This window comes from Labrus bergylta, chromosome 5 (genome assembly GCF_963930695.1).
Source record: "Labrus bergylta chromosome 5, fLabBer1.1, whole genome shotgun sequence".
In the NCBI taxonomy this organism is placed as follows: Eukaryota; Metazoa; Chordata; class Actinopteri; order Labriformes; family Labridae; genus Labrus; species Labrus bergylta.
This window is the reverse complement of record NC_089199.1, coordinates 10,938,088-11,058,800: the sequence shown is the minus strand read 5'-3', so window position 1 is coordinate 11,058,800 and position 120,713 is coordinate 10,938,088. Positions and strand designations below refer to the sequence as shown.

The 120,713-nt window shown below is 39.2% G+C and overlaps 14 protein-coding genes across 24 annotated transcripts; 3 read left to right on the top strand and 11 right to left on the bottom strand.

Annotated features, from left to right (window-relative positions):
• Window positions 1-23,902: 23,902 nt before the first annotated feature.
• hyal1 (hyaluronidase 1) lies at window positions 23,903-27,426 on the bottom strand. The gene is made up of 4 exons (XM_020629045.3): window positions 27,281-27,426; window positions 25,993-26,900; window positions 25,799-25,888; window positions 23,903-24,569 (listed from the first exon to the last, which is right to left on the bottom strand). The coding sequence occupies exons 2-4, from the start codon at window positions 26,896-26,898 to the stop codon at window positions 24,243-24,245; spliced, it is 1,323 nt and encodes a 440-aa protein (XP_020484701.1). The 5' UTR covers window positions 26,899-26,900; window positions 27,281-27,426; the 3' UTR covers window positions 23,903-24,242.
• A 581-nt stretch (window positions 27,427-28,007) lies between these two features.
• On the bottom strand, window positions 28,008-32,988 carry hyal2a (hyaluronidase 2a). The gene is made up of 4 exons (XM_020629007.3): window positions 32,481-32,988; window positions 30,819-31,791; window positions 30,193-30,282; window positions 28,008-29,119 (listed from the first exon to the last, which is right to left on the bottom strand). The coding sequence occupies exons 2-4, from the start codon at window positions 31,746-31,748 to the stop codon at window positions 28,724-28,726; spliced, it is 1,416 nt and encodes a 471-aa protein (XP_020484663.1). The 5' UTR covers window positions 31,749-31,791; window positions 32,481-32,988; the 3' UTR covers window positions 28,008-28,723.
• Window positions 32,989-37,548: 4,560 nt separating this feature from the next.
• Window positions 37,549-40,860, bottom strand: tusc2a (tumor suppressor 2, mitochondrial calcium regulator a). 2 transcript variants are annotated; one of them, XM_020629008.3, is made up of 4 exons: window positions 40,721-40,860; window positions 39,782-40,019; window positions 38,351-38,471; window positions 37,549-38,265 (listed from the first exon to the last, which is right to left on the bottom strand). In XM_020629008.3, exons 2-4 carry the CDS (start codon window positions 39,928-39,930, stop codon window positions 38,200-38,202), a joined length of 336 nt encoding a protein of 111 aa, XP_020484664.1. In that variant the 5' UTR covers window positions 39,931-40,019; window positions 40,721-40,860; the 3' UTR covers window positions 37,549-38,199. The 2 variants fall into 2 exon arrangements, with proteins under 2 accessions (XP_020484664.1, XP_065810825.1); XM_065954753.1 differs by lacking the exon at window positions 40,721-40,860 and adding an exon at window positions 40,489-40,688.
• Window positions 40,861-44,317: 3,457 nt separating this feature from the next.
• Window positions 44,318-55,340, bottom strand: LOC109980631 (ras association domain-containing protein 1). 2 transcript variants are annotated; one of them, XM_020629079.3, is made up of 7 exons: window positions 55,006-55,340; window positions 53,530-53,882; window positions 52,564-52,688; window positions 46,141-46,245; window positions 45,747-46,032; window positions 45,443-45,558; window positions 44,318-45,341 (listed from the first exon to the last, which is right to left on the bottom strand). In XM_020629079.3, exons 2-7 carry the CDS (start codon window positions 53,846-53,848, stop codon window positions 45,195-45,197), a joined length of 1,098 nt encoding a protein of 365 aa, XP_020484735.1. In that variant the 5' UTR covers window positions 53,849-53,882; window positions 55,006-55,340; the 3' UTR covers window positions 44,318-45,194. The 2 variants fall into 2 exon arrangements, with proteins under 2 accessions (XP_020484735.1, XP_020484736.1); XM_020629080.3 differs by lacking the exons at window positions 52,564-52,688; window positions 53,530-53,882; window positions 55,006-55,340 and adding an exon at window positions 48,435-48,975.
• A 473-nt stretch (window positions 55,341-55,813) lies between these two features.
• On the bottom strand, window positions 55,814-60,400 carry zmynd10 (zinc finger, MYND-type containing 10). Of its 2 annotated transcripts, none has more exons than XR_010666412.1 (12): window positions 59,791-60,400; window positions 58,926-59,034; window positions 58,674-58,790; window positions 58,532-58,585; window positions 58,218-58,370; window positions 58,014-58,102; window positions 57,789-57,883; window positions 57,534-57,706; window positions 56,953-57,078; window positions 56,744-56,865; window positions 56,535-56,676; window positions 55,814-56,062 (listed from the first exon to the last, which is right to left on the bottom strand). XR_010666412.1 is itself a non-coding variant. In XM_020629109.3 (12 exons), the coding sequence occupies exons 1-12, from the start codon at window positions 59,877-59,879 to the stop codon at window positions 55,963-55,965; spliced, it is 1,353 nt and encodes a 450-aa protein (XP_020484765.2). In that variant the 5' UTR covers window positions 59,880-60,400; the 3' UTR covers window positions 55,814-55,962. The 2 variants fall into 2 exon arrangements, 1 of the variants encoding a protein (XP_020484765.2); XM_020629109.3 differs by having other exon boundaries at window positions 56,535-56,660.
• A 145-nt stretch (window positions 60,401-60,545) lies between these two features.
• Window positions 60,546-65,753, bottom strand: nprl2 (NPR2 like, GATOR1 complex subunit). Its single transcript, XM_020629053.3, has 11 exons — window positions 65,351-65,753; window positions 64,425-64,516; window positions 64,129-64,297; window positions 63,920-64,028; window positions 62,942-63,078; window positions 62,393-62,490; window positions 62,051-62,087; window positions 61,418-61,511; window positions 61,169-61,286; window positions 60,921-61,063; window positions 60,546-60,829 (listed from the first exon to the last, which is right to left on the bottom strand). Exons 1-11 carry the CDS (start codon window positions 65,429-65,431, stop codon window positions 60,762-60,764), a joined length of 1,146 nt encoding a protein of 381 aa, XP_020484709.1. The 5' UTR covers window positions 65,432-65,753; the 3' UTR covers window positions 60,546-60,761.
• A 248-nt stretch (window positions 65,754-66,001) lies between these two features.
• On the top strand, window positions 66,002-73,366 carry hemk1 (HemK methyltransferase family member 1). The gene is made up of 11 exons (XM_020628929.3): window positions 66,002-66,423; window positions 67,196-67,369; window positions 67,478-67,569; window positions 67,660-67,753; window positions 67,846-67,983; window positions 69,509-69,573; window positions 69,671-69,720; window positions 69,808-69,913; window positions 71,817-71,912; window positions 72,222-72,332; window positions 72,557-73,366. Exons 1-11 carry the CDS (start codon window positions 66,361-66,363, stop codon window positions 72,618-72,620), a joined length of 1,053 nt encoding a protein of 350 aa, XP_020484585.2. The 5' UTR covers window positions 66,002-66,360; the 3' UTR covers window positions 72,621-73,366.
• cisha (cytokine inducible SH2-containing protein a) lies at window positions 73,278-75,879 on the bottom strand. Its single transcript, XM_020628930.3, has 3 exons — window positions 75,246-75,879; window positions 74,439-74,602; window positions 73,278-74,228 (listed from the first exon to the last, which is right to left on the bottom strand). Exons 1-3 carry the CDS (start codon window positions 75,263-75,265, stop codon window positions 73,732-73,734), a joined length of 681 nt encoding a protein of 226 aa, XP_020484586.1. The 5' UTR covers window positions 75,266-75,879; the 3' UTR covers window positions 73,278-73,731.
• Window positions 75,880-80,011: 4,132 nt separating this feature from the next.
• LOC109980581 (twinfilin-2) lies at window positions 80,012-88,045 on the bottom strand. 2 transcript variants are annotated; one of them, XM_020628987.3, is made up of 9 exons: window positions 87,619-88,040; window positions 83,787-83,965; window positions 83,212-83,307; window positions 82,990-83,094; window positions 82,859-82,873; window positions 82,594-82,719; window positions 82,323-82,473; window positions 81,156-81,277; window positions 80,012-80,616 (listed from the first exon to the last, which is right to left on the bottom strand). In XM_020628987.3, exons 1-9 carry the CDS (start codon window positions 87,713-87,715, stop codon window positions 80,449-80,451), a joined length of 1,059 nt encoding a protein of 352 aa, XP_020484643.1. In that variant the 5' UTR covers window positions 87,716-88,040; the 3' UTR covers window positions 80,012-80,448. The 2 variants fall into 2 exon arrangements, with proteins under 2 accessions (XP_020484643.1, XP_065810822.1); XM_065954750.1 differs by lacking the exon at window positions 82,859-82,873 and having other exon boundaries at window positions 87,619-88,045.
• Window positions 88,046-89,163: 1,118 nt separating this feature from the next.
• On the bottom strand, window positions 89,164-93,036 carry wdr82 (WD repeat domain 82). The gene is made up of 9 exons (XM_020628989.3): window positions 92,687-93,036; window positions 92,035-92,132; window positions 91,360-91,426; window positions 91,165-91,264; window positions 90,937-91,053; window positions 90,676-90,831; window positions 90,317-90,386; window positions 89,557-89,699; window positions 89,164-89,394 (listed from the first exon to the last, which is right to left on the bottom strand). The coding sequence occupies exons 1-9, from the start codon at window positions 92,845-92,847 to the stop codon at window positions 89,365-89,367; spliced, it is 942 nt and encodes a 313-aa protein (XP_020484645.1). The 5' UTR covers window positions 92,848-93,036; the 3' UTR covers window positions 89,164-89,364.
• A 148-nt stretch (window positions 93,037-93,184) lies between these two features.
• Window positions 93,185-98,223, top strand: glyctk (glycerate kinase). 2 transcript variants are annotated; one of them, XM_020628985.3, is made up of 5 exons: window positions 93,185-93,440; window positions 95,737-96,123; window positions 96,218-96,369; window positions 96,464-96,639; window positions 96,729-98,223. In XM_020628985.3, the coding sequence occupies exons 2-5, from the start codon at window positions 95,768-95,770 to the stop codon at window positions 97,617-97,619; spliced, it is 1,575 nt and encodes a 524-aa protein (XP_020484641.1). In that variant the 5' UTR covers window positions 93,185-93,440; window positions 95,737-95,767; the 3' UTR covers window positions 97,620-98,223. The 2 variants fall into 2 exon arrangements, with proteins under 2 accessions (XP_020484641.1, XP_020484642.1); XM_020628986.3 differs by lacking the exon at window positions 93,185-93,440 and adding an exon at window positions 94,729-94,905.
• Window positions 98,224-98,232: 9 nt separating this feature from the next.
• Window positions 98,233-99,597, bottom strand: tcta (T cell leukemia translocation altered). The gene is made up of 3 exons (XM_020628990.3): window positions 99,110-99,597; window positions 98,956-99,007; window positions 98,233-98,660 (listed from the first exon to the last, which is right to left on the bottom strand). Exons 1-3 carry the CDS (start codon window positions 99,318-99,320, stop codon window positions 98,618-98,620), a joined length of 306 nt encoding a protein of 101 aa, XP_020484646.1. The 5' UTR covers window positions 99,321-99,597; the 3' UTR covers window positions 98,233-98,617.
• A 136-nt stretch (window positions 99,598-99,733) lies between these two features.
• On the top strand, window positions 99,734-106,798 carry mon1bb (MON1 secretory trafficking family member Bb). The gene is made up of 6 exons (XM_020628924.3): window positions 99,734-99,864; window positions 100,452-100,546; window positions 100,637-101,233; window positions 101,791-102,583; window positions 103,280-103,427; window positions 104,781-106,798. Exons 2-6 carry the CDS (start codon window positions 100,468-100,470, stop codon window positions 105,006-105,008), a joined length of 1,845 nt encoding a protein of 614 aa, XP_020484580.2. The 5' UTR covers window positions 99,734-99,864; window positions 100,452-100,467; the 3' UTR covers window positions 105,009-106,798.
• Window positions 106,799-107,876: 1,078 nt separating this feature from the next.
• Window positions 107,877-120,094, bottom strand: brpf3a (bromodomain and PHD finger containing, 3a). 6 transcript variants are annotated; one of them, XM_020629025.3, is made up of 13 exons: window positions 119,698-120,046; window positions 116,657-118,185; window positions 115,116-115,272; window positions 113,345-113,476; window positions 113,052-113,189; window positions 112,651-112,963; window positions 112,206-112,550; window positions 111,006-111,560; window positions 110,864-110,918; window positions 110,396-110,478; window positions 110,134-110,207; window positions 109,867-110,021; window positions 107,877-109,775 (listed from the first exon to the last, which is right to left on the bottom strand). In XM_020629025.3, exons 2-13 carry the CDS (start codon window positions 118,165-118,167, stop codon window positions 109,592-109,594), a joined length of 3,702 nt encoding a protein of 1,233 aa, XP_020484681.1. In that variant the 5' UTR covers window positions 118,168-118,185; window positions 119,698-120,046; the 3' UTR covers window positions 107,877-109,591. The 6 variants fall into 6 exon arrangements, 5 of the variants coding, with proteins under 5 accessions (XP_020484681.1, XP_065810821.1, XP_020484678.1 ...); XM_065954749.1 differs by having other exon boundaries at window positions 113,061-113,189; XM_020629022.3 differs by having other exon boundaries at window positions 110,134-110,231; window positions 119,698-120,045.
• Window positions 120,095-120,713: the final 619 nt, after the last annotated feature.

The following is a 120,713-nucleotide window of genomic DNA, read 5'->3' as shown; positions in this document are numbered from 1 at the left end:
CAAGATCTATGAGTTGGACTTGAAGCACAAACTACACAAAAAATGTTTTATTATTAACAGCTTGAATCTGAAAAGTTGTCCTAAATAAAGAGCTGCTAAGATGAACATTTTATTCATTTTCATTCGTTCAGCTTATAAACTAGCTGTGCTGAGTTGTGATTGGTTGAGTCAGAAGGAGGCTGAAGACTACACTGTAACAAAATTCTATATTCCCAGTATAGATCATAAATGTACTTCACTAAAAACAAAATGAAAGCACAATTAGTCCAGTACACAAATCAAATACATACAAAAAAGTATACAACAACCCCTTACACTGGAAATTAAACCAAAATCATTGTAACCACAAAGAGGATATTACACTTACAAAATACTCCTGCTGGCAACAATATTGCAAAGTTCTGATTCTTCCATTGTTACAATGAAACCGCAATACAGTATATTGAATACACAGATCCTGCTAGCTTGCAGCTGCCTGCCAGCCATAGCCGATGTTTGCTGGAGGTATACAGTCGATAATATAACAATGAGGTCTTTTATGTGCTCTTTTGCAAAGTGTCTTGAGATAAGATTAGATAAGATTTATTATGAACTGGTGCAATCCAAATAAAGATTGATTCATTGATAAAGATTGACCTGAGGAAAGTAACTAGCTTTCAGCTCAATACTTTCATTTCAACATTTCTTCATTCAGTTTGGCATCATGTCATCCCCACCACATCAGTATTTGGAATTATTATTATTGGAAGGGCAGTTTAAAAGGTGGCCACTGGAATTATCCACTTTTATTTTATTAGTACAATAAAAGGGTAGGTGGTCCATGATCAGCTAATTAGCCTTAAAACACATAACACAACATTTTCTACTTCTATCTAAATTGTTAAACTAATTTCAACAAGTCAATGCTATCCTGCGTAGTAATCAGACCTCAACATTAGACCATCAATAAAAGGCAATGGGGCTTAGATGGGTGTCAGCTTTTTCTGGGGACACTGATAGCCCCACCTCACAGCTGTTGCTTCCATTATGCTAAACTCCATAGAAAAGAATGTAAAGTGGATTGACAATCAAAACACATTTATAGCAAAGTCCAATATTGAAAAGTGGGAGGAAGAAGACAATTTTTTATTTTACCTCCAAATTACTCAAAAGGAACTTCACAATTGAACCTGCTGGACATCAATCAGCATGTTTGTATGCTGACGTTAGTATTTCCCTCTAAGCACTGCTGTGCATATGTGCAGCCGTTAGCATGGCTTTAGATAGATGAAGCAACTTAGCGTCTTTAAGATGTAGAACTAACTGTGAGCTTGAAGTATCTCAATGAGGCTAGTATAAAATGACATTTTAATTGTGTTAATTCCGTCCAGTAATGCAGTAGCTCAACAGTTTGCATGTTGACGCGAGTCGTAGGTTGGGAGGCAGTCCAGGCTTTAAATACTACAAGAGCACACTCATGATCACATTCCCACGATGCAGCACGCTAACAGATTGCATGCTGGGTTAGAGAGCGATCAGCATCACTCCTGCTAGCGGTTTAAGTAACACAATCTGGTGTCTAATTTCAAACAGCTGTCTGCTCCGCCACAGGACAGGAGCGGGGGCGGAGGGCCAGAAACACCTTGATGATTCATGGCCTGCGAAATGAAGATGAATATTTTATACAAACCTGCATTAAGAGGTTTCAACACAGTCATCCAGATCAAACACAACAGCCTGGCAACCCAGTTCTCCTCTGTCTGTGTGCGTGGCTGCCGGCTGTAACACGGTCAATTATGTGGTGGGATGGCGTGGAGTAGAGGTTCAATATGCATGAGGAGCTTTTATTCACGCTGGAATTTAATGACACAAGCTAACTCATACCTAGTCTGGGATCAGTGATGGTTGGATTATTTTAAGATGTTTTTTTTGTAATGTTTTATTCTGTTTGGAACACTCTTGTGCAACCGTTTGAGAGTAGATTGCCTTAAATGTATTTAATTTATTGTGGAAATGAGAAACTGGATTCAATTTTTTTGTTTCGGTTTACTGTCCTTAATCTTGTTAACTAATTTGGAGTGAACGCGTTTACGGAAGCGTACATACATTGTGCTGCATGTGTACGCCGCTGTGTCTGCTCCCTCCCTAACTAGGTTTGCAGGGGTAAATTGAGTGTGTGACTGCGTATAATTCACTCTCAGAACAGCCCCATTTCCCTCTGCCTGCCTGCTTGGTCACACTGATTCAATGCACCTGAAGCAGGAAAAAAAAAATCCATACCAATAAATTTCACCTCCAAGGGGTTGCATGTCCCATCAGCCAGGGATGCCCCTTCTAGAAAGCAACCCCCATAGATGGTTAACCACATGAAGCAGGCGGCCATTGCTCCTCTGCGTAGATCTCAGGTTGCTCTTACTCTTTTTTTTTCCCTTTATGGTTTATTGTTATGATTACTTAACCTGGGACAGCACCTTCAGGACATATACCCATCCATCCAGCACTGTCATCAATGTGTTTGTATTATGTTGTTAAATCAAGGCAAACCCACAGGCATGACTGCTCCAGCCATCTCATTTAGTCTGTAATGGCTGAACACTCTCCATGATTGATTCTGCTTATTTGACGTTGCATCCCGATGAGGGTCACAGGCCAGGCTCAGATCAGCTGCAGCAGCCGGACTTCAATACTCATGATGTGACGCATGCGCCATTTCTGCAAGCAACAATCTTGATTTTATACATAACAGTCCCTTCACACACCATTAACCTGCCCAGGGTCTTCATGTCTTTATCGATTCTCAAAGGCTACATGGGCTGTAAACATTCCTGATGCCCTTCAGAGATATCCCTCCTAATCATCCCGGGACACTCCAGAGGAAAAAGGCTTCACTATGCAGAGAGGTACACTCACTAATCTCGTGCGTGCCATCTTTTTGCATTCATTCATGTGTGTGTTTTGTGTCGGTGTGGGTGTTGCATGCAAAATGGCCGATTGTTGACAGACAAATCTCTCGGCTGTTACTGAAACACAGCCACTTTCACACTGAAGAGCCACTGAGGGAAACAAAGACAGCCAAAGTGAGAGCTGAGTGGTTTAACAATCTGTCTCGGCAGTTTGGCCGTTTTTTAGACCGGAGCCACCAGCGCTCTCTCATCACTCGGCTGAGATCCCTCAGAGCCCTTATTAATATTCACAGACAAGATTAGAGTTTAGCAAAACATTATCACTGCTGATTAACTGGGGATTGCAGCGAGGGCCAGATTTTCCCTGGCATTTCGATTCATGTTTTGATTTTGCGAGCATGTTGAACCCTGGATACGGTGCCTCACCAAGGCACTAATTAATGGTAATGAGTCTAAGTGTGCAGAGTGTGATAACAGCAGGGTCCCATTCTTTGATTTCCTCCATATGCCTGTCCAAACTAATGTACTGTAATTCAGCTCCTGTCAAAGCAGGCCTTATTATGAGGCTACACAGGGCAAAAGACACATCAATATTTACAATGGCCACATCTTAATCACAACAAAACATTGAGAGCTAAAACATCAGAGGTATGAAATACAAACATCTTCTTCATTTGTCTGCTGTCCCTGTTATTCTCTGGTTGGTTGAGTCCAATAACCCAGTATTCCTCACAATAAAAAAGAAATACTCAAATGTAAAATTCATGATTTTTGGGGGTCACTAGGGGCTGGTGGAATCAAACTATATAATTGTCTTTAGATTAAACTTGTATGCAAAATCTTGTAATTTTACAGTTCAAGGCTAAAGAAAACCAAATTTAGTAAAAACAAACAAAAAACCATGAATATTTGGCTGGCCATCTTAAGAATGTTGGGTCCAAAATGTATCCTACATTGTACTCTGTTAATGGTCTCCAACAACTTCTGAGGAAAACTCTTGAGTTTAAGCTAACCTCAATGCTTTGTAGGCAGTGTGTAGTCATTTTAAAGAGTTTTTATGCTAAAAGCTAGTGCCCGCTGCAGATGATGCAGTGAGAGTGAACGGCAAAAAAGGACGTTGTCATTTTTCTTGGTTTTCTGGAGTTAAACGATATCTGCATCAAATGGCCTATTGTCTGCACTTGGTTCCTACCTACTATTCCAGTTAACAAATTGAACATTGTTATTACCTATTTCAAACTTAATAAAGATGTGGTTGTTTTTCAATTGTGAAGTACTGCAACCCCAGCTAGGTTCAGCTTTGCAAGCTTGATTTTTAACCCCTTTGAAAGCATGTTGTTTTTGGGCATGTGGTTTCATTAAAAAAAATCCCCAATAATTCTATCCAGCTCGGTGATATGCTTGATAGATGTCTACATATTTTGTGCTCTCACCTGGTCACTAATGGACCAATAAACAGGAAGATGTGCAGGGATGGAAAACGAATGAGCAAATGACTTTTTTTTCCTATCTCTCTCCTGCAAACATGGCCGACTGTGTTATCGCGACTTGCTTTAAATCCATATTCCTATTATGGATGATATCTCTTATGTCTCCCATTAAGGTCTCCTGAACAATGACCCCCGATCTGGCTAATGTGTTTCTTAAGCTGTGCTTAATATCGCCACATAACATTAGCAGCAGCTCTATTAGATAAAACTATTAATGCTTAAACTGTATGAGAATGGATGGTAGCTTTAGCATTAATACTGAGGGCCACTTGTCATGTATTGATTCATGGTGAAACTGTCCCCTATTCAATGAGGTTTGACCACGCTGAGGTGTGTGTCTCTATGTTTGTGTATTGTTGTGCGAGAGTGTGTGAGTGATGCAGCAAATTGTCCATTTGCAGTATATCCGATGGGCTCAGGGATGTCATTAGTCACAGCGTGCTCAGTCTCATTAAATGGCCCAGTCGCCATGGCAGCCTCACAAAGGCCAGCACCGCCCCCCTTAAATGTACGGAGAGTGACAGGCCAATTAGAGCAGGGCACTGTGACATGCAGTCCGCTGTGATTACAGTTCTAAAGAGAGAGGAGCCGGGCAGGAGACACCGTACGGCACACACCGGCAAGGTCCCAACAAGATCCATCTCCAAACGAACACTCTGAGCGGGGCCCTGGAGGTCATGTCTGCTCCCGCAGCGAGTGCAAAATGCTCATCCTTCCATAACACAAAGCACCTGCCATCATGAAATGCTTAGCTGTCATACCGATGGAGAGATCAGTACAAACTACAACACCCAAGGGGGTTTGGGCACAAATCAGAAAGCAGCAGGTTGATTGTTGCTGTTATTCTGCGTTGAAGTTCTTCATCACCTGTCACACAGCAGACATACTGCTCTGCTATAATCCTCTCAAGTGAGCATCTTTTGGAGGGATACCATGTGACAATTCAGTTAAATTCAAGTCATGGAGCTGCAGCGGGAGAGAGATGAAATATTCTCATCTTGGCAATCGTGACATCGAGTGTGGCATCAAGCCTGACAGCTTTGCTTTGTGATGCATTCAAGTGAATCACACAAAGTGAGGAGAAGATCCTCACATAACAACATGAGATATAAAAACATGGTTTACACTCTTCAACCAAAGAAGCTCATTCATCATCATCATCAAACAGGCTGCAGAGACAAACTCTCACCACAAGGACCATTTAGCAGCTCTCCTCGACTGTCAGTCATGTAACATGATCTTCTCAGTGGTCGTGATTTTGTTGATGTTGTTTCATTTTTCTTGTTCTGGGCACTTGAAAGATCATCAATGTGACAAGAAACTTAACTCAAAAGTTCATTAGAAACGCTGGAAACAACAAACACCAACAATACCCCCACAAGGTCAGTTTAGAATAGCTCCTAATACAGTTTTAACACAAAATCCCCAAACTCAACTGACTGTTAAAACATTACGTAGCTAGATGTGTTTCTGTGCAGCTGTTCTTCTGTTTATTTTAAATAAATTAAAAACTTAATAGAAGTACATTTCTTTTTAAGTTAAAAAATAAATAAATTAAATATATATAAAAAAATATATAGACAAGTACCCTTGAATACATTAGCTCTCTTTACAGTTTTTAATTGAGTCAAAAACTAATTTAAAAAAAATGTAAGATACATTTTTGGGGCTTTTTGTTGCCTTTAATGGAGGAATGGACAGTGGATAGAGTTGGAAATCAGGGAGAGAGAGTAGGGAAAGACATGCGGGATAGGAGCCACAGGTGGGATTCAAACCTGGGCTGCCCGCTTGGAGGACCATGGCCTCCATACATCGGGCACGCGCACTAACCACTGCGCCACCAGCGCCCCTCAAACTAATAAATTAAATAAAAATCATTCAAGCATCATGTTTAAAAAAAATCAAATCAGGATGTGATAAAAACTCTGACTTGAGCACTAAAAGCTTTATAAACACATTGAATGCTATTATTGGTTTACCTTATAGCTCACCACTCAAATGAAGACTCAGTAGTCTTCTTCCTCACCTCAGCGCTTAGGGAGAATGTGTACAGAGGCTGTATTCCTCTGAGAGGGTGGCCTGTGTTCAAGTCCAACCTGTGGCTACTTTTCCGCATGTCTCTCCCCTCTCTCTCTCTTTCTCTCTCTCTCTCTCTCTCTCCCTGATTTCTGACTCTATCCACTTTCCTGTCCCGTAGAGGTGGGAAACAGTCTGTTTACGGGTCGGGCAAACCACCACAGTTTACAATGGAAGCTCATGGATTGTTTTAGGGCTGGGCAAACATCCACAACTTCATTTTTATTCTAATATGTGCATTTGCATTAAACCCATTGTAATAGTCTTAATTGATCACAATATGTAACAGTGAACAATGCTTTCTCACTCAGGATGTTTACATTTTAACCACTGGATGGAAGCCTGTGTATCATGATGATGCTTTTACACCCTTCGGATGCGTACCGTTGAAGCTAAAGATAGCTATGAGTTACCCTCAGATTAATCTGTTCCAACTCAAAGGTGTACATTTGACATAAACAGGTATTGTGTACAACATGGAGAACAGCTGCTCAACATAAAAACTGTGATCTATAACTAATATGATTTATTTTGTTTTTGTTTTATTTATTGCACTTTACATCGTTATCGTAATATTGAAAGATGTTACCTCACATCGCATTTCCTTCTCATATTGTACTTCTCATATATCTTTTACTTCCTGTTTCATAGTGATACAATGATAGATTGGGAAACTTTGGCACTGGTGTTTTAAAGAATGAGTCTCATATAACAGAAACCGCTCTAGAATAGAATTCATGAAAATACAACTGGAATATAGTAATGCTCATGTATGGCAGGAACATAGCGTAGAGCATTGAGTCTAGCTGCTGCAGGCAGTGTTTGCCACAAGTTAAATGCCACTTAGAGCTTTTTTTCTGTGAGCCACAATAGAGAAAATAGAAAAAAGGGACAAGAAAAGAACACTCAGTCTGGGTAGATCGAGCCATTGGCCTCTCTCTCTGCACATCTATTGTGTTACTGAGAGAATGGTTCACTGCCTTTTCACAATAAAAAACCAGAGGGGAAAAAGCACATAATTTTCTTCAGGCAATGCTGTCTTCCAATCCTGCATGCTACATGAACAGCCTCACAAAAAGATGTAAAATTTCTCAGTTTGATCGTACTTTTGTGTGAATTGCATTTTTACTCATGCATAACCGGAGAGATATTTTTTTTTCAGTCATCCTGAGGAGGCGGAGAAGACTCGGTAGAAGAGAGAGGCTGTGACAGAGTAATGCTTTAATTGCTGGAGAAGGCACAACAGAGCAAAGGTAGTGATTTTATTGTACCTTATTTATCTTGGTGTCATTTATCATTACGTGCTAAATCAAGGCTACAACTAACACTTAATGAAACAAAGAGATCTTAACTTCTTTTTCTTTTAAAATGGCAATTTCTGTGTCTCACTTGAATTCATATATGGTGTATGTGGGTTGATTATCTCAAACATTAAGTAAAGACTTTCTTACACTTTAAAGGAAAGAAAAAAACTTTATACTACAGTATATCAGCACCATGTGTCCTGTGACAATTGATGGCTACACATGTAGCCCCAACTCCCAACTGGAACGCAAATGTGAATCAATCAACACAAATAGGCAGACAGAAATGATGCAAACATTTTTATACCTGGGCATAAGTAGTGTCTGTTGGCCACCTCCCTTAGTTATACATCCATTTTAAAGCATTTATTACTGAATTACATATCAGCTACTCAGCGTATAGCAGCCACACATTTTTTGATTTGCAGTAGTGGCATTTTGACCCAGTATGTTGGCATTGTTACTTTATGTCTGTATTATCTGTTGTAGTTTTAATTACTGTATGTACATCTTGCTGTCCGTCTGTTGTTGTTTTTATTTTGTGTATCTGTCCAGTTCTCTCTGTGTCTTGTTGAGTTTTATTTAAGAATATAATTTTGGTTGTTCTATATGTTACCCGTCTTATTTTTTATTTTTTTCCTTCCTCATGTAAACACAAAAAAAAGAAATATGTTTCTAAATTTCCCTGTGTGCATTTTTCTATTCCCCATCCTTGTCTTTAGTGTTCACTGTGCCTTTAAGTAATTATTGCCTTTTGTGTCATCTCTTGTTAAACCTGTTTGTTAAAACTGGTTTATTTGAAAGTTTAGTCTTTAGTGTTTCCTGTTTTATTTTGTAGTTCTTGCCCCTACATCTAGTGGTACTTCCTTTCTTTTTTTGTTTCCCCTGATTGTTCTCACCTATGTTTGATTGCCCCGGGGTCAGTTTTATAACTTTGTATAGTAATTGGCACTATATAAGAAAAATAATCGATTGATTAGTCTGCACCCTTTGATAAGGCCCATTGCAAATAGAAAATAGACTAAACATGAGTTGAATTGAAGCTGAGCAGTTCAAGATACTTCCTTATGAGAAATAAAATCCCGGGATACAATATAAACTTTGTTTATGGTATGTCGTGGTATAGGTATTGTGGTATGCTTAAGGTTTCAGTCTGTGGTTTAAGTTCATAAAGGGAAACATTATTGTAGATCTTTGATGAAGAGACAAATCTCTTTTGGCATTTACAAGTTAGACACGCTCTCATGCACAACTACACTCTTGCTACTGTTATTGTCTGCATGCTTTCTGCAGGAAAAGCTCAGGACTTCCTGCACTTGCTCTGTAGTATGCATTGGACACAATTTGTGAAGTGTGAAATTGTCCAATATGAATATAATTTTGGGGGAAACTGAGCTGTGGGGCTATGAACGGTTAGCTTCACTATTCCCTGACTATGGCATCCCTGCATACAGTTTCACTTTTCCAAAATTATGCAAGACATCATCCATTATATTTGGCGACTTATCCCATGATTGCTATAAAGAATATTTCTACTTTTATATCTCAGTTTCTTTTTTTTTCGTCTTTTGCTTTTTCTCCCCGGGGACACAAAACTGAGTGAAATTTTAGATGACAGGACAAGGTGAGTGTGAGGAGAGGAGAGGAGGCTTTAAGTAACTTAACAGTCAGAACTCAGGAAAAAAAAGAGGAAAGGAGAGAGTTACACAAGCCCAGAGTGAAAGTTGTAAGAAACGTCTTTGAGAGGCAATAAAGTGAGGGAGTCAGAGGCTTTGAAAATGAAAGGAAAAGTATAAAGAGAGAAGGTGAGAGAGACAAAGAGAGAGAGAGAGGACAGCGGATGAAGGGTTAAGGGCGAAGTTGGAGTCTATGTGACAGTATCAAAGCCACAGGAGCAGCAGAGAAAAGCTGTTAACGGGAGCTCACCGAGCCTTAATCGATTGTGAACTGTGCTGCAAAGCAGAGCCAATCACAGGAGCTCCTGGAGACTTCTCTGGGTTAGAGCACTTACACGCTGTCTGCCGCCAGATCAGGGAGTCGACACAGGGAGAGGAGAGTGAAAGAGACAGAAAGAGAACGTAAGAAAAAAAAAAAAAACAAAGGGGTGAGGACGGAGGCTGGTGTAACTCAGGCTGAGGGAAAAAGTGTGACTTCAAGATTATGGTTCGCTTTTTCATCTCGTTGACCTTGAAAGCCCTTGTCAGGAGATGCACGTTGGAGTGAATATGCATCAAGTGGCCTGTCTTTTGCTCCATTAGTCTGTCTCGTATCTGTCTGCCTGCCTTTCAGCTATCTCTCCTTAACTTCACATGGGCCTTTCTCTCTATTACAACAGGCTGTATGCATGACCTTTAAAGACATGTCACATGGCATTGACAGGAGATACCAACATTGGAACATGACAATTTGAAAAGAGTGTCTTCAATGGACATGAAACTTCTGGAAGATCATACATATGTCAAAAAGAAAGCCCTGGAGATACAGCTCAGATAGAATGTCTTTACTCATCATCACATAGAAAATGTCCAGATCAAATAGACTTTTCCTGGCACAGTCTCAATGTAAATGTAAAGTGATGCGTCAAACAGCTTATATGATCTAGTTCTGTCCTCTTCATTTACTTGTTTGGTCTCGCTATTCTGAGTTTTGACATTATAACTGCCTCATTAGAGGAAACAACACGCATAACATCCACTAAACTCAACAATTCACAGAGTGATGTGGCTTGAGACAGAATTAACTGACAAAACAAATAGCCACTCTTTGTCACAACTATGGCAATCCTTTTTTTTTTATTCATCTGTCTTCAGTCTTATTAACATGTGCTTGCTCTAATGGGAAATTCTTAACTGGGTGCTATATGAGATGACTCCAAGAAACAAGGCTTACTGTTTATTTCTGCTGTGTTACAATGAGATCTATAAAGCTGTGCGTCTGACTTGAAAAATCTTAATCAAAATGCGTAGAAAAAGTTGCTCCTAGTTTTCGAAAACCATAACAATGCACAATGATACAACCATTCAGATACACTTGTCTTTTATTTAGTATGCTGTCAATGTAACTTTCCAACCAAACTGTTTCCTCTATAAAGCATGATGCATAACTCTTATGAAGTATCTTAGAAAAGCTTGATTTCTGCAGAGAGTTGACGCACTAAAAATATCTTTACCTGCAGATATTTAACAGGAAGTGAAAAGTTCAGAGATTTAAATTGGGTCCAAACTACTGTGTCTTTCCAATCTCTTTCATAATATGTTTAAAGCAAACGTTGTTTCTATGGAAGTCAAATGAAATTGGCCCCTCTCTTTGTTCCTTTTACAAGCATAAGCTCTGTTCTTGATTCGCTTAATTGAGTGAAGAAGAATAGAGTAATAGCAGTTATGTTATTCTTTTTTGGGAGCGCCCACGGCCTATCATTTAGGACATGCCCTCTGTATGGAGGCCATTGTCCTTCAAGCAGGACTCCCCCCAACATCCGCAGGAAATGCTCACCGAGAACATTGTAAGGTAAGAACTGGCATAAATGGAGCACTTTACAACAGGTTTAGAGGTGTAACTCTGAACCTAACCTAGTGCTCTAGCCAGGGGAAAAGAGAGCCAGCTTCATGACACAGAAAACTCTGACTTTGGGCTCAACAGATCCAGCTTACTTACAGAGGAAACACCGAACAAAGCCAATTCAAGATAAATCAGTGTCTCCCTGACACTAAGATCAGCTGTCGACTTGCATGGTAAAACATGAAACCCAAAGTGTGCTTGCATAGAAGTTATTGTAAAGTGAAGTCAAAACAAAAAGCAACACATGGTGATGATGAAGAGGAGAATCATTCAAATTACAAAATTTTAATCAATAATATAGCTGTCCTTGTCTCGATCTCATCATGAGTATATCAGCACCGGGTGCTTGTGTTGCTGACACAAAATCGTGTCTCCTCGTCTGTTTCAATAAGCATGGCACTCACCATGTTAATAACTTCTTCTTGACTTATGCTGTTTGACACTCATGTCGAAGCCCTGTTTGGAAACTATAGAGCATGTGCAGAACCCCTAAAGACCAGTTTAGGTCCCACTGAGTTGTATGAGTTTGTTGCTCTGCACTTGCTCTGTGCATATTACAGAGCAAGTGCAGGAAGTCCTGAGCTTTTCCTGCAGAAAGCATGCAGAAAATAACAGTAGCAAGATTGTTGTGCATGAGAGCGTGTCTAACTTGTTCGACAAACTCCACTCCACTCTACATGTATTTAAGAAGACCAGTTTACTGACAGAATACTTTACATACATGTACTGATGATTTTTCAAGCACATATGAGTTTAAATCATGTCTAGCAGCAATCATCATGTATAATCTTAACATATCTGACCTTAAAACGTACATATTTTTATAGAAAATACCCAATATTTCAGCATCACTCCCAAGCTGCGTTTTTACAGCAAAAGAACATAGACTGGTCCATGTGTTGTCAATCTATCATTTTTGTGCCACTCTTAAGGAAAATAACTTCTCTGAATACAAAACCTGCACGTGCTGCTAATCTGAAGTGACAAATCCCATTTTTTTTGACTGGTTTCATCTATTACTATATGATTTCAGCATCATCACCAAAAGGAAATAGTAGTCAGGTTGAGACATCAGGCTCTGTGTTGACAACTTAAAAGAGAATTGAAAAAGGACTCCAACCGAGAATATCAAAGAATGAGGAAGTGAGAAAACTCACCCAAAACATCCATCCTATGTGGTTTCATTTAAATTTAGTGTTGTGGTGATTACACAGTAGGGTGCCTGTGTCTACATAAACCTGTTTCTCAGATACTCTTTGGTGGCTGGCTTGCCCCATTAAGGCCGATTTCCCACATTAGGCATAGAGGATGACTCAAACCCACTCTCTGGGATTTTTTTTTTCTTTTCCTGAAAACAAGACGTGGAATCTCTTCTCAGTACCAGCACCTGGAATTTTGAGTGAGGGAGCTATAGGGGGGGAATTCATTTCAATAGCAGGGGAAATGATTAAAGACCATGGACTGTAATTAATGGGCGAAGCCTGAGTGACGTCAGCCCTCTGTTACGGCAGGGGGCTCCGGAGGCTCATCGGCAGCCGCCGCCATGATGGAAATGCTGTCTCACTCTAACTTTCAGTCAACGTAACGACAGGCTTAGAGCCGGAGCTGTGAGGCCAATGATGACAAAAACTAATCAGACCTATTTAGTTTCTTTGTACCAGGCTGTAAACATGTTAATTCATGCTGTAAAAAGTAGCTTTTCTGTCTGTGGTGTGTATGTGACTTCCGGGTTTCCTGAAGCCAGCCTCAAGCGGACACTCGGCGGACTGCAGGATTTCAAGACTGGAGGTTGCCGTTTGTTAAAGACGTACACAAAGACAAATATTTGAACATTTAAAATCCAAACCAGAGCCATCTCAAAAAAACATCTAGGGATTTAAAAGACAATCTGGCTGTAGGCAAATACAACTGCAACCCCGCTTGGGTTGGACACTACGATGAAACAGCAACAAAGGCTACAACTCCTTTTAGCTAGCAATAACAACCTTCTCGCTGTAGCTACACAGTGTAAATAAAACTGTGTAGCTATCGTTGGTCAGAGGAACACAGCACATAACAAGAGTAGTTTACTTTTTGACATCAACTTACAGTTTTAATGCAGCTCGGTCTGGCAGTAATCTTCTCCATCCTTCTTGAGCTCTGTATCCTCCATGTATGGCATCAGGAAGTCCTCCAACTCATTTGAAAATAGCATCCTAATGTTTAACAGGAAAAAAAATCATTTGTCTTTATTTTTATAAGAGATAAAAGCTACATTTTTATTTCTATATTTTTGTTTGATTTCTTTTTTATTTATAGATATTTTAGACACTGCCTCCCCCATTCCCGCTGTCCTTCCCTCTTCCTTCGTCTCGTCCAAAGTTGACCTGCAGTTTCTGCAAGTTATTTTACATCATCCTCTATCATCTGCCATAAAGTGACAGGGAGTTTCAGAGGAAAATAATAGAACAGCCACAGGTCGCAGCAAACAGTTTTCAAGTACAAGCAGAGTGCCAGTGAAGGGCAAACAGTCAATAACCAGAGACACGTTAAATGTCAGTTGTCTTGGAAACAGGTGCAGAAATCTGGGATTTGGACGGTGGCTGAGCAACCCGGGGAGCTGCCGTTTAACAACACCCAGAAACAAGAGCATCGAGCCACCCTGTGGAGCCCTGCTGCTCCTCTGAAGCATCGAGAGCTACAAATCAAGCTAACTGGCAAGGTAAGAGCATAAATCACAGCCGAGAGACCCCCTGATGTTATAATCCTCATCTGCAGCCTAATTCATCACAATCTGTGTAAAACTTTCACCACGAGCAGTAAACACTTAAAATAGGCTAGAATACTTCTTACACTTAACAAACATGTCTGTGAGGAAATAGACGTGAAGGTTAATCTCTCTGTCTCTCTCTCTCTTTAAAATGTAGCCTATGCTATGTCTTGTTATTTAAGCATGAAATACATTTATTTGAATTAGAGATAGTGGTGAAAAATCAGTTCCTTAGTGTAAAAATCCCCAGCCTCAAATCATTTAAAGCATTTTTGAAACATTGTCAACTTTATCATCTATAAATCCATCCATCACAGTCGACTTTTATCTATAGAAAAGTTACAGAATTCATAGGGAATACAAATACTGACTTGTGATTCTGAAAGGACCGATACATTTTAGTGTGGACTTTGTCAGTGAGTCTTTCAGTAGAAACTATTCACTACTGCCCCCTGCTGGGAAGACAAATGCTACCTGGACTCTAATGTGTCTAATACTGTGAACACGACTACAAGAGACGGACACACATAAGTTATTATACCCCTACTGTGAAGAAGTAGCCTACTATTATCACAGTGAAGTATACTTCACTTAAATAGAACTGAGACGAGGAGAAAAAAAACTATTTCAGAGAAGTACAAAAGCATTACAAAGGTTCAATATGGTATAATATTTCTCTCACTTTTGATTCATCCTGTACATAAAACCTGTCTGTTATACTTTCCAACAAAAGAGATGATGGTCTTGTCTCAGGAATCTTTCTAAAATGCATTAAAGGGGCATTCAAAGCGTATTATTATCCTCATTAACATTTCCTCTGAAACCTTGACTTTCACAAGAGCTTTCGGTAAAATACGCATTTTTATGAAACAAAGTTTTCAAAAATTGTGCAAGTAATGGGTTATCAGCTTTAGCTTTTAGGATTATCACTTAAGACTGTACAGGGATAAACCTTACAAACTCTATTCAACAGTGTAGAGCAGGCTTTACAGGCCTTGGGGTCCCGACCCCACGCGGGGTCGCATGGAATTCAAATGGGGTCACCTGAAATGTATATTTATTGATCAATACAAAATATGTTGTATATTAAAATATATTGAACACAGTCTACTGTGGGCCATAGCCAAGACAAGTAACTTGCAGAGTCTCTGTCTGTCTGTCATCTATCGTGCAGAAATGTCATCCCAGCCTTTCTTCCTCTGTCCACATAAATATAAACAAAAAAGCCTAAATGTGCTCTAAAATAAATATTTACTTGCAACACAGTAGCAAACTATTACATGATTTAAAACAAATACATTTTAGCAAAAAGTGAGTGAGCAAAAACATGAGTTTTGGATGTCTGGGGTCTTTTGTAAAGTCAAACGGGGTCAAGAGCCAAAAAAGGTTGTGAACCACTGGTGTAGAGTCTTAAACTACATGACATGTCTCTTATCCAGAGGAGTTTCAAACATGGGGTGACTGGAGAAAACATGAAAGTGTTCTCTCCATCTTACAGTTTGAGAGTTTGGGCTTCATTCCTCTGGATGTAAATTCAGAGAACCACATGAGTCTAACAGGAGGAGAGAGTACTTTATCCTATTCACACTATAAAACTGTTGAAAGTTCATGAGTCAGTTGCTTGTACTTTAGGTTTTTATGTTGTGTTAATAACTTGATGTATACTGTTTAACGTGGGCTTATCTGATAAGTGTCTCTTAGCTGTACTTGTTGAGGGGGAATACAAAGACAGCTAAGTTGAATGACTGAATTTAATTATTTCCAAAGGGATTTCCAAAGGGACTCTTATTATGATTATTATTTTTGATGATTTTATCTTCGAAGAAAATTGTTGACAAATAATAACACAGACCTTGATAATGCTAAACCATGAATGATATATATTAAGGTAGCATTCAATTAGGTTTCTTTAACGGACATCATGTAAAATGTATTTGTAACTCACATTCTGGTTCATCTTTGTGCTGCATGATTTGTTTTGCTATGCTTCTCTTTGGTTTGCTTCGGTTTAGTTTGGTTTGAATTGAAAAGCGGAAGAATCAAGCTCGAGGGCAGGCTATTATAATGTTGGGAAGTAGCTTGGTCAGGTGTGATGCAGAGATCCATGTTTCACCTGTGTGCTAGACAATAAAGTGAAAGTAGGTCACGGTGATTACAGAATCTTAATATTAAAAGGTCATTTTTGTAATTCAGTTTCTATTACTAATTATATTTGTGCCAGACAAAATAAAGATGGCAGGACACATTTTTTAAGATGGAAGCAAACATGCCCGCAGCTTTTAAAGAAGCATAGTTTATGTAATGCATATCCCCATTTATCCATCCGAGCTGACATCAAGGGCATCCTGTGATCTCTGAGGTTTGAACAAGGAGCTGGCATTGTCAGCTTCATAACTCATGACCCGTAGTGACAGATACACATGTCAGCACTTCTGAACACACATCTGCCCCCCAACACAGCCTACCACATCCGTCTTTCAGCCTCATATCTCCAGCCATTTAAAAAAAAAAAAAAAAGAGAGCAGTAGAGTTACATAAACCTTTTTTTTTCTCTCATTATGATCATATTCTGTGTCATATTTCCTCTCCAGAACAGAAAGAGAACCGGCTCTTGTTTCTTTATAGCCGCAGCTGATTAATCCAGAGCAGAGGAGATGAGATGCAGATGAGGCAGGACAGATCAGATCCTTGAAACTTTTCGACGTGCCGTATACTGCTGGTGTTGCTGAACTGTGGAGGCAAGATAGCCTGCGGGCACGACTTGGATGGGGACCTTTCAAATCCAATCGCATCGCGTTGGTCCTACGTCCCGGCCTCGGCCATGCTATCAGAGCAGATAACGTGCTCCAGTAAAGGTTACGACTCACCATGACATTTGTGTTGAGAGCCAGCAATCCCTGATTCCTGCAGTCTAATCTTCAATTCATAACTGTGTGTGTGTGTGTGTGTGTGTGTGTGTGTGTGTGTGTGTGTGTGTGTGTGTGTGTGTGTGTGTGTGTGTGTGAGGGGGGGGGGGGGTGTGCCCGCAAATGAGTGTGTTTTCTGACTCCATACTATAAAAGTGGCTGAATCAAAACAGGAGGAAACAGACAGTCTATTAAGATAGTGAAATAGGAGTCACGAATCCCATTAAATCACATGCTGCCTTTGTGTATTTTAGATTCAGACATTTGCAGCATGAAAGATAGGGGCCAAAACACTCTTCACAAGCTGGAATAGACTTTGTTGATCTTATTCAAACATATAATAATATAAAGAAATGAAATCATCCGTGTGCTTCTTTTTCTTCATGTTTATTTCTTGTTCTCTTTAAGACTGCTTATCCGGCGAGGAACTCAGCATTAAGCTTCCTAAATTAAAATGCATGACATCATGACTTTTGAAGAGAGAATCAAAAACATGACAAGAATTCAATCACTTCAGTGTATTATGAATCTAAAAAAGGAGAGAAAGGGGAGATTAGGGTGTTTAGAAAGGTTTTTTTTGTACTTTTTTAGTTTCATCTGAGCACTTTTAAATTTAATTTCAATCACTCGGAAATACAACAAAACATAAAGGTTATGTCTGACGTCTGTGTGTGTGCATGTGTGTGCGTGTGCGTGTTTAGGAAGTCTTTGTGTGTTTTATGAATCAGGTGTCAATTTGGATTTGGTTTATGATACAACTAGTGGTCAATAATTAACTGTTAACGTACACACTTATATTTTGAAGTAAAAAAGTTGACAGTAAAATCTTCTTTAATTTGCATTATTAAAGTTGGCATATAACCCATTAACACAAAACAGAATGTTACCAAAGTAAAGTATTATAAATCTTTACGTCCGCAACACAAACTCTTAAGACTGTTTGCCACGTTTTCTACTATCCAACATGGACGTTTGGATCTATGGTTCCAATTAATCCCATTTTAAAAAAACATCTAGCTCATCACTTCTCCCAGTCAACTTTGTCAAGAAAATAACAAATCATAATTAATATTCTGCGTAAGACCGAATCTGTTATCCAATCAGCAATTTCCCCGCTGAGGTGACCAGAGTGACACTCCTCAGTACCCCGACTGTCTCCACTCTCATAACAAAAGCCTTTTTCTTCTGAGATCCACTTCATTACCCAGACTAATATGGAGCAAAATGTTTATTCAAATGAGCCCACATCAAATCCCATAAAATGAATGTGAAAAATGCTGAAATGGATTATATGCTTGCAAGGAAAAAAAATCAAATTTGAATTAATTACAAGTTGAAAGGGCGTTGTGCTGGGAAAAAAATGCTCATTCTCTTTCCATCCCCTTAGCTATTTTGTTATTAGCTTGTATTTATTTATTCTCATCACTCCTCACTGCCCAATGTCATCAATATTTGCTCATAAAAACAGAGAATAATTACATTTTATTAGGATCAACATGACAAACAGAAGCCTCCCGAGCAACTAATCAGCCATTGTTTTAAGGTGAAGGCGCATTTCGACGTTTTGATTGGCTGCTGTGAGAGGAAAAACTATCTATTAGTGATTGATTGGGCAGTGTAATTTTCCACCTGAATGGCTCCTGGGCGGGCACACACACACACACACACACACACACACACACACACACAGTTATTTTTTTTGCATTGGCAGGGGGAACCTTTGTATTGTAGGTGTGAGAATGTGTGTTTCCTTTTGCTCTTAAACAATATTCTGTGATGGGGTCTCTCAGGAGGGGTGTGTGTGTGTGTGTGTGTGTGTGTGTGTGTGTGTGTGTGTGTGTGTGTGTGTGTTGGGGTGGGGGGGGGGGGGGTAGTGCTGTCAGAGTCACATGGGAGAGTCTGTCAGGTCACCTCTCATCAGGAAGCGTATAGCAGAGGAAGCAAATCCTCCACGGCTCTATCACACACACATGACACTTCAAAACACAAACTAAAAAGACATATTGCAATCAGATTTTTAAAAATCATTTCTACAACCTTTTTCCTGCACTGATTTACAAATTTATTGATCACTATCCAGCATCTAGGATCCGGTCAGCACACATCCGTGCAGAGATATCCATCTGAAAATGACGCTGTGACCTCTATAACACCTCGCCTTTTATTTGCCTTTTATAACATGTCTCCCAGTCTCTGCTCTGATGTCATTTGCTTACTTGGAAATGTGATAAAAGCGATTCAAGAGTCCCTTTTTCCATCCATTTCACAGACCACTTACTGACAATCATCGTCTTTTAGTATGAAAAGAAGCATATGATTCCAACTTATTGAAAAGGAGAAGTTGCATTTGATGACTGCATGGAAATTATTATACAAAATTGCTTTTTTACTTGTCAGGATCATGCGAGTCAGGATGAGAAGCAGAATGTCCTTACCAGTTTTATTTAAAGGAATAGCTCATTCTTTTTTGTCCAAATATCATTCAAAATATATAGCACCTCTTAAGCTTTAGAACGGAATGCTTATATCTTATTTATTAAATCTACACAAAAATGGGAATCGAAGAATATGTGTAAAACATACACCTTTGTTGAAATGTTTGTCTTCAGTTAATTTTTTTGTAAAAAGTTCTCCAAATTAAACAACAATTGGCAGTGGCACTTCCAGCACCTCTCTCATGAGCGTGATATGTGATGCCACATTTGACAATAAAAATTAGTTGTTGTTTTTTTTAAGTAAAATAATTTTCTGACCCTATGCCAGTTAGGGGACCTTTGCAGTCATGGTTACAACAATAACCACTTTGTTTCAGAAAGGGAGGACCATCAAAACGGGAAACTGAAAGATCATATTCACACTGCAGCCATTTTCATCAGTAACATCACATCACTATCAACATCTGAAAATCATATGCTATTAATATATCATACTGAAGTGTAGGGAATCTGACATATTATCATTTCAACACTTTATTGCATATAATAGGGCTTTTTCTAAAATTAAAACCAACGTTAACCTATAAGCTAATGTTAGCATAAGTTAGCATTCAGCCACTAATGTAAGTATTAGCTCGAAAATGGCTTCATGCTAATATTTCCTGTTGAAGGCATAATAAGATAAAACTATAATAATAATTAAGGAGTAAATACAATAAACTTTGGACATATTACCCTCATCTAACAACCGCTAACATTAGCCATAAACCACACTCTAAGCCAATTAGCTTATTGGTAACAATAGGTTTAGTTAGGAAGTAGCTGAATACTGAAATTAAAATAAAGATACACCATTGTGACATTATGACAACATAGTTTCCCATTGCTAGTTTTACTTCAACTTATATCATTTAACAGGACAAAGGATTTTAGGTAGCTACTTAGCTAGCTAAAGTGAAACAGATTTTTTTTTACTGAGTTTAATAACTGGCTCTGTGTGAATTTTGGAGAAGGAGACTTTTGCAGTTGGTATAGCACTTCTGCTATATATCTCAGAGAGCAATGGAGATACACACATTTTTTACCTGAAACTTATTTAATCAGTGTCTTTCCTTGTATTTATCACCCAGGTCTTTTTCTTTAGAGAGTAGGAGGCCTTTGCAGATATTTTAGCTTCCAGGAAAATCCATGAAGGCCTAAATAGTTAATGCTGAAGGTTCATTTTCAAACTCCCTTTACTTTCAGCCTGCTAGTTGTGCCTTATTTATTCTGTGAATGAGGCAACTAAACAAATCAAAGTGTATAAACTTGACTGACAAAATGCGTGCAGACTTGGGGTCATATTGAATGATGATTCAACACACACACTTTTAAGGGGCTGCCCGCAAAAGAAATGTGAGGTTGACTCAACCTCCTTAACATTTTCAATGGACTCAATATCAACGTCATTCTACCATTTTTTGACAATGGGTCAGAACCAGGCTTGTAGGTTCCCTATGTTTTTTTATTTGTGCTTAACTAAGCTAACTACTGCCTATGGTCTGAGCTTCATATGTATATTCAGCCTTGAACTTCTAAATCTCACTTGAAATGAAAAAAATGTTTTTCCTAAATTGTCACACTGATGTCCTTCTTCACAGGGAAGTTTCATGCATGTATTAAAATCCTGATCACCGTCATGGCTTTTGTGAGAATATGTGTAAAACATATTTTTACATATTTTTTTGTACATTATACGAACATGAATCACGCAAACAAGGGAACAACAGATCTTTAAGGAGCTGATCGGAGAGTTGACTCCTCTGAAGGACAAAGACACAGAGCGTGACAAAACAGTTATTAAACTGAGAGCAAGAGAGACGATCTGGAAACCGAGAAGTGGGGAGAGAGCAGAGACGTGACCATGGAGGAGTGACAGAGCGAGACGCCAAAATGAAGAAACGCAGAGATGAGAGGATAGAGAGATAGACGGCCTGCCAGACCTGACAGAGGAAAAAGAGAAGACCAGTCAAACCAGATAACCAGATCTCAATGACTTCTGTTCATGAATAGCTGGAAACCAAAAGTTTTACATTCTGTGATTAATGAAAGCTGGTTGTTTTTGTGTAAAACTCACTCCATCATATCAAATATAAACTACATGTGAGGTTACAAAATCTTCATGAAAAATGAAAGTTCTTCTTCGTAAAGCTGCAAACAGGCAGAAAAGTTCTACTATGATATTGCATTTACATTTTTTGCTGTAAAAGAAAAATAACTTACATAAATAAATCCAAGCTTATTTATAACAGCATTAGAGAGCGAGAGCAGAGTTTAGGCTGCCACGGTGAAGGAAATAATAATGAACTGGCTGACAAGCAGCATTGAATGTCAATCAGCAAGAGAGCCTTGTTATGTTATTTTCCTGCCATTATCAAGTAACTACAGGTAAATATAATGTTCGAACAGAGACATTCAATTTGTCCTTGTTCTTTAAAAACCAATTGAGCCGTTTGTCTGCTTTGAGATGGTACAATCTCCTCTAAGACACATATTTTAAAAAGCACATGCAAGCTGACTATATATATAAAGTCCAACAGCTTTTTTAAAAAAGGTCTCTATCTGCTCCTCATTTCCTCACAATTCAGAGAGTGATGATAAAGCCTGAGGTAGGAGACAGTGTGGCCTTATGGGAGTTCTGATTCCAGCCTCCTCTACCTCATGGGGAGCAGAGGAAGGAAATTATAATCAACAACACCCGTTTGGAGCAGAGGTGCCATCAGATAAGACGACATGTACATGCCTCTTGTAAATCAATCAAGGTCACCTCATGCTGCTCTGGTTCTACCTTATTGAGGGTTTAATTCATTGCCAACACTCCAGCTGCTGCAGAGTTGTGCAGAAAAGTTTTAACAATCTGAAATACTGAGTCAGATGTGTTTTTTTTCCTCTGCAGTGGTTTTGCTCTACTTGTGATTACTTGCACCAACAGCTCTGACCTTCATGTCTCATGTCTGATTCCAGTTATCTGTCCCACAGCACCACCTGTTGGTTTCACATGAATATGTTTCAATGTCCAAGCTATTACGTTTATGTAGTTTCAGTAAACATTGGAAATTCCCTCTAGATTTCAGTGGCAGAGGTATTCAGATCCTCTACTTTAGTAAAAGTAGCAAATACATATACTCCATTGTAGGTGTATATGTGCTGCATAGATAGCCTATATGAGTATTATTTGCTAAATGGCCCTATTATAGGTTTGATTACATTTTTTTTAAAAATCCATTTTGAATTATATTTATATTTATTGTTACTGATGAAGGAATTATTGAGCAGCTTTATAATGTGTAGAGCAGTTTTTAATTACTTTAAACACTGCTAAGTTTTTAATCCCTTGCAGAGCAGGCTCACCTTGTTCAAAGGTGAAGTTCTCATTGCACCGCTGCAGGTTTGATGATTCCAGTTCTCTTCTTCATGCATGTCGACCCCACTCTCTCCTATCCATGTTTCCTGTCTCTCTTCAGTTGTACTGTCTAATAAAGGTGAAGAGCCAATAAAATGATGTTTTGCCAAATAGCATATAGAAAGGATACTCAAGTTAAGTGCAAGAACCTGAAAATATACTCAAGTACAGTACCAGCACTGGTTGTCTTGGTCTCTTGGTGAAAGTATTTGAACCATAATGCCAGCATCAACAACAAAACCTTTGTGCATCTTTTCCATACGACAACTGTAGGAGAGCAGTGTGTCCATCAGAAACTTAGAGGTAAACTCCTGCACACTGTCTTACTTCCAAACTAAGATTCCGGTACTAGACCTTCATCAGGCAAACCTAAACATCATGTTACAGTTTTCCAGTACAGGGGCACTGATGGCCTAGCAGTAAGGTCGCGCCCAGTGTACGGAGGGCGCAGTCCTCCGAGCTGGCAGCCTAGTTTAAGACTGACCTGTGGCTCCTTTCATGTATGTCACACACCACTCTCTCACCAGATCTATACTCTATCCACTGTCATATCTGCAGACAAAAGCCTAACATACATTTTTAAAACACACAGTACTGTGGGTACAGTAATGACTTCAGGAGTCCTCCTTCTCTCTCACTTAAACATCCAGGCTCAATTAATGTGCGATTTTCTGCTTTGAAAAGTTTGACTGTGTAATACAAAATGTCTTCACTTTCACTTAAAGTAAGTGGACTATAGGATTCAGGTTTCCACAGCTCATCACTGCAGGGTGCATGTTAGACCCTGATTAGCAAATAACACGGAGATGCTGTTTTTAAATCCTTCTCATACAGTAGATGCATGTTTTCACCTTAGATTTAATGAAAACAAATAGAGCCTTTTTTCCTTTAGCAGATAAATGTGACATCATTTAGTGATGTCACATTTATGTGCAGTGTTACACCCTGCACATGGCTGATTCTGGACAGGGAAGTTTAAACATCCAGCAAAACTCATGTTTGTATGCATGGTGACTTTTGAAAGTGTGTTTCATGAACTAGTACTGAGAGATTTGACATGCTCATTTGAAAGACAAATTTATTATTAGACATAATTGGAATGTGAATGATTGTTTAGAAAAAATAAGGGGGGGGGGGGTTAAGGTGGGGGTTTAAAATGAATATTATCTCCCATATAAATTAAGGGAAACTATAAAAGTAATTAATTAGGTAAACACATCGGTCAAAGATTTGTTCATTTCCATTCACAGGAGACCTCATGCACTGATGCAGATAACTACCTCTGAGCCAAACAGTCCCAGCCCACCTCTGTATGGAGTCCTTTTAACACTTCTAACAGACTTTACTACTGTTAATTAGAACAATACTTTCACTCGATTACCTCCATTTAGAAAAGTCATTTAAACCTGAGCAGGTTTCGAGCAGCTCTTTCCGCCCCAGCCCTGGTAACACACACACTGGAACTCAGACTTCATGGATGTCAACCTTTGTGCTCTCGCCTGTCCGTACACTCTGTAGTTCTGCCCCCCCTCCAGTCTCTTCTCTGACACCACTTTCCACATGGCAGGATCGAGGTGGAGGTAGGCCCCTGAGTTCATCTCCTTTCTCTGGCATCTTCCCTGAGAGGAGCACAGGGTCTGACTGCAGAGAACGGCTGCTGCTGTTACATTCACCAAGTACAGACCTAGGGTGTCATCAATGTAGGATTTGATGGCTTCACAGGTGGCCTAGGAGTAGGAAAGAAATCAGATACTGCTATAAATGGATGTTCCAAAGAATTACCAATGAAGAATTTACAAAACGGTATGCTTTCAGTATGTCTGTATGTCTTAAAGAAAAGTAACAAGTAAAGTTGGGGCCAGAGTTGATGCTCAAGTATTGTTTTGGGGATTTCAACAGCTCATTCCATTATGAAATATAGGATATATTTCCCAGCAGCTGACATGAATTTCGTCATGTTAGGTTTCAGGAAAACCTTTGTGGACAGAATTGGTTTGGAGAGAGTCTTTAAGGAGGTGTTTTGGTATTTTCTCTAGATTTACCAACAATGAAAAAAGATACAGAAAACTCAAAGTCATTCTTTAAAACAACATGAACTAAAGAGGAAAGTAACACAATTTAAGAAGTTGAAAAAACTTCTACAAAACTTATTTTTAAAAGGTCTTACTTTAAAAAAAAAAAATGGTAAAGTGAAAGTTAGTGTTAGCTTCAATTCAGATCCAACACCATGAAAACACGCCACATGGCTCTTCTCCAGTTCAACCCCCTTTTTTCCTTGCACTTCATTGTTGGCTTTCATGGCCCTCATCAGGGTAATGTCTTAGACTGCTTCCTGTTTCCTAATTTCCAGTCCATCATGTGACTTACGAATCACCATGGTACCAATAAACCACAAGTGACACCATCTGAGAACAGTTATTGCAAAACACCTTTGAAGGTCTAAGAGATTTACAAGAGAAAATTAAAGGTTCGGTGTTACGTTTAAAATGTGTCGTCCTGTTTGTTAGGCTTCCATAAGTTAGTCGTTTCAGGTTTTTATCCTTCCAGCTAGTTATGATGACATGGTTTAGATTACTGGATCAGTAAGGGGAAAATGAAGAAACGTTTTTTTCACAAATGTCTGTGTGCTCAAGAGCTTTTCCTTTTTTTGTTGAGGAAGTTGAAATACAATATATAACTAAGTCAGCCAAAGTGAACGCAATAAAAAATAAAAAAAATGACATGCTAGAGTCCAAACAAAATTGATCAATGTTATTATGTTGAAACTATTGCACTGCATTATACATGACAGCACATTTCACAAGGAGTCAGTTGTTTGGGTGTTGAGCTGAGAACAGGAAACATTTTTATTTTCCTTTAAGTTTGCAGATTTAAAAACTTCCAGGAAAACTGAAGGTTGGTGAATTTTTTGCAATTTAACAATCCAAATGAATTTGAACTGATCAGTTGCCTCTACCTTTGATTTGCCAAAGTCATGATCACCCCAAAGCACCACCCCAGCAGATCCTAGAGCTGCACTCTCTCCAATGGTGTACACCAGGTGCTCCTGCAGGATGAAAAAACAGGTTAACATCAGAGGAATTAGTATAAACAGTAGAGTATGTAAAATAAGTAAGTAAAAAGTATGGATTTAAAGCATCTGCTACTAACCTGAGAGAGGAAATCTAAGGTGTATGTGTAGACGACCCGAGCGTATGGGAACACAGGAGGTGTTGACGGAGCAGCCTGAGCTCCAGCTCTCATGGCCTCCAGGATGCGGTGGTGGGTGTACAGCAGCACTTCTCTGCCGAGCCCTCTCAGCTCCAGGCTGAGGTAGATGTCGGGATAAAGAGCGGAGGAGACATTCCACAACCACAGCAGCATGTCGTTTCTCTTTAACTCCACAGCAGGACACTCCCCAGTGTAGTTTGAGCTTTTCTCACTGTAGTAGTTGTAGCAGTTGGGGAAACCATAAAAACCCCACAGCCCATTCGGTCTCTCCTCCTGCCCCAGTTTCAGTGTTTCCTCCATAAATTTCCTCCCAGCTTTCTCAAACTCCACCCGAGCTGCAGCCTCTACCTGTGCAGGGCTCCAGTCAGGATGCTTAGCCCTCACTAGTGTTCTAGATCCCTCCCAGTACACCTGCTTACTATCCCAGTTTCTCTCCCATACAGGCCGCCAGCTCTCCCAGTCCACCACTCCCAGGCCCTGGAAATCCCTGTCAGGGATGAAGTTGCGGATGTCATCAGAAGCTGCTCTGAGGTGTTCTTCCAGACTGGCATTTTGTGGGACACCACCATTGATGGCTGTTTGGCCAGAGTATCTGGGATAGAGACCAAGCTTTTCAGCGTAAAAAATGGTTATGTTTTCTCCCATAAAAGTTTGGTTCTGGTTCTGGACAATGCTGAACGTGCCCAAGTCCAGGTCCACGCCATACTGAGACAGACAGCTGGCAGTGGGGGCGTTCCACACAGTGAGGAAAGGCACCTGAGAGAAAGAGGAGGTTGCAAACTGCAGCCCTGACACGAGGCTGTTCAGATTTATGAAAAGCAGCACCTTGAGGTGAAAGGAACTCATACCTGAAACAAAAAACAAAAAAAAGAGAAAACTGTAGATTGACGCTCACATCACTAAGCTATGTTGTCAAACTGGGAGAGGATATTGTTAAATTGTTAGCAGCACCACAAGCATTGTTTTTGTTGGGTTGCTTTTTTATCTCAAGTTTTGAGGCAACAATAGTCTAAAAGTGTCAAGTGTTTTCAATAAAAACTTTTTGTAGAAGTCAGCAATAATGTCAGCTTTGTACCAAACATATTTATTTTGTTTTTGATCGAGCGTGATTTTTCAGGTAACCACAGTGTTGCTCTGCTGTATCGATACGGAATTGATGTTTCGACTACTTTGTTATTAAGAGTCAAATAAAGTGAAAATAATCAGTAATCGGTAAGGGGGAACTTACCTTCGCAACAGCAGGATAGAGGCCGTGATTTGAATGTGCAGGAACATCCAGCCAGAGTCTCATGATCTTCATGACAAACACGCAAAAAAGGGGAAGAAACAAAAACAGAAGTGCGCTCTGTGATTTTTAACAACCAATCAAAAGCGGGCAAAACTTTCTTTAACAACCAATCAGAATTGCACAAAGAATTTCCAACAACCAATCAATGTAGACGTTCAAAGCTTACAATGAGCAGGATTTAAAGTCACAGGCAAGCTTCAACCCCGTCCCATCTGCATGTCCTTAACACAGATTTAAGCGTCTCTTCAAAATAAACACTGTAAAGTATAATTAAAAGTATTTCACGATAGAGACTTGACCTGGAAGAGAATTATAGTTTAACTCTTAACGACTGTAAAGAAAAAGCCACAAAGAGCTCTTCTTCCTGCTCCAAATGTGATTGTATGTTATGCTAAACTCTTAAAAGCGGTGAAAATAACTTTTGGCTTTACAGTACCCTGCAATTACATGGGGAGGGGGTATGAGGTCTGTGAGATGTGTCCCTCCCTGAGGACTGGAGGCTTTGACTCCCCTTAGTGGTCTGTGTTGACTCTGGAAAATGTATTGACTGTAAACAGCATATCCACACCTGTATTGTCTGGAAACAAAACTGTAAGGTTACTTTAGCTGTCATTACATTTTTGGGGGGTTCTTGAAATAAAAAAATAATAAAAGGACAACAAAAGAGTTTATTTCATTTACTTTATTTCATTTAAGAACACAGAATTAAAAGAGAGGCCACCGTGTGAGTTAGTGTGAAATATACAAAGTTTGTGCTTCTGATGTCAAATATCTCCTGATTTACAGAAAAAAATATTCTTTGAAAGTTAAGTAATGTAGAGAAAGCTAGTAGTCATTTTTTGACACAAAGTAAGAAAAAATGTAAAACACCTACAAAATACATTCAAATAAATAGTAACACTGTAAATGCCTCCATAAAAACATCAGTTGTCGGAGAGCGCTCATGTTGGAAAAATGATCAGGCACTTCAGATATAATGTGCAATCACCAGTTTTAAGTGCATCAATTCCACTTTCACTACGCAGCTCCTGAACACACATCCGCTCACTTTTTCCCCACCATTAGCGTTCACTCTTTGACAAACATGGAATATGACACCTTGGGAAACAGTGACTGAGAGGAAACTGGGAGAAAATTGTAAACAAGGTCATTTCCAGCGAGACCTCCAATGTTTAAAAATGAATTAAAAGTGTATAAACAAATATAACTTTGTAATTTCCACAGTGATTCCTTTAAAGTTTAAAGTTTTTGTGTCATCCATTTAAAGCAATAACAAGAGGAAAACGACACCACCCACTCTAAAAAATTCCCACATATTGTTGACTGGTGTGCTCCATTAAGACACATACACAGCAGCTTCATGGCTACAGTATTGATGTTGAATTAACGTAGGAGCAGAGAGGTTATCAGTAAGATAACACACAGCAAAGGTGATAAGACGAGAGTTTTGGATGCACCCCCTTTTTGATGTAAAGGGTCTATTTGGTTGCAGCCCTCTCCCTCGTAGCCTTTGTAACACTGACACTGAAACTCAATGTGAAAACTCTTCCTCTCTTCTTCACTGAGCTCACCGCTGACCGTCTGCCGGCCGCTCTGGCTGCTGATGCTATGGGTGAGGGGGTTCAGATGCAAGTAAACATCACTGTCTGGGTTTCTGCGCAGACAGCGTCCATGAGAGGCACACAAGGTCTGGCTGCATAACTCTGCTGCCGTGGAGACGTTGACGAGGTATTTACCCAGCGGACCCCGCATATACACGTCCAGGTCAATGCAGTTGGTCTGAAGGGGGGAAAAACAACACAGTCATCACTCACCTGGAGGCCAAGACTCACAATAAGACAGACAATGAAAACACTTTAATCATGTTTATCCTGACGGTGAGGTCAAAGGATGTGTGGGAGCTCCATCAGCTTTCTATTAGAACAATCAGCAATGGGAGAGTGTTTGAGATCCTCACAGGTATCAATCATAAAAATTACAGTAATGTCTGATGTCAACAGATTAGTATGATTTCCTTAAGATTTTTTTTTTTATATAAAAATGCATCTCCCCCTTCTATTCTCTTTTATTTCTGATTTCAGAAAAATGTCTTTGCATTAATGATACAAATGCTACATTCATAATTAAGAAAAATCCTACATCTTCTTTATCTGTATGACACCTTTACATCCAGTTTAAAATGTGTTGATTAATCAAAAATTAAGATATTTTTAGGAAGAAAACATGTATTTTCACTGCAATCCACAACCATTCCAGGTGGATATATTCTATTTCGATATCATAAACATTTAGAATTTATAAAATGGATCAAATGTTTCACCAATCATGTGCATAATAAGGACCCTTTTTCTCCCTTAAAATGACCTAGATGAAATGCTGCTGCAGAACTCAACATTTGTTTGTCATTACTGTCGCAGAAGAAAGCGATCCATCTAATGAATGCAAATGTGTGGTTGGTTACTTACTGATGACAGGCGCAAATGCAAATGAACGGAAAAACCCATTTTCCATTATTTTCTTCAGTTTGAACGACTGCAAGATATGCACTGCAAATAAGTAGCACACATGCAGGAAATGGTTCCTCATTAAGATTAAGCTGAATTTCTTCTCTTCTTTCTTATTTCTTCTCAGCCTTAATGTGACTGCAAATAAACCTCCACAAACAAACATCTCCTGTGTGTCTGAAGATGTCCATGTGAGTCACTTACATCCCTGAGGAGTGGCTGTTATCAAATGACTGCACACGTGACAGACAAGAGCAGCAGGTCGCTACCACATGATCGTGTCAGATTTGTGAGGTGTGTCTCAGTGATTTAAGGTTTGTTTCATAATTAGCACAAGTAAATTCTTACTTTGCTGCTTGCATAAGCTGCATCTCCCCACAGGATGATCCCAGCTGCTCCCAGAGCCACGCTCTCCCCGATAGTGGACACGAGGTCAGTCTGTAAAAAGATGAGACAGCCCTTTAACCATATCACATTTACTCTAATACATTACTAAGACTAAAGGTCAAGCTCAGGAAAAATACACAGTTAAAGATCACTACATATCTGGGTCAAATGTTACTGCTACTGTAAGTGAGGCCCAGCCGCAGCTCTTATCTGTTTACTCTCCCGGGAGGAAACGGTCTATAGGTTGTTAGCAGGGTTTTCAACTTGACCAACGCCCATCCTGCCCACTTTGCACAAATGAGAGGTGTACGGGGGAGTCCATCTGGTACCAGAACAGGAAAGGAATGTGGCTGCGATAAGGAAAAGCTGAGAGTTACAGATACATAGAGCATGCACTGATCAGAGGCAAAGTGGTGAATGAGATACAGTGTGAGAGTTAATCTTGGAACAAAAAAAACTCTTCCAAAAAGGTAACATGACCTGACATGACAGGAACACATTAGTTTAAAAAAAAAAAAAAAAAAAAAAACTGGTAGAGAGAAAAAAGAAAAGAAGTACTGGCAGTGTTACTACGGTTAAAGCGTCACCTCTGTCAGCTGTTCCAGGGAGTTGGCGTAGGTGGGGCGGGTGTACACAAAGACCGGACGTGCCAAGCCATCACCCGACGATGCCAAACGCATCCCCTCCTTCACCCGGTTGCGGACAAACTGACGTCCGGAGGTGGAAGAACGTAGCACAGTGCTCATGTAGATGGAGGGGAAGAGGGCAGTGCTCTCCGTCCACAACCATTTCAGCTTTTCATTGCGGGCCACCTCGACATCCGGACAGCGACCGGTGTAGTTCTCCAAAGTGCGCCTATAGTCGTGGTTGTAGCAGTCAGGGAACAGGTAGAAACCCCAGAGCTGGTTGGGCCTCAGGCTCTTGGCTTGCTTCAGTGTCTCCAGCATGAACTTCCTGGCAGACATCTCAAACTCCTGCTGGGCTACTTTTGCCACCTGATCTGGAGGCCATGTTGGGTTCTTCTGACGCACCATCTCACGAGAGTGTCTGCGGTAAACATCTTTAGTTTCCCAGTTTCGTATCCAGAGCGGGCGCCACTCCTCCCAGTCAATAACAGCCAGACCCTTGGCCTTTGGGTCACGTATATACTTCATAACTCCCTCTGGCATTTTCTCCAGGTGCTGTGCTAGACTGGCCCCCTGTGGTAGCCCTCCGTTCACCGGTGTTTCATCCAGATTAAAGTGAGGGTACAGGCCAAGGCGCTCCTTGTAGAAGATGGTGAGGTTCTGTCTAACAAAGCCCTCAGTGGGTGAGGCCACAATCTGGAAGTGGTCCAGCTGAAAGCGAACGCCATACCGCGGGACACAGTCCTCAGTCGGGGCGTTCCAAGCCAAGAGCAGAGGCTTTTGTGAATACAGTGGCCATCTCGTGGGTTTGAGTCCTGAGGCACAGAGGCGGTCCCACAGAAGAGCAATCAGCAGCAGTACTTTCCAGTCAGGCAAAGTCCAGTACAACATGTCTTCAGTTGTGGATCGACAGAGGGGACCGTCACGCTCTGCTCTGAAAGTCAGAGGAAATCAAACTTTTGAAATTGACATTTTTTTTGTTTGTGATTCAAAATGTTGCTGTCCCAAGTACATTAATAATGAAGTCCACTATTCAAAAAGAAATTAAAAACCATTGTGAGCTGTGTTGTGCTTTTTGAGCATAAAGGGATTTTGTTAGACTGTAATACAATGAGTAATGCAACAATCACAAACCAAGAGGAATCTTAGATATCTACAGCAACTCTACAACAATCTCTAGGTTTTCATTGTATGATTTCTCCAAAGCCCTTCGGTAATTTGTATTCTGGAAGAAGTCACAGTCACTCTGTCGCTCTGTCATTCACAAAGGAAGTGACATTTAGTTTTTTTGGTTAACTTTTCTATTCATTGTTGGTATCAGCAATGCTTTAAAAGGCCAGAAAATACAGTTACAATTTGACTTTTGATTTTTATTGTTAGGCAACAGAAAATAACTAAAATAATAGTAGTTTGAAAATATAAAGTTTATATCATCATTTAGTTTACATAAAGTAGCCCATCTGCCCACGTTGGACTTCAAGATCTTACTCTCGCTCTCTCTCTGTCTCTTACAAACTAGTTTACAAACTGACTTCAATTTAAGACAGTTTCGAGCAATGAATGAGCAGCTGGTCAATCCAACTGCAAAGGTAAATTCATGACATTGCAGCCGGACAAACTTACCTTTGCTGGCAGGCTGAGGAAGCATTCCCAAAAACCAAGCCTGCTCCTCCAAGCAGCGACCTTTTTCTGAAGGCAGCTGCCTCAAAGCAAATAGGAAATATTCAAAATAAACATAGCTTTAGTGTAAGGAAAAGGACGACGGGGTAAATTCACAAAGGCATGAGTTCCTGGTAAGTCTCTTTCCGCTCTTGGACAGCAAGCGGTCGGTAAAATGAAGAGAAGTGAAGTTGCCCCCTGCGATGTTGTCAGTTGCCGCTTGCCTGCCCCGAGTGCCAAACCACTTTTAGGATGTTCCATTCAGACTCGGAAAAGGGGGGAGCTGCGAAACAAAACGAACATCCTAACAACTCTGTCACCGTGTCTCATGGGCTACAACGACGTCTTTCTTCTCCATAAACCTACACGCAACTTTGAGACTAAGCTTTATTATATTTGATAGCGTTGTCTAAGCAAATTTCCGATTCCCCGGTACAGCGCTGAATGAATCCGTCCAGAAAAGTTTGCTACCACCACCTCTGCTGTGAAACAGATACAGTGTAAGCAGCAGTGACAAGATTCATAAAAGGTCAGAGCGTGCCAGTGTGCCACATCCCTATAAATAAGATCACTGTATTTGCAGCTTCTACAAACCACCGAAGAAGAAATGACCACTGTTTTCATGTGACCTTTCAGCTGCATTTCCATCAGATATACTGTAGCTTTTAATGACACTCAATGGAAATGATGTGAAAAACCTTTGGTTTAAAATATGAGGCCATAAAACTTGCATTGATGTAAATAACTTCTCTATATTAATAAGCTCTAATAAAGAACTACAAACTAACAAAGAGATTTGAAAAATTCTTAGTAATAAACAATAAACTCTAAAAATCTCTTCTGCAACCCACTGTGCGGATGTGATTCGAGCTTTGATTGGCAGAATCCAAATAAGTATAGGACACTTAAAAACCCAACCACCATCTTTAGTATGAAGTAAACCAAAATATCACACATTATGATAGGCTATATTTCAACCACTACAGAGTATTCATGTAGGTTAACTACAAACAGTGCGGAAAGGACAATTGCAAAGTTTTAATTTACAGTGGTTATTGTTTTGTTTTGTAAAATTAGCAATCTAAAAAGCAGTAGTGTATAGCTTGACAGGGTTAAACAAAAGTTACTGCTTTTTTTTTTTTGTGTCAATCAATTACCATATTGGAATATGGTTCATCACATCCTGCAACATTTATATCGGCCTCTAAAAGACATTTTAGGATAAAGTAGTGCAAAGGGGTAGAACCAGTATCAACAAAATCTCATTAACTGAATGCAATTGAATGCATGTTTGCATTACACACTGTCCAGTCCAACAAATACTTTTTACTCATGTTGTTGCATCAGTCACTTAACAGTGTGCGATAAGTACAATTCAGAAAACTTGATGTACTTTTACATTTCTGTGTTACTACTTGACTGAAGGGTTTTAATGTTTTTCCCACTAATGCTCTGATCACACTTCAGACAGCGGGCACTAGGCATCTGGCATGCAGATGTCACTGCCGCCTGAGGCATGTGATGACAGCCTCTGGCAGTGGCTCAGGGAAGTAGCCAAGTACCACATGCTGTCATGTTGCCAAGTGCAGCAGATAGGATGGTGCAGAGCCATGGTTAGGCACGCAGGATAAATGGCCATGGGGGAAAAGGCTAGAGGCCATGCTCTGACACATAATTTACCAAATTTAACAACCTGTTCTCATACTCCGTGAAAAGTAATCTGAGTGTGAACAGCTGCAAAAGTGTCTCTCTCATCACTAAAATAACTTCTTCCTAGCAGTTGATGAGTGAGTTTAAAAGAAAGGTGTTCATCTAAAAGTTTCCTTTGCATATACATGTGAGCTGGAAGAAGGCTGTGCACATGATTGGGGTGAGGAAGGGGCCTGGAAGTGAGATGATTTCCTGTGTCAGAATCCCTTCTGCTGTTTGTTTTTCAAGCTTTGCTGACTCACATCACCATGTCATCCGTTTTTTTTTTCTCTTTTTCTCTCGAACCCAATCTGCCTACGTGTGTGTTTAAGGAAAAAGTAGAGAGTAAGTGAATGAATAGGGAGGGTGATGAATAGAGGACCGGTCTGGTTTCCCTCCAGCTTCCCTTTGACCTCTGCCTCCTAAACGTTGCATCAGCAGAAGTGAAGGACCTTCAGGAAGCAAAAACAATGGCAAGGAAACTGGAAACACACCCTGCCACATTAACATTGTGTCCCATGAATTTGTGATGCATTTGTGTAATCGCGTGATCAGTGAACTGAGGCAAAGGGAATTTTGGTTTACATTTGGGATTAACCTTAATGACCGTAAAGGTACCTTATTTGGATTCTCATGAACACAACATCAAATGACCCAATTTACTTGAATTTGGCATTTACGTATTTGCTATACAAATGGCTATGCACAATTTAGACACGATTGCCCTCTGACCTTATGCTCAAGTTTAGGTTTTTTTTATATTTTCAGCCTTTTCCAGTTTTACAAGTCATATAAACCTGGGGAATCTGACAAACCTTTGTTATTTCACCCCTTACGCACTGATAAAAAAAATGAAAGCAAATGTTAGGCTACCTTTAAACCAAAAGCAAACATCTAATAACACTGTACCAGCTAACAATACCATTCGGTAATTATTATAATGTCCTAAGCTAACATTAAGCTCACTGGCTGGTTAACAATAAATTCCTTGCTTGCTTTACATTTCTAGCTTAAACTACCAATAGCTAACATTAAAATCCTAGCTGCCTTTACATTCATCATACCTATTAGCTAGCTAACATTAAATTCCTGGCTTAGATTACCATTACCTTGCTAATTTTAAATTGAAGGCTAATATTATCTTTACCTAGCTATGGTCAAATTCATAGCCACCATTACCATTAACTAGCTAGCTGTTTCTATACAATTTAAGCACAACTTAACGGGCAATGTAACACTATTAAATTGCAGTTGTAGCCAAGAAATGCTCCTATTAATAATTGTTTAAGGTAGTTAATGGGTTATCAAATAAATCAAACACCTTCTATTGTGACCTTGGTAAAATGAATTGCCTTTTCAGCTCCTGACCAGTTACAAAATTATAAAATAATAGTGTTGGTAAACTCTCAGTTAATATAATAGCAAATGTAGAATATATCAGCAAAATATTTGAGTTTCCCAACAAGTTTGACCTAGATAGAAAACTGTCTTTGTGAATTTTGGGGTCAAAATATTATGTAATATAATTAGGGTCAAAACTGCTTAGCCTACTGGTACACAGATTTCACAGCAGTTTGAAATCATATAATAATATAATTCTGGAAAATTATGATTATTATAATGCGACACATATCTACTAAGCATGATTATTTTCTTTTACTATAATCACACTATACAAAAAGTAACATAATCCTAACATAACAGTACATTTAGATGAATCAGGGGATCCTGAGAAATCAATGAAGGCTACTTCTGTTTTGTGTTTAAGTCAAAGCATGTTTTAGTGTTTTAAGGGCTGCTGATAATTTATAATGACTACCTCTCTGAGCTGCGGTCACATGGACAGCTTCTCTCTCTTAAAACACATTGCATACATCACAGAACATATTGTACAGATCAGAACAGCAGTGTCAAACGCATTGAGTTCATACATTTTTATGGCTGTACAAGAGAGAGTTCATTCTTATAACGCAGGCTGGACTGTTCTGAAAACATCAAAGAGCAGTGGAGAGGAAGAACATCAAAGTGACTGACCTCTGGCCCAGAAACACTCCCGACCACATTCCACACAATTACAGACACCAGAGAATGCCTGCAAAGGAAGCCCTTCCCATTTATAGAGGGGATTTTTCAAAAAAAGATGTGTACATTGCCATTACAGTTTGATAATGCGCCAGCTGGGAGCAGAAGGCTTAACGGGATATGATTTGAGTTCACCATTTAATCATATCTTCAGCCTTTTTGTCAAGTCTAACAGCAAAGGGTTATCATTAGAGTAAAAGGAAACTTTTTTTTTTTTTTTTTTTTAAATATAGACAAGTCCATTAACACATTTCCTTGCCTTACATTTAATGGAACTGTTAATTATTTTAATTTCAATATAATGCCTGCAGAAGATCTTCATCTTGACCCAGTTTAGTTTATTTGAATCAGGGACAGTGTACAAAATGACATTAGTCTCAGAAGAGAAAAGATGCGTTGTACCTGATTTATGATGATAGATGATCAGATTTATGATGATCAGATGATGGCAATTGAGAAATGAGTAGAGAAATAACTAGAAAAAAATTAAATAAAATCTGTGTCGCAAACAGCAGGCTTACAATTCAGCAATGTAGACAGAACTCCAAGAAAGGCAATAAGGGCAACCTTATTATGCTCTCAGCTGCAATGGAAGTGACCACTTGATTCAGTCACAACTTGTCCATTCCCTTTTAGTAAACTCAAATCAGTGTACTGCAGTGGACACATGCAGCTTTTAGTAGATAACCAAGATTCTCTCTAAACAGCGCGCAAACATTTTTGAGGAATAGTTGAGCATTTTGAGAAATATATTTAATATCATAAGTCAAAAGATGAAACACAATATTGTCTTTGAATTCAATATGAAGCAACTGTTATCAGCTAGCTAAAGACAAAAAAATAAAACAAAAACACAAATGAATTAGTGTTGAATTTAAAATTTACTCATGGGAAAATGTTTCTTCATATATGAACTATGCTATCAATTGACATCCTAAGTGGGGTGGCACAATAGTTTATTATTGAGTATTGCCATTATTAGTATATAGAGCTTGGGGCGCCAGTGGCCTAGTTTGTGCGCACCATGTACAGAGGCTGTAGTCCTTGAAGTGGGTGGCCCAGGTTCAAATCCGACCTGTGGCTCCTTCACCGCTTGTCATTTCCAACTCTTTCTTATCCCGTTTTCTGACTCTATCTATCCTGTCTCTCCAATAAAGGTCTCCATAAAAAGCCCTCAAAGAGGGTTCTTTTTCCAGGACATGCCTCACTGGTAATAAGCAGCCATAAGCAACATAATAAGAGAGTGTCTTGACTCAAGGTATTCAGCTCAGTTACCATTTATTCAAGTATTTCCAACTAAGAAGTCTGAAATTATTTACAGTGCATTATGTTCACTAGTGCAGGTCTGAGCTTCGGTAACTGAGACAGACTCAGACGTGACAATACAGAACATGACCATATATACAATACATTTCACAATCCTTCATAATTCTACCCTGTGAGTACATCTTCAATCCTTCTCACACACTCACTTAAACAAACCACAAGTGCACACATGTACACATACGAGGGCACATATAGTTTCACTCTATGTCTCACAGAAGGCATATACCATTAAAGCCTTTTCACATCAAGGATGTTTTTCCCTGCAAAAGACTTACAAGAGAAATACAGTTTCTCTACTGACTGCATACATATCAGCTGGGTAGTGGAAACACCACCTGTACCATCACTAGGATTGTGAATATCAAATTAGGGTTTTTGTGACCAGGGCATCCTCTGACCACAGTTGAATTCAAATGTAAAACATTTCATTCAATATATCAGTTTAATATGCCAGTTTGAATTATCCATCTTCTCTCATAGCCATGGTCCTAGTCTTGACTGCGATGCATGTAGACCAGAACAAGACTTTCCTTTGAGATGTGGACCTGTGGCTGCACTTTATAATTTAGAAGTCCTGTGCTACTTTTCACACCTCACAGAGCACAATGGGGAAATCTACATGAATACAGGGGTGGTCCAGCTTCACAATGCCCTGAAAAATAAAACAAACAAAATTCAGACTGAAAAATCATTCCAAATATCCTTCAACCAAAATTTGCAATGTGGCAAATGTTTACCTGTGGGATCAGATTTTTCTGGATCCTCTTCAACTTGGACTTTTTTCTGCCATTTTTTGTTACCACCGTCTCTTCATAGAATTCATGGGCGAGGTCGCCATCCTCGTCATAGTACAAAGAGCTGCAAACAGAGCAAGCATCAGTCTAAAACTGCATGTCTAGAGAAAGGGCACCAGATCAAATTTAATACAATGCTTTGTAAACAAGTATTATTATATATATTCTCACTAACCCATAATGGTACAAGTTTAATTTGCAGAGGTTTTGAGATTCCTACCACTGTATGATGCACTAAGCTTGTAGCACTTAAAGCTCTAACAAAGAGCTATAAATGTTTTCATAATTCAAACTTCTTACTAAATGATTTTGGATGTGTTTACCTGAGCTGCATGTTTTATCTGTTTATCTAATTTGCCCTGCTTTGGAGGAAGAAAGTTATTGAATTCAAAGCAACATGACGAAAGAATAGGTATATTTTAAACTAAGTGCTACCACAGTTTCAGACATCAATTTACTTTTGTGTCTTCAAGTAAATGCTAGTCAGTGATTTATTCTTTTTCCGGAGTCTTAGTTGGTGACACCCTCTCTTTTATTTAGCTTTCTTCATCAATCATCAAACTAAATTTTTAGCTTTCCTCCTCTTCTGTTTCTTCTCCTCTGCCATCACATCCAAACTGAGAATAGTGAGCTTAAGACCATCTATTCCCTTATGAGGATATCTGCCAGAAAGTAATGAAGTGTGATGTTCTTTTTGGGGGAGATTATACCAATTTATCCTAAATAACTGTGTGCAAGACGACGTGTTCAGGAAAATCAAAGGGAAAGAAAGAGACATGTTTTTCTTCCTGAAACAGGTCAAATACCTTCAAAATTATTTTGAAGCTGTTAGCTGTTTGAAGCTAAAGACTCATTTGAATTGATGTTCTCTTAATCCAATGTGAGATCAATGTATACAACTGAGAAAAGCTTTTTGTTGGGACCTAATTTTCATCGAAAAGTAATTCTTATAAAGTCTGTTTCTAGTTACCTCTATACTCTCTAGAAACACAGATCTGCTAAAAATAACAAGTGATATTTTGTTTGGGGCACTCTAATGGCCTTGGGGTTGGGAAGCTATTTTTGTTTGATGGATTAACCTCAGTGGTCCCCAATACCATCCAGCCTCACACTTTCGCTCATTTCAGTTTTTCTCTTTATTTGTCTATTTCCCTCTGCCCGCATTTAGTGCATGTCTCTACTTTTAGCTACATGGAGGCATAAATGGCCCCTTTGTATATGGCTATTCGTTTTTTTCACACTTGGATACCTAAAATTTCAAACACAGATGTCTCAAAGCCATAATCAATCCATAGAAACTAGCTTTACTAGGAAAAGGTAAGAAACCAGATTTAGGTGAGCCCAACCTTTTCTATCTTTGGATGTATTATTTACCTCCTTCTGGTAAAAACAAACGGTGTTGCATTTCTGGAACCTTTGAGACGGGCCACAGACTGCTCATTTCCATCACTAGGTGAATCCCCTCCAGCTCCACTGCCTGAGAAAGGCCAGACTCCTTTGGCTTTGGATCCACTTCCTCCCATCCTCAGAGATAAGGCATAGTTAGTTCACAGTTGAAACTGTCCACCAGGTTTGCTCCCAGATGCTCTCAATTCCTCTCCAAAGCCAGGATCTGAAAAGACAAAGGTGCATAATAAAAGGACAAATTCACAATCAAACTTTCTCTGCCTGCTGGTTGTGTAAAGTTGAGAGTGCTTGTTTAACTTCTTTGCATACTATACATAGTGTAATTAGAGATATGATAAGTACAGATTCATGGTATTGTCAATGTCATCAGTAGCAGTATTACTCTAATAAAGATGTATTTATGCTTCTGAGATGCAGCTAATCAACGATGCTAACAGAAGAACTGATGCCTATCGATGCAAGTACCGCAAATGATAAAGAAAAACAACTCACTAAAATGACATTTAATGTACTAAAGGCTATCAAATTGAAATTGTAACTTAAAATTATACTGTTTACTTTACGGGAAGCTAAAATAAAAGGCCATACAATAAAGGTTATCCAGCAGCAACATTGGTAACATTAACTTAGAAACACAATACAGCACATACCGACTGTTTCACATCAGAACCCACCTGGAGTTCTGCACAGGTTTCTAGTAATACCTCTCTAAAGGTACCTGCATATTTAGGTGGGTTAAGTGTTAGCCTGTTAGCTTCCGCCGCTGACGCAGGTTAGCTGTGGAGGCTAAATGATGAGCAGCTAGCTTGACGAAGCAGAGCTTTGTCGACAAGTAAACACGGGATTATCTTCACCCTACACGAATTGGAATGATCCTAGCAAACGCACTTCTGGTTAATATCCTACCTTTTCACAAACGATCATATGGTCACGTCCTGACATAACTTTAACCACACCAGCTACGTTGGGCTACCATTTGCTGTTTTGGTCTTTGAGCGGATCAGCTGATGTGACTGACAGACGGCGACCAGTCACTTAAAGGAAACAGTGTAGTACACATCCTAAAGATGTAAGGATCATTTTATAAACAGTGTAGTACACATCCTAAAGATGTAAGGATCATTTTATAAACAGTGTAGTACACATCCTAAAGATGTAAGGATCATTTTATAAACAGTGTAGTACACATCCTAAAGATATAAGGATCATTTAATTTATACATATAAACAGTGTAGTACACATCCTAAAGTAGTAAGGATCATTTTATTTACACATATAAACAGTGTGGTAGACATCCTAAAGATGTAAGGATAAGTAATTTTATTTAAACATATAAACAGTGTAGTACACATCCTAAAGATATAAGGATCATTTAATTTATACATATAAACAGTGTAGTACACATCCTAAAGTAGTAAGGATCATTTTATTTAAACATATAAACAGTGTGGTAGACATCCTAAAGATGTAAGGATAAGTAATTTTATTTAAACATATAAACAGTGTAGTACACATCCTAAAGATATAAGGATCATTTAATTTATACATATAAACAGTGTAGTACACATCCTAAAGTAGTAAGGATCATTTTATTTAAACATATAAACAGTGTGGTAGACATCCTAAAGATGTAAGGATAAGTAATTTTATTTAAACATATAAACAGTGTAGTACACATCCTAAAGATGTAAGGATAAGTAATTTTATTTAAACGTATAAACAGTGTAGTACACATCCTAAAGATGTAAGGATCATTTTATTTACACATATAAACAGTGTAATACACATCCTAAAGATGTAAGGATAATTTTATTTACACATATAAACAGTGTAGTACACATCCTAAAGATGTAAGGATCATTTTATTTAAACGTATAAACAGTGTAGTACACATCCTAAAGATGTAAGGATCATTTTATTTACACGTATAAACAGTGTAGTACACATCCTAAAGATGTAAGGATAAGTAATTTTATTTAAACATATAAACAGTGTAGTACACATCCTAAAGATGTAAGGATAAGTAATTTTATTTAAACGTATAAACAGTGTAGTACACATCCTAAAGATGTAAGGATCATTTTATTTACACATATAAACAATGTAATACACATCCTAAAGATGTAAGGATAATTTTATTTACACATATAAACAGTGTAGTACACATCCTAAAGATGTAAGGATCATTTTATTTAAACGTATAAACAGTGTAGTACACATCCTAAAGATGTAAGGATCATTTTATTTACACGTATAAACAGTGTAGTACACATCCTAAAGATGTAAGGATAAGTAATTTTATTTAAACATATAAACAGTGTAGTACACATCCTAAAGATGTAAGGATAAGTAATTTTATTTAAACGTATAAACAGTGTAGTACACATCCTAAAGATGTAAGGATCATTTTATTTACACATATAAACAGTGTAGTACACATCCTAAAGATGTAAGGATCATTTTATTTAAACGTATAAACAGTGTAGTACACATCCTAAAGATGTAAGGATCATTTTATTTAAACGTATAAACAGTGTAGTACACATCCTAAAGATGTAAGGATCATTTTATTTAAACGTATAAACAGTGTAGTACACATCCTAAAGATGTAAGGATAAGTAATTTTATTTACACATATAAACAGTGTAGTACACATCCTAAAGATGTAAGGATAAGTAATTTTATTTAAACGTATAAACAGTGTAGTACACATCCTAAAGATGTAAGGATAAGTAATTTTATTTAAACATATAAACAGTGTAGTACACATCCTAAAGATGTAAGGATCATTTTATTTAAACGTATAAACAGTGTAGTACACATCCTAAAGATGTAAGGATAAGTAATTTTATTTACACATATAAACAGTGTAGTACACATCCTAAAGATGTAAGGATAAGTAATTTTATTTAAACGTATAAACAGTGTAGTACACATCCTAAAGATGTAAGGATAAGTAATTTTATTTAAACATATAAACAATGTAGTACACATCCTAAAGATGTAAGGATCATTTTATTTAAACGTATAAACAGTGTAGTACACATCCTAAAGATGTAAGGATCATTTTATTTAAACATATAAACAGTGTAGTACACATCCTAAAGATGTAAGGATCATTTTATTTAAACGTATAAACAGTGTAGTACACATCCTAAAGATGTAAGGATCATTTTATTTAAACGTATAAACAGTGTAGTACACATCCTAAAGATGTAAGGATCATTTTATTTAAACGTATAAACAGTGTAGTACACATCCTAAAGATGTAAGGATCATTTTATTTAAACGTATAAACAGTGTAGTACACATCCTAAAGATGTAAGGATAAGTAATTTTATTTACACATATAAACAGTGTAGTACACATCCTAAAGATGTAAGGATAAGTAATTTTATTTACACATATAAACAGTGTAGTACACATCCTAAAGATGTAAGGATAAGTAATTTTATTTAAACGTATAAACAGTGTAGTACACATCCTAAAGATGTAAGGATAAGTAATTTTATTTAAACATATAAACAGTGTAGTACACATCCTAAAGATGTAAGGATCATTTTATTTAAACGTATAAACAGTGTAGTACACATCCTAAAGATGTAAGGATAAGTAATTTTATTTACACATATAAACAGTGTAGTACACATCCTAAAGATGTAAGGATAAGTAATTTTATTTAAACGTATAAACAGTGTAGTACACATCCTAAAGATGTAAGGATAAGTAATTTTATTTAAACATATAAACAATGTAGTACACATCCTAAAGATGTAAGGATCATTTTATTTAAACGTATAAACAGTGTAGTACACATCCTAAAGATGTAAGGATCATTTTATTTAAACGTATAAACAGTGTAGTACACATCCTAAAGATGTAAGGATCATTTTATTTAAACATATAAACAGTGTAGTACACATCCTAAAGATGTAAGGATCATTTTATTTAAACATATAAACAGTGTGGTAGACATCCTAAAGATGTAAGGATAAGTAATTTTATTTAAACGTATAAACAGTGTAGTACACATCCTAAAGATGTAAGGATAAGTAATTTTATTTACACATATAAACAGTGTAGTACACATCCTAAAGATGTAAGGATAAGTAATTTTATTTACACATATAAACAGTGTAGTACACATCCTAAAGATGTAAGGATCATTTTATTTACACATAAACAGTGTAGTACACATCCTAAAGATGTAAGGATAAGTAATTTTATTTAAACATATAAACAGTGTAGTACACATCCTAAAGATGTAAGGATCATTTTATTTACACATATAAACAGTGTAGTACACATCCTAAAGATGTAAGGATCATTTTATTTAAACATAAGTAATTTTATTTATACATATAAATGAAGCTCTGATATTTGAATCGCTTGAGTTTTGTGTATTGCTATGAGAAGTGACGAGTTATATGGTTTACGCCCTTCATTATATTGCACATTGTTCATGTCGGCTAAGTTATGGGAAAAAAACACAAAACATTGAGATACATTGGAAACTTTACTGGAAACATTGCACAAATGTGACAACATCTTTAAGGCTGCTACAACATTTAAGTTTGTGCATAGACGCATACATTCAAAGTGAAAAGACAAACAAGAAGTAGAACATTTTCTTTCTTTTAAGGGACAGAATAAAACACAGATATAAAGGAATGAGTTTCTACTGAAAGACATGTATACTTAGATTCATTCAAAATTCCAGTCAACCAGAGTGACTTTGACACTTCTCTCTGACATTCATAGTCTCATACAAATGTCCATTCATCAGTCAAGCTCACAACTTGACAAAAAAAAAAAAGAGTTGCACCCATCGGGGGTGTCGAAGAGGATGTGGCAGATTTTTGAGGCTGGGTCAAAATAAAATCCTAATACCCTTCAGCGACAAAAAATGTATTTAACTCCAACAGGATTGATGGTAATATAAGGTTGTCATGGTGGGTTTTAAAAAACAGATTGACTTCATCTAAAATTTGGCAGTAATGTCATGATTGGATACTTTTTTCTTTTTGGAAAACTAAAAAGAAAACGCTGAGGTAAACCGGATAATCAGATTGGTACCCAGTAACAAAAAGATATTACTGAATACAACCACAGTCTCATCTGCCTCTCTTCACTCCTCTCAACTCATTCTCTCAGGCACATCAGACGCTCCAGGTGTAAGGCACTTCTCTCGCATTATCTCACACGCACACGTGCTAGCTCTCTCTCTCTCATTGTCTCGCGCCCTGTCTCACTCTCTCGTTCACCGAAGAGGTGTTTTGAGTTTTGTTCCTCGGGATCTTTAGATGCAGCGCTGACTGGTCATCGTCATGTGATTTTCCAGCCAATAGGTGCACATTTGAACCCCCATCTCAGAGTTGTCTCAGCCGGGGGTCGAGCCAGCCAGAGCCTCCTTCATCTTAATGCGGGCCAGAGCGTACCGCTGCACTATCTGCTTCACGTGTTCCTCCTCCTCACGTTGCAGGATGCGCATGAAGTTCTTTAACTCCGGCATGGAGAAAGCATGCCACTGTAAGGAGAGAAAATAGCACTTGTAGTTTACAGTATAATATTTTTATGTGATTGAAAAACATTGTGTGGATCTTTTCATCTCAGGTTAGTGTCACTCACGTTGACCTCTCCAGTTTCATTTTCTTTCAGAACAAAACTGAGGATTTTCTCATTGGGTCCAGCACCCAGACGCAGGCGGAGAGGGCGTTCATCATCAGACAACTTGCGTACATAAACTAAATGAGACAAATGAAAACACTAAATAAAATATGCAGTGGACAAGTTTCAGAAAATTAAACGAATGGTAAATAAAAGGAATATTAAAAACTGAAGTTCCAAGTAAAATCAGGGAAGGCTTTCTGATTATTTAACCAGAGAATTAAAACACTACACAAATTCAATATCAAACAAAAGTAAGTAATACCTTGCTCATGACGCTCGCTGCGTTCAAACAGAGCAAACTTTCCAGGATTGTCCACCACGGTAAACTTTTTCAACAAAGCTTCGATGACCTCGCGAGAAGAAGTGCGAGAGCTAATGTGCAGGTGTTTGGATGCATCCTTTGGCAGGTAGAAGGAAGTGCGGCGCTTCACTCCGCTAGCCCTCCTCCCTCCCACATCCTGACCTCCTTTCTTTGGAGGAGGTACTGACACAGGTCGTGCAAGCTTGAACTGCACTTTAATGAAGCCAGTGTATGAGCCATCCTTGTTCTGCGAGAGAAATAAATAAAAAATAATTAAAAAAATTAAAAAAAAGGTCAAACTGAAGGAATAAACATCTACAAATGAAAATAAAAGGATCTGATGTAAACCACTCACCATGTTCATGAACAGATTGCTGTTGATTTGGGTGTTGTAGTCCTTCACCTTCTGCTGAATATCTGCAGGCGTCAACTCCTGCTTTCCCCATTCAATTTGTTCATCCTGGAAGAGACAGAGAGGAGTTACAGTATTAGACCAACAGGTGTCAGTGCTCCCCTGCAAACCACAACACTAACCAGAGAAACCCCCACTCAACACCCACAATGCATCAGTGCAGACAACCAGTGAGAGGAGACCGAAGACTGCCTTGGTATACAAGACTGACAATGTTTAATTATTTTATAATTACAGACCAATAAAAAACTCATTTATGTACCAACCACAAAAACTGACAGAGGTTTTGATGAGCCTTGTCAGTAAGTTAAGATCATATTCATTAAAGACTTTAATATCAAAGTAAAAATCCATCACAATATGCTGCTTCTGTACCAACCACTCAAAATCTCTTTTTGAGTTGAACTAGCTAAGAAGTGTGCATGTTTAAGCAACAGCTATGTGATCCAAATTATATATTTAAAAATATGTATTTTTCAGACAATGATGCTAAATTAAAGATTTAAAAAAAAAAATCATCCTTGTATTTGTAAAAGTAAAGTTTATCCAATTTCTGTAATGTTCTCATCTCAAACAGTGAGCACCAGTTGCATCAGACTCGCAACTTCCGGCCAACGTAGCACAGGCAAAAAACGATGATGTCAGCGCTGCCCAATCCTGTTTGACTGCTCTGATCCCCCGTGAAGGAGGGGTAAAGAGAGGGAGGAGGGATAGTGCATGTGCACTTACAGCTGTTTGTAATGCCTGCAACCAATGGTTCTGCTGTGCATTCCTTAACTTGGTATTCATGTAAAAATAGACTCCCCCCCTCAGGCTCCCACAAGTGGCAAGAGACAATGTCCTCCCTTGTTTTACAGGCACATCCTGTGAAGTCAGCTGCCTCATCGACCACACTCTCCCAGTCATGTTTCAGTCATTCAGATTTGGCTTCTAGCCTCTGCACAACCGTTAGCTCAATTAGGGTATTTCCTGGGTCTACTGACCAGTTGGCATTTCCTGTGCAAAGAGGAACTTCAACCAAAGTTTATGCTTTTCACTGTAATACAGCTAATTTGATAAAATAGGATTGATAAAAGATAGGATCTGTGATTCTCCTGAGTAATATAATCTAAATATCAGTCAGAGAGCCCTGAAAGAACTGGAAAAATTGCCAATATTTGTGCTAATACTTATGAAAATCAAAGGGCACTTTTACATACAGGTAGAAGAAATAATCTTACAATAACATGCTTCCATTTATGTAAATGTTCTCTTTTTTTTTTTTTTACCAATAAAACCCAAGCCAAAGTTGTTAGCTGGGTAATGGCCTAGTCAAGCAGAACAAGATCAATAGTAGAAATCCTCAGGCAAATTGGGAGACTGTAAAGTTACTATATTGCTGTTAACAAGTCAATAAATCAATATGAGGGCCAGGCGGAGCTTTCCAAAACTGTAACATATGCAACAACTGTGTCTCTACTTGTCCACCTAAAGGAGTGTCATTGAGGAAACACAATGCAAGGATTAGCAACATCAAAAAACAGCTTCTGCACAGAGGCAAACGAATAATGTCAAATGTGTTTCAGGTGATTAATCTGTAATCTGTTTCCCAATAAGAAAGATGATACATGAGTGGGTGTGGAGTGACAAATGGGACAGAAACTGAACAAATACAAAACAATTCATGAGTCAACTGTGACTGAGACACTGGGGAAACCTAGTGGGTGTATAGCTAGAAACTTGAGAAGCTGGTTTGCATCACAAAACATGACTTTCTGGTTGTTCTCAGCAAGAGTTCAGCTGTGGGTCTCAGCTTGTTACAATTAAAAAAAAAAAATATGTAGCCTATTTATGTGTTCAGGCCAGTGCTGTCATGGTGAAACCTTACTTTTTCCAAGTGCTGATATGCATTTCATTCCAATAAGTTTGCTAAAAACTGGAAGAACCAGAGCTCCACCCTTTGCCTGCAAATAAAGTTGGACAGCATCTTCTCTGCTAGGGTGCCCTTGAGTGAAACACAACAAGATTACAGCTGCAACACAATTTAGCATAAGACCCCTAAATGTGTTGATTAAAAAGAATATATAAAAACTGTAATAAAGTGAGCAGAAGTAACAAACAACGTTAGGAGGAACCAACCATCGCCCTTCTATCAGGTCTTACTTCCCCTTTTTTTTTTTTTTTTTTTAAATTGAGGAACTGATTTAGGGTTTCCTTGTATTTTTAAATGCTTTAGTTTCTTAAACTCTTCTTCTCACCTTCTTTTCGTTAACATTAACATTAACATTAACATTAACGTGAGCTTTCGTGGTTTTGGGGAAGAAAGATGTCCGGGCGGTGAAGTACTGCTCAAACTCGGAGTCGGCGTCCTCCTCGCTGCAGTAGCCGCTGCTGGTGGAGCTGCCCCACGTCATCTCGAAAGAGGGGGACTTGTCCGAGCTGCTGGTCGCGTTAGACATGCTGACTGCTGGTTGTGACCGAAACCCTCGAGTTAACTATCGAAAACTAAGCTAAAATGACTTAAAAGTTGTGCGAAATAGACCACTCTTTTTTAACAATACGTCGTTCAGCAATAGCCTGGGATAAGGAAGTGAATTATCAGCTCCGGGATAACCTTGACGTCGTAATAATCTCCCACACGACGAAATATCTCAAAAGCGCTCAGATAACTATTTAGCCGACAAAATCCTGCTAACTTTCTGCCAACTAAATCAACCGGCCACGTTACCTCTACACAAACTCTGTCTGTGGGAAACAGGATGTATTCGGGCCCCCGCCCTTCATGTCTCGCTTCCTTCCCCCCGCCGACCGAGGCTCCACCCAGGGCCGTTGACTGAGAGTTTGGAAAATACACAAAACCACCGGGGCCGCTCGTGATTGGACACCCAGGGGCCAAGGGGACATGCCGAAAGCCCCTCTCTTCTCTCTTCTCTCTTTCTGCCGCCTCCCCTCCCCTCCCTCTCTGCTGCTGCTTCTTCACGGAATATCTAATACGACAGTCTGCTCACACCACATGGCCATAAATCACAGTTTCATTCTCAAATAGTAGGCCTAAGCTGTAGCCTAAATAGGCCTACATTTAACTTCAAGGCAGTTAAGCTTTGGAAGTCAGGAAAGGCCAATTTCCTTATACAGATTCCTTTAAAGTAGTAACTTAAAATTAAAATACCCCACTATTGATGGCACCATGTTGTAGGCCTATATGGCCCAAGAAAGCTGATATGCCTGGTTAATGGGTATCAAAAACATGAATAGGCCTAATTCCAAGTAAATTTGAGGTAATCATGCTGTTTCTTAACTTATCGGAAGACAGGAAAAGGTGGAAGTTAAGTGCCTAGAGGCCAAAAAAATCCCAACTTTTAGTGCTTGTATTTCTCTACCAGGGCCTGTATTCACAAACAGAGCGCTCCACTGAGCTTAAAAAACCTGAGCAAAGAGTCTAGAGTTTAGGAGTGATTTAGGAACATTTTCAAGCAATTTGAGTAAGAAAAACCAACAACTTTTTCTGAATGAGAAGGTGTGGTCCAAAAAAGAGGAAACAAAAGAAAGTGTTCTCAATGAAAATGGGCATAGAAGGACAGGGTGGCCTACAATCATCTATAAGGCCAGACATTGTGTAACATCATGAAATGAACACCTCTGCTGAATTAATTGTAAACTGTAGGCTATGCTTTTTAAAAGAATACAGCCTACATAATGTTAACATGTTGATACATCAGCATGTTAGAGGTCTTTAATAAGTGATTAGATGCATCTGTGGAGGTAACCACATTTAGAGGGACTCACCAAGCATGTCTCACTTTGCACTGAAGAAAGTCCAAGATGGATTCAAAATGTCAGCATAAATATTTTTTGCCTGATCAGCCCAACTATGATTCAGTTCTCCATTTTAAAATTCCTCCTCCCTACTCCTAACATATCTCACCTCAGCTCTCTTAAGGGCAAACAATACTTTATGAATAACCTTTATATTTACAAGGATCTTAAGGTGAGATTCTTATAAAATGTCATGATTCTAAGAATTTCTGAGAATTGTGTCGCTAACCGCATCTCTTTGTACTCAGCATGCTTTGTATAAACGGCCCAAGGTTTACAGCTTTTGTAGGAAAAATTTGGCATCTGAAGACTTTAATCAGGTACGCTGATAAAACTAGTCTCTATAATTTCTGCTAGAAAATGAACCGCATTTAAAGCTGAAATGAAAGGCCTTGATTTTTTGCTCTACATTTTTAGATACTTAAAACAATGTATTTTCTCATTCATTTGTTTATCTGGAACAACCACCCACACTGTTCCCTTTAACTATCCTTAGTAATAACTCTGAAGAAAACATAAAAAAAAAACCTCCCTGTTTTTCCAAGGAGTTGGTTACATCTTGTGGCAGTACTTTGTTAGCTTTCAAGACAAGTATTGGCTGACACACAATTGTCTCTGTGTATCATGAGCAGTCCTCTTCACATCCTCTAAACATTTTTTAGGAGCACATATGTGAAAACATCAAGACAACCCCCAACCTTACGTAATCAAACCAAAGGTAAAACATTTTCTGAAGGGAAAACTATCAAAATCATTTTTTTTTCTAAAACTAACTTCATGATTTGGTCTTTAATTTGTCCTGCTATACTAAACATTAACATAAATAGCAGGAACAAACACCCAGGTGTGATAACATTACTGATGGCAGTATGAGGAGAGCCACATCTTGTACTTGCATATCAGTCTTTAACCTTCAGTTGAGCTCTGCCTGAACATACAGTAGAAACACCATGGAAGCTACAAAGACAATGTGTTATATATTAAGGCTAAAAGCATCTTAACACTTTAGTACTTCTTTTCAGTTTTTGTGTTATGGTTAATATTATTACTGTCACTGTTGCTTCATTAGTTTGTTCCTTAAAACCACCAAAACATTTACTGTAACATTTCTTTACTTGACTGGTTGTTAACGCAAATGAATAACTTATCTACCTCTGGAGAATCAATCGCAGTAGATTACATGAAAAATACAAACACATATGATATAGAAAAAAGTCCTTAAAATCAAGCCATCATCCACCATGCCCTCCATATGACGTCGACTCTCCAAGTGTTGTCCCACAACTTGAAAGAATATCATGTGAGTCTTCCACGTCTGGAACTAATTTTTCTAATTATTCAACATCACATGTTACTATAACAAGTCAACACATGTGCTGTGTAAAAGAACTGTGCACAACAACATACTGATACTGGTTATTCTCTGCTCACAGCTCGCTAACATTCCTGTCACTTTTTGATAAGCAACGGCAGCTTGATAGTGAGAGGAGAGAATATAACCCACCTAACACGAGACCAAACACTGCTGTCTCCAACAACAACTCGCCTTGAATGACCTCTTTATAAATCATGTACAGTAGCAAAGTTCATGATTTGAGATTCACAGCAGCCAGGACTTAATTCTATGACTCCATTATATCAAAAGATATTAAATCCTATACCTGATCCTTGTCATGTATTAATGGTGACTATGGTCTGCATTTGTAGACCGGGTGTATTAAATGTTTTTATGTCGGGGTGATGCATGTCTACATTTGTTTAATGTTAACTATATTTGTATTTTACCCAAACTCAAAGGCACACACATAACGATAAATCCTATTTGAATTGTCATTAAGTTGGATCATGCTTTTATGTTTTACAAATGTAAATGGCTCTATTAGCAAGCCTTAGGATTCTGGAATTACATTGTTAGCTGGAGCAATAAGATAAAGAAAACAGGACCTTGCATAAGGTGTTGCCTGTTGCCTGCTTCCATATTTTATTATTTTCTTTCTTTCTATTTTTGCTTTATTTCCTTTGTTAACTGTTTTTTGCACCATTACACCAAGACAGATTCCTTGTATGTGTAAATGCACTTTGCAATAAAACACAATTCTGATTCTAATGTTTGAGGCTTCTCTGCAACTTCCCTATCAAATCATTCTACTTCCCTTCTATAAATATAATGTTGCTGGATGTTCGCCTGCATGGTACTGACCTGCGTGATTGCTTAAAGCAAATAAAAAGTGAACACTTTCAGAGTCAGGACCCTCTTAGTTGAACATCTGCAGATTAGTAAAGGGTGTGTGTACTAATTGCTGTGCAGAAGGGTTCCTGTTGTTGTCAATTAAACAACTACTTTGTTGTTTAAAAGAGTCCAGCAGAAGCTACCTGATTTGCAATCAGGAAGCACAAATGAAAGAAGCTTTACAAGCTACATATTCCCTCTGTGATCACTCATTTTAAATGGAAACTATTTGAAACAATGTTAAATGCCAGTTCGTCAAAAAATCTAGAAAACAGTTTGATTGTGAGCAAGACTGCTTATGAACAACTAAAGAGTACAAAGCCAAAGAAACACATCCCTACCACATTTGTGTCAGTTTCTATTGTGTGCTCCACGACACACATATGATCAGACACAGAGCCTCGGTCCCAGCTGCAGTCCAACCGGATCAGTGCACGGCAGCGGTAGTGACATGTGAATCTACAATCTGAAAAACAGAAAGTCACTGAGTTTAGACAGATACTGCAAAAAAACATTTGTATTAGAGTGCAATTATAACAGTGTGATGTCCTCCTCTGGCAGTTCAGTCACTGCAGTTACTCTCAGTTATCCTGCTTTTGTCACAATATACATGAATACATTAGTAAAAGGCAAACAGTTGACTTGATAACACAGAGAGCTACACATGTTTAGTGCAGCGGTGACTAAAACAAAAGTAAGATAGAAACAAGCATGTGTCAAATGTAGACTGGTTTTTGATTCAGTTCCTTCTGATGGTCATTTGTCTTATTTTCTTTATTGTCAGCTGATTGTGGTTTTATAGTTAGTTAGCTTCCTGTTAAGATGGTACTTTTTCCTGCACACTAAATGCTTTAAACAAACCACATTTAATTGTCAGTGGGTTTCAGCTGATGAAAAGGAAGTTCAGGGTGATTGCACCGCCAAAATAAGTCTCTAGCACATAGCGCATACAAGCTGAACACCTATATGACCAAACCGCAGAAACCGCTCACTCAGCAGCATACATGTAAGAGACTGTTTCTTCAAAAACACTCAAAATCACATTCCTTATTGGTATAAATAGTATAGTCTGAATAGTGAACCTCTCTGAAATGTAACTCGTTGATATCTGCTAGAATAGGAGATGGAGAAAGTTTCTGTAAACAAAGTATTAAAAGCTATGATTAATGCTGGGTACTGGCTGCACCTTTTGTGGCAGAATATTTAACCAAATTTCCTCTGAGTCTCCATCTCGCATTATTTCTGATCTTGCATGCTTAAAGGCAATCACACACACACACACGCACATCCTACATAGACTGACTCACTGACACACCGCAGGCTCTGCTTGTACAGGCCCCAGATGAAGTCTCCACACAGGTCGCACCATGTGGGCTGAGCGTGGCTGCAGGGCTGGAAGTTATGGCCCTCTCCCTTCTCCTCTGGGATCTGGGGGTCCTGGGAGCTGCTCAGGACTCTGATGATGCCGACCCGGCTCAGCAGGTCCGGGACCTTCCCCGGGCTGATCCTAAGGGCGTTGGTTCTCTCCAGGCGAGGAGGCGAGCATGGTGAACGTGAGCCGGTCAGCTCTATCTGCTCTCTGCCCGTCCTCAGGTCACGGAGCTCGATAAACTCCTCCCAAGACATTTTGTCACTCAGAGCGCCACTTCCTCCATCATCACTGATAGGTTGATAAGCACAAGTACATGGAGCAATATTTAAAAGTACTACTGTGCCGTACAAGTAAAGCATTCAATAGTTCCATAAAGATTGTTATTGCTAATATTATAACTGTCATTGTTTCTATTTTGTTTGCTGTGTTTTTGTCTGTGTATTTGTCTCAAACCATCAACCCCCCTCAAACTTTGTCTGCACATTTATTTGCAGGAGATGGTTGTCCACCAATGAGTCTTGTTCTACTAAAAGTGTCTGCCTGCTTCAGTGATTTTGTTTTAATGCAACTGATGCAAATTGCCTACTAATGCTGGATTTAAGTTGGGTCTCTGTAAAATATAACAAGGACGATGGTGTAGACTTGACTTATAAGTAAATTTGTATAAGATGAATAATCAAAAGGCTAATTCTTAATGTCTCCTTTACGTATATTGATGGTGCTTTATCAAATCAAAAGCGTCCATTAGTCACAGCTGCTCAGGGTAAAGATCATTTCAATTTTAATAAATTTGTATCCATTGAATTTCTTAAACAATAGCCTACATTTTTTCTGTACATTTATTTTCTGTAGTACACATTATTGAAATCAGGTATGTGTTAGATAGAAGCATAGAACTGAAGTTCATTCTGTAAACTGCTCTTGAAGCTCAGAGTTAATGGTATAAGTTATTGATAATGAAAGTAGAATATTGTATCAATTTTGTTCAGTATTTCACATTTAGGTCTACTTAAATAATCGATTTCAGACTTTTTTTTAAATTAAGATCCTTTACTTTGTATGTAGAGTTTAAGTTACAATGTTTCGTCAATAAAGATGTTGGTCATAACGTCTTCGATTAGTTAGGCCTATTATGTAATATCTGACTTTGTGCAAACATGTCAGGAACTGAGCAGACTATGAGTAGAGCCCCAGTAAGAAACCCATGTAAAACATCCTAAATTCAACATGCTTGAGTTAACAATAAAACCCGTTTTTCTTTCCTTTCTGTAAATGAATAAATAAATGTTGCATTTACAGTAAGACTCGCTGGAACAATCGGCTTATCAAAAGTTGAGTCCGGCTACAAGCTTTATTAATCGAATAAATCACTTCTGTAACTGCAAAGTAAACGTCAGTCAGAGCGACTTACCAGAACTGGTGAGAAAACAGCCCCGTGGCCTCCGCTTTGTCTCAAAACTTCTTTCATCCGACGAGAAAAACTTTCCGCGGATATTTTTCTGTGGGTTTCCAAGTAACGGAGGTGAGCAGCTTCGGCAACATCTCTGGAAATAATCTCTCATCCCCCGGCAAGTTTCAGAAACCCAGGCAGATCAATATGTTGTTTTATGTCGGTAACATCATTGTAACAGTGATAACTGTACACTCCTCGGGACAGTCATTTTTTGATTTAGTTAGACTGTGTTGTAGAAGGAAGCAGCGTATCTTGAGAGAAAAGAGAGATGAGACTCAGAAATACCGACATCCGGAGTGTTTTTCACGTAAGGGGGAGCTGCTTCTGGGGCAAGAGCACAGCTGAGGGGGCGTGGGGAGTCCCCACAAACTACTGTCACAAACGTGTGACAAATCTAGGTGTCATTTACCACAGCAACTTAACTCTTAAATACACATATTTAGAAATATTAAACTACAAATATCTATCATGCATTTATCATCCTATTCCTATTGGAAGATCAGCTCCTCTGCAGAAAGTCAACAAACCAACAGACATGGAGGGTCAAGTCTGAAAATAACCTACAGGAATATTGAACCAAGAAGAGGAACCACCATATCCAGCAAGGATTTATAACTGGCTGCAGATAAATAAGTGACTCTGTCTATATTTAGATGGTTTAGATTTTGTTGTCATTTCACAATATCCTCTTTCATGCTGTAGCACTGGGCAACAATTCAAGTTTTTATTTGATGCCAATGAATTGTGTAAAAAAATCTATTGAGAGAAAAGTAAGAAGATAGATTTATTAAACACACTGCCAAGATATATGATGATAGGAAGGGACACAATATTCTGAAACAGGAAATGAAGTTTTGCAGTTTTGCAGTTTTGCGTCATCCACGTGCACATCTGTTCTCTTTTCTTCTGTCCCTCTTAGCTGTTGGTCTGTAGGTCCCTCTGAATCTTCTCGGTGGCCTCAGCCATCAGCTGGCAGGCTTTCTTGTGTTTAGGCCAGTGTTTCACCTGACATTCTCTGAAAAATAAAAACAAACAGATGAGAACAAGATTTTAAATCAGCAGAAAAAAAAAAATCACCTTTAGCAGCAAAAATATTATCTATATTTCAGTATTGAAGATAGACCAGATAGTTGTGGATCAATGGTTATGTTATTTATGATCATAAAACACAGTTACCGGTTATATTCAATAGATACATTTACTTTATTGATCACAACTCAATAATTTTTTTCCGTGCTTTAATCCATCTGTCCTTCCGTCCATCCATGCATCCATCCACTGAAGATTGCCTAAGTAGTTTAACCAGACTAACTCCACAGGCTCCTTTGAATAGGGGGAGCATTGGTCCTGCTACAAGCCTTATTTTAGCAACTTATGTCTGAAATGCCATTGATTCAATCAGGATCTGAGGAAAGCTTCTTCTTCACTACAACAGGCAGATACAGCAGCTTTCATTACTGCTTGACATCTATCTATGTAAGGCTCACCTCTGACAGTACCACTCTCCCTGACATCTAGAGCACCTCTTTGTAGCCTCTTTCCCACAGGAGCCACATTTTGGCTTCTCAGGGAGTAAACTCTCCATCACATCTAAGTTGTACGTCTGGGCCAACCTTAAAAAAAACACAACTTTAAAAAAAAAAAATAAGTTAGTTATCACACTTCAATACTCAGACCTGTGTTTTTTTCTCATTACCTCTGTGCCTGTTGCCTCAAGTCACTTTCAGATGGGTTGAATGTTTCTTTGACCTGGTATTTGGCTATTGCCTTCCACTTCCCAGAATTCTCTCTCACAATGTTGCTCCACATCTCTGGGATCTATACACAAAGCCGGCTTTAACGTAAACATACATGGACATTCAGTAGTTTTGATAAAAATATGTGTGAGCCTGTTTGGGTTTGTACTTGTTCTAAAATGAGTTCTTTTTTAGGCGGGTCAGGGTCCGTGACAGCAAGCTGAGCCAGGCAACGCTGCAGTTCCACCAGGTTTGGCAGCTGATCGATCAACACGTCTGTCAGAAAACCTCGTAGCTGGCACATGAACACACAAACAATAATGCAGCAGCAAGAAATACAAAATCAGAGTTACATTTTTCAACACGACTTAAGCAGACTGTATTATGTACAAAAAAGTGATAACAAGAGGACGTCTAAGACTCTCTGCTTATATAATTAATGTGGCAGGAAGAGGATGAGAAAGCGTATAATAGGAGGAAACATCTTAGTCAAAACAACCCTTGGAGACTGAATCTGTGTTTTAAGAACAAGGAGGACAATGATCTGGCAAGTGAACACTTCCTATGCTTCTGTAAACAGATAACATACAGCAGCCACTCTGCAGGGGATGAGGAGGTGATTGATGATATAAGATCAGTTACACATTGATGATCGAAAGTTATAGAGCAGCAATGCAGCCTTTATATTAAAGAATGTTAGATGTCACTGACAGATGTATGGCGCCAATCAAGGCTCAAACCATAGAATACCTTCAGAAGCTGGCTCTTGTTGAAGCTGTTGAAGTCATACTTCCTTTGGCAGTCCTCCTTCAGCAGAAGATTGTAAAGTGAAATCCAGACCTGACCATCAAGTTTGGTCATCTTTAAATGGTCCTCAGGAGGAATCTTCTGCCATTTGCCATTTATGTACTTTTCCACCACACCTAAAGGAAAGGTCACACATTGACTATGTATACATGTCAATATTTAAGGACGAATTTTAACAAACATCTGTGATAGTTGTACCTTCTCTACAGCGGCTCCAAGGACAGCAGTCCATCAGCTGAACAAGTACACACGGCATGTTGTGGGTGCACAGCATGCGATTAATAACACTGATGCTGTAAAACAGAAAATATGTTCTTTATTTCTTTCAGCTAGAGAGGATTAATCGATGGCAAATTACTTCAACTGCAACAATTTTGGTAATCAATTATTCTTTCTATTGTGATAAACAGGCCACATCTTTACCAGTTAGTGTGGTCCGTGATGTAGCGCAGCACAGAGAGCGCTTTCAGTGAGATTTGAAATTCCAAGTCAGCATTCTGTGACTGTAACTCCTTCACAAAAGAAAAAGACTTATGTGATTAATTGAGTTAATTTAACAGAATAGTTTTCATCGATGTTCTGAACAAAGTAAACATAAATAATAGCCAGAATCTGAGGCTCTTGTACCTCCATAGAGGACATAATGGTGTTCCCTGTCAGTTTTTTTTGGCCATGAGTCGTGTTGTCCTCCCTTGTTGCTTTGCCGGCTAGCAGGGTGAGTTTGCGGTGGCAGTAATCCACCAAGTCAAGCACAGAGTCATCAGCTGCCTCACAGGAATCCTACACAATACTCAAAATTTAGTCAAGACTTCACCTAAAGCCAAATGTAGAACAAAAAGAGCCCAAGAGGTGAACTGCCTCCTTGTATTAATATGCTTTGACATATAAAATATGTTGCAGATTGATATCATTTAAGGTTATGTTTTGGTTTACACACTGACCTTGTGAAACATTATGGTTTCAAGCAGGTTTATTATCGTGGCTTCATGGTGGATCTAAGATGGAGACATTAAAGAACACACAACATCAGCTATGAGCAGTGCAGGGTGATCATTATCATTTTAAATCTTGTTAGGTACTCACCACCATGTAAAGATGAAATGTGTTCTTGGGATTAAAATCCTGCAGTTTACATAGGATGGGGAAAACTTTGTGTTTCCACACTTCAACAAGGATCATTTCAGCTACCAGAACCGATATCTTTGGAGGGGAGGGGAAGAAAACAACTGTAGATAAAATAATGCTTTGATGTCTAAATCATACTGTCAAGTGTAACACTCAGTAATATCAACAAGAGTGCAGATCTGAACACATTATGTAAAAGGCAGTAGATACCTTTCCATGTGACACCAGGAGCTCCTTGACAAACTCATCATATGTGGCAGAAACGTTCAATATCGCCTGCATGTTAAGTTTCTCTACGTACTCGTGTTGTTTGAACCACCTGTCAACACACAGATACAGAAAAAACATGACACTGCAAATCATTGTTTTCATAGCCTTGTGCGGGGATGCTCATTCAGATTTATCTATGTCCTAAATTAGCTCCCCAAAAATCAGAGGCATACTCTCCGTTCTGAAAATGTAGGCTTTCTTATGTCTTACTCTTTGAATTAAAGTACCTTCAGTAAAAAGTTGCTGTTGCTCACTTGACTTAAACTTCTTCATAACACTTAAGAGGTTATACCTGAGCGCTTGAGGCATTACATTTTATTTGGAATTTAATATTCAGATTATCTTGTGTTTTTATTAAAACATCTTATGGAGGAAACAAGTTGTCAGTATAGCCTTCTGGAGTCTTTCAGATACAAGTTTTTGTACTTGCTCCCTTGAAATGGAAAAAGGATAAGAGCAAATAAAATACAATTATACAAACAGACGTTTCCATAGGCTACTTATTTGTGGGTCATGATTTAATTGACGTTAAACCAAATGGGCTCTAATACGAAAAACATAAAAAGGGCAGGCAGGACAAGCCAAGGCTGACTGAAATGATAACTCACTTTAGCCTAGGCTATGTTTAATTCATTTTAAAGAAGGACACAAATACGATGAAGGTTACTGAGCTACTCCTAAATTGATAAGAAGTTCACGAGAGACTGTGAGGTGACTTTTGAAAACTTCTCTATTTGAACAATTCATGAACCACTTTCTTATTTTTTTTTGTTAAATTTGGCTGAAGCTAGTGGGTTCATCTTACCTGGAAGAGCCTACTTCCTTCAGAGAGAAAGTTTCCAGACTTTGAACAAACCCCTCCGCTTCGACAGGCAGAATTACAGACACGTCCATTTTGTTGTAGGAAACGACTCCTTAAAAACTCAAGTTAATGGGCAATAGCTTTCACTGTTTACTTCAGTCCGTCGAAGTTAACTAATGTAAGCGATACCGTCACCTACTCGCCCAGTGGTTGTCATGGTGACTGTAAACTAGGCGCACGCGGAGCGCAGCACCTCCCTGCCGCCAGAGGGGGGCGGTGCATCTCCAAGTAAATAGATAAAGTGTCTAGAACAGCAGTACACTGCAAAATGAAAGCAAATTTTACGAGCAAAATATACTTTAATGTTTTAAGTAAACATTTGTATACATGTGACAAGCATGTTACTGTTTAAACTACTGCTAAGTACTTTGTTATAGACTGAAATAGCAATAACCTTCTATATGTATCATGTTTTACTGTAAAGCAACTATAGCTGTCAAATGGTTGACGCTGTGTATTAAAATACATTTTCAAGTAAAGTAATGAAGTAGTAGTTAGCCTTCCTTACACAGTACATAACTCAACTTCTTGATGATGAAATTTGTGTTGAAAATGTCCCTTATTGAAAAATGAATAAATATCATTTTTAAGCCTGATCAATGAGATATTCTTTAAGCATACTTTCTTTAAGGGTGTCTTAAAAATGATATCTAATGCAAAGTTTAAGACTTTTTTGAGCTTTGATTTAAACAATGTCACACAGTTATATAATGTATTTTATTAATCACAGTTTCCTTTGTACAATATTAGTAAACATCATCTTCCTCACTTAACCTAAAGACAAATGTCAACAAAGCTCTTAACAAAAAAAAGTTGAAAATACTGCTTCTGTTTCCAGTGTTATTCCGCTCACTGAAGGCATCTTTGGTTGAGGCATCTCTGTTTTTTCAGTCTGTTGCTCTGTTCATGTCACATCACTTCCAGCATATCACTATGTTGGGATCATTTTCCAAACGTTCATCCAGCTCCTGGTAACTGATCCCTATAAAATATGCACAATTTAAACATTATCTTTTACTCACTTTAAAATAAATTAGTTATAATAATAACAGAGAGAGAGCTTTAAAACCTGCCTGTTTTGCAGCAGATCTCATCATAACTGTGACAGCCGGTATAAAGTCGAGGCGGCCTGCTTCGCTCATCGCGGATCACCTTCACGGGATATTTCTGCAGCCGTCGAATCAGACACTTCATCAGTCCAAATTGGATCAGCCTCCTGATAGGCAACACAAGAGACAAATAAAAATAAGTGTCACTCTGACCTGACCTTCCCCAGAGCTCTAAAGTCTTCTCAGAATGTGATAAGGTGATTGATGCTCACCTCTCATCAACCCTCTGAAGCTGCTGCGAGTAGCGTGCACAAAGATCACGGACTGTGGTTCCTGGACTCAATCCGCAGTACAGCTGGAACACATCTCTCAGACTGGCACGCTTCTGACCTGAAAGACAGTTATATACAAATTAGTTATAATTGCAGATAATTTTATTAATATGCATATTATAAAAACATGTAAAATGTCCCAATATGTATGACAAGTGTCACACTTAATTTCTCCGGTCTCTGATTTACCCTGCTTTGTGACGTAGCCGAGGCACTCCTCCTGAATTGACTTGTCATCTATGAGGTTCTGGACTTTGGGGGTGGTGCAATATACGTTTGAATACTGGGGAGAGGAAGGAAGGCACATGATGATCAGACACTGGGAAAAAAAGTAGTACTCTTACACATTTTTTAAAAAACCTTTTATACTTTATAGTCGTCATATTTAAAGTAGAATATTTAGTGCTGTTAAAGAATCATAACATGTTGGTTATTTTACTCTCTTAGTAAATAGTTGAAATCAGTCTGTTAACTCAGACTGCTCCATTGCTGGCCTCCTCATCTACTACATATAAAGTTTGTGTGTGTGTGTGTGTGTGTGTGTGTGTGTGTGTGTGTGTGTGTGTGTGTGTGTGTGTGTGTGTGTGTGTGTGTGTATGAGCTCATGTCCCTCCATGAGCTCATGTCCATACGTCCTTCTTGTGTTTTGTAAATCAAAACCCTAACCCTAACCTTATTCGCTAGTTGTTATCATTGTACTAAAAGTTCTTATGTAAAAAGTAAAAACAAACAAACAGTGTCCCTAATATTACATCACAAACCGAAATGGAATAACAGGGATTAGTTTTGTGTGTTGTGTTGTGTGGGAGTTAAACTTTGTACCTGGTAGATTGACACCAAGGTCACGGCCCCATAATACCTGTGAAGGAAAAAGCAGGATTTAATAATAATTCTTACAACACTGGAGAGCAACACACAACACACTAGGCCATGGAGCATCTTACAATTTACAGTGTAAATGTGATACATATAATTTTAAGTTTTCCCCAAGAAAACGTGAACCAGCAGCGCTGAGAAACATGACAGTGTTTTTTATCCGGACGTGTTGTTGTGCATGAACCTGGGACGATGCCAGTGTACATAGAAAACAAAGCCCGATGGTGTTTGGACGCATGTCGGGCTGCTCTGGTGTGCGTTGCCCTTTATTCGCTCAATTGTGCTTACAGCAGATTCTGCACAGCAATGCGGACCAGATTCAGCTCTACGTCTGCTTCAGCTGAGATTTTTTGGATGTGTCGGAAACCATCAATGTAGGGCAGAATCTGCAGGACACAACAAACATAAAAACATTATTATTGGCGTTCACTAAGCCCCTGACTCATTAATTAATTATAGCAACCACCCATTATTGAACCACAAACAGCTTTTCCTCATACATTTTAACTAGAGCCCGACCGCCAGCCGATAATATCGGCCGATAATAGCATATAAGCGACTATCGGTATCGGCTAATATTTATTCACCATTAAAAAAAAAAGATCTCAGAAAGATATCGGCCGACATATCAGAATGTGATTTTTTTCTCTCCTTAATATCGATATTGACATCGGCCCCAAAAATTACATATCTGTTGGGCCCTAATTTTAACCTCCAGTCCTTTCCTAAAATAATGTCTGGGAGTTCATATTAATGATAAAAAGTTGACAGAATAAAAAAAGCATTGTGCGATTAATAAGTTTTGCACATATCTTAATCAAAACATGGCATACGTACCTGTTGAGTCGTGAGATCCCACTGAGACTTGATAAAATGTTCTTTGCACTGAGTGAAGACAGGCACATCATACTCCTGCACGATCGGGGGGTCCTTTCGTAGCTGGATCAGCTTTAAGTTGATGGTATTAGATTCATCTGAATTCAGTAAAAGAACATAGAAAGAGATATGGTTCAAAAATAATCACGACAAATATCATTGTCATTGTATCCACATTTGGTTTTCAAATAAAAAAAACATTTTATTATGGGTTAAAATACAGTTAAAGGTAACTACTGTTTTTTTCCCACCAAAAACACAAAGTTGAGAATAAAGTAAACCACTGGTTATAATATTAATCAAGTTAGCACTTTAAAATTATCATATTTTATCTTCCTTTTGATGAGTTTAAGACACATCAGTTTGAACAGTGGAGAGGCCACACATAAACATGGGTTTCTCTGAACAGATGAAGGCCTGTTATTGTATGTTTTGTTTTCATTAAGATTTCCTGGGGGAGTTTGTCATGTTACGTCTAAACAGATTAACAGCTTAACTGACAAGTAAAACTGAACCCATGAGTTTAACTATAATTAGACCTTTTCTGAACACATCCGTGTTAGCATTTGCTGAGCACATGTTTTACTAATTTAATTTCCTCTCTTTATAGACCGCACTTTTTGCAACTTCCTGCTGTTAACTGTTATTATGTGTGGGAAGGTATTTATCATTTATGAAACAAAAATACCACTAACTTTTTATTAAAGGCTGTTTGGCCTGTGACTTTGGTCCAACTGAAACTTTATCTGAAAAACTTCTCAAAACAAAAGGAGAAGCAACGACAAACAAAACACACTTTAATTAACAACTAGCTTTAACTGTTAACCCTATTAACACACTTCATACACATTGATCATTTACATTTTACCAGCACTTCCAGCATGTGTTTATTTGCCACATAGGAAACTGTAATAAACAGAGTTTGATACATTAACGTACCTATAGGCAGTGTGCAGGCTCCTGTGGCATTAAGATCTTCCAACAAGGTTGACATGATGGGTAAAAGTTTCTGCTTGCTCTCCTCATTGGATATGAAGCTGCTCTCCAGCTGCAACGCAAAAAGATATAAGATCCTCTCTGAGACAAATTATAACTGAAAACTTGATGACATACGCAAAATACAACTCTGTAGATGTGTTATTCTGCACCTCCAGAGTAGTGAGGTATCCAGACAGCTTCTTCACAAGCGGCTCCAGGGCACAGGTGTTAGTCTGAGCATCACAGACCAGGCCGAGGTTAAACAGGAGGGCATTTCGACTGTATTTCTTATGTTCGATGCACACAGGACAACCTATTAACTTTTTCCCCATGGCAGTGCTGAAATAGATATTAAAGGCACAAAAGGATAGTTGGATATAGAAAATGAGGCTATGTTGTAAACACAGATGTCATGGTGAAAAAATGAATGTTGGATGAGACAGGTAAGGGGTGTTTGATTACATACACTGTTATTAACTTGTTCTGAAGTTCTGGCTTGGTGATAATATAAACTTGAACTGTGTCAAACAGCTCCCTTGAGATGTAATCCTCTGGGACCTGTCAGGAGAGAGGACAAGGGAGACACTATATGTCAAAATAAAACAACATGTAAAGTGGTTCAAAGAACTTCATACGATCAGTGGTTGTCATTTTTGTTTCACTATGACAACAGTGCAACGATGGAGAGTCTATCCCAGGACTGCTGCTCGTGTTTATCCGTGTTCATCCCCCCCACAAGAATCGGATATATTCAAATATTAGATGTTTTTTTTAAAGTACCTGAAAGCCATTAAAGATACATAATATGATCCAAGACTAAGTGTTTATCAATGGTCTATAATTCCCAATAGTCTCCGTCCTACACATGGATGAATCTCTGGGAGATTTATGGCCACAGGTGTTACTCCTTGGAAAGTTTGTTCCACATATTAAACATTACAAAACAAAAGAAGCTAAAGTTAGTTCAGAATTCCCAGGTACTTCAAGTTTCTAACATCAAATTATGATAACCAAAACCTCAAAAGAAGATCACATAAAATATATATTTTTTAGAATTATTCTAATGAAATCTAATGCTTTCCAACACAGGATCTAATTAACAATATTTTACCAACCTATATAATAAAATAACATATGACTTAGTTTACTTTATCCATACCCCAAGACACAACAAGAAAACACAAAATAAATAAACAAACAGAATTAATAAATCAATAAAAGACATGTACATTCATATCCCATTCATTCATTTTACACAAACCACAGCCCTCTCATCCCACCCTCTACAACAATTATTCAGAGATTCTAGGGCAACCAATATGACATTTTCAGTACTTATCAAAACAGCTTTGACCATAATGTTAAAGCCCATACAAGACACTGAACACTTACCTGATATGTAATTTTAGGACCCAGTGTGGGGTGAAACTCACTGAAAAAGATACACTCGATACGAGTTGCCATGCCCATCATAGAAAAATAATAATACAAAATCAATCAATATTCGGCAATGCCCTTTTAGTTTTACAACACAATCTACTGTTTCCTTCCACTGTTATTTAGCAACTTGAGCTAGCTGTCAGCTTCCAGGTTTAATGTTGAAAGACAGGCTCATTACCACCTGTGAAATACATTTGACCGGTCCGGGGTCTGAACTGCGTCCCAGTAAATGTGTTATCACCGTACTTTGAAGAAATACAGTCAAACTAATGTAAAATTGTCCATAAACTCTCCAGTAGTCGACACATTGAGGCACACCAGACTTGGGAACAACAATAACGACGGCTTCAGGAGCACCTCGTAATTTAGCAATACAAACAACGGAAGTCGTAAATAAACTCTTGATAGAAGAGCATGCGTGATTTGTTAACCAACAAAAATATTAATTACACATTTCCTGTTGTATAATGTTTCATTTGGTACCTTTTCGGCAAAAAGCTGTATTTCACATAGTCTTAGGTTGATTAAAATACGCTGATTTGGTTATGCTACGACTTTTTGAGCAGAAGTTGAATGTATAAACGATATTATAAAATGGCTTATCATGACCATTTGCAGTATCACTAAAACGAAACCTCCAGTCTATCAGAGCTCAATGTGTTCATTTGAAGCTGATCAGCAAATATCTTATATATTCGACGGTCGATAAAGGCAACACTGTTCATCAGGGTCAGCTCTGCGCAGTATGCGACGCACGTGGAGACATTATTCGTAGGAAACACTGTCAACAATGTCAACGCGTGCTATCACAGACTACATCAATTGTTGTTTAATGTTCACATAGGTTACTAACTATGTCATAGTAAGTAAACAAAGCAAATTAATACAAGAAGGACGCAGCAAGTGGAGTCGATGGCAATATTTAAACTAGCGATGTAAAGAGCTGACTGTTTAGATCAGTCATGTGGAGGACATCACTGAGTGCAGGATTCAGGTGCTTTGTATGCAAGAGGGCTGGAATAAAGGTAACGTCCAAACATTAAACTAAACTACCACTTTACATTTCACAAAACGCAAGAATAAGACATTGAGAATCAGGCAGATGAATTGTAATAAACGCACACGAGTTTACATTGAGGGCTAGTAGTTTCTTAGTTTCTTACAGCAGCTGACCTTACAGACTAATGCACTTGATATTACACAAGTAATTGGTTGATTCATTAGCAGTTTGAGTCGTTATTCGTTGTTGTTTGTTTATTTGAGTTGATAAAATATGTGTGCTGTGAATTGTAGCGAATATGACTAAAAGCTTTAAGGACACATAGCAACACATCAGGACAAAATAACTGAATACCAAAAAGGATACAGATATAGAACTCAACATGTCTATTAAGTTTGCCTAAACGTCAACATTACAGAGGTAGGTTAGTCAGTTTTCAGATGATAAATACCTATAACATTTTGGAAGAGCAAGAGTTTTTACCAGAGCCCCAAATATAAAGTTTTAACTAGGTTGTAGATTGTAAAGGAATAGCTGATAATCTTTCGTAACCCAGCATACAGAGAAGGCTACTTATTTCTGTTGTTCAGGGGAAGTAATGAGACTTGTTATGTTGTGGATGAGACATTTAACTTTATTAAATGTTGCTTTTTAAATTTGAGTATATCTATAGCCTAGATATTTATGGTGATTCCCCTGAGGAGCGTTTAGGGAAGTCAATAAGGGCACCTCTAACCACAGCAGGAATACACAGTTGTTGTAGATGTATATTTATCAATTCATTAACATGCTTTTAGGGAATTTGGGGCTCCAATGCAGTGCGAAGATGCAGCGCTCCGGCCTTACCTACAGACAGGATCACGGCACGTCAGGCAGCAGACTTATGGAAGAGATACTTTGAAGAAATGGGAGTGACAGAGCCTGACCACTCCAGCAGTTACATCATTGCTTATCTACTCGGGGCTAAAACTGTAAGTTGAAATCTGCTGACTTCTCTGTTGCTTGACATATTTTCTGAATATTCTTCTTCTCATTTAACAGCATCCCTTCCTCTTCTTACATGCCCTATTTTTATCCAGATGGAAAGTGTAGAGAAGGGCAAGCTAACAGAGTTTCTCAGCCAAGATAAAACTGAGCAGATATGGAAGCTCTGCACCAGGCGCCTGTCAGGGTATATAACGTTTCTTCATGTGAAAATGTGCTGAAGTTACACTCTGTGTTTTTTTCTGAGAATACTCGTAAATGATTGCGTTTATTGCAGAATGCCTGTGCAGTATGTTATCGAGGAGTGGGACTTTAGAGATCTAACACTGAAGATGAGACCGCCTGTGTTCATACCAAGACCTGAAACAGAGGTTGAAGACATTCAGAGCCACATATTCAAATTACAGTCTTATCTTAAGAATCACTGACACATAACCACAGCCGTGTTTCTTTGTTGGTGCAGGAGTTGGTTGAACTCGTGCTCTCAGACTTAAATATGAAGCCCAGGACAGGAGCGGGGGACGAGGCCCTGCTAACATGCTTGGAGGTGGGATGTGGCTCTGGAGCCATTTCTCTAAGTCTGCTGAAGAGTCTGCCTCAGGTGAGGGTTGATTTTGATAAGAAGAAGAAAAAAAAATGTATTCTACTTTTTACCACTTTGATTCAGGCTGAAATATTTAACCTAACTAACTAAAGGATTGATAACCGTTAACTCTGGCAGACAATCGCAATCCAGAGGATACGCCTTGGGAATTTTGTGTAAAACCAACTTTTGATTACAATTGATCATATTCACATAGGAGCCAAATTCCTCTGATGTCATTCTCATGTGCTATGATAATGTCCTACTGTTGAGTTCTTGGTTTTAAGTGTTAACATTTAGGGAATCAGACAAGTCATGATAGTTCAGGCAATTTTTCAAGTAAAAACAACATAAACATCGCACAAAAAGTAAGCTCAAAACAAGAGTCAATAGCAACAGCAGAACAAGCTGTTTGGCTTTGACAGAGAAGATTTGGCAAGTTTTTCATGGGCGCAACCCACATACTCGGCTCTGCTGCTTATCTCACAAATGCCTACAAGATGTATTGCCAAAAAGCATTGTTACAACAAAGAAATAATCTACCAAACACAAATTTCCTTACTTTTTGTGCGATGTGTATTTATTAAACCATTAGCTACCACTAAACGCCAGCTTATTTTAGCACTTTGCTTTTGTCCGAGGCTATAGCTAATGGTTTATCAAATTTTGTTTTACCTTGAAATATGGGCTTAAAGGCAGTCAAATTGTTACAATTTCCAGATTCTCTGCATTATGTACTAGTTACAACACAGTACCGTACAACAAGAAAACAACAACTTCTCACCCTGAGTGTGTTGTGGAGGGAAAATTGCCACCTTGTTAATATGGTGATTAATGGTATTTAAGGGAAGTGAACTGGTTAGAATAAAAAAAAAGTGGATAATTGTTCCGCCTCCTGTCATGATAAGTTGAAGACTTTGGGTTTTTGTTCTACTGGTCGGACTAATAAAGGAACTCTCAGGGAGCAGTGTTGGTGTTTGCAACAGGTAATGGCCATGCGTCAAGTTTGACATTTTAAAGGCTGAATGATTGTTTAGGTTAAATGATAACAACAAACATGACATTAGTAACAGCTGTACAACTGACATGCATGCATGAATAAAATAGTTTTTTGTGGAATAGACTATTAATATATACATGGTATATATATGTTTATGTATTTATTTCTGGGCTTATTGGGCCTTTAATGGAGAGACAGGACAGCGGATAGAGTTGGAAATCGAGGAGTGAGAGGGTGGGGAATGACGTGTGATAAAGGAGCTGCAGGTTGGATTGGAGGCGCTCAAACTAACCACTCAGTCACAGGCACTCCAGGAGTAGACTATATTCTTAACATCACAGAGTTGCGGTGCATATATCCAAAAGTATCTTTTAATATCTTGTCAAATGGGTAGCTTTTTTATGTCTGCTGATTGTTACCTCTTCACTGTAAACAGATTACACAACGCTGTAGAAATGTGTCCTCTTGAAATATAGATATGACTTTATCACAGAGAACAGTTAACAGAAGTTTTAAGTGCGCTGTTTGTTTCTCTTTCACAAGCTTCAAGTCATTGCAGTGGATCAAAGTCAGGATGCAGTGGATTTAACAAGACACAATGCAGTGAGGTACTTGTAGCTGTTTAAAACGTCCCTCATGATTACTTCTGTTGTTCGGGGTAAGGGGTAAAGTTGAAGTCTGATGAAACATGCTCTTTTCATGCAGGTTGGGGCTTCAGGACAGATTACAGGTCTGTCATATCGATGTAATGGAAGGTAAGAAGTGAAAGCAGTTCATTGCAGCTGTTAAATAACAGAAATCAACACACTGAGGATAAAACATGTTTTTGTGGGTTTTTTTAGATGCTGAAGCTGTGTTGAGCCTCTGTAACACTGTTTCAGTTTTGGTCAGTAACCCTCCGTACCTGTTCTCAGAAGATATGACGTTATTACAACGTGAAATATACAGGTGACTTCAACACACTCCACCTCTCCCAAATGTTTCTACCTCCCCATAGTTAGAAGTTATAAGCACAATAAACTATCATGCAATTTGAAAAATAATAATTGAATAAATGAATAGATTTGTTGACAGGTGCAACCCCCTCCTATGAAGTATCTAATTGATGTATAATCGAAGAAGGTAAAAAAAAAACATAGCCCTTGACAAGAAATTGAAAACTAGTCCATGTGAATCATGAATGAAAAGTCAAAACCTTTTAAAACCTATTATTAGATATTATATAGTATGAAGTATGATATTATATAACTGTAGTTAAAGGGTAAAAAGAGAGCACACCCACTTAAGGGAGAGCAGGTGTATTTAATTTTTTATCATTGACGTAACTCAAATGCGTCATTTTTATAAACTTTTAATGAATGATGGGTAGCACTGTGTTTAGTTACGTAATAGATACTGATGTAAGATTACATGCAAGGAATTAAGTAACTGCTTATACAAAGTTACGTTTAGAAAAAGTATGAAGATCTGACAGGGACAGTGTACAGCTATACCAGAGTTAGCTCTAGGCTAATTTAAAAATGTAGTCTCTTGGCCTGAGACAGAGACAGCGTCTATATACTGTATATGATATATGGATATGATATTATATTATATTACATTATGGATATGATATTAAACTACATAACACAACATTATATTACATTATATTACATTGTATACCATTTTCTTCCTTCAATTTTGCTGTTTCACTGATTAAACAGAGAGTGCTCTGTCAAAAGCACTGAAATGTTGAAGTTAAAAAGTTTGTTAGATTGGGTAAATCAGTGTGACTAATGGATAGCATAATATATTTAAATTTTCAATTTAAAAAAATAATTGATATAAAAAGGAACTGAAAATGCATTTGATGTTTTTTAGAAAGAAAACAGATTTTAGGATGGAAATGCAAGAAAGACAGAATCAACAAACGAAACAGTTATTCTGTAGCTTTAATCAGCTTTTTGTACAAATTAAAATCACTGTTTGTAACCACTAAACCTAGATGATTGATGTATTGAGTCTTGTTTGATGACAATATAAAGATAAAGATAAAGATAAACTTTATTGATCCCTCGTGGGGGAAATTTGTGATTTCCCCCATCATCTATTTGATCATGATCATCTATTTGTTACTGTAAATAAATCATTTAAGTATTTTAAGTCGTGGATTTTTGATGTTTTCAAGATTAATTTAGCTATTTTAGCGGACAAACGGTTTTATAGCCCCTAATCTGAACAATTTTCTAATTTATACATGATAAATGACTAAATAAATTGGCAATAAATTAGGTAATAAATGTTCATTGTTCCCATTACACAAAGATGTGACAGGGGAAGAGTAAAATAAGCTTTAGCTGAAGCATTGAGTGACTACCTGGTTAGCTAGCTTTAGCTGAATTAAGCTCTAATTATTCAGCTGTTGGTAGTTAAAAATGTGTTCAGTGCTATTTTAGCTATTTGCAAATAAAGTTGCTGTTTCATTTCTAATTGTATATTGCCATTACATCAATAATATGCCAAAGGAGATGTTGTTTAAAGTATTGAGAAGAATCAGGTCTGCTCTAAATTAACCTTTTACTGTGTCGGTTGTTTTGTCTTTACAGCAGTTTAATAGTGTGATACCATGTTCTACTCACTATCATTCATTGTTTGTGAACATTTGAAGGCTATACATGGGGTTTGTTATGATGTTAGTTTGAAAATGCACACACTAAATGTATTTTTGTTTTAAAGACAGAACTTGTAAAATGCACAAATTGTTAAAACCTTATAAAAATCAGATCAGATATTTTCCTTGGAAAATATATTTTTTTAAATATGTGACTTCAAAATAACTTATTAAAGCTATACATGCATACTCTGCCCCAAGGTTTGAAGACCACGCTGCTTTAGACGGAGGTAAAGATGGCCTAAAAGTGATCAAACAGATTTTGATTCAGGCTCCACAGATTCTGTCAAATCATGGGTAAGAAACTCTACTGCTTGACAGACACACACACACACACACACACACACACACACACACACACACACACACATAGAAACACACACCTGGGTTTAATTCCTAACAGCGGCGGCTCGTCATAGGAACAGCATGTTCTGAAAAACACAGTATCATGTTGCATTCTTAATGAGTTAAGCTTTAAAACTCATATCGTGAAAACAGTTCAAAACATGAGCCGCTGCTCTCATCTCAAGATTGCTTCTGATAATCCTGTCTTGCTGATAAAAACATTTTGAATCTGTTTTGTGCTCTTTTTCCTGTGAATAACAGACGTGTTTACTTGGAGGTAGATCCCAGACACCCCCCAGTCATTCAGCGGTGGGTGGAGGCGAATGTGGAAGAGATGCATTATATGGAGACGAGGTGCGACATCAATAACAGGTCTGTCCAGAAAACCTCTCAGCCTTCATGTGACAGTCAATTTATCGTTGAACCTGCTGTGACTTCATGTCAAAGCAAGATTGTTATTGATCTTTTAGGCACATTACTGCCTATTTGATTTCAAGGAAAAGCTACACTGATTTAAATCTCAATTTAATGTAATTACAAAATTAATTGTTGCCACAATGCAAACAGTGATTATTTTTTTTTTTTACGTTTCTTAGGCCGCGATTCTGCATCCTTCAGAAAGAAAAGTCAAACAAGGACCACAAGCTGGATCTGGATTGAGAAACTGAGATCCTATTACGCTGGCTTTAACCCAGGTTGCCACAGCCGCCACTCCCCTGCCCCCTCTTAGCCAGGGAGCATGCACACGCATTGATTCTATCACTAAAAAGTCCCAATTTGCAAAGGCTCAAATGATTTACACATCGCTACTGCACTTTTAATCCGCCAACATTTGTGATCACATCCTGTGGCAGGATTAAAAAAAAATGTGTGTGAGAAGCTCAAAAGCAGGCTCAAAGCTGAAGGTAATTACCGAGGCTTTTCTTAGAACCCTCCCTCCCAGAATCTCGCCCTCTTCCCAGGAAGCACTCAGTAGTTCTGTGAATCCGCTGATGAACGGTCCTCCCCTTCACTTGTCCACTCGCTGACTCAGATGCAGGCTGTGTGTGCATTGTTGAGCAAAAAAAAACCACACAATGTGGCCTTCGGTTCCTCACACAGTCTGGGTCTCAAACACTTGAAGCTCAAAGGCCGCAAAGTCTTTGTGTTTCAAAGGTGATTGAAGGCAAGTGTATTTCGTAACCAAGTGTCACAAGAGCAGTCATCATGTGGTGGTTTGTAATAATGATTATGGCAGTTTTTCCTTTAGACCCTGTGAGTAATACTGCTATTTTTAAGCAACGCAAGAATACGGATAAAATGGACACAACGTGAGAATCCAGTTGGTTATTTTAATAGAAAAATGTACACATGTAAAAGGTAGAAAAAACGTCTTACTGAGAAAAAATAAAATTACATGAAATATGTCTCTATGGAATCAGTGTACTACTTAATAGCATCATTTAAATCCAAAACTGATGAGCGTGAATGGATAAGGACATTTTTATGCATCATTAAACAAGTGTAGATTACAGTACCGTTTGCTTAAATGTCGTCTTTTCTGGGTCTGTTCAACCCCCCCCCGACCCCCAAGTACTTGACGCTTTAAGTCTGAAACCAGGCACATCAGTATGGACTGAATTTGTTCTTTTTCGTCAACAAACACGACCTGTGTCCAGTATTTCCATGACTGGCCTCCAACAGCTGGAGCAGCAGAATCACCCACAGGCACAATGGACCTTTGTTACTGTTTTTTTCCTTCAAGTCAGTCAGAATAATGGACTGAGGACCCTCATACCTTGAAGGGATAGTCCTGTATGTAACGCAGCAGAGGCCTTGGGAGTGGTAGCTGTTCGTGGCAGTCTGAGTGTCTGTTAATGACGAGCCGGGTGAGGTGCTGTAATGACGGGAGACCTTGGGGCTTGTACACAGCCCGCTTGAGTTTTAACACCACCGATGTGTCCTGAATTGTCTGCTGAGAGGTTTTTGAAGGAGCCTGCTCCTCAACCTTCCTCTCTTCTACTTTCCTCTGGGGTCCCATGTAGTGTTGCACCAGGCTGGGCACATTGGGGAATGATGACAGGCTGGGACGAGCCGGGGAGCTTGAGTCCAGGAGAAACTGTGCACCGCTGTACTGTATCCGTATACTGGTGGGGCCGCGTGCAGTCCTGACTGAAAGGGTGAGCATGTACAGAGGGTGGCTGCTGTCCCGTACCAAAAAAGCTCCTTCGGATGCCTCCTGAAGTGCAGCGTGTGCCTGAGACGCTGTAACTGCTCCCCAGTACCATCCTGCACACACAAATTCCTAAATATTAGTCACTCTGAACAGCAACTGCTGCATTTTCCACTGCCCTGAATGTCGCTTTATTTTACCACAACACAGCAAGTAATGCAATTGAATCACAATGAACAAAAAAAATCAAATATTCAAAACAGAGCATATGGGGATTTTTCTAAATAATATTGATGGCTAGGATCTGTGCCCCTCTAGTAGTATACCTGAATTTTCCAGATAGCAGAAGTTGCTGGCGATAGCCCTGAGGTCCTTTGTCGGGTCCCAGAGTGGAGGGGTGCTTTGAAGGCATGAGGTTGAAGGTACCGTTCCTGCCCGCATGCCCCGCTGGGCTTCAGTGGACGGAGCAGGGGGCAGAGGAGCTCTAGGTCTGGAGAAAAAATGAATACAATCTTTTAAAATATATATATATTTTTTTTTTAAATACACATAGCCTATACAAGCACTCACTGCTGGCTTTGCACTTTCATATTAATGCACACGGCAAATCTTACATTAGGCTACGTGTATTTCAGTGTTGAGAGTGGAAGTCTTGCCCGGTTTCAGCTTAAAAACACAACTCCTTCAAAATATAGCATGTTAATGATTTATTAACCAAATGTTTACGTCATACTGACTTAGTGGTGTTTATTGTTATAGGCTACCTTTGTTTTGTATTCTGTTTGTTATAGCCGTCTTGGCCGGGACACTCTTAAAAGGGCATTATAATCTATGTCAGGCTTTCCTGGTTAAATGAAGATTAAATTAAAAAGTGACATATGGTTCCTATTAGAGATAAAGACATTTTTCAAGTTTTTTTTAACTGGTGTAACAGGACTTGTTTGTAGATAACATATAGATCAACATAATTGGTTAAGAACTAGTCCCCCCCTTACATAGCCTCATGTACATTGTCAAAACAGTTCAAATTTAACTCTAAATTACAAGTAATTTGTATCGAAATAAAAAGTTTTTTTTCCCTTGAAAGGACAAGGAAGGAGAAAACACAGACACAAAGAAAAGTCATGACTCACCCTGGTACACACAGGATCATATTATTTCTTGAATCCTATGTTTTATCCGGTCAGTATAAATCTTCTTTATCAAGGAATATGACAAAGCTGCGTGCGTGAACGAAAAACATCCAGCTCAAAAAGAAGGCTTTAACTTAGACTCGATATGAACAAGTCTACAAGTCTGTGTGTTATTGGCGAAAAACAAGACAGACGAGGAAGAGCTCCGCGTATCCAAACAGGGTCCGATGTTCCTGTACTTTAAACACGAACACCGTGTGAAATAAAAACAGAAATAATGTAAAGCCTTCAAAGTCTATTCAACAGCAGCGGTTCGGAGTGTGTTGTAGCCAGAATGATATCCAAATGCGTGAAGGACAGAGTGTAAAGGCTTGGCTTTTAAAATGTACTGTTTCCTAGAAGTCTATTCTGAGAACTCTTCAGCGCACCGGCGGCTCTGACGTCACGTCGACCGCACCAACAGCGGCCGGTTGTTTCGCTTCGTGACAGCTTTCATCTCTTTGTTTTAGTTGGTCAGTGAAAATGTCCACTTCAGTTATTTTATTAGTATGTTCTCATGATGTTGCTGCTGAGCTTTGTCACGGCCGCTGTTCTCCCTCTGTTTCACCCAGCGGCTCGTGCCTTCGCTGAAACCGGCGCGCGCTCCCTGGAACCGCGCGGCAGCTTCTCCCTATCCGCTTTCCAGGAATAATTGCAGGGTTGACTCCGCCCCACCGAGCGGCCCCGACAGAGCATTCATTCGGGGAATTCACCGCCTCGACATTAAAGATAATAGGAATGCACACAGGCTGTTTCCAGTAATATAGATTTCCCTAGATCCAGGGTGGAAAAACACGCGGCGAGAGGTTTTCTCGGAGGTTTTGGTCGGAGTAATTACGCTCGACAAAAGGAGTTATCTTGACAACACAATAAAACAAAATGCCACTGTTAGTCTAGAGATAAGTAACATTATGTTCATGGGTCGTTTCCGTTTGTAACCCTGACTTTTATGTTGGATTACGATGCTTTGTCAAAGCATGTGTTTCCAATAGTTAAATAGGCCTATCCAAAGATATAAGGGCTCAAGATAGAAAATGGTAAAATAGGAGCTATAGCCTAGATATCTGCACACATATCTCGGCTGACATTTCCAATTTCAGATCTCCAAGGGCAACTATCCAGGAAATCACATTAGCTGAATATTATCCTTTTGATTAGTAAAATAATGCATAATAACAGCTTCAGGCTGATGCTGCATTATCACCATCTGGTTAATACTCAGAGGGACATCTTGTTCAGAGCAACAATCAGTATTTAGTCCAACAAAAGTCTGAGCAGTGAGTAATCTGTCTCTCTCATAAAGAAGCATTGGTAGATTACAAACAAATCTATCCACGAGAACCTGCTGATCCCAAATAGCAGAATCTCACATTTTTCCACGAAACTTAGAAGTGAGATATTTTTCTAAGAAGTCTTTTGGACTTCATCCATCCCCTCTGGATGTGGTCTAACAAATGTGTTTCTTCTTTTACTTTCGGAAGAGAAATGAACGCCACACTTGTTTTTTTAAATTTACATCCCTTTATTTTGCATCCCAAAGGCTGATGGAAAAAAACAACACTGTCTTCAGAAAATAATTGTATTTTGAGTGCTAATGTTTTCAATATGAAGGATGTCTTGGAATTGAAATCCTAGAGAGCATACTCTGAAAAATGCGGCTTTCCCAAGTTCAGGACAGACTCCAGGGACATAAAATTAGATCCATCTGGATGATGATGACTTGTGGTTACTGGAGAGAACTGTACGAGGAAGGCAGGGGAGATACTAAGAATCTGAAGATTGAACACTGTATCAATCTTTCAGGCCCCAGTAGGTGTCATTCTTTTGAAACCTCTAACAAGAATTTAACATTTTGAAGTGAATATACTTTTGAGAGATTCATTATACTCACAGAGCAATGTTATGTTGAAAGAGGACCAAAAACATAAATAGGCTACATTAATAATTCAAAATTGAATTATGAATAGTTTGTATATTTAGTAGGATATGTAAAATCAAGTCAGTTTTACCAGTTGAGAGAATATTATATTCCAATAATATAATAATTGTTTGTGTCAGTACTTCCTCCACAACCTAAAACCATTGAAAATGTCTAATGTCTAAAGCAAATAATCATATTTCTCACAAATCCAGCAATTCCCTAAATTGACTATTACGTTTCATATTTCATTTACAAACACTGCTGCCCTTTCAGTGATGTGTTCCTGAAAAATAATCTGGGATTAGTGATATAGCAGTGCTATAGCTTTAACCTCCTTGTAACAAATGATTTTAACCTTTTTCATCTGTGACTAATGCCTTCATTTCGATCATGCATTAGACTGCTGGACAAAGCTGCCTATCTGCACAACACTCCACAAATATACACCAGAGAAGCCATGTATTTGTATGCTGATATCTTTGAATAGCACACATTGAATAGCTGTTGTCCTCTTTGAATCTGATGGAAAAATAGCTGTTCCCAAGATTCTGAGAATATCTGCAATTACCTAGAAACAGAAACCTAATTCAACTGCAGCTCTTTGTTCTCAGGTACCAAGCCAATAAAGAACTGTGGAGGAATCCCTCCTATAGCCAGCTGAAGAAATTCTTGTCAAGATATAGAATTTAAACTGTTCTTGCCAAAATCTGTGAAATCATTTAAATGTGAAGTTTGGTCAGTGGTAGAGTCGGGTGTCTCTCAACCGTGGCTTCGAGTCCCTGCTTCTGCAGTCACATGCTGAAGCGTCCTTGGATTCGACACTGAAACTCAAATTGCTCGGCGTGTGTGACGGACACTTTACATAGCAGCCTCAGTCATCAGTGTGGTAGCGTGGTGTGAATAGATGAATGTGGCATGCAGAGTTAAAAAAAAGACAGAAAAGAGCTATACAAGCTCAAGTCCATTTACCATTTTCATCTATACATTAATAGTGCACATGTGTTGCATGTCACAATGTTCAAAATGTGACAACTCATTTTAGCCATACTAGTGGTGAATATATAACATAATGCAATAGAAATGAGTAAATTATACAGTGGTACTCCCAAGATTTAATCTTGATTTAGTAACCTAAGTATAGTAAAGACAAAATGTCTGCAGCTAACATTCTCATTATCAGTATCAGCATTAGCAATGACAATCAAGAGGGAGTGCTGTTAAACTAAATATCTAACAGCTATACACTCATAGGTGTAGGCCGCAGACCATACTGATAGAGTACAAAAGTTTTATTTTTATTTTTGATTGAATGTGTTGTTTATTTAATTATTCATACTGCTCCACTTTCATAATGGGTTTCTGGAACTTCACTGGAAGTGGACTGGTACTGCTACTGTGTGTATGTCACCCATTACTGCAATCCAAATCAAGCTATCAGTATAATAAGAGTCTGTTTATTGTTCCTTTGTTTTTTTATCAAATCACTGTGCTGTAATGGTTATTAATGTAATTCAGACCACTTGAAGAAGAGTGAGGAATAGAAAAAGGTCCCAGTAGTTGTTCTCTGTATCATGAGACTCCTCTTGTCAGGTAAAATTACTTGGTCTGAATCAAAGACTATATGAAACATGGACGTAGTCTCAGTGATGTCACTCATAGGTGGTCGCAATATTTGAAATGTTAATTTAAACCAAACCTTTGATCAATCTAAAAACAGGCGAAGAGCTGAGGTGCATGGACCTTTTGCCTCCTGACAAACAAACGCTTACAAAAACCCCTGTCAGTCAACTCAGCAACACCCCTAAATATGAAGATTTATGAATAACTCCTAGGCTTAATACAATTCAAGTGGATGAGTTTTAAAATAAATCACCACCTGCACGATATGAAACAATTAAGAAATTAGCTATTGAGACCATGACTGATATGACCTAATGGGGATTCCTTGGCTTTTGCGGCCAGCCTCTAGTGGACGCTCATGGTGCAGTTTCTCATATTTGCTTCTATTTTTAACACCAGGGTTTTTTTGATAAACACATTTTATCAACTACATGGTGTTAAAAAATACTTACATGCTATCATTTAAAGCATGCTAACATTAGCATTTGAGTTTTTTTGTATCTTGACTGTGCAGCCTGACAGAGCTGCCAACATGGCTATAGTTGTGTTACAGTAATGACAAGGCCTTTCATCTAAAAAAACAAGAAGGCATCTATTCAGCTGAAGATTTTTAATCACCACCCTCATGACCAGTTCATTGAAAAGCTGACTAGGATTTCCCCTTCCCTGTCAGATTAGCACTTATGAAACCATTAGTGCTTATCCCAGATTCAACCTTGATTTTGTGTTTTGGTTCTCTGCAGCAGCATGTCGCAATCACAGAGGAGGATTGAAAAGGCATGAAGGCTGCAAAATCCACACAAACTGATCTCACAGGTTAGATAACCTTCAGGGCAGCTTGACAAAACCGTCTGATGTGGAGGTGCATCAAAAGTGCTCTTAACAGTTGTGAAAAGTTTCTCCACACAGGGCAGAACGTGTGTGAAATTGATTTGCATGCAGGTATATCAAAACAGTGCAGCCTTTCAACAACTGTGAACTCACTTCAACTCCCTGAATTGACAAGAAGGTGTTGACGACTGGAGCATAAATGCCTGAATGTACAGCTGATGGTTAAATTTAGAACGTCTTCAATCTGAGATATAGTAATCCCATGACCATGCTAACCATGTAGAAAATATACAGACATGTGACCATGCATGACGAATAGGAGTACTCAAATCTGTACCAAGAAACATCTAAAAACCACAGTATAAACACGATTTTATTTAGAATATCCTTTCAAGTCTTCAAGTGAATCTTGCATGTTTATACAAAACTTTTTTTAGCGACTACTAATTAGGACTGAAACATCAGACTGTTCATCAAGTCTAGTTAACGCATCTTATTTTAAGTATGGAAGAACCAGACCTTTAATTCACAATGGCAGCGGCCGCTTTAGATTTATGTGTCTGATATGCTTGTGGGACTTGTTGTCTGTAGAAATGACACGTTTGAAGGTCATTCATTAGAATTGTTCATTAAAGCAAATCTGTAATATAGCTCAAGTTTTTCAGTCAACAAACAGCAGAGGAAATCCATCCCCATGTCCACTCCACTGGACCTGAGGAGGAGTTAGCAGGGCTGGGGGAGATGGGATTGGCTTGAACTGCAGACTCCACCATATCAGAAATGTGCCCTCCTCTAGCTGTCCTGCACTTTATCTCCTGGACCCTTAATGAGGCGCTTGTGTCCCCTCTTCCCTGCGGGGCCGCGGGGCTTGGCAAAGGCCTGTTTGTGGGCATGCTGCTTGGGGTGGACCTCTTCATACAAAAAATCTTCTGTCAGTTCATCTCCATCATCAATCTCCAGCTGCAAAAAAAAGAAGAAAATAAATGTAATAAAAACTACTGGTGAACAAAGTGTTGTACTCAGAGTTGAAGCCTAAAAAATCCATTTGACGCCATTGAACATAAATAAGTTTGACGCTAATTATCATGCTTGGGGTGGTAACAGTTTGGATCTGAACAGTTTTTAGGAGTAAAAATTCACATAACAAACACCCTGATTTTGTTTAATTAATTTGATTTGTATCAATGCCTGAAGCTCGGAGGGGATCATGCATTCAGTCGCGCATGTGTGTGGATTTTTGTTATCTCTGCAGCCATCTTGACTGTAATGAAGCCAATCTTGTATCAAAAAAACCCATTGTCCAACTTCTGAAGTTGGCTTTAGGGTGTGGAGACGGTTAAAGCCTAGCAGGGTTCACTATAGTGTGTGCAAACAAACACACTTGTTGAAAACTTTTCCTTTAAATGTTTTTTTGCAAATTCAGTCTTCCAGCTTGACATTTTAGTGGTAGCTAAGTCCCTGTATGAAACTCTTATGTCAGTATTTTCTCATTCTGTTACCTTTTTAGAAATTTCCAAGTGATAATCTTTCTCCACATCCTCCAATAATCGGCTCTTGCAGCTGGAATACAACATCCGCTCCTTAATGCTACAACTGTATCCTGGCATGGAGTAAATAAACACTGTAGAAAGGGAAGGCAGAAGAAGAAGACTTCTAAGAATTATACATATTTGATGTTGATACACATCAGTTGTTCAAATCCTCAACCAAATATCCAAGATGCCCCCATATACATTAAATAAGTGGAAAATCTGGTTGCAAAGATTGTTAAAAGTGTTAAACATAAGAATAAAAATGGTTGAAAACTGAGTTTTAAACAAATTAAACATTCTTTTAAAAACAATAACAACACAGGAAGTACAGAAACAGAGTAATGTGTAGTATTCAAGAACTAAAAGCCACCACCAGTGCCTAAAAGAATTACATTAAATTTGAGATGAATTGGTAAATGATCACACTTATATAGAATACATATAGCAAATTACGTCAAAATTTAATGTCGAACAAAGTATGAAAATATAATATGTTATTGATTTAAGAAAGACACAAAAATACAAATTGCAGCTCCTAGAATTCGATTAAGAAAGCTGCTAAATAATAATACATAAATACTTTTTTTTTCTGGTGTGACTCTAAATTTACCAAAAAAAGACAGAAAAATGAATAAATTATGTAACCTTAATCAGAAAAACAATACTGCAAAAGATGTTTAAAACTGATATGATATTAATGCAGATCCCATTAAGATGTAAGAACATCAGAGGAGCAGTTTAAGACTGCTGCATAGGATTGATGAACAAAGAATAAAAACAAATACAGTATATAAAATGAACATGAAAAATCCTTCTCTGACAAAATGTAGCTCATTCTAGTTTCATAAGGTTATATGCTTTTGCATGCAAGACTGATGCAAATCTCTCAGATGAAACAATGGGGAAAAGAAAAAAATCACACACAAGTCAGAAGTAAGTTCTACCTAAATGTTAAGCCTGTAAAAGTAGTTCAGAACAACAGATACAGATAAGAAGGGATGAACTAATGCTTTCTCTAAGCGTCTCTCTGTGTCTGCAGACCAGGAGCACACAGGATGTAATCCCCTTCCTCAATCATGAGTGTACATCTTGTACAAATGTAGAAAAAGGGGGATTATGGGATCAGTGACATACCGACAGATTCCAGGTAGTCTCCTTCATGGGAGTGTTTGTATAGGAAGAAGTGGTATCTGGGAGTGTCTTTGGGAACTCTGCGAGCCAATTCCCGAGTTTCTGTCGGGTTGGAGTGGACAAGATCAATCGTCTCCTTCTCTACATCCAACCTCTGAAACACAAGAATAATGCAAATATGTACTGAATTGATGTGTTAAATAATATATGTCTTATACATCAGCAATGCCTGAGTGTTTTTAAAAGAACTCCAGTATGAACTCTTCAGGCTCACCAGTTGTATGTAGTTAATACGTTTTTGGGCAAGTTGCTGAAAAGCTCTTTTGGCCGACTCCTGCAGAGGGAAGGCGAGGCCTTGAAGCGTCTGGTGTTTACTATCTACGCTGTTCTCTGTTTTCACCTGCAGGGGGCAGCAAGCAACACACACATTTTTTTTTATCAAGGCCTCTAAAGAAAGAGCCACAAAAAGATACAATTTCAGTTCAGGTATAGCTTTAATCTTATTGACTTTCCCTTCTCAAATCAAACCAGAAACATACCTGTTTAACCCAGCCCTAAAAACACAAACACAAAGATTTGCATTAAAGATGGAAGATGATAAGTTGAAAACACATGCAGACAGGGCCCATGCAGTGATGTCATCACAACTGAGGGCAAGTCGACCTTTCACCTCTGTGATTTTGATCCTTTGGAGCTCCTGTTCAGCTAATGTGAGCGGGGCAGGACCAGAGCAGGATGACACATGACGCTGGTAGCCCAGCAAGCAGATGTCCTCCTAGTGATGCAAGCAAAAGCAAGAAGGATCATTACAGGACACACCTTTTAAAACAGGTCATCAAAGCAGAATAGACGTTCTGCCGCAGTCAAATGAAATGGATTGAATTTCTCTCACCTCAGCTGTGCCAAACATCTCATACTTCACATGGCCACCGCCAAACTCTTTCTTCACTGTGGCACGAGTTGCTGCATACAACATCTTTTGTTTCACCTGAAACCAACCGAGGGGAAGATCAATGAGCTGTTTGGATACTGTATGTTTCTGTGACGGGAAAACTTAGTTTTGAAGGTGAACTACACCATTTCATCCAGTTACCTTGATGATGTCATCAGTTCCATCAGATGATGCTTTAGACTAAGTACATTAAAATCAGTGTCATTAGATTTGTTTTTGTTGCTGGGTTAAGTGTATGTAAATTTGATACAGAGTTTTCTGAGTTTACATTTTACCTCAAGGCTGTTTTATGATCAAAAATATGTTAATACAATGAGTGCAACCAATAGACAGTGTGTATGATACCTAGGACTTCTTTTTAATTGTGACTTACACAAATCCCACATCTTCAAGGGAATGAAGTGCTAAATAGGTGGAATACTCCTTTAATATCCTTTTAATTTGAAGCGTTTGAATTGGAACATCAACGTGTGTTTACAGCTTTGCAGTGCTTGAATCGTAATGCTGTGACATACTGGAGACTGGTCTGGAGACCAAGAAATGAAGATCCACTCGTAGCCCTGTGCATTCTGGGAGTCGAGACGGTACAGGATATAGCATGGCTCCAGGTCGTCGAGGAGAGGAAGCAGGAAGTGATCATAGTCCTCATCCCAGCTCCTTTCTGGCTCTCTGTAGGCGCCCAGCACCAGCTGTTCTGAAAGTCAGACCACTACTCATCACATATCTGACGCTCTCCCTGTATGTAACATATCCTTTACAGAGCACAGTCAAACATACTTGATATAGCTGTCAAGAGACGACAGCTAACGTCTGCAGTCACAAGCAGTGAGCATTTACATTTAGAAGAATTAATGCAATTTGATTATGTAATGTTCTATAAAGTATGGGTTCATTGTTGAAAATGAGATGTTGTAATGTGTTAAGATGTCTAAGGGCTTTTAAGCATGCAGTACAATTTAATTTAATTAATTTATGACTTTTAATACACAAGCAAATAGCAAGCCAAGCCAATAATAGAAAACCTGCAATCATTCAATATGAACAGTTGAAAACCATAAAAACATTTTGAAAAGTCAGGTCATTGGCATACCATTTAAACAAAACGTGAAAAAAATGAGGTAAAAAAAATGAAAGAGAACAAAAATGTATTCCAACTGTTTTAGATTTTCACTTGTTTCACTAAATTACTTCTCCAACACTTTCCCTCTCCCTCCAGTGAAGTGATGCTTTATACTAGTCCTCACTGGTCCTGTCTGTTATTGATAATGCACATTCATCCAAGTCATTGTAGGTTTTTCTATTTTTAAACTATTTTTTGACACTTTGGGGGTATTTATTTATTTTCTTCTTTGACCATAAGAATGACATTTACATTTAATCTCTGCTAACTGTCTTCATCACTGAAAAATAAACAGGCTTCAAATTGTTGCACGCTGGTACAAATACAATCTCTTAACTTAAATAAAGGTTGATTATTATTATTATTATTATATAAGTTTTTGTATAGTTTTGTACAGGCAGAGATGATAATTTTAAATACTTTTGTTTTTAGACCAAAAACACTCCAGAAAAGGATTCATTTAACAAAGTCACAAAACAAAGGAAATCTGTAAACTTTCACATTTGAGAAGTTAGAGAACCGGAGTTTTCTGACTGATTACAAAAGTAATTGCTGGTGGGATAACTGATATACTAATTGTTTAAGCTCTTAATTCAGCCGTCCACACAGTACAGCTTTTCATGTAAATTTAGCAATATTTGTTAGCAACGCCCTTGAGGCTTCACTGTTTGCTCTCTGTGTTGCTCCATGTTCTGTAAATGAAAGCCTGCAAAGAAAAACCCCTCTGGTATACACAGTATATTTGTTCAGACTTGACATGTTGTGGTTAAGTCTTCTAATGTAAGGGGACACATGTGACAACACAATCCAAACCCTGACAGCATGGCTCAATGAAACAAAACAACATCTAAAGCCTGATGTCCTTGTGGGGTGCAGGGGGGGGGATTTCCTGACCGTCTCTGGGGGCATGGTGCTATTCCGAGCCACAACACATTCCTGCTCTGCAACACGCATACTTTCCATCAGCCATTCTCTGTTTGTCCCCGTTTTTCAAGTGTCCACATAAGTATAAAATGTTATGGAAATTACTTAGTTTGGGTGTTGTTTATTGTCCTTGAATTTGTAAACAATAAATAAATAAAATTGAGAATGTAAGGCCAGGTAGTTTTGTAAATGGACACCATGTGCTGTATCAAATCAACGACGATGAAATCACCTATGATCTTGTTTCTCTTTTGACATTGGAGAAAACATTGCGTGTCACTGGGCAGTAACAAGTTGCCATGTCAAGTCACATGTTGCTTAAAATATCCAAGAGACGCCTGGGAAGCTGAGGGTACTTTAGAATGGAAGTAAAACAGACCTGACATCCTTTCTCTGTCTGTCTCTACTGACATCAACACATCCAAATAAGACTCCAAATCCTCAACATGATTTCCACAGTCCTCAAAAATAGCTCCAAATTGTCCAAGAATGCATCAGTCATGAGTCCGATTACAAGTGTGGTGCAGGTCATATAAGAAAACAAGACATAAACACCTCATGAACACATCAGTCTGCCCTTCATCTGCTGCCTCCACACACATTGCCTCACTGCTCGTGTTGCACAGATTGCTCAGCTGACACACTGAACGCCTGTCCCCGCAATACAGATGAAATCCCGTTTTCCTAGAAGCTACACAAAGTCCAGAGCAGTGTTTGATTACTTTTTTTTTTTTTTCTGTGAACGCTTAATAAGAAGCCACATCTAAACAATTACTCCTCACACAAGACACAAGTTTATCCCTCCCGTGTATCGCCTTTAAACTTCAGTCACACAGCGTAGCAATTATGTTGAGAATGAGAATTCTCAACATGAGAATTTTGAAAAGCCCTGCAGTTTTCATTTTTTTTAAACATAACTAGTGTTCTGAAAGTGTTCCTAGAATCTATTAAATGCTCCTTTCAGCCATCTGGATGGAAACAATAACCAGTTTTTTTATTTTTAAAATAAAGAAAGTAGCTGGAAATAACAGGATGTCTTTCCTCAAAGTTCATGGCTCGAACAATGTTTGGAATAAGTAGTATTTGTCTGTTCTGATGTTCTATTGTTGTATTTCAGGTTTTTCAACATTTCTTTTTGAGTTGTAGCCACAACTTTAGAAAATCTTCCTGTAATGTGCAGCATCGTGTTTCATTCAAATGATTAGAGGAGTCCTTTAGAACAGTGGGACTTTTAGAAAAATACTTTTGGGGGATTTTGGGGCTTTTGCCTTTATTAGAGGGGACATCTGAAGACAGACAGGAAATATGGGGGGAGAGAGAGAGAGAGAGAGAGAGAGCGAGAGCGAGAGCGAGAGCGAGAGAGAGAGAGAGAGAGAGAGAGAGAGAGAGAGAGAGAGAAAGGGATGACATGCACCTAACAGTGTTAGGACCGGGAGTTGAACTTGAGACCAGAGCGATGAAGACTGTAGACTCTGTATGTGGGACGCCTGCGCTAACAACAGACCTAAACCAGCGCCTCAAGATAATCAATTTTAAACTGAAAATTTTCAGACTGGTTCTGAGAAGAAGCAAAATTAACTTCAGGACTTCACAAGAAGAAATCAGAAGATAAAAAAAGATATATTTTTTTTAGTATTGTTTCATGACCACTTCGATTCATCTCACAACTCCTTGTGAGTGTCCAGACCCCCAGGTTGGAAACCATTGGCCTTCAAAACTCTTTCAACCTTAAGTTATAAACAGCCATGTCTCAGCTATAAAGCATGTTGTGTTTTAAGGTTTCCAACCTGAAAGGTAAGACCCCTCAAAAGGACCAAAGCAAAATCAAAATCAGAGAGGTTACCAAACCACTAATGACTGTTTAAGTTGAGCTTTAAAAAACACTGAGTTCCAAGTGTCTGTTTTTCTTCCTTTCTTCATTTGAACTTAAAAGTCGAATCAGGAAAAACTTGTGATTCACTGTTGAAGTATCAAAGCCGTCATGTGCACACAGCTAGACATTTTACATTTTGAAGGGACAACATTCCCAAACATGGTAAAAACAGCAGCTGAGTTGACATGAGGAGTTTTATTGTGTACAGCTGCCCGCCTGCTTGTTTAAAATGTTTATGCTCAAAGGAACTAAACCTCTAACTTCTAATGCTAACTTTTAATAGAATAAATTAAATTACCTAACAAGAAGTCATTTTAAGAACTCTATAATTGACAAAACTAAAGCCATGACCTATGTTGCCAATATCTTACAAACTATACTGTCTCACTAAGTGTGACTTGAACTGTCCACTGTTCTCTGGGTCACTTACCATCTTGGATGCGCACCTTGATGAGGCGCACCCCTCCACCTCTCGCCCTGGCCAGGAAGTTCCTCAACTCTGGCGTCACCACAAGTGCGAGGAACATGGCGGGTCAGCAGTCTCTTCCTCCCGCCAGGAGCTGTCGCAGTGGAACTGGGAGACAAGAGGATCAGCAACAGAGAGGACTGGTGCTCCACAGCAGCAGGCCAAAAATATTCAGTCGAAGAAAAGACCCTAAAGTCCAAAAGGCGGAACCTGCTTCTGAAATGTCCTTTAGTTATATTGATGTCTCTGTTCTGACTTACTTCTAAAGAAAATGATCAGTGAAGGTGTCTGGACCCAACGAGAGACTGACACAGTGTGGGAAGGGACATGTAACTAGGACAGTATCATGTGCACACAGAGAGGGAACCTGATCACCTCTCTGCCAAATTTAGCTCCCACTGGCTGACTGTCTGGTCCTGTGAACTGGCCTATGAAACCCCCACCACCACCACAGAGAGACCTAAAGCGCAGGAAGACACTCTGACCTGTGAACCTACTTACCAACTTCTGAGCCAACAATTTAAGTCAGGTGTGTTGTCTCCATGTTAGTAAAGTGTTAAATTTATGGGAAAGTCAGACCAGCATGCAACCTTTCCTGCTCCACCTGTTCTTTCAGCATGTCCTGTGCCACGAGCCAGGACAAACTAACATTCATAACCAACATTACTGCCAAGAGAATAGATGCTGTTATGACTAACCTCTCAGTGCTCAATTGTAAGGCGGTCATGCACTGCAAATACAAGAGAAGCACATCACAAACCAATGTATTTGCTGTCAGTTCTTCCTCTGGGTAGCTGCATTATAGGGCCCTGAGAGGTGCAGACGGCCTGGTACAGTATAATGTAGTATGTGACTGAGGAATTAGAATATAGATAAGCGTCAGTTGTTACGCTGATTTTTCCTTGAGAAGAAAAGAGCCCCACAGGTTACCAGTTCACAAGTGTCAGCAGCTGTTTTGGTCGTTGGAAGGGAGTCACATTAGTTCAAAAGGGACATATTGCTTTGGAAAGTTTACACAACTTACACATCGTAGTCCATGGAACATCTCTAAACTTACTCCACGTGACAACTGTGAGGGTCAACAGATTGTGTAAGATGTTTTTTTTAAGGCGTCAAGTCACACAGCCATGCTGTCAACATTTATCCAATATCGAATCCATGCTGATGAACAATAAGCTACTTACTGCTATGAATTATACATTAATTTTAAATGAAATTTAACAAAAAAACAAACGTTAGGCTTAAAATGACCCGCCAGAGTTGAAACAAGTCATATGAATGAACATCAAAAATTGTAAAACAAAACACAACTCTTTATAGGAGTTACAAGTGTGATTCATTTAGTGAAAATCTATATCAAGATCACTCTAATGAATCCAGATTTTTTGCCAATAAAGGATTTTTTTTCAGGGGTTGAATTTAGTTTTAAGCTTCATTTAACATAAGTTCTCTTAACCTGTGCAATATACACAAACTCTCTAAAGCCATATATTAAATCAGACAAAAACATCATTTTACAAAGAAATTGTTTAATGTTAAATAGAAATATAAAAAAGAATAGACAAACGATCTCATTCTGCAGACAACTTATTTACAATTTGTATTTAGTGGGCCACACTTCCTGTGATAGTCACACACAGAACCAGAAGTGCTGACCCCTGCTGGTTTCGTTTGCTCTTGCAATCAACAAAGAGCCCTGTTTTCATGTCTTTAGTCGTCAATCGTGGGCAGCCAGAAAGCCTGAAAGATGAGAAGAAATGTAGATTGTATAGTCACAAGAACTATTTTGTTTTCATTATTTTTGACAGTCGAACATGACTTTCACAAAGTCCTTCACGACTCAGTGATGAAACTCACTGAGTCAGTGTGGACATAGGTTAAATAAAGACCCCCCCAACTTACCATGTTGGAACAGGCACTCGCAAACGTCATGAACTTTGGGTTGAACTGCAGGCAGGTGATCGGTCCTGTGTGCTTCCCGTCTAATAAAGCCACCTTCATACCGCTCTCTGCATTCCAGACGTGGATTTTTCCGTCCTCAGAGCCTGAAAGAAGCGAAGAACAAATGTAACCAGGGCTGCAAGCAGCACTGACCGGGCCCTCACACCTTTACATACTTCAGGGTTTAATGCATGTCAGGTGTGTGTCTCAACTGCAAAGTGTGCTGCTGCAGTGATGTCTTTTATCAGACACCGATCTGTTAAATAGCTATGAACTGTTAAGTCTTTTAGACAGAACATGCAGTAAGAGCTCATTGTTAAATGTCATGTTGACATTGCTGAATTTTGGATTTAACCACACTCACCAACAAAATCCATATTGAACAGCACCTTTTTGCTTTTTTTCTACCTTTTTTCTTCTGGTATTAAAAACACCATTCTGTAAACGGTACGGTGGGGTAAACATAAATATGAAATCAACCGTAACACTAATGTTAACTCCGCTTAAGTGGTGTCAGCTAATCAAATTGTCTTTTCAAACGTTGAAAAGAAATTAACATCATGAACACTGCATTACAGAGTAATGGGGAAATAACAGTGGCGCTTGTGGGGAGATCTGCAGTGAACATTCTGTTCAAGCTTGACCTCAGGCTCAAATTATTTTTCCACTTTCAAAATAATAATAATGTATTTAGAAGGGGGAGAGTTTGAGCTTAACTTACCGATCATAACAAACTGAGAATCTGGGGTGAAAGATGCCTCCAGTGTTACACCTTTACTGTTGTTGTAGCCCTGTTCACAAACAAACAAAAGCATCCATAAGAAAATCATTTATTTCCATGTGTGTTTCAATGTGGAGTTTGTGGGTATCTTAAATCGTTATATACATGAATAAAAAACGAATTAATATAACTGTCCTGTTTTAATGTGATTGAACTGTGCAAGGGTTTCTTCCAATGTTTAAAATTTTGTTTCAATAGCAAACACTACAAACTTTGAATTTAGATGTGAATCTGTCTCTGCTCTCTTTTTAAATGATAGTAGATTCCTAACATAATGCGGGCAATGAGCCGTCCCTTACCACAAAGGAATGTAGTACAGCACCCTTAAAAGCATCTAAGATGCGAAGGGCTCCGCCATTAGTAGAAACAAGAATAAGTTTTCCATCATTGCTGAACTTGAGTCCCGTCCACTCACACGTCCGGTCATACTGAAGCTTGAAGGTTGCAAAGGGACCCTGTAAGCATGAAGAATTGTGAATGTCTGCACAAAATAGATTTATTATTATTATTATTGTTATTATTACGTAATGTCTTTGCACTAACACAGTTACACTTCTTACCTTATCAAACGATCGCAGATCATAAAGTTTAACCATCTCTGAATTTATACCAGCAGCAAAAATGAGGCCCTCTGGATCAAAGGAGCACACTGGCTTCCCCTGCAGGTGCATCAGACCCTTAAAATGTACAGAAGAAAGGGGATCAGCATCTCGTTTTAACGCTCGCCAAATGACATACAAGTACAACACCAATAGAGAACCTGCTGAATTTCTCCTAAAGGCACTCACCTGGCAGTTCGGAGACCGCAAGTCCCAGAGTCTGATTGTTTTATCTAGTGAGCCAGATATAAATGTGTCATCCACAGGAGACATGGAAAGAGATGTCACCCTGGTGAAGAGACACAATGAACTCATGAGATGATATTTACCCTACAACTCATCCCTTCACATTCAAATCTAGAGAAGCAATAATCCAGTCCTTACCTTTTGTTATGCCCAGGAAAGTAGCGAATGTATTTGTTGTCATGAAGCGACAGGTACCGGATAGTATCTTCAAGAAGAACAAAACAGCACATCATTTACCAACAGAAGCAAGAATTCTCATTACATTGATTTCAGGCAGTTCTGATGAGTTGACTCAACCGTGGGCAAGGCAGTCACTTGTACAGTTAGCTCCTGTATGGGGCAGAATCACAGACCCTCAAACTGTACAAACAACTACCTCAGACCAAAGTGAGCAGTGTTTTCCTGTGAATTCAGCAGCGGTCCTCAAGGGTTTCCTATCCTGCAAACATCAACCACTGTTCAGGGCTTGTTGACATAAAACCCAAGATACATGCACCACAACGAATAAGGACAAGTCACAGTGAGGACAGACTAAAACAGCTACAACAGACCAGCGAGTAAAACATTATATTGGTGATGGGATTATTGTCAGTCATTGTTCCTTCATGTATCAGAGGGAGGCGGTTCAAATGTCAACTAAAACACAACAACTACATCGACTACTAACACAAGTCTGATTGTATCTCATACCAAAGTAAAATGTGATCCCATGATGAGCTGTTCATTAACATTATGAACTCAAGCTTAAACTTAACCTCATGCATGCAAGTTACTAAATGAAAACTACCAACAAGTATGTGTGCATCTACATACCATCGATTTTGTTGGAACTGTAGACCACAGTGTTTGCAGCATGTGTGTACCTGATCAGATCCACTCCATACTTTTTACTGTACAGGGTCCTCTTGGGTCTGCCAAAAACCAGGGCACATGAGGGAGATAAGCATTTTAATCCCCAAACGACATAGATGAAAAAATATGATTATGTGCATTTATCAAAACATATTAAATATAGAATACATGCTGAGAAACGTCCTTTAAGCTTGTCTAAATGTCTAAATGCTGAAGGAGTTTTTTGAGGTGTGTAACACATTTATTAACACTGCTTTTGGCGCTAACATTTATTCAGCAGATTTTTTTTTGTAAATCAACTTCCAATACAATGAAATCACTGCAGAGGTCTTATGATTCATTTTGGGAGATTATTGTCTACTCCCAACCTAAATGATGGACAAACATTATTGCTTAATATCGCGTGATGTTATCTTAACACACATGATAAGGACACAATGTAGTGATTATGTTTTTTTTTTTTTTTTTTTTAGTTACATGCACAGGTAGAAATATCATCTCATATACCATCGCTTGTGATTAGCAGGCCTCACTTAGCTAGCATAGCAACGCGAGCTAACGTAAAAAAAAACAAAAAAACAATACGATTGAAATGGATTGAATCTGCGCTTACTTTCCCTCTTGACAGTCGTAGAGGACTAACGAGTCGTCGTCGCTGCTGGATATAATTGTTTCTCCATTCGAGCTGAAATCGAAGCAGTTAATTTTGTCGGAGTTTTCTCGAAACACCTTAGCAACTCTGAAGCTCCGCAGCACATTGTCCGTCAGCTTCATGGTGGCCTCTAGCTGTGTCTGAGGGGAAGCAGGCCCTCCTTTTACTTTTTAATCGGCGTACAGATGTCCCCCCAAAAAATACAAATGTTCAACAATGTTGCAAACTGTTTTTTTAAGTAAGGTATGGTTCAAAATAAGCGACAAAAGCCCGCCTGTAATACTTCTACTCTGAGGAGGGACCCAAAAGCACCGCCTTCGCCATTTCGGTGACGCGCACATTCAGGAATGAGTACGCGCATAGATCTGAAATCACATGATTCAGTAGTTATCGCGATAGTTCCGCTCTAGAAACCCATTGAGCATTTTAAGAGCCCAGAAATATACTATTAATAGCGCTGTCTTATTTCCCAAATGCTGAGACGTTATAATAAACAAGTCTCAGCTCATAAGCACGTCGAGGAAAGAATAGCGTGGTTGTTTCAGACAATCGGATAGACCTTTGTTCCAGTGTACCTGGTACCTACACCAGCACTTTCTGTACCTGTTCTGTTTTTCAAACCACTTCCAGGTGTTTCTCCAGGGCATGTAGCAATATGGACGCTGCTAAAGTGCAGAGGAAACAAGCAGAAGAAATTTCGTCCTCACAGAAAGAGGTATGAAGTAACTTTGATATATTTGAAAGTCAGGCCCCTGTGTTATGTCAGGAGTTTGAACTTTTGCTCGGGATAGCGTAAAGTATTCACGGTGACCATGGTAACGTACACATTGTTATGGGGCAACAATTATTCATTTAGTATCCTAATTAGGTCATGGGAACGTTTGTACCATAATACTACGGTGGCTGAGAAGTTCAAAGCAAACTTACAAAGTGTGGAGACAAATTTACATTTTGAAAAACATTTTTACATTTTATAAAACAAAATTATAAAACCAAACCACTTTTACTTAGGACATTTACATTATACATCATGATAATCTTTGTGATTTTTCAAGCACAACAATCAAACAGTTTCTGCTTCCAGTTTGCTTGATGAAAGGTTTTTTTGTCCTTTGTCAATCCCAAAATGAGCTCCTAAAAAAAGTAGGCTAATTTGTGCTCTGGAAAATTGTAAGGAGTTATTTATACAATCATTTAAAAAGAAAATAACTGTTTGTTGCTGATATGAATAAGATTTTACTGTACATGTGATATACTTTGTGAAAAATCATGAGAGATAGTAGTCAGATAAAATTCCTTGATGAAAATGCCTATTTTGGCTGATCTAGTTTCTCACAAATCAAAGTCTTCAAACTTCTACAAAAAGTCACAAGAAATTCAATTCTGCTATAAAAAAGTCCTTGATTTGCAACATGACCTTAAATACCTAACCACAACCAGAGATGTTAAAAGAAAGTGTTCTATTGTAATATACTCCATATAGATATTAGATGTTGGCAAAAATGTACCTAGAAAGACAATTTTCAAACATTGTGTGACTGGAATTTTGAATGCAGAGGGTTTTATGAAACCAGATGTATTTTAAACTTCCATTTGTAGATAAATGCATCACAAGAACCATTATTTGTACATCAAATGTACATGTTCAGCTACCTGCCTTTTCATAATTGTGAATTGGGGTCCTAGATGTCATAAACACACGATGCACACTGACATGTTTTGTTTTCTAACAGAACATAAATGCAGACCATTAATCCAGATATATCCTCAAGGTAGAGAAAAGTAGTGCAACGACCAGTGTGCTTTCAGTTTAAACTAACTTCAAGCTATATGCCCTTTGCACTATGTGGCAGTAAGAATGGCTCAAAGCCTGTCAGATAATATGCTGTCAACACCAACGTGCTCACCAGCAGTGTGCAAACTTTTGATGTCACTGAATCCTCTTTTATTGTTAAAAAAAATATTGAGTATTTAAATAAAAAGTACAGAGAGAACCGAGCTGCTTTGTAGGTAGTTTGATGTGTTCAGTGGTCTATTCAAGTCAATCATTACACATAGGGTACACAACTCTCTTGAGTACCTGGTCAGAGTTTTGCTGGACTGCCAGACTGCTGAGCTTGAGTGCAGATAACAGGCTTCCACAGGAATCAGGCTTTATATCCCAATAATTACCTTCACAGGTAGGCAGACATATGTGTCTTCAGATAGCACAGTTTTAAGGGGAATGTATCACCTGCTTGAGATGATAATGACTGTTTTCTATGGAGGGTTTGGCTGTTTTCTGTTTCAGCCTTTTTAATGTAAGCTAACAGCTGATGCATTACAATTATTACAGTTCTTTATTTATGTAAATGAAATAGGAATACAAAAACACAGCACACTATTGTCTTCAGATTGTACCACTGGTAGTCTTTTCAAAATTTACAGGACTGTAGTAAAGTTATGCATTGAGTATAAAATAACAATTTAAGTTTCTCTCGTGGCCAAATAATTTTGCCTGAATTGAATCCACAGGCTATTATATTATTATTGAATTGTATTGCATTTATTTACTTTATTAGAGATAATGCACTGAACACAGTTTCAATACAGAACATGAAACGGATGTGCTGCACAGAGTTTCAAACTCTTGCCTCTTATTACTTTACAGCAAATGTCATTTTAATTTTAACACTGCTTCATTATTCAATGTTCAACATGCTAGCTGTGCCAGTCTGTTGCTGTGATATAATTTCAATTGAACACACTACACCATGCAGTATAGAAGTAACTTCTGACATTAACACACGCTCCCCTTAAATGTCATAGAAATGTGAGCCCATGTGGCCACTTAGAAATGCATACATTTGAGTTATTGTGAGACTATTAGTGTGAATAATAATGAATATTATTATAATACAATTATCCAATCTCACTCTTATATTAAGGTAAAGGTAACTTTGAACCAATAAAAAATGATTTAGGATTAACTGTGCAGTATCTGCCCTTTTCCTGATTTTTTTATCCTTTAGGCAATTTGTGCCCAGACCAGCTGAACTATCCATGGCCTGCGTTCTTTCCCTGTTCCGGCCCCAGCCTTTTCTGGCCCTCATTGGAAGGTGGAAACCTCCGTTGTGCAAGATGTCAATGGACTCTCGTGCACGCCTAGTTTTTGCAGCTGCAGTGGAAGCTGTGCAGCCAGACACCATAGTCCGACAGAGTATAAAGCGCAAGGAAGACTCGGTCACTATCGACGGTCACAAATTCACACTCAAACACAACCTGCACTTGGTGGGTTTTGGAAAAGCTGTACTTGGTATGGCTGCAGAGGCAGAGAAACTTCTGGGGGACCACTTAGTCAAAGGACTAATAAGCGTACCAAAGGGGATTCAGCAGACATTACAGGAGCATGGCAAAGGGTAAACAAAGGCCTTAGTTGAATTTTTTTTTTCTTTTAAGTCTTACAATAAATAACACTAAGTAGCATAGTAAATTGTTTCTCTTCCGTCATAGACATCTGTTGTTGAAAGAAAACAGTCGCATCAAAGTAATGGAGGGGGCTAAAAACAACCTGCCTGATACTGATGCCCAGAAGGCAGCTGAAGAGATCAAGCAGTTGGCAAGTGAACTGACAGAAAATGACATTCTGCTGGTACTGATTTCAGGTAAAGATGAGTCTTCTCTTGTGGCTTTTTCTCTAACAAAAAAAGAAAGAAAGAAATGAAACTCATGTATACATTGTGGTGAAAATGTGTCCAGGTGGAGGCTCTGCATTGTTACCTGCGCCCATCCTACCAATCTCACTGAAAGAGAAATTGGACGTTACCCGCAAACTTGCAGCTGCTGGTGCCACAATTCAAGAGCTAAACACAGTGCGACGTGCTCTCTCTTTCCTAAAGGGTGGAGGACTTGCACATTTTGCTCACCCTGCCAAGGTATCGTATTTTTATTTGGAATGTTTTAGATGTATTTTTTTTAATTTCGGCATTATTCTCTGAAATTCAAACCTCTGACTTTACCACAGGTGGTTGCGCTGATATTGTCAGATGTAATTGGGGACCCACTGGACTTGATCGCCAGCGGCCCCACAGTGCGGGGTGAGGTGTGGCCTGAAGAAGTCCTATCAGTCCTTGAACGTTACAAGCTGTTGAACTCTCTTCCATCCTCAATAAAGGAAGTCCTTGGGAGACCAGGCCCTCATTGGAAGGAGACTAAGGAAGAATCCACTGCATCAGAATATGTTCATAATGCTGTGATCGGCTCAAACAGTGTCGCCCTCATGTGTGCAGGTCGCCGTGCTCGTGAGCTTGGTTTCCGCCCTGTAGTGGTGGCACCAGGAGTGTGTGGCGATGTGAGGGCAGTCTCTAGACTTTATGGCCTCCTGGCCCGCTTTGCCTGCTCTCGGGAGGAGCCTCCTCCAGAGATTGCTGCTGAGATGCTGAGGCTGGGGCCTGAGGTTGGTGTGGAGAGCTGGGACCTCTGCCGCACCATGCAGGTATTGGGTGAAGGGCGTACAGAAGGGTGGGGGGCCACATGTCTGTTAGCTGGAGGTGAGCCCACTGTGGAGCTGACGGGCATGGGTCGAGGTGGGAGAAACCAAGAGCTAGCTATGAGAGTGGGAGTGGAGCTGAGAGACCTGGGGATCCCACCTAATGGTCCAGTCTTCCTGAGTGGTGGAACTGACGGCCAGGATGGACCCACTGAGGCAGCAGGGGCCATCACTGATGGGGGGTTGTATGAAGAGGCACAAGCTCAGGGGCTGCACATCGATACCTTTCTAACCAACAATGATTCTAACACCTTCTTCTCAAGTCTCTCTGCTGGCAAGCGCTTACTTGTACCTGGTCTTACCTGCACCAATGTGATGGATGTGCACATGCTACTTATTCCACCAATCCCCATTACTATAAGATGATTTAAATGCACAAAAAATAAAATCATTGAATTCCAGTGGATATGTTTAGAGTACTCAATTTGTTTATATGACTTGTCATTTTCGAAACTGAAGTATTAAAGTCTACTGGCAGTTGTGTCACAAGTTTTGTTATTAGCAGAGCACAACTGAAGAATATCTAATTACTGAACTTGTCAATCATCATTTCTACAATACAGCTAACGCTTTTTCAAGACGTCAGGGAAATCAGTATTTTCAAACACAAACACTTTGTAACCACTTTTTAACAGCTATTTTAACAAAGCAGCCATCTTATCTTTCAGCGTTGCTGCTGGTCTCTTCTGGAACCTCAAGTTACCTTAAAACATGCCTATATGTCATGTACTGATATTTTACCTGAAAAAAAACTATGTGCAGATAATGCAGTGCTTTTATGAAGTTCACTGAAAAAAAAAAAAAACATGACCTGCTTTACAGGGATCTATATCCCACCAGGCTGTGTGTATCTTTTTTATGCAGAATTAGAAATTAACCTGTCCCCTGTAATACTGTAATGCATGTGCACATCATTAACTCACTCCCGTTGATGCAACTGAAGATTAACATAATAAATTAATCAAAATCAGCCTGTGTGTCTTGTCCATGCTTTCTTTATTTTTTTGCCATAGCACATACAAATCAAGTTTAAATACGGTGCTCATGGTCAGAGTGGAACTTGTATGTCCAATATGTTATTGAAGCACCCTTAATCTGAACACAAGGCCATCATATTTTCACATTTTTACAGATGGTGGTTCGCTAACAGCCAAATTAAATAACACAGCACTAAAAAAATGATGTAATGGATAAAAGTGTGACAACTTCAGTGATAACAGATAATCCTCTGGGTAGTTGACAGAAGTTGGCTGCATCTTAAATGCACTGAAGACGCTTCATTATCAGCAAAACTTGAGTCTATAGGAAATGTAAAATGTCCACTTTCACTCCGAACAGGTCCGAAATCCAACAGCATTGTCCTGTTAATCTCGGTGAGTCTTCAGGGTCTCTCCTACTTTACTTTCCCTGTGGGAATTTAAAAAAAAATTGCATTACTAGCAAAACAATTTAAAACAGGAAGGTGTACAACTTCAGTTTGATCAGTAAACAGTTACCCACCATCACCACATATATATAGATAATACATACAATGCATTGTATCTATTAAACCACAGCAGAATTGAACAATAACATGCATTATGAATTCGTCGGATCCTGAATGACCTTTATTGACCAATCAATAACTGAAGCTTCAGAGCACCACACAGTTTGAGGATGGTAGTCTACCTGTCTGAAGCGACATGGATGCTCGGACACCTACCATCCACTCAGGTGAGGGGCTGTATCAGGTGTGCCTCCGTTCTGCCCAGTCCCTGAACGTAAACACCAACACACACACACACAAATAAAGACAACGTGTTGGGCCTGTGCGTGCACTTATCTACTGTGATAGATAACCTCGACGGAAAACTCACCTTGTCGATAGTACATGTCGTTCACTGTATTCCCGTAGAATTTCCACGCAAAGTGAATAGCGATGAGACTAAATATTAACCAGCTGAGTAAGATTTTGAATATGCAGACTCTCATGTCGTTTGCGAGCCAGTCGTTCACAAATTCTGAGAGGAACGACAAGCAGCCGTCAGCAATACGAGACAGAAACTCAAAATCCCACGGTTCCTCCATAGTGTCCGGTTATTACGTTAATGTGAAATCAAAAAAGGTTAATTATTCCACAGATGAGTAAGTAAAAACATCGCTAAGGATAAGTAATGTGTGACATCCTGGTCGCCATCTCTCACAACACGACGTTCGTACCAGCGGTCATGACGTAGTTACGTAAGGGCTGCCCCGCAGGCTTGCGACGGTAAACATCCATAAAATACATCTTTCTTTTTAATCCATCTACCAATTATTAAATGATTTCCAAGCAAAATAACTTGTATTTCTAGTGCATACCAGCATTTAAAATATTGCTAACATAAAAGGCACCAAAAAGCTGCGCTTCACATTTATGACTGCCCCTTAAGGGGCGGGACTTGCCCTTATCAGCGAGCAGTCTGATTGGCCGGATGAACATGTCATCAGAGATTCCGGATGTCTGCCGTGGTAAGAGGAAAATTTGTTTTCTGCTTCTCATTCTTGACAGCTTGTTTGCAACCAGGGCTGCTGATGAAGGTTAATGTATCGAAGTAGATTCACAACTCAACATTTCGACGGCACAGACATTGTGAGTGTTATTGTTAATCTTCACCCTGGTCTAAATCTAGTTGACCGGGATTGCCTGCATGATCCCTATAATGCCAAGGCCATGAAATTGATCTGTGTGTCGCCTGCTAGCAGGCAGCGTTAGCCGTGTAACTGCAGTCAACATTTACTGCGTTGAATTGAAATTTGCAGTGAATGGAAAGTTAACTTAACGTGGCGGCGAAGAAGTTATCAGAAAAGCTAACGTCAGCTTTATAAGTAGTCATTAATAGTCAAACCTTAGCTCACTAGATCTGGCGGTCAACTAACAATTACTTTGGTCCGCTGTTAATCTTTAGTGCAACATTAGCCAGGCTGCTGGAAGTTGTAATCAGTCTTAAACTCCAGAGTCTGTTTGGTATCTTGGAGTTGTAATACTCTGTTGTAACCAGTTATCCTCTGTTATCATGTGACCTGCCCACCAGTCCAGTATGAGTGCTCCTATTCACTAGAAAGGGAGATGCATGCTGTCTCAAGGTTCAGCTACAGCCACTGAGAAGTTTAAGACTACAGCTTTGTTTTCAGACTTGGGTTGTAATGTTTTTTTTGTTGTTGTTGCTGTGTTTCCAGTGACTGGGATGGTATCATGGAGAGAGACAATCATCAAGAAGGAGAGGCACAGGGAGTCAAGATTTGTGGTCCACCGTCTGCGAGCAATCCACCTGGTAAACTATCTCATCTTCTCTCTGTAGTTCAAAGCACCTTTTGTCATTGTTTTTTATTCATATCCCAACTTAATTATTGTTTCATCTTAGGTGACACGTTGGCCACATCTCTCTCCCTCTTGGGGAATCACATGTTTCCTGACGCAGTGAAGAGAAACAACAGTGCAAGTATTAGCAAAGAGGAAACTGCAGATTCCCTCTCTTCAGATGTCTCAGCAGAGGAGCAGAGTCTGGATGCAGAACCTATTTCTAACCAGGTAACAAAGCTAGAGACTGAGGAGACACAAAACTCAGAGTGTCACAATAATGTGTCCGCCCAGCAGTCTGTTGGGGAAAGCGAGGAGGCTGCCGCTGACAATGACCAGAGCGACTCCGGGGAGTTCGTTGTTACAATGCTGGCCAAGGCCAAGCTGGAGGAGCAGGGTATCGGTGTTAAAGGAAGGTCATCTCCCTTGTTGGAGGCAGGGACCCAGGAATCCCCTGCCTTTATGTCTCACCGTGAGGAGGACGTGACATCTGAGAGTTGGCGGCAGCACAGGAAGCATGTTTTTGTGCTCAGCGAAGCGGGCAAACCGATCTACTCCAGATACGGTAGTGAAGAGGCTCTATCATCCACGATGGGAGTCATGATGGCACTGGTTTCCTTTGTTCAAAGTGGAGATAATATTATCCGCTCAGTCTACTCAGGTGAGTGCAAAGTGTGAATTTTTATTTCCACATAACTTTTGATCAGTTATTATGGATGTAATGTTCTACCTAAAAAATGAAAGTAAATGTGGAGTTACACAAGGTTCTTGGTAGGAGTGACTTATGTGTATGAGTGTAGTAGCTCAGGCTTGCTGTAGGCAGACGGTTAATTGTAACAAATTGATTTGAAGTGCTGCACCACAGGGAAGTGTATCTGGAAAGTAATCAGTTAGGAAAAGGCATAGTGATCTCTGATCTATGATTCTGATGGCAGAGTGACAAAGTTTATCCAGTGATTTAAGAGTGGAACCAGAAACGTGTCTGTAGATGATAATATAATCATAATCGAGGACTGAAAGAAAAAATATTCTACAATATTTTTGTAAAATGTAACTGGTGGTTAAAAGTTATAAGATTTTCTATATCATGTCTAATTCTAAATGACTCATCAAGTACCAAGATGTGTATATTCTGTTGATCATCATTAGCAGAGAATTATCACAACTTTAAGTATTCTTTTATTCATTTTTATTTTTGGTCTTCCCTCCTCCCTACAGAGGAGCACACCGTAGTATTCCTACAGAAAGGGCCACTCGTGTTGGTGTGCGTGTCCAGCAGTCGTCAGTCTGAGCGGCAGCTGCGTGGAGAGCTCCTCTATGTGTACTATCAGATCATAAGCATGCTCACCCAGGCTAGCATATCCCGCATCTTTGAGCACAAGAAAAACTACGACCTGAGGAGACTCCTTGCCGGATCAGAGAAGATCCTGGATGGTCTCCTCAACCTGGTGGATTCTGACCCCAGTTTCCTGCTCGCAGCCGTTCACTGCCTGCCTTTAGCATCATCTCTCAGGGATTCTCTCAGCCAGATCCTGCAGAAAGCCATCACGCCCAATCTGGTTTTCTCTATCCTCATCGCCAACAACCAGCTGCTCACGATCGTCCAGGAAAAGACGGTCATTGAGGACAGCAGGCTGGAGCCCGCAGATGTCCACCTCCTGCTCAACCTCATCGGAGCCTCCTCCGCCTTTCAGGCCGGGGAGATCTGGACTCCAATCTGCCTCCCCCTCTTTAATCCGGACTGTTATTTTTATGCATATATTTCTTACCTGGACCCCCCAGAATGCACTGTTTGTTTGCTGCTGCTCTCGACGGACAAGGAGGCTTTCTACTCAGTAGCTGAGTGTAAGAGGAAGATAGAGGAGGCCATGGCGACTCAGAACTCCCTGAGCCTCATCGCCAAGGTCCAGTCTTACAGCGTGAGCCAGGTGGGCGTCTCAGACCTCAGACACTTCATGTACAAGCCCTTCGATGTGCCAGACAACTACCGCCAGCTCACGCAGTTCACCAGGTCTGTTTGTTGTATCTGTCATTAAACATCCAACAGTAGGAGTGAAATGTGAGATTAATCTGGTGTTGGAAAAAAATACATATATATATTTGACATGCCAAAAATCATACAAATGTTATGAAAAAATGCACTGCATGTAGTCAAGAAGGAAAAGTGTTAACTATCTCAGATAATGTAAAATAAGAAAGAAAATTTGTATTTTAAATAGAGGACATGGTAGGGAAACTGAAAAATCTTGTACAAGGGAAAGTAGGAAAGCCCATTTACTCCTAAGAAGTACATTACTTAGACATTTAAGGGTTTATTTGTCAATTCAGAATACAAGGTTTTCTGTCAAAGAACTTCCAATTACAGGAGCACAGTGGAATAAAAGTTCTCAGAAAATATTAAGTCTTTTAATAATCCTGCCAATGAACTTCTCTAATCTCTTCATGGGCTGAAGTAAAGGCATCGAGTGTCTTACTACATACGCCAGCAGCAAACCAAAACCTTTCACATGAATTTAAATAAATATTCAAAGCACTACATAAACCAGTTCTATCCATGAAACACTTTTCTCAACATTATTACAAAGAAACAAACATCTGTAAAAAAAAAAAAAAATTTGAAGCTGCGTTTTATATGGTTGCACACAGTTTCAATGACAGATGTTTTCTTGTCTGTAACTTTTCCTCTGTGATGTGTTGCTGCATGAAGCCCAGAGATGGAGGCACCGTACAGCAGTGACGAAGAGAAAATGAGACTGCTAGACCTTTATCGCTACATGCACAGCCGCATCCACAGCCCCTCACGACCACTCAAGCTGATTTACCACGTCGCTGAGAGGGAAACTCTGCTAGCCTGGGTATGTTAACGGAAATATTCTCTTTTGTTACTATGTGAAACAAATGAATACTGTCTCTCCACGAAATACTTTGTGCCTTTGATTTTTTTGTGACATGAGAAAGTCTAAAGGAACTTTGGGGTCTTAGGTTAAGTTGAAAATGTTGGACAATGTGTTTGCTTTCTTGTGGAGAGTCAGACGGTGAAATTGTTTCCACTCTCATATCTGTGTGTTCCCTGTGAGACTTGAGGCAGGGGGATAGTTCGCTGAGTGTAGCTAATCTTAGAACGAAAAGGGAAAAGCTAGCATAGCTCTGACCAAAGGTTTATTAACCCTTACAAAAACCCAAGTTCTGTTTTTTTTACTGAGGCTACAACTATGTCAGTGACTACATATACTTTACATGTTAACTACATTTAAGGTGCTTTGGATCCGACAAGACAACCTGTTGACTCGTGTTATTACTTAGCTGTCATATTTACTGAACAGACAAAGTTGTTCTACTCAAAGCAGTACCAGAAGTGCCCCATTCCTCGTTGACAAAATATCAACTGACATTGTTAGAACTGAATTCTGCTTTGCTGCTCTAAACTAGCAGACTTCACAGCAAGTTGTTCTGTTCTGTAGAGACAATAGATGCATTATAGCGACGTCCGGTGAGTACTGTTCTAGAGCAGTGAAGAACAACTTCTTTCAGGTCATTTATCACATGACGATGGCAGCACGCAGTATTATGGGGGTGGCAGAAAAATGAATGAGCTACATGAAGAATTTGGAAATATTTTAGATTTTAAAACCACACCAGGTAAAAGATGTACAGAATGCAAGACTTTAATAGAGGTTAAATAATGATCCCGTTCTGTTTTGTTACACTGGAATTGGGCTGGTTCTTTGTATCTGCTGGTATAAAAGTTCAGATATCCAAAACCATCAGTATCAGGTGGTTAAAAATACAATAAAATCTCAAGACATGGGAGGGAAATGAATCTTTAGATATAATGCATAAAGACTCGCTACACTAGGGCTCCTGAAGATATCCCTATTTATTTGCTATATGCATTAAAGAACACAACATTTCGAGCCCCTACTGGGATCTTCCTCAGGTGCTAGCTATTTAACAAAATCTTGGAATCTCACCTGTGGGCGTGGACATCAAAGCACAGCAAATTGGACTTGATTTTAAGACCCAGCACCTAAATTAGTTATGTTCGTGTGTTTTCTGACTTCTTCTGTGGAAATGAATCTTCTCATCTTGCTCTCCACTATAAAGGAGATAAACACATTTCCCCAAATTGAAAGTTATTCTTATAATTATTTAGACTGTAACCAACTGTTAAGATCCTCACCATGAATGTCTTTGTCTCTCTGATGTAGGTCACGAGTAAATTTGAGCTGTACACCTGCTTCAGCCCTCTGGTGACGAAGGCCTGTGCCATTACAGCCATCACTAAGCTTCTAAGGTGGATCAAAAAGGAGGAGGACCGTCTCTTCATCCGATACCCCCCGAAGTATTCAACCACCCCAAACCCCAGTAAGAGCTCTCGAGGGGCCAAATCTGACCAGCAAGACTCCACAGATAACGGCTTCTTATCTCTTCTATAGGACTCTCTTAGTGCTACTCTAGCTGCTCCGCCTCAGTCAACAATAGTTTCTACACTGGTTCCGAGATATTTTTTCAACACTTGGACTTGACAGACTTTGACTACTGGAATCAAACACTACGTTTTACACTATTTAAGAAGGAACGATCTCTTTCCAACTAAAGCGAGCCAGGGCAAGATAAAAAGCATCGGTGCGTTTTAAATGTGACTGTGGTAGAAGAAAAATGGCAGTGATATTTAAATGTTTTTTATATTGTTTTATTACTACGTCAAAAGAGACAGATTCCTTGCGGACAGTGAATGTATCAAACAGATGAGAGATCCTTTAAAGGCTCGTGCTGCCCATCTCTTCTTTCTGGTCTAAGTTAAGGTGAAAGGTAAGGCAGACTGTAATTGGGTTTTTTTGTTTCTTTTTGGGACATGCCGCAAAAAGTCCGTAATGTTACACAACAGGATATGCAAGAAATGAAAGTATGCTGCGTTAAGGTTTAATCTAAACCGGAGAAACAACAACTGGAACTGGTAGAACTGGGATTGGCTGCTATTTGTCACACAGAGCCATGAGCAATCATCGCCCTGTATGAATTACGTGGCACTTCCCTGTTGCAGAACCTGAAAACATTGTGTTACTTCATATCCGACTGATGTTTCAAACTCATTTTAAAATGGTCAGGTTTCATTTATGTTACACAAAACAAGTAGAAAATCCCAGTCAGTCACACCTGGTCCTTTTTCCATCAGCAGCATCGTCATTGTTAGCGTCTCATCGCTAGGAGTCAAACCAATGCTAGTTTGGTGACATCATCTGTCTAAAGTTTAGAAAATATAACTGTGGTCACTCAGTGTTTTTCTAGCGCTCATTGTTGTGACTTTGGGCGACTTATTTTTTTTTGTGATATTAGTTTCTTAAAAGAGGGCCTCTAAGCGGTAGCGTCCTCCTTGTGTCCTTGGAGGAATTTCCTGTCTATTCAAGTCTTAAGAGTATGTTTATAGTATTATGAAATAAATCCCAAGTTGCACAAATCTTCACCTGTTACTAAGGAATAGATGGCGTGAATGAGCTTCATTTAACATCTACCAGGAAAAACGTTCAAACATGATGTGATGCATGACTTTGCCAGCCTGTCGTTTTCCATAACAATTTGTCTTAAGAATTTCTTGAACAGTTATTTCTAATTATAGGAAAGAGAAGATTCTGTTCATAAAATAGGAGCTTCCAATAAATAACGCTTCCAAATACGAGTGAAGGAGGATGTAAGGATTTACACCGTAATTAGTATGTACAGTAGAATATGTATAATGTTTTACCAAGTGTGACGAGGAGTGGCCCATGAAATAGTTAGATACTAACAGATTGCTCAGAGTACAAACTGATGGACCGTCATTTATTGTGAAAACCTGCTATATATGAAGTTTATTTCCATAAATCTCTTTATTAGGATCCCTATCGGCACCAGCATACGCATTTGCTATTCTTCCTGGGGTCCAACACATACAGTCACACACCCTTATACACAGTGCAATATAACAAAACAAAGACAAACAGGAAGACTAGCCCCTCTAACAGAATTAACAACATTCATACAGAAGAGAAAAAAATGGCCATCCATATCACAGACCTGCAAAAGAACAAAACCATCGTCCTCTTCTGTCTTCAAAATTATTGTCAGACTTGATGTTCCAACAAACATATAGGGTAAATAATATAATATACAGATTTGCCTCTATTCATACATTTTGTTTAATAGAAATGATTGTCTGAAAGACCTTTATTAAATACATTTCTAACTGTCCTGTTTACAGAGATTAATTCTAAGAAAAAGGGAAACTCAGTACTTTTCACATGTATTGCTGTCATCCAAATTACTCAACACTCAATTTTAGGGCTGGGAATCTTTGGGGTCACGTTTCGATTCTATTTCAAATTTGATTCTTGGGGTGACGATTTGATTCAGAATCTATTTTCATTTTTAAATGATTCTGGATTCATGGATTCAAAGTCTACTTTTGAATTAGTACATACTTCAGGATCTACTCCAGTCATCTGTGTGACTGGCTGAATTTCTTGCTGCTCCATTTGTCATTCTACTGAGTTAAAGAGCTAGCCTTAGTACTTAACAGGGAGTGACTGATGAGCTGATTTCTTTGAAGTTATGAATATAAATCTCAGAATAGAAGAATCTCGATTTTTACATTAATGGATTTTTTTCCCACTTCTAGGTAATGTTGTAGTTCACTCATAGTTAATCTTTTATAATGGTTGATTACATCACAACACTCAGGATCTAACAAGAATAGAAAGTTGAGTTTATGCCTGGCTTTGTATTATTTAAAACATTTCTAAAAAATGATAACAGAGGCCTGAACATCAACACCTGATACAAATGTTTTGTCCCTAATACTTCCTGATAAGGTGTTTAATGTAACTGACCACCTAAAAAGTCAAGAGATTATAGGAAACATTTGAATGTTGCCACCATGAGGAAGAAATGCCCCTTGTGTCTTCTAAAAGGAAACAGGTGCATGTAGTGCTTGGTCACATTTCAAGCTATTAAACTTAAGGGGTAAATTCTGACAAATAGGTAAGTGCGTTAGACAAAAGCATGAAAAAAAGAACGACCTTCATGGTCCTTACCTGACAAAAACATTGAGACTTTACATGAAATGTTGCATCATTTAATTTTGCAGAGCTTGCTTTGGTCAGTTTGCAGGATAACCCCTTGTGTTTACATCGGAGGTGCAAAACAATGTAATTACAGCCAGTCATGTTATACTTAAATTCAGTTTAAGTGCTGCCTTGTCCTTGAACTGATACAGTGTATTGAGTTCAGAAGACAAAATGTAGTTTAAAGATGACGTACAACAGCAATTGTTTCAAACAGCATTTATTCTTGTGTGAGAAAATATTGTCTCAGGCAGGTAATAGATCTTGCAGTACAATTCAAATGACAAGATCAAAGATCTCCCGATGCCACCCAAGAAAACAAAACAAAGAAACTTGTTGTAGACGATGCCTACAGTGCTCAGGTCCTGTGACACTTCACTTCTAGATAATGTTTCGGACATGTTTGGTGAATAACCGCCACTATTACAAAGCTACTTATTCATACATAAATCTTTTCAATATTTGAATTTTTAAATAACACTCTCGACTGCCACAATTTATAAATTAAAATCTAAATTTGATTTTTGCATTCCTTAAATAACTTCATATAAGCCAGTATAAACATCCATTTACATATTTACAGAACTATACACATGCACCTGTTACCACACTGAGCTTCTATTCATATGTATATACTGTACACACATACAAATCACTTTAAGCCACATAGACAGCTCCAGGAGTCAGCCATCCTCCTCCAGTCAATCTTTTTTCTTTTCTTTAAACAGATTGAACTTGTGCTTTAAGACTCATTCAGCCTGATAAAACAAACTATTCAAAGTTCTTCAGTGAATGATCACAGTAGATGTAGTTTAAACCACAGGACAATCTGTTCCACCTCTGCAGTGGCTTCACATCTTACTAACCAAATAGCTGCTCCGCCGACTCCAACAATCCAGAATTAAATGACAGTTTTCACAATATGGAAAAAATAAGCAAAGACCTCTAAGGTTCCACCTCCAACACGTCATAGCTGGACTCAGAATCAAGGACGTTTGCACATCGATCAGTATTTCTATTCACTGCACATTCTTCTCTGACTCCTCTGAATGTTTCTTTTAAACAGTTCTCAGAACTGTTGAATGAACATATCTTGCAGGAACTTAACATGTCAATGTCAGCAGTAAGCGTCCTTTAAAATTATATTTTTAAAATCAAAGAGAATTTTGAGGTAACAATGAATATATTTTGAATTACTCTTATTGAAATGTTGATCAGTGTTTCCTAAAGGCCAATAACATTTACTGAATTGTTTTGTGTTAAAACCTGGATGAATGGAATTTCAAACTTTTTCTTGAGAATAACTCGACCAATCAAACGATCAAAATAAGTTTAAAATTGATGGAATTAATGACTAATCAATAATGCATTGTAGCTCTATTTAAAAATGTATTAAGGAAAATGTTAATGTAATACAACTAAATCCACCAAGAGTTCATTTAAAAAACAAAAATAGAACTTGTCATCAGTAGTGTCCAGGTATGACGTGAGCATCATGTGGGACTTTTACAATTCATTAAAACACAGTGACATTTGAATTGCAAATACAATCTAAATATATTCTGAATCAAGACGATCCCTTTGACAATTAAATATTTTACACTCTCTCTCTCTCTCTCTCACTCTTCAGTCTCCGCTCACTTTGGCCTTAAATAAGAACTTGATATGAACACATCGTAACAATGGTTGTGTAAAATCTTTTTTTTTTAATAATTACAGGAATAAATTAGCAAATTTGTCGAGGAAAATGTCTACAAGCAACTCCCCCCCCCTTTTAAAAAATACACATACAGTTTAATGAAGAAGCTGTTGGAATATATATTCTTTTCTAACGTTCCCACCTTTTTAGGAGCATGGATTAAGCTTTGTACATCTAACCAGGCAGCCTGTTTTAAGATCATAAAATCCTGAAACTAAAATTATATAAAATTGGAGGGAGTGAAGTTAAGATTTCCTCTCACGTGGTTTAAATGCGCCATGGCCCGGTCGTATGCGGTGTGTACAGACTTGCGAACACTTGGTTTCTTTCCTTCCATTAGGCGGAGTTTATCTACAGTGTCATCCATCCCCAGCGACAGAAGTTTGTTCCGAGGGAGCCACTGCCTGAAAACCAAGAAAGACAAATTGACCAACACTGCTCTCCATTTTTTTTTTAAATTCAGCATGAGGTACAGCCCGCTCTTCTGAATCTTACCACGTTCTTTTGGTGTCAAAGAAGAGCACGAGGAAGAGCTTTTCGCCTTCTTCCGTTTCTCTCAACTCGCCCAGTTTGAGCACCTCCACAGGAGGCACTGGGATGGGAATGCCGTTGTGAAGGAGCCCTTCCTGGGGCATGTCTGGGTCAACAATCTGAAACAATAAATCATGTCAGTCAAAGTTGACTGAATTATCATTTCCTTCTAGGGGATTTCATGAGCTAAACAAATGCCACAGTGTTAACACTGATCAAGTCCAACCTTACCATAGCTGGGTACGATGGATAGCCCCTGCTTTTAGCCCAAACCAGGTCCAAGGGTGTTAGCTCGGTCTCACTATCTAAAGACAGAAGTGTAGACGTTCCTGTGAATGGGATATTCAAATATATCCAATTAAAACACATTTTTGAGAAACCTATAGCCAGAACTGAATATTAGATGTTATTGCATTGATCATGAAAATTGTAAACGTTTGCATGCTTGATTTATACACACACTGAATTCATATTGCCTTTTCATGATACACACCAGACGCAGAGGTGTCTCCATTCTCACTGTTTGGGACTTTAGCCAGTGCAGGTTTACCACGACTTCGTTTTGGAGGAGAACCACTACAGATGTAAACAAGACGACAGAAAAAACAGTTATTAGGATGTTTTTTTAAATAAAGTGCAACTGTGAGACTGTGGATTACATTCAATCAATCTCTCTTCATGCACAAGCACTTTATATTCCTAACAGTAAAACATTTATAAGTGGGGTCCAATTTTTCTAGCAGCATAGCAACAGCTCAAATATAAAAATAAATTGTCTGAAATGTGTATAGAACAAATCTAGAAAATTAACTTATTTATTTGCAAATACATAATTGCAAAGGTCTACAGTAGTAGTAAACTGAATTGAAAAACTGGTAAATGATACAAATCCCCTTAAATTGCTCGTCCTTGTTACTTTTCCTACATGAGCCCTTTTTTGCCTTTGTAACCACTAACTCACTTTAGTTTTTGTTCTTCATCCTGGTCAGCTAGGACGTGCTTTCCATTTGGCAGGCCTAGCAAAACAAAGAAGAAATAAATAATGACAAATATGGTCTTTCTAAAATCTCTTTGTGAAATAAAGTTGTGTGTTTTGTCCTTGCCTCCTTCTCTGGGTGGTGGAGGGAGTTTTTCGGCTTCACTTTCGGAGCTGTGTCCTCTGGACCGCAGGTGGTGTGAGGAAGGTGAGGGAGGGGTCGGGGAAGCGTTTGGAGTGGGAGGTAAAGTGGTGACGTTGGTCACACTGGGTGACTTTGGGCTAGCAGGGTTGCTATCCAAACCGTTTGTTTTCTCCTCAGGTGTTTTCCCATTCTGTTGTAGTGTGGATTTTGTCTTCCCCATTCGTACCCCATTTTTAGCTTTCTTAAACAGAACAGACGTACGACGACCGACTCCGACCAGAGACAGAGTGGGCGGTGTACCCAGCGGGGTGACCTCGTGTACAGCCTCCGGTTGTGATGATGGCGTTTCACCAACTTCAGCCTCATCTTCACCTTGGCTTTTGCTCCCACTGCGGGATGACCGCTGACGTTTGTAGGAGCGTCCAGGTGACCTTCGCCCTCCAGATACGATGCCAAGGACAGGAGGTTCCAGAGGAGCATCTCCTGGGAGCGGCGATGATACTGGACAGGTTAGTTCCAGCACAGGTGGAGAGTCATCTGGGTCAAAAAGAAAGAAATGTGTTTTATGATCATGAACAACTGAAATGATAGTCATTTATTATTTCAAGTCTCTAACCTGCTGCTTTTCACTGTTTCAAATCGATAAAACAAATAGCACTAGGCCAGGTAGCTAGTTCAAACATCCAGTACAGATGCCTTCACAGTTCAACATATTACACAGACGTTTGACATTTACTGTTTTTAACTCAAATAAACCACAGTCATTTGTTAACATTCACCTCAACAGCTCATTTATAATGTCACAGATACGTGGCAAGCGTCATTTCAGTTTTATAAAAGAAAATTTTAAAAAATCCTAGACAACACCTAAACCCACCATTTATGAGAAAACTGGGATGAACCTAATGGAAGCAGGCTGGTTGGAAATCTGTGTGAAAGGAGACCAGACGCTTCTGCCAGAGATTTCAGCAATCAGTGTTTTTCCACGGATAAAACGTATATTTTTTAATGGACTTTTGCCAGGTGGTGCTTATTGGCCAACACTCATCTAGTATTGTAATTGTTATCAAGAAGGAAGGCTGGTATTTGAGCAGTTCCTAATGCTTTATTATTAAGTTAATATTTCCCTCACAGTCTAAACGATCATTGAAGTAAAATAAAGAAGGAACAAGCATGTTTTACCTGTTCTGGAGTGGGACACTTCTTTCAAAGGTCCATTATCGACATTAGGCTTCCCCTTTTTCTTTTCCTTCTGCGGCTTCTTATCTTCTTCTTGCCCCTCCTCCTCCTCATCTTCATTTTCTTCATCTTCCTTGTCAATTCCATTTACAGACTGAGAGTTTTGCTGCTGCTGCTGATTCATCTTCTGTCTGAGTGCGTTGATCTCTCTGCGCAGCAGCCTAATGCGTTTGGTTCGACCACCGCTGGTTCGCATTGATGTGACCACGTCCAGTTTGTCCAATAAGGCCTTTAGCTGCTCGTCAGTGCTCAAGTGAAGCCTGTTGTCTGGGTCCAAGAGAGAATCGACTGTAGAGTGCAAGAACAGACACAAAAAGGCAAATTAAGAGAAAAGACATAAGAAGGATTTGGTAATAAAATAAACATCTTGTTCCAGCCTTAAACTCACTGTCGTCCCACGTAGAGGAGTAGAAGCTGTGTGCGTTCAGAGTCTCAGGGAGATGCATCCCTGTATGTGGGTCCAGGCCGATGCTCTGGGACTGTCTGTGGCTGTGACGTAGAACCGCTCCACCCACCTCCTTCATTTGTAAGGCTGCCGTGTGAAACATGGTGTCCTTGGAGTTGTACTTGAGGCAGTTGGAGATCATGAGGTCAAAGTCCTTCTCTAGGTCTGCGATGGAGCAGTAGGCGTGTCCCTCCAGTTTGGTGCGCATGGTGGAGAAGTCCATGGGTTGAGAAATAAACTCCAAGTAATCTGGGACCTCAGTGAATCATGAGAATTTAGACTGTTAGCCGAGTCAGTCAAGTAGTAAGTCAAAAAAATGAATTTTAAGCAGATTGTTTCCTAACCTCACCAACCTCAGACAGAGTGACAGGCTGAGAGAAGATTTTTGAAGTGTCCTTCTCTTGCAGTTGGTCTAAAGTGGATCGCAGAAGCACCAATGCAGGGGTCAGCTTCAATTCAAGAGCAGCCTGCTGAACTTTCATCTGAGGAGAGGTGAGGTAAACATAAAAGGAGAGAGGAGAGGATGCACAAGGTCACCCTAAATATTCAAATGATTAACATATTGATGACAATGCAGAAGGGGGTCTCTTTTTTTTAAGGTACACTTTATAATCATAGCTCCTGTTATATCACACACCTGCTCTCTCTTTAGCCTCTCTCTCTTGCGAATGAGTTCCACCAATAGTCTGGCTCTTTCCAAGTCTTGCCTCAGCTTTTGCCAGTACCGTAGCTCCTCTCTTGCAGCGCACAGCTTCTCATCAGGCTCCCTCTGAAAATGAAAAGCACAAAAACCAAAAAAATAAAAGACATGTTAATCAGCTTTAAAGTTCTTTACAACAATAACTTTCTGTATTTTGTACTTTTATTGATTGAGATGTGAGGAAAATTATGAGATTTTATGGCTCAGAGAGTCCAGTGTGCATCATTACGCATTGCAGGATGGGTAAAATCTGTTTATGGATCCTGAAGTTTTATGACTATGAAAAAAAAATTGACATGTCCAAAAAGCCAAAGCCATAAAAATGCTTTTTTGGGGTAAATTAATCTCAATTCAATTTGGTTTTACTAAAATGTAATAATATTTATGTATCCACATCTAAGTTGGTATGAAAAGCTACCATATCGACATAACTGTACAAATGCAGCCCTATATACATATTTTAATCCCAAACAATGTATAAAAATATCAAAATAAAAAGTAGAACGCTTTAAAAAGCTTAGGCCCTCCTCTTGCAGAATAAATGATTGGGCAATGAATTCAAACCTTTATCAATAACTTTTACCCATTGTTGCCCCCTGCTGTTGGGTGAGGTCCACTGAAAAGATGCATCTAATAAATAGCGCTTTCACACCTGCAGAAATCGCCTGAAAAACTCAGGATATTTCCCAGAGGAGTCGTATATGTGAATGCAAACAGCAACATTTTTCGCTTGGACTGCCCCCGGAGTTTCTCCTGCCAGACCCGTAGTATTTTTCTGCAGCAAGTTTGAGTGAGAACGCTGCAGGATATTCTCGGGAGATTTCACCTTGAGCCAATAGGAGGGGGGGAGTGACGATTATATACTGTTACTACTGCATGGTGCATAGTATCTGCACGCGAACACTATGCTCAGTCATTGGTAATTAAACGGCTCAGTATGTTGTTCTCAACTCTTTTGTTGATGTTGCCATTCCGCTGGACTACACATAGCATTGATATAAAGGCAAATATTCGCATTATAGCGTCGTATAGCAGACTCTGTTGCTTCGTCCGCTACTTCCGCGTTGTATTTTTACGTCACGTCTAACCAAAGGAAACCCCCCCCCCCCCCCCTCCCCCTCCCCCTCCCCTCTGACAGGGATAGTCTCCAGCTGTGAGGAGCATAATGTGAACGGCCAGGTCAGGAGAATCTCCGGAGCAGTCCTCCTAAAATTATCTAGACATTTTCAGGAGTGCATATGTGAAAACGGCTTAACTCTTGTCCTGCAAAGTGTGATGTCTTGCCTTTTGTTTGGATTACATTGTGCGAGTCTACAAAAATGGTGTGAAGTGGTGTGATTCAAGTGACTCTGCAGTTTCTGCTATGAACAGACTTGATTTGTTCTGTGATGGCTTGATAATCATGTTGTTGTAAATGTAAATGTGATGGTTTGAATAACTCATGCTGCTAACCACGAGGATAGAAAGCCAAAATTTATGTAAAAAAACAGCTTTAAGCAAGTCAAGCAAATAATGAGGCAGTCAAAAGGAAAAAAAAGGAAAAAAGGTAAAACCCACAGGTTAGGCTTTCAGTCAGGTGTAAATAGGTGCTGACAATAATATGGCTTAGTCATGGTAAAGCTGAGACTCTACTTTAAAATAAATGGATTATTGTGGAATAGTTTCTAATGTAATTAAAACATACACAGCACATCATCTCTGTCCCCACCTGCTCTGCTGTCTTGTTGGCCTGAAGATGGGAATGAAGCCGCCGTATTAAAGGCATCCCGTTTCGTGACTGTCGCTTCAATAACCAGTAGTTATGAAGCCTCTGCATGAACTGATTCTTCCTTTGGACTTCCACTCCTGTGCAGATCTTGTTCAGCCTGTGGAGATGTTAACAGTTGTGGATTAAAAAAGGTTTTGGCAGGATTATTGAAAGGATCAATACATGTATATAATCAGAATCAAAAACACTTTATGAATCCCAGGGGGAAATTTGATTGTTACAGTTGCTCTTAAACACAAAACAGCAGCAGGAAATATAGAAATAATTTTAAGGGATACTTTAACCATTTGCATTAAGCTTTGTATCATTAGAAACCTGGTAGTATTTTTCAATGGTCGTGCATCCCGCCCTCATTTCCCCCTGAGATGGGAAATCTTTTGTATTTTTAAGTCTGAATGGAGCTTCCGATAATGCAAAAATCGTCATTTTGCGTCACTGGAAGCTGTTGCGGTTAGCAGGGTGAAACTACAATGCTAGTTCCTCATATTTTCGACCACTGAAGCTACAGACCAATCACAGATCAGTGGGTGGGAACTCACTCCCAGAATGTAAACTTAACATCCGCCATATTGCTTGGAAGCTATGCTAACAGGCTCTATGGAGAAAGCTGATAATGGCGAAAAAATATAAATATAGCGGCGAGACGGCTGCTGCTGACAGGCCAGTCTTGTGTTTTGGCCACTGGCTGCTGGGGCCGCTGGCCACTGGCCACCGTGACACAAGACTGGCCTGTCGGCTATATTGCTGGCCGCTGGCAGCTCAGCAGCCGAGAGCTGGCAGCGGTGGTGAGGACGAGGAGCCCGGACCGGCTCGAGCTGGGGCGAGCTGGTAGTGTCGGTGTTCTCACTGTTTGCCTATGGACACAGACATAGAGTCTGTTTTCCAAGATACCAATTCAATTCTAGAAGAAATCTCGGAATCTGTAGAGGAAATGGCCTCGTGTTGAAGTAAATATGACTGTAAATGTTCTTATTACTATATTTCTACTGCTATATTGTATATTTTGGAGAAACTGTACGCTGTAATCCCTCTGGGATTAATAAAGTATTTCTGATTCTGATTCTGAAATCAAGGCCCTTAGTGGGAGTGGCCTGCAGTGCTGTGCATTCTGGGATTTGGTGTCTTTCATCCACATGAGCCAAAAAGACACTTTCTGCCTTTTCACGGCCAAGAAGGCACCAACTTCAACATTTATTTCACATTTCTACTACATATATGACCCAATGTCAATACAGATTCATGTTTCAACAGGTGAAGTATCCCTTTAAGATGTAAAAATAAAATAAGCAATAAATAAGAAATAAGCACCAAGTAAGATAAGATAATAAGCTATGTACAGAATAATGTCCTCCATGCACTGTGAGAGTAAAGTTTAATAAGAGCTAAAGAGAGAGAAAAATGTAATAATCTACACCAGAGCACTACAATGTGTAATAGGAACTGCTGTGTATGGAAATTCTGACGGTATGTAAATGTCCCACCTGTGTGAAGGAATCTGAGGCACAAGCAGCACAGGCACATTTGAGCGACGTGTTGACCCACGGGACCCCTTTGTGTTCTTCTTCTTTTGGCCCTTGGTAGCTTTCTTGTTCAGCGGCGAGGGGGGACTTTGAGTGTATGACCTTTGACCTCTGTTACCCCTGCCTCCCACCAGTCTCCCTTCGACGGATTCGTCTCCAGACCCATCCCTTCCCCGCGACCCAACTGGAGAATGATGCTCACAGAAAGCCGTCTTCTTCACAGAGAAGGTGGTCCCGTTGACACTTGTCTCCCGCACCGGGTCTATTTTCATGAAGAGGCCGGCCTTCTGGGCACAGGTGACATGAAAGGCCCTATAACAGTTGGCTTTGTGGCACTGAATGGACGCTCCCCTGCCTTTCTGCTTACACAGGTAGCAGGTAAGCTTCCAGCGAGCAGTAGGGATGTTCTTAACTCCCTCTACAGGCTCCAAAAACACTGTATTGGCAAAGCAAACCTCTGGGATCCATATGGCGCAGACAACATGGGCCCAACGTCCATCACTTGTCTGTTTGAAGGCACCTCCTCTGTTGGGACAGAGTACACAGTCTACAGGGCGGGAGGGGGACTGCAGGCAGCAGCGGCACAGCCACTGACCCTCAGGTACATAGGGTACACCATAACACTCCTGGTGGACAGCCAGATTGCAGATGTCACAGAACAGGATCACATTACTGTTTAGACACTCGTCGTCCAGGCAGACGCTGCAAAAAGCATCCTCGTCGACTGCACTCTGTGACAGTGCCTGACTGCGAGACTCCAGGATTGATTCACGCTCCAGACGGTCAATCAGCAGTTCAAAGGTGTCCGCTGAAACAGAGGCATGACCGTCACACACTCTCTTATGGTTTACCATCTCCAGCCAGGCAAGGTCCTCCTCGTCCATGTCGTACTCAGCCACGCTGTCCTGCTCCTCTAGGGACTTTTCTATGAAACGATAGTAAGCTGATGGGAGAGGAGGTGCCTCTGAGGGGGAAACTGAACCCAGCAAACGGAAGGTTGGCTCAGGCAAAGGGCTTTGGTGGGACGGGTGCTGGACAGAATAAGTAGATCCTGTGTTCTGCTGCGATCCAGACCGTTGGTTCTGGTGAGACGTATTCTTACTGCTCCTCCTGCTTTTACTGTTTGAGGGTTTCCTCCACGATCTGGTTCTACTCTGCGTTTGCTCACTGTTCTCCTTGTTGCTGTTGCACTCAGCAATGTCCTGGGCCATCATCTCGTCCTCTGTGATAACTGGCAGAGGATCTGTGATGTTAATCCGATGAAGCCTTCCCTCAAGGTCCACTTCTACTATTTTCTGTGCCTGAGCATACGTTAAAGTCTCCCTGGAGGGCGATAGCTGCAGTCTGTAGGGCGAGGGGGGCCGCAGCTGGCCAGATGATCCCCTGCCCCTTCCTCTCCCTCTTCCTCGACCCCTGCCCATGTTGAGTCTGCCTGCAACTGTCTCACATTCCCACCTCCTGGCCTTCCGCATAGGAGTTTACACTGCCTGCTGACAAATTCAAAAGGAAGAGAAATATTTCATACAACAATTCAGGCTTCAATGTCAACATGCTCTACATTAGAAGTTAAAATGACAAAAGCATAAAGTGCAATAAATTCAGACTTATTGTAGCTGTTGTTTTGTCATTAAGCTATTGTAAATGTTACGTGTCCAACAACATTTAACAATAGTCTCGATTCAATAAAATGCAGGACCCCGATCTGGAAAGGGGATTTCACAAAACAGTTACGATAAAACACAATCAGGTGAATCTCCATTAAGTCATAGTGAATCAGGAAAATAATTATTCTCATGTGAGACTTTTAAAGCCGTCTGTTTCCCCTTGATTCAGTCCTATACCGGCATATTTTTACCATTAGTTTTTCCTGTAATTTTGCAGGACTGTTCTTTTGATCAAGTACTACCACAGCTACCATTGTTTGATTAATTTACACTTAAAAAGGATGTTCCCTAAAATGATTTAAGTCCTTTGGATGATGCAAATAAATATGTGTTTCCTCACAAACTGTACTGTAGAGGGATTACAAAAAATTCTAGTTCAATTTTAAAGTTTTAAGGATATTTAATAACTTTGCATATCCTGAATTACACATTGGTGTATGATTATTGGCAGGATAATTGTGACATGACATTTTCAAAATGTTGTCATAATACTAAAATATATCCTCATTGCTTTTGACAACATATTTCTTTGCTATATCTCGATGGCAAAATGAAGGAAGGAAAAAAGCAAAACAATAGTTGACATGTAACAACACATTACTTAATGAGTAGAAAAATAGTTTAAACATTCAACCTGTTATCATTGTCATGTTAAACAGTTTATAATTTTCCCTTTTTGCTGCAAATAAATGCCATCAATCCTCATCAGATTTGTTCATTTGTGTTTGTCAAATCTATTCTGTCCAAATCCGTTTTGTAAAAGAGTTCAACTCTGGTTCTGTTGTGATAAACACAACATGTTACCTCAAGTACTCTTCCTGCACAAATACAAGTACAGCTCAGTGGTACTGCTTGCATGTAGGGACCCTCAGCTCTCTCCATTGGTCCAATCAGAAGTCTGTTACGTTTCTACGTTTCTTTCTGACCAATCAAAACCCGGTATCCTCTATTTTCCCCCCTTGTTACTGTGTGTAGTTAGGTTGAAGAGCGCTAAATACCAACCCGAGTATCTAACATCTGTCAGCCATTTTAAGCGCACAACAGCAGAGACAACATTTGGACTGCAAGTTGATTAGCAGCCCAATTATACATGCCAACAGCAACCAGAAAGCAGGCGCACTGTACGCACCGTGCCTATATTCACAAATATACTGCATGAATATGTCAGACAACGACACAACAAATGTGCAACGTTTCGGGTTTTGGCTTTGTACTCCAGACCCCTGCAAAAGATGTGATAACGTTACTCGGTCGGACAGGGACACACAGAAGTCGTGTAACGAAACAGCAGGATTCCCTAGCAAGGCTGTAAATGCTGAACATATCAGAGTGGTTTACCTTGTGAGTTCGTCCTCTGCAACGCGAGTGGCAGACGAGAAAAACTGCTCCTCGCTTAATGTCAGCTAGTGACAGACTACAACCAAGGCGGACATGCCAGCATTTAGCCTAGCTAGCCGGTAATTTCAGGAGCGACAGCGTCATCTTCACCACGTCAACTCTTCGCCGTAACCTCCGCTCAACACACAAACACGACCCGGTTTCATAGATATGGTTTTAACCTTTCTAATGATGCTGGTTCCCAACCTAAGGGTGGTTGAATCTCAAAGATATCAATTTAATGCACCTTGGATGAGGCTAAATATTCAGTCAAGATGGCTTGAAAAATACGCCCCTTTGGAAAAAAAAATCACCTCAGCCAATTGTAGGTCGCGGCTTCACCTCGCAGCTGTCGCGCACCGGCTTCTGATTGGTCAGAGCAGTACACCGATTGCATCGAGCTCACTGTAGAGTTCATTACACGTAGAAGCGATTGGTAAAACAACGATACATATATTGCGCGCCTTGTGGCCTCATCTTCATTTCCCCACAGACCCCATGTTGTACCTGTCATACACCTGCAGTTTCGAAAGCTGTTCTAGTCGTTCTAACACCCTAACAACACGATAAATAGATAGGGGAGTTTGATCAGTTGTCAAGGACACACAGCTATGTTGGCATGGCAACTCATTAGCTGTTGATGGGGATTTTTATGCAACTTAAATGTTACAGTTTTCACAAGTCTTAAAACATGCTTGCTTGCTTGCTGACTTGATTGTTAGAAAATAACAAAATGACAAATTAATCAATATCTGTTAATGAGTGTACTGAAGTGAAACAGCTTGGAAAAGCGAGATAGAGTACCTTTGATATGCATTTGTATTTAGCTTCAACGTTTTTTGTCTATAAAATGCCAGGAATACAAATGGGATCATGCTGAAACCTTAAAATTTGCTATTTCTCTTTAGACTACTAAGTAGGCCCAGCTGTAGCCTTACCCACCCCTGGAAAATATTAAAGACATAAACATATTAGCT

What these genes read in the sequence shown, in the direction of transcription:
- hyal2a (XM_020629007.3), bottom strand. Translation starts at nt 31,748, where the DNA reads ATGTTGTACTGGACTTTGCCTGACTGGAAAGTACTGCTGCTGATTGCT. An exon ending in CCCTGGAACAGCTGACAGAG is followed by an intron (nt 30,283 to 30,818) that starts GTGACGCTTTAA and finishes ATCTTTTTACAG; the next exon opens with ACTGACCTCGTGTCCACTAT. An exon ending in CAGCTTATGCAAGCAGCAAA is followed by an intron (nt 29,120 to 30,192) that starts GTAAGAATTTAC and finishes TCCCCCCTTCAG; the next exon opens with ACCAACTGCATTGACCTGGA.
- wdr82 (XM_020628989.3), bottom strand. Translation starts at nt 92,847, where the DNA reads ATGAAGCTGACGGACAATGTGCTGCGGAGCTTCAGAGTTGCTAAGGTG. An exon ending in TACGACTGTCAAGAGGGAAA is followed by an intron (nt 92,133 to 92,686) that starts GTAAGCGCAGAT and finishes GGTTTTTGGCAG; the next exon opens with ACCCAAGAGGACCCTGTACA. An exon ending in TTCTCAGTTTGTTATGATCG is followed by an intron (nt 89,700 to 90,316) that starts GTAAGTTAAGCT and finishes CGCTTCTTTCAG; the next exon opens with GCTCTGAGGACGGAAAAATC.
- LOC109980581 (XM_020628987.3), bottom strand. Translation starts at nt 87,715, where the DNA reads ATGTTCCTCGCACTTGTGGTGACGCCAGAGTTGAGGAACTTCCTGGCC. An exon ending in CAAGGTGCGCATCCAAGATG is followed by an intron (nt 83,966 to 87,618) that starts GTAAGTGACCCA and finishes TCTGACTTTCAG; the next exon opens with AACAGCTGGTGCTGGGCGCC. An exon ending in AGATGTTTGGCACAGCTGAG is followed by an intron (nt 83,095 to 83,211) that starts GTGAGAGAAATT and finishes TTGCATCACTAG; the next exon opens with GAGGACATCTGCTTGCTGGG.
- LOC109980631 (XM_020629079.3), bottom strand. Translation starts at nt 53,848, where the DNA reads ATGTCTTGGGAGGAGTTTATCGAGCTCCGTGACCTGAGGACGGGCAGA. An exon ending in TAGAAACTGACACAAATGTG is followed by an intron (nt 46,246 to 52,563) that starts GTAGGGATGTGT and finishes TGTCTCTTCCAG; the next exon opens with GATGAACAAATTGAATGGGG. An exon ending in ATGAAACTGGAGAGGTCAAC is followed by an intron (nt 45,342 to 45,442) that starts GTGAGTGACACT and finishes CTCTCCTTACAG; the next exon opens with TGGCATGCTTTCTCCATGCC.
- tcta (XM_020628990.3), bottom strand. Translation starts at nt 99,320, where the DNA reads ATGGAGGAACCGTGGGATTTTGAGTTTCTGTCTCGTATTGCTGACGGC. An exon ending in CGACATGTACTATCGACAAG is followed by an intron (nt 99,008 to 99,109) that starts GTGAGTTTTCCG and finishes GTTTACGTTCAG; the next exon opens with GGACTGGGCAGAACGGAGGC. An exon ending in GCCCCTCACCTGAGTGGATG is followed by an intron (nt 98,661 to 98,955) that starts GTAGGTGTCCGA and finishes AAATTCCCACAG; the next exon opens with GGAAAGTAAAGTAGGAGAGA.
- tusc2a (XM_020629008.3), bottom strand. Translation starts at nt 39,930, where the DNA reads ATGGGAGGAAGTGGATCCAAAGCCAAAGGAGTCTGGCCTTTCTCAGGC. An exon ending in TTTGTTTTTACCAGAAGGAG is followed by an intron (nt 38,472 to 39,781) that starts GTAAATAATACA and finishes CTCTGTTTGCAG; the next exon opens with CTCTTTGTACTATGACGAGG. An exon ending in AGAAAAATCTGATCCCACAG is followed by an intron (nt 38,266 to 38,350) that starts GTAAACATTTGC and finishes TTTATTTTTCAG; the next exon opens with GGCATTGTGAAGCTGGACCA.
- nprl2 (XM_020629053.3), bottom strand. Translation starts at nt 65,431, where the DNA reads ATGATGGGCATGGCAACTCGTATCGAGTGTATCTTTTTCAGTGAGTTT. An exon ending in CAGAACAAGTTAATAACAGT is followed by an intron (nt 64,298 to 64,424) that starts GTATGTAATCAA and finishes TATCTATTTCAG; the next exon opens with CACTGCCATGGGGAAAAAGT. An exon ending in CTTCAGAGGGTTGATGAGAG is followed by an intron (nt 61,064 to 61,168) that starts GTGAGCATCAAT and finishes GTTGCCTATCAG; the next exon opens with GAGGCTGATCCAATTTGGAC.
- mon1bb (XM_020628924.3), top strand. Translation starts at nt 100,468, where the DNA reads ATGGAGAGAGACAATCATCAAGAAGGAGAGGCACAGGGAGTCAAGATT. An exon ending in GTCTGCGAGCAATCCACCTG is followed by an intron (nt 100,547 to 100,636) that starts GTAAACTATCTC and finishes GTTTCATCTTAG; the next exon opens with GTGACACGTTGGCCACATCT. An exon ending in GGGAAACTCTGCTAGCCTGG is followed by an intron (nt 103,428 to 104,780) that starts GTATGTTAACGG and finishes TCTCTGATGTAG; the next exon opens with GTCACGAGTAAATTTGAGCT.
- hyal1 (XM_020629045.3), bottom strand. Translation starts at nt 26,898, where the DNA reads ATGAGTTCCTTTCACCTCAAGGTGCTGCTTTTCATAAATCTGAACAGC. An exon ending in CCTTAGATTTCCTCTCTCAG is followed by an intron (nt 25,889 to 25,992) that starts GTTAGTAGCAGA and finishes TTCATCCTGCAG; the next exon opens with GAGCACCTGGTGTACACCAT. An exon ending in ATGACTTTGGCAAATCAAAG is followed by an intron (nt 24,570 to 25,798) that starts GTAGAGGCAACT and finishes TCCTACTCCTAG; the next exon opens with GCCACCTGTGAAGCCATCAA.
- brpf3a (XM_020629022.3), bottom strand. Translation starts at nt 118,167, where the DNA reads ATGCGGAAGGCCAGGAGGTGGGAATGTGAGACAGTTGCAGGCAGACTC. An exon ending in AGAGGCTAAAGAGAGAGCAG is followed by an intron (nt 113,190 to 113,344) that starts GTGTGTGATATA and finishes ACCTCTCCTCAG; the next exon opens with ATGAAAGTTCAGCAGGCTGC. An exon ending in TTTGACACCAAAAGAACGTG is followed by an intron (nt 109,776 to 109,866) that starts GTAAGATTCAGA and finishes CTTGGTTTTCAG; the next exon opens with GCAGTGGCTCCCTCGGAACA.
- cisha (XM_020628930.3), bottom strand. Translation starts at nt 75,265, where the DNA reads ATGATCCTGTGTGTACCAGG. An exon ending in ATGATCCTGTGTGTACCAGG is followed by an intron (nt 74,603 to 75,245) that starts GTGAGTCATGAC and finishes TTTTTTCTCCAG; the next exon opens with ACCTAGAGCTCCTCTGCCCC. An exon ending in CTGCTATCTGGAAAATTCAG is followed by an intron (nt 74,229 to 74,438) that starts GTATACTACTAG and finishes TTGTGTGTGCAG; the next exon opens with GATGGTACTGGGGAGCAGTT.
- hemk1 (XM_020628929.3), top strand. Translation starts at nt 66,361, where the DNA reads ATGTGGAGGACATCACTGAGTGCAGGATTCAGGTGCTTTGTATGCAAG. An exon ending in ATCTACTCGGGGCTAAAACT is followed by an intron (nt 67,370 to 67,477) that starts GTAAGTTGAAAT and finishes ATTTTTATCCAG; the next exon opens with ATGGAAAGTGTAGAGAAGGG. An exon ending in TGCACCAGGCGCCTGTCAGG is followed by an intron (nt 67,570 to 67,659) that starts GTATATAACGTT and finishes CGTTTATTGCAG; the next exon opens with AATGCCTGTGCAGTATGTTA.
- zmynd10 (XM_020629109.3), bottom strand. Translation starts at nt 59,879, where the DNA reads ATGGACGTGTCTGTAATTCTGCCTGTCGAAGCGGAGGGGTTTGTTCAA. An exon ending in AAACCATAATGTTTCACAAG is followed by an intron (nt 58,371 to 58,531) that starts GTCAGTGTGTAA and finishes AGTATTGTGTAG; the next exon opens with GATTCCTGTGAGGCAGCTGA. An exon ending in AAGAACTCATTTTAGAACAA is followed by an intron (nt 56,866 to 56,952) that starts GTACAAACCCAA and finishes CTTTGTGTATAG; the next exon opens with ATCCCAGAGATGTGGAGCAA.
- glyctk (XM_020628985.3), top strand. Translation starts at nt 95,768, where the DNA reads ATGGCCTGCGTTCTTTCCCTGTTCCGGCCCCAGCCTTTTCTGGCCCTC. An exon ending in TTACAGGAGCATGGCAAAGG is followed by an intron (nt 96,124 to 96,217) that starts GTAAACAAAGGC and finishes CTTCCGTCATAG; the next exon opens with ACATCTGTTGTTGAAAGAAA. An exon ending in TCTGCTGGTACTGATTTCAG is followed by an intron (nt 96,370 to 96,463) that starts GTAAAGATGAGT and finishes AAATGTGTCCAG; the next exon opens with GTGGAGGCTCTGCATTGTTA.